Source organism: Dendrobates tinctorius, unplaced genomic scaffold (assembly GCF_039654945.1).
Source record: "Dendrobates tinctorius isolate UK_male_01 unplaced genomic scaffold, ASM3965494v1 ptg000120l, whole genome shotgun sequence".
Lineage (NCBI taxonomy): Eukaryota > Metazoa > Chordata > Amphibia > Anura > Dendrobatidae > Dendrobates > Dendrobates tinctorius.
The window spans coordinates 21,605,160-21,727,055 of NW_027361788.1; the positions used below are offsets into that span (position 1 = coordinate 21,605,160).

Below are 121,896 nucleotides of genomic sequence, written 5' to 3' on the forward strand. Positions count from 1 at the left end.
GTTGCTATTTTATACTTAAAGTTGCAAAACTCTATAATGTCTTCTTTAGAGGATACTGTGGAGTACAAGGCAAACTGCTAAAACCTGAAAGCCATATGCTAAAAACTCCTATAAACTGCCCACCATGGCTGATCTCTGGGACCATTGCTGCTCAGACAGCAACCAAGGCAGATAAGAGATGAGTCCAGGATCTCTTATCTGGTAATTAATGCATTTCCAGTATCTCAAGTCACAGCTCCAGATCTCCCCTGCTGAAGGAGAACATGCTGGGTACTTTGAAGTAGTTTCTAGACATTCTGAGTTCAAAGAAAATCCCCAGCTGGAGATAAAAAATCCCCTAGATCCTCATTACTTGCAACTATCTAACACTACTGCATAAATCTAAGAAAAAACTAATTACAGCAAAATTCGGCAAATCATGTCCATGCCGATGCCAGGTCTTCTTCATTAAAGGGCCTGTCACACTAAGCAATATCGCTAGCAATATCACTATAACATCACTGGTTTTTGTGACGTAGCAGCGATATTGCTAGCGATATCGCGATGTCTGATACTTACCTCCGACCGGCTCCCCCGCTGATTATTGCTGATCGTGCGAGAACGGCCTGGGCCGTGTCTCGTCGTCAGCTTCCTGGTGGGCTTCCTGTGGCGCCGACGAGCGACGGGAGGACGCGGGCGGGAGGACGTCAGGATCGCCTCGTCTGACAGGTAAGTAGCAACCCCCGTCCCCTGCGATGTAGCTGGTGAGATCTGCCTGTGTGGCAGCTCACTAGCGACCACTTAGCGATGCACCAGCGATCCTGACCGCGTCATATCGCTGGTCGGAATCGCTGGTGCATCGCTAAGGCCGGTTTCACATTCGCGCTTTTGAGCGCAGCGACGGCCGTGCGCAGGCAAAATGAGCACAACCAAAATGCAACAGGTTGCGTTTGGCGCTGCTCGGCGCACCGTCAAAAGGACGCATGCGCCGCCAAACGCAGACTGTGCGCAGACTGCGCACGGCCTGCGCCCTCTGTGATGAAGATAGGGGACGCACGACGCATGCAACGTCATGCGCCCGGAGGCGGAGATACCGGTGGAGGCGGGGCAGGGGGCGGGGCTTAGCGGCGGCCGTGCGCAGGCCGTCGCTGCGCTCAAAAGCGCGAATGTGAAACCGGCCTTAGTGTGACAGTACCTTAAGATAGGAGGGCATTAGTTAATGGAGCCCCAACGCTGCGTCTATAACAGGGCACCCACGTACTGATGTCCTATGTGTGGTACCCCCTATAGGTATACTGTATACCCCAAACTCCTGCTCCAAAGAATTGTTCACACGTCATGTAAAGGGGCCCAATATTTGCTAGAACAAAAACGTCAATGATCACTGCGTGCCCCTTTAGCTCCTATCAACCTCTCTGCTTTATTGGGCTCATTCAGACAAGCAGATTATATCCTTATGCACCAGAGACCGCATACGTACAGCACACAGACCGATGCAAGACAGTGGTGCCGTTCACATGAAGGTTTATACCCCAGATCGATGGTCTGCATTTAAATAAATAAATAAATAACAGCACACGCTACTGTGATCTTTTCTTTTCAGATCAGATTCACCCATTCAGCTCAATTGGTGCATGAAAAGAACAGATACCAAACGGCTACCATGTATATGCCTTCTGCTTTTTACGTTTACGTTGCAATTATTAACATACAAAATATTTGGCCTTTTATTATATTTTAAATTGATGATCTATAAAAATGTATGCCATATGGATGTAAAAACCAGAAGTATGGATGACATACTGATGACCGTTGTTGAAAAATCTACAATTTATTCGGACTCCCATGACAGCACCACGAGAGAGGGGATCCGCCCTTCAGGAACAGGAAACCTACAGATACAAAAGGGCGGCACCTCTCCCACGCATCAGTTGGTTTCCTGTTCCTGAGGGGACGGAATCATACAGAAGACTGGATCCCAGGCCGGCCGGCTGCTGCAGGTAGCGAGGGGGTCTCCTACCTCGGCCTTATGCGGAGCTCCTGGAGGACGCCACGGTGGCCCAGGATGGGTGGCACGGCGGTGGCGTGTGCAGCAGGGAGCGGGGTCCGGAGGGGGTTCGTCTCCATAGAAGAAGCCGCTGCCGGTATGTATGCCTCCTGGGGGCTCCCAGCTCCGGCGGCACGATCGCGGTGGTCAGGGGGGCTGGCGCGGCTGCAGGGTGCTGAGGCCGGGGAGTGCTGCATACTGGAGCGCCCAGGCTTCCTGCATGACTTCCGGTCACGTCGGAGTCGCAGTGACATCAGGGGGCGGAGCCTGGGGGCGCTTCCGGGTCGGCGGCGCCACTGCGCAGGCGCGAGGACCCAAGATGGTGGCGCCCATCGGAGAGACGCCGGTAAGCGCTGGTTCACCTGCCAGAAGTGGCGCCAGCTGGGGAGGGTGGCCCTATTAGGGGGGAGGGCGCAGCAGGAGGGAATCTGCTGTCCGGAGGAGGGGTATATAGGCAGGACCCTAGATGGGTGCCATGCCTTGGCCACATTATTGCGCACAGTAATGGAGAGCGATCAGGAGCAGCTGCGGCAGCAGCGGCAGCAGCAACGGTGGCAGCAGCGACAATCATCACTGCCGCCCCTGGATGACCTTCGGCAGGTCAAACAAAAGAAGAAAGAGTCCCGTGACAGTAAGGAGCGTGTGGGACGAAGTGACCAATCCAGTCATAAAGGCTCCTCTAGGCGGACAGGAGCATCGACTGAGAAAAATCCCCCTCATTCTCCGGTACTTAATTGTGGCACTGGTAAGTGATCTTCGTGAATGTTCACTCAGTGACGGGGCCTCCTTCTGTGTTTTATTCTAGGGGAAGAAAGCTACGAGTAAAACCAAACACAGGGAATGCGCACTATGTGCATGCCCGTTACCAGACTCATGCCCCAAAAGGTTGTGTCCCCCCCTGTATCCAGCAGACAGTGGCGGAGGAGTCGCCCGTGGTAGCTGCGAGTTTAAGGGACATAGTCAGGACAGAGATGAAGGAAACCCTAAAATCCCTGTCCCAACCAGAAAGCTTAAGGGGTGGGGACCCGGTGGAGTCCGATTCCTCGGCAGAATGGAGGAGAAGTAAGGGCTCCCATGTTTCATCTCCCTCGTCCTCCTCAGAAGAAGAGGACTCTGGTCGGTTTTGTCTGCCGCTTGACCGAGTAGACAAGCTAGTAAAAGCAGTCAGAGGGACAATGGAAGTGGAGGAGCCTAAAGGCTCCGTCTCACTAAGCAATCTCGGTAGCGAGATCGCTGCTGAGTCACAACTTTTGTGACATAACAGCGATCTCACCAGCGAGATCGCTATGTGTGACAGCGATCAGCGAGCGACCCCCCTGCCGGTATCGCTGATCGCTGCAAGAAATCTCTGGACATTTCTTTGGTCGCTGGTCTCCCGCTGGCCAGCACGCATCGCTGTGTGTGACAGGCGGGAGACCAGCGATCAGGTGTAAAAAATAATAAAAAAAATAAAAAATATAGTTATTCTCACCTTCCGACGTCGCGTTCAGCCATCCCGCCTCTCTCCACGCTTCGGTCCCAGTGATCCTTTGCACGAATGACCGCGAGACTTTGTTATCCCGCGAGACTGTGACATCTCGCGGTCATTCGTGCAAAGGATCACTGGGACCGGAGCGTGGAGAGAGGCGGGATGGCTGAACAGGACGACGGAAGGTGAGAATAACTATATTTTTAATTTTGATTCTATTTTTTACAGGATGGCCAGCGATGCCGGGCGCTCGGCATCGCTGTGCTGATCGCTGGTGAAGCTGTCTGTGTGACAGCTCACCAGCGATCACATAGCGATTTACCAGCGATCCTGACACCTTCATATCGGTGTCGGGATCGCTGGTAAGTCGCTTAGTGTGACGGGGCCTTTAGCCTCAGTTATCCATACAGGATGTCATGTTCGGGGGGCTGGAGCAGAGGAAGGGAAGAGTCTTCCCATTGAACGAAAAAATTCAGGATCTGATCTGCAGAGAGAGGAAAAAAACAGATAAAAGAGGGTCGCTACCACCAGCCCTCAAGCGTAGATACCCCTTCGATGATCTGACGGTGAACACGTGACAAGGCCCCCAAATTAGATGCGGCAATTGCAAAGGCGTCAAAAAGATCCTCACTACCCTTTGAGGACATGGGGTCCCTTAAAGATCCTTTAGATAGGAAGGCAGATACCTTCCTTAAAAGTACCTGGGAGATGGCAGCCGATTCCTTAAGACCAGCAGTAGCATCAACATGCACGGCCAGGTCCATGATGGTCTGGTTGGAACAGTTAGAGTCGCAGTTAAAACAGGGAACGTCTAGACAGACAATTCTTGGGGCCCTACCAATAATCCAGGAGGGCGCAGCCTTCCTAGCGGATGCCTCGGCTGATGCAGTAAGAATGGCCGCCAGGGCAGCAGGACTCTCTAATGCGGCTCGTAGAGCCCTGTGGTTAAAGTGCTGGCAGGGAGATATTCAATACAGAGCAAAACTCTGTACTATCCTGTGTGAGGGGGAATATTTGTTCGGAGCAGTCCTGGACGAACTGCTTGAGAAAGCCGGGGACGATAAGAAAAAATTCCCAAATCTTTGGTCCGCATCCTACCGTCGTCCATTTAATAGAAGGAGATTCGGTCAGGGGAGAAGGCATAATCCTTCACCTAATAGAGACCGTCCCAGATGGGAGGATAGAAGAAGAAGAGGTACGGGCTTCATGTTCAGGCGTTCGTCGAGAGAACGGAAGAGACCGAACCAATGACTAGCAATTCCTGTGGGGGATAGACTGTCATCCTTCCTCCCAGCATGGTTACAGATCACCAATAGTGACTGGGTGCGGAATGTAATATCCACTGGGCTCAGGTTGGAGTTCAGTCAGGTTCCACGGGATACCTTTAAACCAACCCCCTTAAGATTTTCACCCCTCGAACAAGCTGCTTTAGAAGCGGAGGTCTTGAGCCTGTGCATGAAAAACGTCCTGGTTGAGGTTCCGGAATCTGAGAGAGGTAGAGGTTTCTACTCTCCCTTATTCCTAATCCAGAAACTGGATAAAACATTTAGAACGATTATTAATTTACGTTTCCTTAATGAGTTTTTGGTTAATCGCACCTTTAAAATGGAATCCATCAATTCAACAATAAAAATGCTGTTTGAAGGGTGTTTTATGGCAGTCGTGGACTTGAAAGATGTGTACTATCATGTACCTATCCACGCAGATTTCTAGCAGTTCCTGAGAGTAGCGGTTTCAATAGACGGTATAGTCCGTCGTCATCAGTATAGAGCCCTTCCCTTTGGTCTCTCAGCAGCACCCCGGGTATTTACAAAGATAGTGGCCGAAGTTATGGCTCATTTACGGGAAGTTGATATCTTAATTGTCCCATACTTAGATGATTTTTTGATTGTGGGAAATTTGGCGGCCATTATCTATCCCAGATAGAGAAAGCTAAATCCAGATTAGAGAACTTCGGATGGATAATAAATTACGAGAAATCCCGATTTCCGCCCTTAAGGGTCCAGAAGTTTCTAGGCTTGCTGTTAAATTCAGAAACTCAGCAGTGTCTGTTACCATTAGATAAATTACAACAGATACAGCAGCAGGTTCTTCGGGCAATTGATAAACCCTCCATGACGCTCAGGCAGGCCATGTCTCTGTTAGGCTCTCTAACATCATGTATCCCAGCAGTCAAGTGGGCACAATTCCATACTAGGGCCCTTCAGAAAGACGTCCTAGTTAATAGCAGGGCCTTAGAGGGCTCCCTACAGGGTCAGGTATTACTAAGCCCCTCGACTCTTACATCTCTTAGGTGGTGGCTCGATGACGGAAACTTAGCTTCGGGGGTGCCCTGGGTGAAGCAGATAACCTGCATAATAACCACAGATGCTAGTCCTTTGGGTTGCGGGGCCCATATGGGGGACATAGTGGTACAGGGACATTGGGACTCCGATGCTGAGACCTCATCTAACCAGAGGGAGCTGTTGGCGATTGAGTTGGCAGTTAAAGAACTCATTATGTACCTACAGGGCCATCATGTGAGGATACTCTCCGGCAACCAGGTAGCAGTAGCCTATGTCAACCACCAAGGTGGAACTCGCTCCAACGCCCTGATGCGGATAACGGAACGTCTCCTTCAGATAGTCAAGAAAAAATTTCAATCTTTAACTGCGCTCCACATCAGAGGAAAAGACAACATGAAGGCAGACTTTCTAAGCCGCAGGGCCCTAAAGCAAGGAGAATGGGCTTTAAACACGGATATTTACAACCAGATTGTCCGCAAGTGGGGTCAGCCGGAAGTAGACCTCTTTGCTACCAGAGAAAACAGGAAAGAAAAATCGTTCTGCTCTCTGAATCCCAGGGAAAATCCTCCTGATAAGAGGGAACTTCTCTCTAGCATATGCCTTTCCGCCATTAAACCTCCTACCTCTGGTAGTAAGGAAGATCAGGGAAGATCGGGCAAGGGTCATATTAATTGCCCCCTTCTGGCCCAGGAGGACCTGGTTCGCATGATTAAGGACCATGTCTGTATGCGATCCCTGAGTACTGCCGAACCTTCCGGATCGCCTCTACCAGGGGCCAGTCAGCCACCCACAGGTAGCGGGACTCCATTTGACGGCATGGTGTTTGAGAGGACACTATTAACGGATAGAGGGTTCTCCAAAAATTTAATTGATACCCTCCTGAAAAGCAGAAAACAAACTACCACAAATATCTATGCTAGAACCTGGAGGCGATTCCTGTCCACCTTTCAGTTTGATGTCAGGGACGGAATTCCCACGAAACAAATTCTGGAATTCCTCCAGAGGGGTCTCGAATTGGGTCTCTCCACAAGTACATTAAAAGTACAGCTTTCAGCCTTAGGGGCCCTGTTTGCATGTGATATTGCCAATAACTATTGGGTAGCAAGGTTCATCAAAGCAGTGGCTAATTCGAGACCCATACACAAAGACAGATGTGTACCTTGGGACTTAAATTTAGTCCTTACAGCCATGACAGAAGGACCATTTGAACCTCTAGATTCGGCCTCATTAAAGGTCACTTAAGGTAGACTTTCTGGTAGCGTTAACATCCGCACGTAGAATGAGCGACATACAGGCACTTTCCAGATTGCCCCCTTATACAGAATTCTTACAGGATAGAGTAATCCTAAGGCCGGACCCGGCATAGCTTCCCAAAGTAGCATCACACTTTCACAGGACACAAGAGATAGTTCTGCCTTCTTTCCTCCCTAATCCGACCAATCCTAAGGAACAAAAACTTCAGGCATTAGGTGTTAAGAGATGCTTACTTAAATATTTATCAGCCACGGATCCTTGGAAGAAGGAGAATGCATTATTCCTATCCTTCCAAGGTCCCAGGAAAGGATGTAGAGTATCAAAACGCACGTTAGCAAAGTGGATTAGGGAGGCTCTCTCTCTTGCCTACACAGCAGGTGGAGGTCCGGCTCCACAGAATTTGAGGGCGCATTCCACGCGTGCCATGGCATCATCTTGGGCAGAGAGATCTGGAGTGTCAATTGACCAGATATGTAAGGCGGCCACCTGGTCATCTCCTTCCACCTTTTTTAACCACTATCGGTTAGACATGGGTGCCTCCTCAGATCTCACCTTTGGGCTAAGGGTGCTGCAGGCTGTAGTCCCTCCCTAAGTTAGTTTACATCTCTGTAATTCTCTCGTGGTGCTGCCATGGGAGTCCGAATAAAGTATTAAGTTACGTACCGGTAACGGTATTTTTCGGAAGCCCATGACAGCACCCTTAGTTCCCTCCCTTGTTCACATATAGGGGTGCACTCCTTTAGAAGATTGTTCACGAATTTACCTTATGTGGGAGATGGTCTAAAAATTTTTTGGTAAATAGGATAGATAGGTTTTATATATTATATGCCATGTACTAACCATGGTAGCCTCTCAAGCTCGATGCGTGGGAGAGGTGCCGCCCTTTTGTATCTGCAGGTTTCCTGTTCCTGAAGGGCGGATCCCCTCTCTCGTGGTGCTGTCATGGACTTCCGAAAAATACCGTTACCGGTACGTAACTTAATACTTTTGTCCCTAGTGTCCTTAGACAACTCTTTGGTCTTGGCCATGGTGGAGAAGTTGGATTGTTACTGAGTGTGTGGACAGGTGTCTTTTATACAGGTAATGACTTCAAACCGGTGTAATTAATACAGGTAATGCGTGCAGAGCAGGAGGGCTTCTTAAAGAAAAACTAACAAGTCTGTGAGAGCCAGAATTCTTGCTGGTTGGTAGGTGATCAAATACTTATTTCATTAAATAAAATGCAATTTCATTATTTAAAGAAAATTCAATGTGATTTTGTGTTTGTTTGTTTTTTAATTCTTAGATTCTGTCTCTCACAGTCGAAGTGTACCTACAATAAAAATTACAGACCTCTCCATTCTTTGAAGGTGGAAAAACTTGCAAAATCGGCAGTGTACAAAGTAGATATTTTCCCCACTGTATGTACAGTTGTGGCCAAAAGTATTGACACCCCTGCAATTCTGTCAGATAATACTCAGTTTCTTCCTGAAAATGATTGCAAACAGAAATTCTTTGGTATTATTATCTTCATTTAATTTGTCTTAAATGAAAAAAACACAAAAAGAATTGTCCTAAAGCAAAATTGGATATAATTCCCCACCAAACATAAAAAAGAGGGTGGACAAAAGTATTGGAACTGTTCGAAAAATCATGTGATGCTTCTCTAATTTGTGTAATTAACAGCACCTGTAACTTACCTGTGGCACCTAACAGGTGTTGGCAATAACTAAATCACACTTGCAGCCAGTTGACATGGATTAAAGCTGACTCAACCTCTGTCCTGTGTCCTTGTGTGTACCACATTGAGCATGGAGAAAAGAAAGAAGACCAAAGAACTGTCTGAGGACTTGAGAAACCAAATTGTGAGGAAGCATGAGCAATCTCAAGGCTACAAGTCCATCTCCAAAGACCTGAATATTCCTGTGTCTACCGTGCGCAGTGTCATCAAGAAGTTTAAAGCCCATGGCACTGTGGCTAACCTCCCTAGATGTGGACAGAAAAGAAAAATTGACAACAGATTTCAACGCAAGATTGTGCGGATGTTGGATAAAGAACCTCGACTAACATCCAAACAAGTTCAAGCTGCCCTGCAGTCCGAGGGTACAACAGTGTCAACCCGTACTATCCGTCGGCGTCTGAATGAAAAGGGACTGTATGGTAGGAGACCCAGGAAGACCCCACTTCTTACCCTGAGACATAAAAAAGCCAGGCTGGAGTTTGCCAAAACTTACCTGAAAAAGCCTAAAACATTTTGGAAGAATGTTCTCTGGTCAGATGAGACAAAAGTAGAGCTTTTTGGCCAAAGGCATCAACATAGAGTTTACAGGAGAAAAAAAGAGGCATTCAAAGAAAAGAACACGGTCCCTACAGTCAAACATGGAAGAGGTTCCCTGATGTTTTGGGGTTGCTTTGCTGCCTGGACTGCTTGACCGTGTGCATGGCATTATGAAGTCTGAAGACTACCAACAATTTTTTTTTTTTAATTCGTTTATTAAACCACAGGCAGTTTTACAACACACACATATAGTACAAGGTGTTAAGCTTGATACAAAACATACATATGTCCAGACAGCATGAAGACGCGTGGCAAAATATGTACATCAATTGTGTGTAAATAAAGCAAACATAATATCAATTGAATCGCAGTAGTGTTGTGTTATTGTACCAGTAATAAAACCTGCCTGGCTTCTAAACCCTACCTACATCTACCAAAACATAAACTATTCCGCAGCCTACTTCTATATAATGATCAGTTTATACCCATTCATCTCACGTGCGCTTGAATGGCCGATCTTAGTTGCAAATAACGGAAAAACTGGGATCTCGAAACATTGCGATTAACCTGTAATTGCTCAAAGGACACCAAAGTTCCAAGATCGTATAGATCACCTATTGTAGAGACACTATAATGAACCCAGAATTCGGCGGATGGATGTTCACATAGCACCGGGAGGTAGTCATTATTCCACAGGGGCATTTCAGCTATAATATCCCTAAATCTAACCACCCCCTTAATCTGTCTCCATATCAATCTTGCCAGACGAAGCAAAGGTAACAGTCCCGACACATTTATCTTCCTCATTTCTAAAAAACCCAGTGGGCAACTAGTCCCTGCAGCATGAAGAAGATGACTCTCAGAATTCGGGAGATGACCTCCAGGCATCCATGTGCTTATGGCCCTGACCTCTCCAGCTAGATAATATAAAAAGAAAATCGGGTAACGCTGCCCCTCCTCCCCTCTTGGGCCTTTGTAAAGTGGTTAATTTAAGTTTAGGCCTGGTTTTCCCCCAAATAAAGTATGTGATGTGGGAATTTAGATTAGCAAAAAAGGATTTGGGTACCACCACCGCACTATGTTGAAGAAAGTAACTGAGCTTGGGGAGTAATATCATCTTAATTAAATTAATACGTCCAGCTACAGACAGTGGAAGTTTACCCCAAATCGCGAATTTACCTTTGACCATCTCCAGCAATGGTTGTATATTGAGTTGTAAATCAAATTTACTGCCCTTAGAGATATGAACCCCCAAATATTTAAAACTAGTTACAATGGGTAGTAAGGAGAGAGTCTCAAGTCGTGGCATTGGAGCATGGGAAAGAGGCATCAAAGCAGATTTCTCCCAATTTATGTATAGGCCAGAGTATTTACTGAATTTATTTATGGTAGCAATCACTCTTGGTAGGGTCTCCTCTGCTTTGTCCATAAATACCACCATATCATCAGCATAGAGGCCTATGGTATCTGTCCGACCTGCTACTTCCACACCAGCAATGTCAGGGGAGGATCTTATACGAATTGCCAGTGCCTCAATAGCAAGAGCAAAAAGGGCCGGGGAAAGGGGACACCCCAGACGAGTTCCCCTATGCAGTGAAAATGATTCAGATATGGAATTATTTACTATGACCCGGGCCTTGGGCTTCATGTATAAAACACTGACCCATTTTTGGAATCTATCACCAAATCTGTATCTCTGCAAACATGCACGGAGAAAAGGCCATTCAAGCGAGTCAAAGGCCTTGGCCGCATCCAACGATGCCAATGCCCATTCATTATCCGGTAACAGAGAGCTATATTGGACCACTGACTGGACATGTCTGATATTTATGGAAGTGCTCTTACCTGGCATAAAACCTGTCTGATCAGGGTGTACAAGATCTAATATAACTGAATTTACTCTCTTGGCCAGAATTTTTGTAAAAATTTTATAATCTACATTTACTAGTGATATAGGCCTGTAAGATCCACAATCTAAAGGGTCCTTCCCCTCCTTCTTAAGAACTATAATATTGGCCTCATAAAAGGACTCCGGCATACATCCCCCCTCCCAAATCCTGCGAAACACAGTCAACAAAAGGGGCGCCAGTATATGCTGATATTTCCTACATAACTCCACAGGGAACCCATCCGGCCCAGGGGCCCTCCCGTAGGCCATGTCTTTTATGTCGTCCTCTACCTCCTCCAGAGTGAACTCAGCATCCATAAAGGCCTGTTGGGTAGGACTTAGTGCAGGAAACTCTATGTCTAGCAAATAATTTAAACACTCCAGTCCATCGACATCCGTCTTAGAATTATACAATGAACTATAATAATCAGAAAAGCATTTTAGTATCTCCTCAGTTGAGGAAACCATAGTACCACCCGAATCACGGACCTGTAGAATTGTATTAGTTATGTTATGCTGTTGTACTAAGTAGGCCAGAAACTTACTCGCCTGATTCCCCATTTCAAAATAAGAATGCCGGGCAAAAAATAATTTACGTTTCGTTTTGGTGTCAGTGTACTGAGCATATAACCTTTGAGCGGTCAGCCATTCTACCCTATTACTATTAGTTTGATCCGATATATAGGCTGCCTCTGAGTCCTTCAGACGCCTCTCCATCTCGCCATCCTCCTCCGATGTCACCCGTTTAATGTGAGAAATCGTGGAGGATAGACAACCCCGTAAATAGGCTTTAAGAGCATCCCAAAATATATTGATATTTCGGGGTTCGGGGTGGGACGAGACGAAGCAGCGTAACTGATCTATTGTTCTATCAGGGGGTGTTATCAACTTCAGCCAAAAAGGGTTCAGCCTCCATGCCATTCTATTAGTCGATGGCCCATATTTAAGTTAAAGGATAATTGGGCTATGATCCGAAATCCCCCTGCCTCCATGTTTAATATCATCCACCCACGCCGCCAGACTGCCAGACCCAAAAATGTTGTCTATGCGAGACAGAGAGCGTTTAGTGGAGGAGTGACAAGTATATTCCCTCGTCTCTGGATGGCGCACCCTCCATAGATCCAGCCACCCACTACCCGCTATGAATTGTGACAGTTGGGATGTGCCCAGGGGGGACTCCACCCTGTATTCCATCGCCCAATCTCAATCTATCAAGATGGCTATTCATGACCATATTAAAATCTCCCATACAGATGACATGTGCGTCCGGGTAATTTAAAGCAAAGCTCATTGCCTTCTGAATAATTGACATAGTGACCGGAGGGGGATTATAAATAGAAAGAATGACATATTTCTGAGAGTTAATCAGCGCACGCACGAACACAAATCGTCCCTCGGGGTCCTTCCGGACCTCCCACCGAACATCCTTATGAATTAATAGAGAAACTACCCTTGAGTAGCTAGTGTGAAAAGCATGTACAAACCATTGCACCCACGGTTTCTCTACCCACCGAACCGTATCTCTGATCAGGTGTGTCTCTACCAGAGCAACAATGTGAGGACGGTAGTGTCTAATTTGTGAGAACACCTTAATTTTCTTTCGAGGGGTTTTTATGCCTCTCACATTCCAGGTCATACAAATCAGCTCAGAACCCATTCCGGTCTGTCAAGATATGGTGCATAGTGGCGCCCAAACCAGGTGCAGAGAGTCCACATATATAACAGAATTTGGCGTCGGCTGCGGCCTCTATCTAAACAACTATAAGAATTAAAACTTTTGAAAAAGAAAAACAGGAACCTAGTAACATAGGCGTACAGTCTTACGCCCTCATCAAAAAATAAACAAGTGGATTCCATCACTGAGTACAGCGTCCGGTATAGCTGGTGGGAACTCGCCGGGAGAGCTCCAATTAGACCATTGATTGAAAGGATCTGAGGTAACAGCCGTCACATTAGGACTCCTTTGAAGGGGATCCCCCATGGGACCGCAGCCATTCAGTCGCCTCCGCCGGATCTGTAAAAAATACGGAGGAACCCTCATGGACAACTCTGAGCCGGGCCGGATATATCATCGAATATACAATGTTCCTGTCTCTGAGTCGCCTCTTGACCTCGAAGAACTGCGCCCGCTGTTTCTGCAGCTCCACGGAGAAATCCGGAAAGATGGAAACTACAGCATTGTTGAATTTAATAGGACTTTTCAGGTGTGCAAGACGCAAAGTGGTATCTCTGTCCTTGGAGCTGAGCAGGCATGCCAGGAATGGTCGAGGCGGGGCCCCCGGAGGCAGGGGTCTTGCAGGTACCCTGTGAGCTCTCTCAACGGTGAACATCGAGGAGAATTCGTCCCCCAGGGAGGTCTTAAGCCAATCCTCCAGAAACTGCTCAGGATGCTGACCTTCCGAGCGCTCAGGCAGTCCAACAATACGGATATTATTTTGGCGCATTGTTTTCTAGATCATCCGCCTTCTGCTTCCAAGCGTTTATGGAGCCCGCCACCTTCATTAATTTAGCCTCCATAGGTACAATGGTATCCTCCACCTTGGACACCCTCGTCTCCACCTCCGTAATGCGCCCCTTCATGGCCTGCAGATCCTGACGGAGTCTCCCCACCTCCGTATTAACATCCTCGATTTTCTCCGTCAGAGATGCCCTGGTCAATGAAATAGCCTGCATCAACCTCTCAGATGCTTGTTTAAGAGTCAATTCCTCCTGTTCCATCTCCTCCTCACACCCAGAAGGGCGATTTTTGCGCTGAACTTGAGAGGTTGTGCTCCTATTATGCCGCGCATTTTCAGGGGGGTCAGGTCTAGCGAACTCTTTCAATTTTTCCGCCGCTCCCGACCCTTTAAGTCGGCTCATGATTGTCTGGGGTGCGTTCTGATGAAGAAATTGAAGCGTGTGGTCCAGGTATTACCCACTACAGGTGGGGGTCACGGCGGGTCAGGCAATAGTTAATTATGAGGCTAGTTACAGAGAGATGCCTGCGTGATGACAAGGAGGGCAGCCAGGTAGAGTCAAGATCTTTATGGCCTGGGGAGGGAGGGGGGGGGGGTCCCGCAGAGGCAGCTGCAGTGGGGGGAGGGTGCACAGAGCCTCCCCTAATGATGGCGCCAGCCGGCACAGTGAACGGGTAGGTGGAGAGGGTTACCACGTGGGGCCCGTTTTTCCAGGGCACTCACCGCGCGCTCCCTCAATGTAACAGCCGGTTTTCTTCACTGCCCGGCGGCGGTGCAGCAACAGAGGTCGGCGCTGTAGCTCTCAGTAGCTGAGCTGCGCGCCCAAGATGGCCACCGCCTCGTGGGGGGAACCTGCCGCCCGCTCCTATCTCCCCGCCGCCCGCTCCCAGAAGCTGTCCTCCAACCTGCCACAGGGGGTCCTGGTGTCCAGGCAGCTACAAGTAAGTCGCCAGATGGGGTTCATGCACCAGGATTTATCAGGATGATGAGGAGCTCTCTTCATCAGTGTCCTCTCCCTTTCACGGCCTAGCCACGCCCCCCACTACCAACAAATTTTGCAGCATAATGTAGGGCCCAGTATGAGAAAGCTGGGTCTCCCTCAGAGGTCATGGGTCTTCCAGCAGGACAATGACACAAAACATACTTCAAAAAGCACTAGAAAATGGTTTGAGAGAAAGCACTGGAGACTTCTAAGGTGGCCAGCAATGAGTCCAGACCTGAATCCCATAGAACACCTGTGGAGAGATCTAAAAATGGCAGTTTGGAGAAGGCACCCTTCAAATATCAGGGACCTGGAGCAGTTTGCCAAAGATGAATGGTCTAAAATTCCAGCAGAGCATTGTAAGAAACTCATTGATGGTTACCGGAAGCGGTTGGTCGCAGTTATTTTGGCTAAACGTTGTGCAACCAAGTATTAGGCTGAGGGTGCCAATAGTTTTGACAGGCCCATTTTTGGAGTTTTGTGTGAAATGCTCAATGTTTTGCTTTTTGCTTCATTCTCTTTTGTGTTTTTTTCATTTAAGACAAATTAAATGAAGATAATAGTACCAAAGAATTTGTGTTTGCAATCATTTTCAGGAAGAAACTGAGTATTATCTGACAGAATTGCAAGGGTGTCAATACTTTTGGCCACAACTGTATATAGACATATGTGCCATAACAGAGCTTATGAACGTCGAAGATGGAGAGTCAAAAGCCCACCATACACCAAGTATGGCTGTCCACAGATAGATGGTTTGTTGTATGGAGCACCTCACACATTGCAAAACTTTTGCTCCTATAACCAGGTAAAAGGGGTTGTCCACGACTTAACACTTGATGACACTTGGCACCCCCTATCGATCAACTAAAATCTGCTCCAGCAATGTGTGAGGTGTTCCATACAACAAACCGTCTTTCAGTGGACAGCCATACTAAAGGGGGTTTTACACTAAGCGATATCGCTAGCAATATCGCTAAAACGTCACTGGTTTTGTGACGTTATAGCGATATTGCTAGCGATATCGCTATGTGTGATACTTACCAGCGACCAGCTCCCCCGCTGTCCATCGCTGATCGCGCGAGAATGTCCAGCTCCATTTCTCGTCGGGCGCTTCCTGCTGAGACGACGAGCGACGCTGGACGCGGGCGGGAGGACGTCTGGATCGCTGTGTGTGAAAGGTGAGCAGCGCTGCGTCGCTGCTGCATCGCTGTGAGATCTTTCTGTATGAAAGCTCACTAGCGATCATTTAGCGATGCACCAGCGATCCTGACCGGGTCATATCGCTGGTCGGATCGCTGGTGCATCGCTAAATGTAAAAGGGCCTTTAGTGTATGATGGGCTTTTGACCCTCAATCTTTGACATTCGTAAGCCCTGTTATGGCATATGGTTTCAGGACCTCAGCCTATCTTATTGAAGTGATGGTAACTTCTTGGAGGTCTGGCTGATATATCATTGTGCTGGGCTGTAATTCTGTGTTATCCTTCAGATAATCTCCTTGTCTCTGGCCGCCATTTGCTTGGCCAGTTTAACAAAACAGGCTTGTGATGGACCCTGCAGATCGTCTGTCGCTCTTATCAATGGGTGATGGATATGTAAGATATGTAACTGTCAGGTTTGTAAGCCACATCTGCTCAGGGTTCTCTGGCATTTGTTAGTTGGACACACACATGCCAGGCTGGAGATAAGGAGAATTGGGAACATCTGGAGGAGCCGCCTCACTAATAACATCCAGATCAGATCCTTCTGGAGGCCACAATCTGCAGCAGTCAGCAAAGGCAAGGTGTGAAAGCCATCACTTCCCCAAACCCATCTGCTGCCAAACTCTCACCCATGTGTATCCAAGGATCAAATGCAGCAAGTGTGACTTAATGAGCCAACTGGGCTAGTGTATGACATGAGAAGGTGATGGGTCTTGGATCTTCAGCCATACCTTCACTATGGACTGAGAACAGAGATCAAACATCAAGTGAACCTCCCATGGCCATCTATAAAATGTACAACCACACAGCCCAAACCTTCAGTGACACCATCACATGACTAGCTTACTTGCCTACTTTTTAAGAAGTTTATATCAGAAATTGTACATTTTATTGTAAGGAGTTTACCGGTTTCAGAAAAATCCTCTTCTCCGGTAGAAGTATTTTTTCTTTTTAATTGTCCTTTACTCACCCTCCCCAGGTACAATGCTGATTCTCCATCACTCCTCCCGTTGTCTTTTAGCATCTGCAGCACTGATGACACATAACTGAGCTCAGCGACTCTTCGTCATGACCTGCTGAGCTCATTGATTAGCTGCAGCGTTGTCAACTTGACATCAGCGCTGCAGACAGTGGACAATGGCAGAAAGTCAGTGCTAGACACTGGGAGGGTGAGTAAAGCACAGTTTGTTTGTTTGTTTTTTAAACAAACTACAGCAGGTAGACAGGTTTTGATTTTTAACATATGCTCCCCTTCTATTTGTGCAGAGCGTGCCCCCAATCCTTTTGAAGCATTGGAATCAAAAGTAGCTCCTATTATCACAACACTAACTAAGCCCACACCAGACCCTCTAAGCAACCCCCAATGGGATCTCTACAAAGAGAGAGACACTTTGCTGCCACACTACACTAATGCCCCTGTCACACACAGCAAGATCGCTAGCGAGATTGCTGCTGAGTCACAAGTTTTGTGACGCAACAGCGATCTCACCAGCGAGATCGCTGTGTGTGACACTTCTCAGCGACCAGCCCCCCTGCCGGGTATCGCTGATCGTCCTGGAATGGCCAGGACATTTTTTTGATCGCTGCGTGTGGCAGGCGGGAGACCAGCGATCAGCGAGCTGGCGCTGGTAACTAAGGTACACATCAGGTTTCTAAACAGCGCGCAGCGCTTAGAAACCCGATGTGTACCTTAGTTACCAGCGCGCTGGTGCAGGGAGCTGGTAACCAAGGTACACATCGGGTTTCTAAGTGCCGCGCGCCGCTTAGAAACCCGATGTGTACCTTGGTTACCAGCTCCCTGCACCTGCGCGCTGGTAACTAAGGTACACAGTGGGTAACTAAGAGACGTGCGTCGCTTGTTACCCGCGTGTCGCTGGTGCTGATCGTTGGTGAAGCTGCCTGTTTGGCAGCTCACCAGCGATCATGTAGCGACACACCAGCGATCCTGACAAGGTCATATCGTTGTCGGGATCGCTGGTGCGTCGCTATGTGTGACGGGGCCCTAATTATGGAACCCCCACATATGTGTAAATGTGTTTTCTGAATGGAGGTGGCTTTAAACCTGAGAATATTATTGTCTGTTACTCTCTTGAGCTAATAAGAGTCAACCCCAATTTTTGGGGTGACCCTTATGTGTCCCTTTATTAATGCACTATTAAAACATTGGTGTCTACCCATGGTACCAGGGCATGGGTTTGGCTGCTTTATCTACCATTCCATAGAGATTTCCATTGACAGAAAGACAGTGGATGGAGAGCTCTCTTTAGGGTATGTTCACATGGGGCGTATACAAATCTGGGTGGAAGAACCGCAGCGTACTACAATTGCAATATACACATAGTGTTCTCTATCCAATATACAACCTTGTCTGTGTGTGTGCCCCGACAAGTAACATTGGAGGAGCTAAGGAACCTGTATATATATTTAAATGTAATTGTGTGTGCTTCATGCTATGAAGAAGGACCATAAGTGATCCGAAACGCGTTGCATTTCTACACCAGTGTCGTATTCAATAAAACTCTCTCAATTTTAATGGATCGTGGGAGCTGGATGTTTTTTCAATTTTTCTATGGATCCGGCATGTCTGATTTCGGACTGCCATTTCTTTTTTTCTCAAAGAGATAAGCCACCACTAAAGACATAGAGACTCCTGTGTACGAGAGAGTCAGACGAATGTATGGGTAAGGGCTAAAAAGAACGACTCCAGACCATAGGATCTGTGTAATAATGGTAGAGTTATGTAATGTCTCCTCTGTATCTGCTCATTTTGACTGGTATTGGAGTGGTGAAAGGCTGAGAGCCTCATCATATTTCTTGATATTTGTCGCTTTGACATTTCTTGATAATTCACTTGTGGTCCAAATACAAGAAAGGTCATTGTTAGTCTTTGAAATTGGTGGCATTGTTTTCTCATCCATATAAATCCTTTACCAACCACATACCATAAAACGTGCATTTTTTGGTGGCATTAGTGCCAGCGTTTGGGTATGAGTAATTACTTGCATATATTGACCCTAGTTCTTGAAAATATGAACACACACAAAGTTACTGCCACCCCAAAAATTATTATTATATTTGTTTACCGTGGGGAAAATATGTATTTGATACTCTGACAATTTTGCAGTTTTCCCACCAACAAAGAATAGAGAGGTCTGTAATTTTTATAGTAGGTACACTTCACCTGTGAGAGACTGAATCTAAAAATAAAATCCAGAAAAACACATTGTGTGATTTTTACATAATTAATTTCCATTTTATTGCATGAAATAAGTATTTGATAACCGAACAACCAGCAAGAATTCTGGCTCTCACAGACCTGATAATTTTTCTTTAAGAAGCCTCCTACTCTGCACTCATTACCTGTACTAATGCCACCTGTATGAACTCCTTACCTGTATAAAAGACACCTGTCCACACACACAATCACACTCCAACCTCTCCACTATGGCTAAAGGCCATAGGCTAAAGGCGATTTTGTGACGCAACAGAGATTTCGCTACATGGGACACATAGCGGCGACCGCCCCCCCCCCGCTGGATATCGCTGATCGTGCTCAAATGTCCTGGGCCATTTCTTCAACCTCATTGGCGACGCAGGCTGAAATCGTTCAGAATAGCTGCTGTGTGACAACGCACCAGCGATCCTTACCAGGTTGTATCGTTGTCGGGATCGCTGGTGCGTCGCTATATGAAACGGGACCCTAAGACCAAAGTGCTGTCTAAGAACACCAGAGACAAAATTGTAGACCTGCACGAGAATGGGATGGGCTACAGGACAATAGGCAAGTTGCTTGGTGAGAAGGAAACAATTGTTGCCACAATTAATTGAAAATGGAAGAAACACAAGATGACTGTCAATCTTCCTCAGTCTGAGGCTCCACACAAGGTCTCGCCTCGTGGGGTAAGCATGATTATGAGAAAGGTCAGGAATCAGCCCAGAACTACACGGGAGGACTTGATCAATGACCTGAAGAGAGCTGGGACCACAGTCTCACACATTACCATTACTAACACACTACGTCATCATGGATTAAAATCCTACAGTACACGCAAGGTCCCTCTGCTCACGCCAGCACATGTTCAGGCCCATTTAACGTTTACCAATAACCATCTGAATAATCCAGAGGAGGCATGGGAGAAGGTCATGTGGTCAGATGAGACCAAAATAGAACTTTTTGGTATCAACTCTACTCACCGTGTTTGGAGGAAGAAGGATGAACACAACACCAAGAACACCATCCCAGACGTGAAGCATGGTGGGGGAAACATCATACTTTGGGGGTGCTTTTCTGTAAAGTGCACCGTATTGGAGGGAGGATGGATGGGGTCATCTGTTGCATGATTTTGACCAACAACCTTCTTCCATCAGTAAGAGCATTGAAGATGGGTCATGACTGGGTCTTCCAGGATGCCAATGACCTGAAACACACAGCCAGGGCAAATAAGGAGTGGCTCCGTAAGAAGAATTTCAAGGTCCTGGGGTAGCCTAGCCAGTCTCCAGACCTAAACCCAAAAGAAAATCTTTGGAGGGAGCTGAAATATCGCCAGCGACAGCCCCGAAACCTGAAAGATCTGGAGAAGATCTGTATGGAGGAGTGGGCCAAAATCCCTGCTGCAGTGTGTGCAAACTTGGTCAAATACTACAGGGAAGTCTGACCTTTGTAATTGCAAACAAAGTTTTGTATACAAATATTAACCCCTTAGTGACATGTGATGTTTATATCCGTCATAGGTCGCCTCCCCCTCTTTGGTGCAGGTTTCAGCGCTGAGCCAGCATCTTTTCTGGTACATGACAGCTGATCTGATCAGCTGTCATGTGCCCCAAATAGCCATGGGTGTAATCGTGATCCACTCGTGGCTGTTACCCAGTTAAATGCCACTGGGAATCTCTGACAACGGCATTTACCTTGTTTACCAGATGCGCATCTTAGCTCCTCCCATCGGCGCCCCCTCTCACATGATCGCGGGGCGCCGATGGGTTGACGGTTGTCATTGCAAAACTGCTACGAGCGCTGCCTGGTGATCAGTGCTCAAAGGCCTGCTATGTGTAACACACAAAATCAGATGATCGCAGCCTCTAGTCTCCCATGGAGACTATTACTAAACCGCTGCATGACCAGCTCTACCCTCGCCTACTGTATTCTCACCCATCCCTTGTAGATTGTGAGTCTTCGTGGGCAGGGTCCTCTCTCCTCCTGTACCAGTTATGACTTGTATTGTTTAACATTATTGTACTTGTTTTTATTATGTATACCCCTCCTTACATGTAAAGCGCCATGGAATAAATGGCGCTATAACAATAAATAATAATAATAATAAATAATATTGAATCAAGTAAAAAAAAAAAAAAAATTATACAAATATACTATTTCACCGCACTTAGAATTCTTTTCCAATTTTCCAGTACACGATATGGTAAAATAAATGGTTTTGTTCAAAAGTAAAACTTGAAGGGGAGCAAAAAACAAACGCAAAAATGGAAATACCCCTGGTCGTTAAGGGGTTATGTTCTGTTTTTTTCTATTGTATCAAATGCTTATTTCATGCAATAAAATGCAAGTTAATCATATAAAAATTATATTTTCTGGTTTTTATTTTTAGATGCTGTCTTTCACAGGTGAAGTGCACCTACGCTTAAAATTACAGACCTCTCCATTCTTTTTAGGTGGGAAAACGTGCAAAATCAACAATGTATCAAATACTTATTTTCCCCACTGTATATAGAACCAACATATTTCACATCTTCTTCTCTGGGGATCACAATATAAATTTTCTATCAGAACGTCTTTTTGAACCGTGGCTCTGCACATATCCGGGCTTGTGTGTATCCCAAATGCCATGTGAACAGACCTTCAGCTGTATGGAAAGGTCAACTGAGAATTTCCAGAATTGTAAGAAAATCTCAGTTTTCATTATAGCCAGCAAATCCAATGAGAATCTAAAACCCAATCATTACAGATTTCCCTATTTTTAGGTTCTACATATTGAATGTGAATCGTCATTATTCCAAGATGGCATGAATAAAGGGGGTTTTACACATAGCAATATCGCTAAAGCATCACCGATTTTGTGACGCAGCAGCGATATCGCTATGTGTGATACTTGCCTCCGACCGGCTCCCCTGCTGTCTGTCGCTGATCACGCAGCTCTATTTCTCGTCGGGCGCTTCCTGCTGGACTTCCTGCTGGCGCCGACGAGCGACGCGTGGACGCGGGCGGGAGGACGTCAGGATCGCCGCGTCTGACAGGTAAGAATCGTCCGCTAGATCGCTGCTGCATCGTTGTGAGATCTGCCTGTTTGGCAGCTCACTAGCGACCACTTAGCGATGCACCAGCGATCCTGACCGGGTCGTATCGTTGTCGGGATCGCTGGTGCATCGCTAAATGTAAAGGGGCCATAAGGGTCTGTTTCATCTCCAGTGATATCACAAGAGCAGGAAGCCCCCTCTGCCCCCTGCCAACTCATTAACTGATGCCAGACTTGTCCCTTCAATCATGCAAATCAGGACATGGGTTTGTTTGTCCAGCGGAGTCATTCCATTCTGCATTTCCATGGCTTTGGTTTGGTAATGTTGTATATTTCTGCTTGTTTTTGTTGGAGTTAACACTTCAAGAATAGAAATTGCATTAGCAAGGCTGGAAAATGACCGCCCATCATAATCTGCACTGTATGCACTCTCACATGGCTGTGCACAGAGGAAAGGGAGTCCAATAGTAATGAAATTAAATTACCCCCTCCATCTGGGACTGGTTGACACCTCTAATCCTTTTGAACTGGAGGCATTTGGTGCTTACACTTCATCCCTTTAATATAGCCTGTTGATAAGGCCTCCTATGTGATAGATATCGCTCTTGAGCATCACCTTTGTGAACAGGCCTGAATGGTTGCCATAGATTTCTGCAATCCTATTTTTTATAAGTTGCCCTATCATGACAGATCTCTAGTTGATGCAATAAGACATGTGAAAAGGGGTATACATAACAAAAACGAGTACAGTCATCTTAAACCATAGAAGTCCCCGACTGGTACAGAAGGAGAGAGGACCCTGCCCGTGAGGGCTCACAATCTACAAGGGATGGGTGAGGATACAGTAGGCGAGGGTAGAGCTGGTTGTGCAGCGGTATGGTGGAACGAGAGTTACTACAGGTTGTAGGCTTGTCGGAAGAGGTAGGTCTTCAGGTTCTTTTTGAAGGTTTCCATGGTAGGCGAGAATTTGATATGTTGTGGTAGAGAGTTCCAGAGTAGGGGGGATGCGTGGGAGAAATCTTGTATGCGATTATGGGAAGAGAAGTTAAGAGGGGAGTAGAGAAGGAGATCCTGTGAGGATTGGAGGTTGCGTGCAGGTAAGTACCGGGAGACGAGGTCACAGATGTATGGAGGACACAAGTTGTGGATGGCTTTGTATGCCATGGTTAGAGTTTTGAACTGGAGTCTCTGGGTAATGGGGAGCCAGTGCTTGGATTGACAGAGAGGAGAGGCCGGGGAATAGTGGGGGGACAGGTGGATTAGTCGGGCAGCGGCGTTTAGGATAGATTGGAGGGGTGCGATATTGTTAGACGGGAGGCCACAAAGCAGGAGGTTGCAGTAGTTGAAGCGGGAGATGAGGGCATGCACTAGTGTTTTTGCAGAATCTTGACAAAGGAATGTACAGATATGGGAAATATTTTTGAGCTGGAGGTGGCAGGAAGTGGCTTGGATATGTGGTTTGAAGGAGAGATCAGAGTCAAGGATTACTCCATGGCAGCGACCTGGCGGGGTCTGGGGAGAGTGAGAAGCCATTTATTTTAATGGATAGGCCTGTTCAGGGGGTTGAGTGAGATGGGAGAAAGATGATGAATTTTGTTTTGTCCATGTTAAGTTTTAGAAATCTAGCAAAGAAGAAAGATGAAATAGCCGACAGGCACTGTGGGATTCTGGTTAGTAAGGAGGTGATATTGGGTTCAGATAGGAAGATCTGTGTCATCAGCATAGAAATGACACTGAAAGCCGTGAGCTGTCCCAGGCCGAAGGTGTAGATGGAAGAGAGCAGGGGTCCCAGAACTGAACCTTGGGGGGACACCAATAGACGCTGAATGTCCGATCTGAACCCTCAGCCCCTCAAGTAAAGGAATGGTTCAAAAGACTAAGGTAACAGGTCCCGTAACGCCACTCTACTCCCTCTATGACGACCATTTACACTAGAATTATTACCTTTTTCTCCCAAAAATAGCCAGCAAAAGTTAAAAAAAAAATGGTTTATTTTAGGGGTGAGGCTCAACAGGGGGTGTGTTTTTAAAGTTAGATATAGAATCATTCATTGTTTACCGACCATTTACGCAATACAAGGGACATGTAGCGATATTCATTCCTATATTTTAAATTTCAGACCCAAGGACATTCATGGAACCTAATATAGCTTAACTATAATGGGGGTCATTTGGTTTCAATGAAGGTGTCCAGCATTTGGCAGCTATCCTAATGGAAACTAAACAGACCCTATTATAGATAAAGGGATACAGCTAATGGTTTTTACGCCCATCATGCAACAAATACAGTTTGCAGCAAAACTGATGGTGGTTCTGGTGCTATATTCCTGTAGAGATAGTGGTTCTGGTTGTGTATTCATGTATGGATGTAGGTTCTTTTGACGTATTCATAAAGTAATGATTGTTCTAGTGATATAATCATCACCAGAAACATCATCAGTACATGAATACAAAACCAAAATCATCATCAGTACATAAATAGAACACCAGAAACATCAATAGTACGTACATACAACTCCAGAACCATTATCAGTAATCAGTAAATAAATAGGTCACTAGAGCCATCAGTAGATAATTGCATCACCAGAACCACCAACAGTATATTAACCCCTTAACGACCACAGATACGCCTTTTAATGGCGGCAGTTCAGGATACTTAAACCACAGCGCCGTTAATTCATGGCGAGGAAAAAGTGTATAGCATCCCCCAGAGTCAGAATTTCTCCAGGGTTTTGGCTGCCGGGGGTAGCCGAGACCCCAGAGAACATGATTTGGGTAGGTTTTTACCAACCCCTGTGTTACCATCACCGTTATTAACGGTATAACGGCGACCGCAAAAACAACCCCTCCTGCTTCCCCCCCACGGGCGCCAGCGTCTTCTTCTGGGAAGAAAATGGCAGGCGCATGTGCAGTGCGCCTGCCGAGATTTGCCGGCTGATTTTTCCCATTGGTTCACTTTGGTCACTGTGATAGACCCTACACAGTGATCAGAATAAAAGAAAATAGTAAATCAAACCCCCCTTTATCACCCCCTTAGCTAGGGAAAAATAAAAATAAATGCACTTATTTCCATTTACTCATTAGGGTTAGAGTTGGAATAAAGTCAGTTAGGCTAAAGTTAGGGTTAGGGTTGGGGCTAAAGTTTGGGTTAATGGTTGGGGCTAGAGTTGGGATTACGCTTAGGGTTGGGATTAGGGTTAGGGTGTGTTGGGGTTAGGGTTGGAGTTATAAATGGGGGGTTTCCACTGTGTAAGCACATCAGGGGTTCTCTAAACACAACATGGTGTCTGACCTCAATTCCAGCCAATTCTGCGTTGAAAAGTCAAACGGTGCTCCTTCCCTTCTGAACTCCGCTGTGCGACCAAACAGTGGTTTACCCCCACATATGGGGAATCGGCGTACTCAGGACAAATTGCATAACAACTTTGGGGGGTCTAAATTCTCCTGTCACCCTCGGGAAAATAAAAATTTTGGGACGAAAATTCTTTTTTGTGGAAAAAATATGATTTTTTTTATTTTCACGACTCTACGTTATAAAATTCTGTGACGCACTTGGGGGTTCAAAGTGCTCACCACACATCTAGATAAGTTCCTTGGGGGTCTAGTTTCCAAAATGGGGTCACTTGTGGGGCAGTTTCTACTGTTTAGGCACATCAGGGGCTCTGTAAACGCAACATGACACCCGTAGACCATTCCATCAAAGTCGGCATTGCAAAACGTCACTACTTCCCTTCCGAGCCCCGACGCGTGCCCAAACAGTAGTTTTCTCCCACATATGGGGTACCAGCGTACTCAGGACAAATTGGACAACATCTTTTGGGGTCCAATTTCTCTTGCTACCTTTGTGAAAATAAAAAAATTGGGGGCTAAAAAATAATTTTTGTAAAAAAAAAGTTTTTTTATTTTCACGGCTCTGCGCTATAATCTTTAGTGAAACACTTGGGGGTTCAAAGTTCTCACAACACATCTAGATAAGTTCCTTGGGGGGGTCTAGTTTCCAAAATGGGGTCACTGGTGGGGGGTTTCTACTGTTTAGACACATCAGGGGCTCTGCAAATGCAACATGACGTCTGCAGACCATTCCATCATAGTCTTCATTCCCAAACGGCGCTCCTTCCCTTCCGAGCTCTGCCATGCACCCAAGCAGTGGTTCCACCCATATTTGGGGTAACAGCATACTCAGGACAAATTGGGCAATAACTTTTGGGGTCCAAATTCAACTGTTACGCTTGTGAAAATAAAAAATTGGGGACTAAAAAATCATTTATGCGAAAAAAAAATGATTTGTTATTTTCACTGCTCTGGGTTATAAACTGTAGCGAAACACTTGGGCGTTCAAAGTTCTCACAACACATCTAGTTAATTTCCTTGGGGGGTCTAGTATCCAAAATGGGGTCACTTGTGGGGGGGGTTTCCACTGTTTAGGCACATCAGGGGCTCTCCAAACGCGACATCGCGTCCGATCTCAATTCCAGCCAATTCTGCATTGAAAAAGTCAAACAGCGCTCCTTCCCTTCCGAGCTCTGCCGTGCGTCCAAACAGTGGTTTACCCCCACATATGGGTATTGGCATACACAGGACAGATTGCACAACAACTTTGGGGGTCTAATTTCTCCTGTTACTCTTGGGAAAATAAAAATTAGGCGGCGAAAAGATAATTTTTGTGGAAAAAATATGATTTTTTATTTTCACAGCTCTACGTTATAAACTTTTGTGAAGCACTTGAGGGTTCAAAGTGCTCACTACACATCTATATAAGATCCTTGGGGGGGGGTCTAGTTTTGAAAATGGGGTCACTTGTGGGGGTTTCCACTGTTTAGGCACATCAGGGGCTCTCCAAACGCGACATGGTGTCCAATCTCAATTCCAGCCAAGTCTGCATTGAAAAAGTCATCAGTGCTCCTACCCTTCCGAGCCTTGCCGTGCGCCAAAACAGTGATTTACCTCCATATATGAGGTATCAGCGTATTCAGGAGAAATTGCACAACAAATTTTTTGGTTCATTTTCTCTTTTTACACTTGTGAAAATAAAAAAATTGGTTCTGAAGTAAAATGTTTGTGAAAAAAGTTAAATGTTCATTTTTTCCTTCCACATTGCTTAATTTCCTGTGAAGCACATAAAGCATTAATAAACTTCCTGAATGTGAGTTTGAGCACCTTGACGGGTGCAGTTTTTAGAATGGTGTCATTTAGGTATTTTCTGTCATATAGACCCCTCAAAGTGACTTCAAAAGTGATGTGGTCCCTAAAAAAATGGTTTTGTAAATTTTGTTGTAAAAATGAGAAATCGCTGGTCAGCTTTTAACCCTTATAACTTCATAACAACAAAAAAAATTGTTTCCAAAATTGTGCTTACGTAAAGTAGGCATGTCGGAAATGTTATTTATTAAGTATTTTGTGTAACATATCTCTCTGATTTAAGGGCATAAAAATTAAAAGTTTGAAAATTGCAACATTTTCACCATATTTCTGTTTTCTTTTTTTATAAATAAACAAGTCATATCAAAGAAATTTTACCACTAACATGAAGTACAATATGTCACGAAAAAACATTCTCAGAATCAGAGGGATCCGTTAAAGCGTTCCAGAGTTATAACCTCATAAAGTGACAGTGGTCAGAATTGTAAAAATTGGCCTGGGCATTAAGTAGCAAATTGGCTCTGTCACTAAGGGGTTAATGTCACAAGAACCTCCATCAGTACATGAATGTATCACCAGAACCATAATCAGTACATGAATACATCACGAGAACCACATGCAGTAAATAAATACAACAGCAGTACCATCATCAGTACATGAATAAATCAGCAGAACCACCATCAGTACATGAATAAATCAGCAGAACCACTATAAGAACATGACTACATCACCAACCATAGTACGGCAATCCGGTGTAATGTTAAGTCAGGCGCATATACACTTGAACCTACAACTCTCAGTATGTTTTTAACAATGGTAAGGAGATGCTGGGAGTTGTTGTTATCAGCCATTATCAGACAGCAGACCATACAGGAATCACAGTACACAGTACGGAGGAGACGACGTAGTCATTATCAACAAGTAAACATTTACATCCCGGTAGGTAGTTTATAGCTGACATCTTCTCTGACTAATTTCTTTCTATTAATCTCCATCTTGTCTAGATGCCATAATAATAATAATAATTTTTATTTATATAGCGCCAACATATTCCGCAGCACTTTACAATTAAATGCCATGATGACTTTTCACTTCCACAGCTCGTCTCTTCAGACCTCACTCTTCTGCAGCACATCCTGACACAGTGCCCTGAAAAAGAGAAGTGCTATTAAAATGCCCTCTATATAAAAATATATGTCCATACTCTACCCTAAATAATCCTCGTATGGTATCTGACATCCACGCTGTCTGCCTTAATGAGCGACACCCACCACACTGTCTGCCCTTACGAGCTATAACCGCTACACTGTCTGCCCTTATTAACCACGGCCTACTCCATGGCTGTCCCCTCTCCACTGTTCTCTCTTACACCCCGCCAGGCTAACCACTCTCCATATTGTGCCCATATTTCACACTGCTCCCTCTCCATATCTTTCAGTGTCTTTGGTCTATGTTATCTTTTATGTAATTTAATAAACAAATTAACTAAAAAAGATGGCGACGTAGATGCGGCAGTATTATTAGTGCTGTATTATAGGACTGCTACAAAGTATATAAAGAGGCCTTGATCATTCAGAACACTTGAACTCCTGGTGACTATAGTGATTTTTTGTGGCATGTAATGTAGCCTCAATAAAATTTAGGGTAACGATTCATTTAAAACCCAATTTTGCGGTGTAAATTAGCATCATACTGATGAAATTAGCACGGATCCTCGAAATTGCATTAGCTCTGTGGGGGGTGTTAGCAACCAAACCTGCACAGCAAACTGAGCAAAGGGGCAAATTGTGTCACCTCCTACCCATTTGACACTTTTGCTGTCTGATACAAAACACATAACACATGGCGGGGGCTGCAGAGGAGGCACACTATATTTTAGCTACAGGTTCCTGGCTTCCATTTTGTCAGAGAAATTGGCCATTTGTTTAATGCTTGTACAAATGGGACAAATGTGTGATGAGCGAGAACCTGAGAAAGACACGGTGATGGCAACCAGTGTGGCAATGACGAGTGATAGAAAAGTAGAAGCCTTTCTAAGACGTGAGGCAGCTTTTGGCCTATGGCCATGTTTACGAAGCCATTGTATAGGCCTTGTCGCCTATAGCAACCAATCACAGGAAAGCTTTTATTTGTCCACAGCAGGTCAAGAAATGTAAGGTGAGCTATGATTGGTTGTTAGGAAAAAACAAGGCCAGATTTTCACTTAATTCGGAATGTCTACGGAAAACTACATTGTTTGGAGGAAAATCATGCTTCCTCCTCTCCCATTTGAAGTCAATGGGGTAAATCCAACTAAAAACGCATCCCAAGAACAAACAGCTATTATCATGGAAAAGCTGGTTCCCATTTATCAAATCATTCTGCCTATAGCAACCAATCACTATACAGATTTCATATTTTTGCAAGTTCAGGTCAGGAGACCGACGGCCAGTCCAAACACCCCTGTCAATACTCGGCCTGTGTTTCACAGAAGTCTGAATGAGGCCTTATGTCGGAGATACAAACTTAACTTTTTTTTCTCGACAGCTTGTATATCTAAAAAAACAAACAAAAATCACAGATACGGTAAATAATTCTGATTATAAGTGATCCGCGTCTGAAGATTAGAATTCTGATATAAAGACATCAGCTGCATTCACTGTAAAATGATCATTACAGTCAAAATAATCCATATAAGTTTCCTCAACTTCAAAAATAATCATAGATACCTTCATTTTTTTTAAGCATAAAGCAAAAAAGTGATCTATTGTCCTGGAATTTCAGGAAGGTTGGCAATCCTGCGTTAGCTGCCTAGTAGAAAAAATGCACATAGATAAGGCTTGCATAGGACGTCAGTCACACATGTAAGTGTGATGCAAAGTGCCTGGCTTGCAACCTATTAATGACGCCCATAGTATTATCAGGCGGGCTGCTCCAGCACTATAATATGCAACACACAGTGACAGACGCCCCAGTAGACCAAGCCAACAGAAAGAGGCCCGGCTGCATCCTGCAAAAAATGACATGATAAGTGCAAAAAATTAATGCATACAATGAGTACATTAAATGAGGTATTGGTTAATATTTTGGCCAAAATAGATAGAGCCTGCAAGCCAACGTCAAGGCTCCTCATAATATTGCAGGTCCCTAACACTAATGTCAAAACAGCTAACATAGAAAAAATTAAAAAAAAAAAAACTCATACCACAAGATATGGCCTTACCAAAACCCTGTCTGATGACAAATGCACATATAGCAGGATTCAGCGGGCCTCCACTTATAAAGGCAAGAGGCAGCTCAGGTGCAAACTACTGATAAAAACAACCACCCCACACCTAACAAACCATGGTGGGGTTGGCTGCCTAGTAGGAAAAATGCACATAGATAAGGCTTGCATAGGCCGGGCCTCATTCTGTTGGCTGGGTCTATTGGGGCGTCTGTCACTGTGTGTTGCATATTATAGTGCTGTAGCAGCCCGCCTGATAATACTATGGGCGTCATTAATAGGTTGCAAGCCAGGCACTTTGCATCACTCTTATATGTGTGACTGACGTCCTATACAAGCCTTATCTATGTGCATTTTTCCTACTAGGCAGCCAACCCCACCATGGTCTGGTAGGTGTGGGGTGGTTCTTCTTATCAGTAGTTTGCACCTGAACTGCCCCTTGCCTTTATTAGTGGGGGCCCGCTGCATCCTGCTATATGTGCATTTGTCATCAGACAGGGTTTTGGGAAGGCTATATCTTGTTGTGTGAGTTTTTTTTAATTTTTTCTATGTTAGCTGTTTCAATCCTGCGTTATGTTTATTTTACTATAGGAAAGGAACAGACCTTAGTGATATGGGGGGGGGGGTAATAATAAAAACAGGATAATGCTTAACTTTTATTGACTCTTGTCTCTTTGCACTTTCAACTTGGAAAAAAAGTTACAAACCCTTGGAGAAGACCAAGATCACTGATGGAATCTCAGTTAACTCGTTCAGCAGCCAGCATTACACAGTACAGCACAGAGGCTATAGAAGGCAAGCCGTGCACTATATATATATATAAACCAGATTGCAAAAATAACTTTAAGGCCGGGGTCACACTAACCGACGCAAAATACGGTCAGTATTTTACATGCGTAATACGGATGAATGGCCACTAAACAGTGCTCCGTATGTCATCCGTAATCAAGGTGTGGTCGCGAATTTTGCGCATGTAAGCATCCGTATGGCGAGATTTTCTCGCCGCCTTGCAAAATGGACATATAATGGAGCTTTTGACAGGGTTTCTAACAGAAACCAGAGAATAGATATAGACACATAGAATGCATATATATATGTGTGTGTGTGTATTCTATGTGTATATATCTATTCTTTCTTTCTTTATTAAACCTGTCAGTGTGATTTTACTGTATCGTGCACTGAATTGCCGGCTTTGCTAAAAGACACCGGGTGCGTATTTCTCACAGGTCACATGTGTGCTCCGTGTGTAATCCGTATTTTTTGCGCACCCATAGACTTGCATTGGCGTATTACGGGCGTAGTACGCTGACAATCGCAGCATGCTGCGAGTGGCACGGAGCGTAGAATGCGGATGAGAAATATACGCCTGGTGCGAGGGACCCCATAGAGAATCATTGGTCCGTGTGTAACGCGGGCTTTTAGCGCCTCTCACTCGGCCGTATTCCTCGCCAGTGTGACCTCGGCCTTAGCCTAAAATACATTCGTGGCCTCACGCAATACACTTGTATTGAGCACGCTGGAAGTGGTCTAGTCTGATTCTGGCTGGGAGTTTGCATATCGAATACTCCCGGACATGTGATTGCTGTTTCCATCGCTGATACTGGAGAATCCACAAAGCGCGCAGTCACAAGTCTGCGGTCACATAGAATAAATGCAGACTTGTTGTTTTAGACCAGACAACCCCTTTAGGTAAAAAAAAAAAAAAAAAAAAAAAAAAAAATGTCTCCAAGATTGGACAACCCCTTTAGGTAATGGTTGTATCTGAAAATACATATTCAAAATAATCAGATTTTGCATCTTCTGTCTTGCCGTCTATATCCGTCTCCTTAGCGTGAGATATATTGGATTATTTGGCCAGATTGAGGACCTTCTGACATTGATACAGTCAGTTTAACCCATACAAGTAATGTGTACACTCTTTGCACTGTGAGCTCTGCAAGCAATACCACTAATTAGCACTAAGTTAATTGCATTGATCTGGTAACTTCAGGGTTTGTTGGAATCAGCATTGGCTCACAATAGTCCATTACTGGTCAAACATCCTTTCCAATTTTCAGCAACAATTGCAATGATTTCTTTATGACCTTCTCCCACCACACCTGCCCCTGTATCATTGTCTTATACCACAAAGCACTGACAGGTACCTACAGTACGAATCATCAGACAGGAAATGATGCTCAATTCATTAACATACATTGCAGGCCAATGCCATTGTATAGGACAATTCAAGAGAACCTGCAATATTTTTTATTTGGCGTAAATGCCTCCGTTCTCCTGAGTCTGACGACATTTTTCTTTTGACCCTGTGCCTCTCCGTTCCTGAGATATTGCCATTTATTTATACTTTATGAAAATCTAGCTGTGTTATTCAAGTGGGCGTGATCTTCATCTCTTCTTTGTGGGCGTGTTCTTACAGGCCTTGCCCCTTTGACTAACAAGCCTAGGTTTAAACCCAGGAAAGAGAGGGCCATATCTCAGGAATGGAGAGGTGCAGGAACAAAAGAAAAACAGCGCCTGATTCAGGAGGACAGCGGCATTTACATTAGCACCAAAAATTGCTTATTTATGGAAAGAGACAGGTCCTCTTTAATGTATTTTGCTTAGAATATGTAGAAATATTCATCTCAAAATTTTACGTCATTATGTTAACCTAAGTATATCAAAGCCTCAGCGCTAATGGCGAACTAAATCTATATACGAGGGGCGATCCAAAAGTAATGATAATCAATAATAAACACAATGAATATAGTCAAAAAAAATTTTTATTTTTCTACATAATCTCCTAACAAGTCTATACATCTAGTCCATCTCTTTTCTAAACTTAGAATTCCCTTAGAAAAAAATTCTTGCTCTTGACCCTCAAAAAACTCCCCAACAGCGGTTATCACGTCGCTATTGTCGTCAAATTTCTTGCCCCAGAGGTGTTCCTTGAGCTGAGGAAAGAGAGAGAAGTCACTGGGGGCTAGATCTGGCGAATAGGGGGCTGTTCCACCAGTTCAAAGCCCGCTTCTTGAATGGTAGCCATGGCAACTGCAGCGTTGTGAGCCGTTGCGTTATCTTGGTGAAACAGCACTCCAGCCCGCAGTTTGCCGCGCCTTTTCTCCTTGATAGCCTCCCGCAATCTTCTTATTTGTTCTGCGTAGTAGGAGCCCGTAATAGTGGCTCCCTTCTCCAAATAGTCAACCATAATAATTCCTTCAGCGTCCCAAAAAACGGACGCCATAACCTTCCCTGCTGAGCTTGACACTTTGAATTTCTTCGGCATCGGTTCGTCAGCTCGTTTCCATGTCATCGATTGTTTAGTTTCGGGATCAAAGTGGTGGATCCAGGTCTCATCCATGGTCAAAAACGTGACAAAAAATTCTCCTTGTCTGCTTGGAACTTTTTGAGATTTGCTATTGAAATGTCAACTCGTTTCTTCTTTTGCTCGTCGGTTAACATTTTTGGCACCCAACGCGCGGAGACCTTTCTCATATGCAATTCTTTTGCAAGGATTCTTTGAATACTGCCATATGAGATCCCTGTGACCTCAGCTACATGCCTGATAGTCACTCTTCGATCTGCCAACACAACTTCAACTTTTTCACGTTTTCTTCATTGAGGGACGTGGATGGGCGTCCTTCGCGATGTTCATCTTCCGTCGATGTTCTTCCCAGCTTAAATTCCTTGGCCCAGCGAGCAACTGTGGGATATGGAGGAGAAGAGTCCCCCAATGTCGCTGTGTATGTCTTTGGTAGACATTTTTTTTCTAGCAGAGGTATTTGATGACAGCTCTGAGCTGGTTTTTTTCCATTTTGATGTTCACGCCTTAGCAGTTCATATTCAAATGAATGTAGCTCCCGGGAATCGTGGCCTATTTACGTGATTTTTTTTTCCTGGACTAGAGGGTACCTAAGAGAGAAGAAAACATTTTATTTTAATTTCTGTGTGCAATAGAAATAACCGATTATCATTACTTTTGGATCGCCCCTCGTATATAAAACTCAAAATATGTAGTAGCCCGCTCCATACAAATCCACAGTTCTCGCCCGATTTGGGTGAAATTTGGCACGCCCCTTCTCCACCCACAGAAGTAGAGTACTGCGCACGTTACATCTCACTAGCGTCCCCTCGTCATGAGATTGGGACCCCCGAAGTTAGGCCCTTTACATATAATGGGGAAATGTGAAATCTGTAGTAGCCCGCTCTATACAAAGCCACAGTTCTCGTCCGATTTGGTTGGAAATTGGCAAGCCCCCTCTCCACCCACAGGAGCAGAATACTGCGCACGTTACATCTCACTAGCATCCCCCCCCGTCATGAGATTGGGGCCCCTGAAGTTAGGTCCTATGCATATAATGGAGAAATAGCAAAGAATAATGAGAAGCCAACACTCAGAAAGAACACATAAAAAATTGTATTTTATTAATTTACATCATAAAATGACACAGATTAACATGAAAAGGGGGGATGTCAAGGCATACAAAATAGCAACAATAGGCCATACGTGCTGTCAACAAGATTCAGGATTTCTGAGGTAAAAAGAGTAAAGGGAATCCCTACCGATCATGTATCAGATAGCCCAGAAAAGTCTCATTATTGTATAACAATGTAAATTATTATAAATTATAAATTATTAGTCATATAACCATCATAAAAAACTAGTGACACATGATGGAAACTGTCACATATATAATCACAAATCCCCGCAGTAAGCCTGGCAGTCATCTAGAAGCTATAGAAATGTAAGGAGCGCCAGTGCACATTGCCAACTCTATGGACCAACCAGGCTCACTGCAGGTAAGTGGATAGGGAACCAAAACATAACATGCGTAAGAAAAAGACAGCATTACCTGAATGGAGACAGACACGCAGGCCAGACCCCGACGCGCGTTTCGGAGCAAGGCAGCTCCTTCCTCAGGGGGCGTGGCTAAAGCGCAACTGTGTAGAATTTATATAGCGCTAGCCAGATGATTATTCGTCGCGTCAACTGTCCGTCATGTACAGGGCAGCACCTCCCCAGAAAAACCGGAAACACGCGGGCCCCACGTGATCCGGCGCATCTGAGGGAGGGAGCAGTCACTGGGCCGACTGGACAGTGCGCAAGGCGCATGACAGGAAGAACACTATCCACCATCTTGGAGGGGGCAATTAAACAACACAGATAAAAATATATATAGAGAGAGACAGAGTAGAATCAAAGAGATCCAGACGAACAACAGATATATATCGTAAAGAAACCGCCACTAATACGCTTCTCCATGCCTCTTCTTGCCATCCACATCATCTTATTAGGTCAATTCCTGTGGGTCAGTTCCTACGTCTACGTCGAATCTGTTCATCCGACGTTGACTTTCATATAAGAACCAAGGAACTACGGGCACGGTTTTTGTCACGTGGCTACAGCAAGCGCTGTGTCAAAAGAGCTTATCAACGTGCCAAACATGTAGCTCGGAATGAGCTCCTCTACAGGGATTCTACTTTGAATAGATCAAAAATGGATAACACAGTGAGGTTTATCACTTCATTTCATCCTTCCCATGAGATGATGCGTAGGGTGATGATGAAGGCATGGCCTATTCTTAAGGTTGATCCTATTCTTAGTAAACTTCTCCCGGACCAGCCTTCCATTACGTTTAGGCGAGCCAGTAATCTGCGTGATAGGTTGGTATCTAGTCACTATGTGAGTCGTCTAATACGTACTTTTTTGGATAATTTTGTGCCTAGACATGGATGTTCTCCGTGCGGTAAATGCGTGGCCTGTTCTAACATCGAACGTTGTACCTCCTTTACTAACTATGATGGTACAAAGTCTTTTGAAATCAGACATTGGATATCCTGTACCACCCGTTATGTAATTTACCATGCGACGTGTCCTTGTGGTTTAATCTACGTGGGCATGACCACGAGACAGTTGAAAGTGCGTGTGAGGGAACACGTCTTGGGAATACAGGCCACAATAACCTGCACAGATGATTCCCTTCTTAAAACGTTGCCTAGACACTTCAAAGAGTCTCATCAGTGCGACAGTACGTTACTTAGGATTCGTGGCATTGATGCTCTTAAGATAAATATAAGAGGTGGTAGACTCTCTGGCCGCCTGGCTCAATTGGAGACCAGGTGGATTTGGATACTTGGTACTATACACCCAGATGGTCTGAATGAGAATATATCGTATGCCCCATTTCTGTAGTCCTTGTTCGCTGGACATTGGCATCAATTTTGCATTATATTTTAATGTTAATTTTTATTGGTTTTAATTCTATTCTCTGTTTCAGTTATTTTGCATGACCTATGTATCGTTATGGAGCATGCCAGTGACACTTTCTCAATCAAGTCTCCAGCCCTATCCATGTTTATATGAAGACATCAGAAGTGTTTTCTTCTCTCTATATATTGTTTGAAATGAAGTGTTTTATTTTACACACCTTTGTATATACTATACATTGATTGTTCTATGGTTATTCAATCTGTATCTGTTCAATCCTGCTGAGAAAACGCTAGTTGCTTTATATTGTGATGTTCTATATGGGTACATATCCATTGCACCTTATATGTTTAAATACACATGATATTCTATTTTCATGGCTTCCATTATTGATACCGATTGATATGTCTGTTGTATATTGGTGCAATTGCTTAATTGTAAATGCCCCGATACTAATATTAATATACTTATTTCTTCCTTATAATGTTTATTTGGTGTTTTGTTTATTCATTATGATCGCTCTGTATTGTTTTGGATATGGGGCGTTGTTGATTCTATTCCGTTTTTTCTATATATACATTCTTATCTGTGTTGTATAATTGCCCTTTTCAAAATGGTGGATAGTGCTCTTCCTGTTGTTCGTCTGGAGTGTCTCTTTGATTCTACTCTGTCTCTCTCTCTATATATATTTTTATCTGTGTTGTTTAATTGCCCCCTCCAAGATGGTGGATAGTGTTCTTCCTGTCATGCGCCTTGCGCACTGTCCAGTCGGCCCAGTGACTGCTCCCTCCCTCAGATGCGCCGGATCACCTGGGGCCCGCGTGTTTCCGGTTTTTCTGGGGAGGTGCTGCCCTGTACATGACGGACAGTTGACGCGACGAATAATCATCTGGCTAGCGCTATATAAATTCTACACAGTTGCGCTTTAGCCACGCCCCCTGAGGAAGGAGCTACCTTGCTCCGAAACGCGCGTCGGGGTCTGGCCTGCGTGTCTGTCTCCATTCAGGTAATGCTGTCTTTTTCTTACGCATGTTATGTTTTAGTTCCCTATCCACTTACCTGCAGTGAGCCTGGTTGGTCCATAGAGTTGGCAATGTGCACTGGCGCTCCTTACATTTCTATAGCTTCTAGATGACTGCCAGGCTTACTGCGGGGATTTGTGATTATATATGTGACAGTTTCCATCATGTGTCACTAGTTTTTTATGATGGTTATATGACTAATAATTTATAATTTATAATAATTTACATTGTTATACAATAATGAGACTTTTCTGGGCTATCTGATACATGATCGGTAGGGATTCCCTTTACTCTTTTTACCTCAGAAATCCTGAATCTTGTTGACAGCACGTATGGCCTATTGTTGCTATTTTGTATGCCTTGACATCCCCCCTTTTCATGTTAATCTGTGTCATTTTATGATGTAAATTAATAAAATACTATTTTTTATGGGTTCTTTCTGACTGTTAGCTTCTCGTTATTCTTTGCTGTTGGTCTTCATTTATAACAGTTGCCCTTTGTAGTCCTGCATATATATGTGCCCTAGAGGGATAATCTTACCATGTACTTTGTTTAGTCTTGGTCATATATATATATTATGCATATCACAATCTTACTATATAATGGAGAAATGTGAAGGTGAAAGTAAAAGTGCTGGGGAGAAAACATCAGTTGTGACTGACAGGGATGAATTATAGTGACAGTGCCAAAGAATCGCTGCTAAAGGGACCGCACCACCACACACAACACACAAATATTTCACAAACACCATACAAACATCACACAGACAGCACACATACACCAACCCACAAGCACAACACCACACACAAATACCAGACGACTCTAGACACACACAACACAAACACCACCCCACAAATACCACATGCACACCACACACACAGTGTCAGACTGGGGTGCCAAGGGCCCACCAATAACTTGGACTTTGGGGGCCCACTGTTCACCAGCATACAAATATTACACTACCCTCAATCACAAATATACCTATATCTCTACAGAAATAATAAACTGGGTAGTTTGATTAATGTAAGATGATATGCTGCTTTTTTCTGTAGAGTGAGTCAAGTGAATTATGCCAAGTACTGCCCATACAATGGGGTTGGGGGACCAGATCTGCACAGGGGCCCACCGGGGGATTCCCGTTTCCCTATGGACCAGTCCGATCCTGCACACACGCACACACACACGCACGGACCACACACGCATGCAAACACACTCAGATGGATGCACCCTATGCACATGGATGAACATTACAGAGCAGCAATATTGGTCAGGCAAAAAATGCCTCATAGTAAGATTGTCATTATTGTTTACTATACAGGGAGCTTTCATCACTGAAGCTGCTGAAATAAAGTGAAAGCTGAGCTCTGATTGGTTGCTATGGGCAACTAGACAAGTCTGCCTGTGAGGCGGTTTTCATTACTGAGAGGTGAGCTCCTTCATGTCATAGTAATACTGTGTGAGGGCTGCTCTGTATTTACTATTCATCCTATTACATCTATTATCAGTCAGGTGAATACTAAAGGGTCAAACATCAAGATTTATAACTAAAGTTCAAAGACTGAACATGATGACTGCTTCACTAATGACCCCAATATTACTTCTGGGCCTCTACTTAACGCTATGCCTTGGTGAGACATTCCATTTTTACACTTATGAAGAAGCTCCAGGAACGGTTATTGGTGTTCTACAACATCATCCCATATTCAACTCCACTGGAGGTCATGCCACTAATTTCCGTCTCATGAAGCAACTTAACAGCTCCTTTATCCATGTCCGCGAGAGCGATGGACAGCTAAGTATCCAAGAAAGAATAGACCGGGAGCAGATCTGCAGAAGGTCCCCAAATTGTGTTCTTACTCTGGACCTCTAAGGACTGTTTTTTTAATGCCGCCCAACAAAATAACCATCTATTGGGCAAATTAATTTTTGATAAAAAAAATAGTTCAAAAAATAGTTGTAATAGTTTATGCTACATAATATGTATTGAATATGTAAAATCGATAAAAATGTTGAAATTAAAGAAAAAAAAAAGTTGTTGTTCACATCAATGTTACGACAAATTAGTAAAATGCCAAAATAATAAAAATTTAAAGTGGCAAAAATTTTTTACTGTAGCACTCTGAAAATGTCAATTTCAGGGTAACAATGAAAATTTTACTTAAGATACCATAACCAACAATTAAACATATTTTCTGCGAAGCCGCGGGTATTCTACTAGTACATTATATTTTACGAACATTTTTCACTGCCATCCAAAATGTAATTTAAAGGGTACCAGACAGCTCATTCATGCTGCCCGATCCATTGGCAGCATATATCAGACACTGGAGGTATTATTTCAGCCAGTTATGTTTGACTCACACACAGCAGCTTTGCAGATAAAAGCTAAGGATGCCCAAGCTGCAAGGGTGACTGGTTGGAAAGGACGATCCCCGATGGCTTTTCCCCATCTGCTGCTAGTCTCTCATAGGAAGAGACCTGTCACGCAAGGGAAGCAGTCTCAGGGACCCGCCTTTTTGACTGTTCTCCCAAGCGACTCGGTGCTCGTTGGCTTTTACAGTATGTTTTTCTCTGAACGCCGCAGTGTTTCATATTCCACTCATATGGCTGAAATTGTGCAGCCAGTGTTGTGTGATACATCATGCTGCCCATTGATCGGACAGCATGTATCAGCAGCCAAGTTCCCTTTAAGAAAATGTATTTTTGGTACAATATATACAGTGTTGGCAACATATAGGAACATCTACTCAGCTAATATTTCCATGTTCACTTTAGAGGGTTAAAGAATTCTTTGAAATTTATGTAGAGTAAAAATATTACTACTCTCCCATCCGAATAAGCAAACGGAAATTCAATAGTTTATTAAAGGGGGCGTCCACTTTAAATAATCCCTATTTGTTAGAGAAATCCCTGATAATAAACTTATTACAGATTTTCCCCCCTGCTAGGATCCCCAGTGATCAGCTGTAATCTGTGGGGGAGCTTGGCAGTAATTATTCAATTGTACTACAGTGCCACCGCAGGTGAAAAGAAGTAATACACAGATGAAATCCATAGACATCAGAACGAGGGATAATAATAATAATTATTATTATTATGCATTTATATAGGGCCATTTATTCCATGGCGCTTTACATGTGAAAAGGGGAAATATAGACAAGTATAATAAACATGTGTAAGACAAGGGACACACAAGTACATAAGGAGAGGGGACCCTGCCCGCGAGGGCTCACAGTCTACAGGGAAGGGTGAGAATAATAATAATAATAATGTTATTTCTATAGCGCTGACATATTCCGCAGCACTTTACATTTCAGAGGGGATTTGTACAGACAATAGACATTACAGCATAACAATAATCACATAGATTATAACAGATACCAAGAGGAATGAGGGCCCTGCTCGCAAGCTTACAGTCTATGAGATATTATTTATAGTTTCTCTTTATTCTGCCTAATAGATGAGTGTCTCAAATGGGGTACCCCCACCGTCTATTAACTAAGTATTCCTTAAACGGGTAATTGAAAAGAGTTTAATATTCATTTAAGACCTAAAACGAAATGGTCTGACTTTCCAATTCCTCTTAAGGAGAAAAAAACCATGATGTAAAAATTCTGATCAATTTTAATTTAGTTAGTCTGCATTTCCTTATTAAAATTACATTTTTTAAATTTGCAGTTTTTATTTTTATCACAAGACATTGAACGGGACCCATCACATTACTGGTAACATTTCCTTTTGAAAACAACTAATTTGGTCTAATCAACTCTTTCTTTTCTCTAATTTGGAGTTAATTGGGTTTCCTGTGTAAAAGTTTGCTGTGTGTATTTGACTTACACCCTACAGTCTACAGTATATTAGCTGGACCCCAGCTGAGACCACAGCTAATGGCATCTTCATTTGTCCACGTCAATGACCATTTGTCTTGGAGACACATAGATTGGTGAATGCGGATTGAGATGTGAGACAAATTTGCATAGTCCTCCTGAGCTCCTAATTGAAGAGGTAGGAGGATCAGATTTGCAGTTACTCTGATTCCTCCTTAGAAGAAGTCCTCACAACTGACTTAGCTTTTTGGATGCTGCACTTTTCTTCTGCAGGGCAAACATCAAGATTTATAACTAAAGTTCAAAGACTGAACATGATGACTGCTTCACTAATGACCCCAGTATTACTTCTGGGCCTCTACTTAACGCTATGCCTTGGTGAGACATTCCATTTTTACACTTATGAAGAAGAAGCTCCAGGAACGGTTATTGGTGTTCTACAACATCATCCCATATTCAACTCCACTGGAGGTCATGCCACTAATTTCCGTCTCATGAAGCAACTTAACAGCTCCTTTATCCATGTCCGCGAGAGCGATGGACGGCTAAGTATCCAAGAAAGAATAGACCGGGAGCAGATCTGCAGAAGGTCCCCAAATTGTGTTCTTACTCTGGACCTCTTAAGTTTTTCAAAAGAGGCATACAAGCTGATTACGGTGAAAGTAGAGGTGAGAGACATTAATGATAATACCCCCCATTTTCCCAGTCCTGAAATGCATGTGGATGTTTCAGAAGCAGCACCAGTGGGTACCAGGATCCCACTGCAGATGGCGTTGGATGAAGACATAGGTCTAAATTCTATTCAGGACTACCTAATCTCTGGTAACAGCCACTTTGGCCTCGATGTACAGATCAGAGCAGATGGCCTTAAATATGCAGACTTAATTCTGATGAAGGAACTTGATAGAGAAAGGAAATCTTTATACAGGCTGGAGCTGGAGGCTAGTGATGGAGGAAGCCCTTCACTTTCTGGCAGTACAACTGTGATTGTCCTTGTCTTGGACTTCAATGACAACAGTCCAACCTTCCTGGAGACCTCGGTGAATGTAGTCTTGCTGGAGAATGCTCCTGTAGGTCAACTTATAGCCGATTTAATTGCTATTGACCCAGACGAAGGAGCCAATGGCGAGATCATGTATGGCTTCACTGCACAAGTGTCTCAAGAGGTACGTGAACTCTTTAAAATTGATCCAACATCAGGTAGTGTAATTTTAAAGGGTGAAGTTGACTTTGAAACTAAGCATTTCTATGAATTTGATGTCCAGGCCCAGGACTTTGGACCTATCCCATTAACAGCATTTTGTAAAGTTACTGTGAACATTATAGACGTCAATGATAATGCTCCAGCTATTATCTTCACTCCCTTGACTTTCTTCAGCCATGGTGTGGCTTATGTCACTGAGGCAGCTGCTAAAGAGAGTTTTATTGCATTGATCAGCACCTCAGACAGAGATTCGGGACTGAATGGCAAAGTCCACATAACCCTTTACGGACAAGATCACTTTAAGCTGCAGCAAGCCAAGGAGGACAGCTTCATGATAGTTACCACCTCACTTCTAGACCGGGAGACTATAGCTGAATACAACCTCACACTGGTGCTTGAAGATATGGGCGTCCCTTCTTTGAAGACGATCAAAAAGTATACCATCAGGTTGACCGATGAGAATGACAATCCTCCTTCCTTCACTAAACCAATGTATGAAGTGTCCATTTCAGAAAATAATGCCCCAGGAGCTTATATCACCACAGTGTTGGCCAAAGACCTTGATATTGGCCACAATGGCAAAGTATCTTACAGACTGGTGGATACAAAGATAATGGGACAGTCCTTGTCTACTTTTGTGGTCATTGACGTTGACTCAGGGGTAGTACGGGCTGTACGGTCATTAGACTATGAGAAACTTAAGGAACTCAACTTTGCTATTGAGGCCCATGACCATGGCATTCCCAAGCATTCGACGCACAGTCAAATGAAGATTAAGATAATTGATCAAAACGATAACCATCCGATGATAACCTTCCCTCTACTGGACCATGGAGCAGCGGAGATCCTACTGCCGGTCAAAGCGCCTCAAAATTACTTAATATTTCAGATGAAAGCCACTGATGCAGATGATGGGGTGAACTCTCAATTATCCTACACTTTACAGCAAGATAAACATAAGCTATTTACCATGAATAGACACACTGGGGAGGTCTACCTACATAGACAAATCAACCCACTACAGGATAAGGGCCTGAGCGTAGTGGTGGCTGTATTTGACAATGGTAGACCATCCTTGTCCTCCAATGCAACCATTAGATTCACTCTCACCGATGCATCTCCATCAAACATGGACATAGTCATTATGGAGCCATCTATGGAGGAACAGAATCAACTAGACCTGTCCATAATCTTTATTGCAGTGTTATCGGGAGGTTGCACTTTACTCCTGGTTGCAATTTTGTTCGTAGCCTGTTCCTGCAAACGAAGATCTGATCGGTCTAAGCAAAGATCCGAAGGGGGTGCTGTAGAGACCAAAGAACAACTACTCACCACCACTACCCAGGCTAAAGAATGTGCTTCATCTTCTCCTGACTCCTGCCACCTGTCTGTCAGTACAGAGACTGAGAATCTCAGTGTGTCCTCCACCCAAGAGCAATGTGGAGAACTCCACTCCGCTTCAACCGTGAGTAATATTTTATCTTGTTTCCTATTGCAGTCACATAGTAGATGGTCTCCTAACAAATGTGCTTTTTCATACTTTTTACCATTGGGACACTTTCTTTAAAAAGGTTGTCCAGGCTTCGGGCTCAAGTCTGCAGTCACTCAGTGACTGCAGATTAGTGAATCCACATAGTGGGCACAGTACACACTGTCAGGATTTTCCTGTGCTTGCGCTTGGAGCGAGCCATCATGTACGCAATTTGCATGCTTCAGGCACATTCTGACTAGTCGTGTCCAGTATTGCTTAATTCCCTTGTATTGAGCGAGGACACACACGTCTAGTCGGCATGTGAGCCCCATGTATGCATATTTGTGGTTATGCACCTGCTCTCGGCGTTGGCACCGGAGAATCCTGACTGGCAAATTTAGAAGTCTGCAGTTACATAGAGACTTGAACCCCAAGCCTGTAAAAAAGGTTCCTATTTTGTTTGTCTACAGCTGCTATGCAGAAATATGTGACTCCATGTTAACATGTAAAACAATACAAACAATCCCTAAACTAGTCTCATCTTGCAGTCATACCATCTTACGTTTGCCGCTACTTTATGCTAACAAACATTCAAAAGGTTACTGTAGGATCAGACTACACAGATAATTTTGTAGTCTGTTGCCATGGTGATGCAGATTCTACTTTGGAATTGTAGATAGAACGATAGATTTCTAAGCAAAATCCTATTTTAAAACATTTTCACTTTTGGTGTTTGGGGCCAATTTGAAAAAATTTCAGGGTGTTTTTAGTTTTTAAAATAATCTAGGGGGCGCCGTCACACTATAAAGGTAGTTTATATTCGTACTTTAATATTTGATTTATTTTACAGAGTTCAGTTTCGGCTCCATCGTGCACATCTGATTGGCAACAGGACAGATTGTCAGAGGGTGCGAGGTAGTACCAGGTTTTTTTTTTCCCCTATTGTACCTCTTACTGTATGTATTCCTTGGAGATATACGTGCATCTGTTCCAGGATTTCTGCAGCGAGTATGTATCAAGGTACATACATATATGGGTATGTTCACACAGTGCTTTTTTTGCAGCATTTATTTTTTCTCGCATGATAAACAGGACAGACAGGAAAAACACTCCATACATTGTGTGATGTGTTTTTCTTGTTCAAAAAAACGCAAGAAAAAAATGCACCGTGTGAATGAGGTTTTCAAAATCCCATTTATTTAGCTAAAACAGTCAAACGCTGCATTTTTCTGGAAGAAGAAAAAAGTGTGTGTGAACAAGCCCTATGTCGGCATATTCTCATGCACGCACCTCGTACAGTTTGTGCATATGGTCACTGGAGAACTTAATAAACTCTTTCTAAAACCTTCTAATATGTGGCAAAAAGCTCAGCTCACCAGCTGTCATCATGATTTTGTAGGAACTCACAGCCAGACTCCGGAAAGAAAGGCGACAATGACTTCAATGACAGCTCCTCTGACACCAGCGGGGAAGGTGTTAGGAAGGGAAGTGGACTGCCCACCCTGGAACTAAATGGTAGGACATCAGGATTTTTTCACCTGTCACCCTCTTTTAATGGATAGCAATATATTTATTACATACTCTAAACGGCTTTTATAAGAGATGTTTAGAAACCGTTATATTATTTCCATATTGTATATGTTGCTAGAAACAGCGCCTCCTATGCCCGCAGGCATTGTCTGGTATTGCCGCTCAGCCTTATTCACTTTTATGGGGCCCAGATACAGTATTAGATATAACCCCTGGCTACTATGCAGTATCAGACACCATCTGTGGACAAAAGTGGTACAGTTTATGAAAAAAAAATAAAAATCATTCACCATTAACAAAAATATAATCCATAGAATGTGAACATGGCTACATGATGATCAATGGTGTTAATTGAAACTGATGGTATTGTTGGCCTCTAGCTCCTGTCAAATTGAGGTAATTGGGGTACACTTATTTGGGACTCCCCTCTATTTACCAGAACAGAAGAGTATTGGCAAGCATAGATGAATGTGGGACTTTTTCTGGAGGACTAAAATCAATGGGGGCTCTTGAACTTTTATAGGGCTAATAGAGTGTTGGGTGCATTAGTCATAGGCTTCGCCTTAGGCTGGTTTTACAAGTCCTGATATTTCTGGTAGCGGAAAAAACGGTACCGGAGATATCAGTGTCCGTGTGTGTACTACGTGCGGCACACATGTGGCAACCGTGTGCCGCATCAGGACCACACGGACGGCCGCCGGGAAGAAGCACTACTGTAAGCCTCTGTCCCCCCCGTTGGCTGGTGCTGATGCCGGCTGTCATCCATTCTTCCCTGCTCTGCCGCGATCAGTGCGAGCAAAGGAGAATGAATGAATGAAAAACTGACCTGCTGTGACCTCAGGACTGTGGGAGAATGCAAGTGATGAGGTCACTGTGTCAGAGCTTGAATTGCTGTGACCTCAGGTTCCTCGGCAAATGCAAGTGATGAGGTCATGGCAGTTCAAATTCTGACACAGTGACCCCCCATCAATTGCATTCTGCAGGTCAGTTTTTAATTCATTTATTCTCCTCTGCTTGCCGGCAGAGCAGGGGAAAATGGATGACAGCCGCGTTCAGCACCTGTCGCCGGGGAACAGCGGCTTACAGTAGCGCTACTTCCCCGGCGGCCGTCCGTGTACATGGAGGACGTGTGCACTGTTCTCCGTGTGCGGCACGTTTTGCGGCCCATGTGTCCGGGTGAAAACGGACGTGTCTGCGTGTTTTGCACATGGATACACGGTCTGTGAAAACACGCTGACATGTGCACAGACCCATTCATTTGAATGAGTCTACGTGTGTCAATGTCTCCGGTACGTGAGAAAACTGTCACCACACATACCGGAGACATTGACATGTGAAACCGGCCATATTGACAGTGTCGCTGCCAGAGGACTTGCAAAATAAAAGGGATTGACCACAGGAAACCTACTTTATCAAAATAGTTTCTTTTTCAGTCTGTCCAAACAATTTTTACCATTACAAATACTAAATAAAAAAAAAATATATATATTTTTTATTTTCCAGGGTCTCTGTGTACTGAAAAGTCAATGGAAAGCAACGGCGCTGAAAGTAAAATCATTCACTGCAGCAACAGATCTCTATTCAACGGGCACTATACAATTCAATATCAGAAGGAGTACGACATGTCTTACACCATGGCAGCCCCTTACTACAGCACCTATAATCCACGAGTCTACCACGGGCAGCCCCACCATTACAACATAAAGGACTCCGATTACCACGTCCACCACCAAGCACTGCCCAGAGAGTACGAGCAAGATTTGATGTACAGAAGTGCAACTTTATCACCACCCAAACTTTCCAGGGGGCAGAGAGAACCAATTTACAATCCTGAAATTTTAGCACAGACTTATTCTGGCAAAGTTGCCACGGCCTTCTAACCATAGCGGTGAGCAGCTGTGACGCCAATGCTAAAGGTAGTGAGTCACTAAAAGCATCAACTCTGATCACTCATCTGCAAACTTAAAGGGGCACTCTAGGAAAAAGGGATGCTGCGTTTTCTCCAGAGTGACCCTTGACATAGGAATACCCTAACTGTAATTTATAAATTGTGATGAGTGTGAGTCATATTTTTTAGTATATATGGTACATGTTTTCTTCTAAGTTTTTCTTTTGTCGCCATAATGTAAATAGGACTTTGCCCTTGTATATTAAGTTTTCAATAAATATTTATTTACATGCACAATTGTACACTTCTCTGTGACTAAAGGGGCAAAATAGAGTGTTCACCCTAAAAGTCCTATATTTGTCCTTTTATATGAAATCGGAAAAGACGTTTTCCATTGACACATTATCATCCATCCACATATTTTTTCTGGAATACTACCGTGATGATTTTAATACTGAAAATAGTGCTACATCTGTATAGGCTCTAGTATTTCGATAAAAATGATACCTCTTTTGTAGGAATCGGATGTGCCAATGTGGAGATATCAAGCTTTGAAGTCATATGCAAATTAGCCTGGAAGTGCTTTGGGGGAGTGTCAATGGGCTCTTGAGTGCTCTTCCAGGCTAATTTGCTTGTGGCTTCAAAGTTTGATATCTCCACATTGGCACATCCGATTCCTACAGAAGAGGTATGGTTTTTATTATTATTCAGGGACTTATACATATATACCACTAGCTTCAGCAATAAAATTATCCCTTTAAGCAATTATGCCTCTGTTTTCAGGATAACTGTGTTACAACCAGTATGACCACCATTACAATATTGCTTAAATTTGTTTCCAAATACAGATAAAGAGTAAAAAATACATATAAGTAGTCAGTGAAAAAAAATAACAAAAAAAATCTACAGGAAACTACCATGTAAGATTGGTAGGTCAAATCTCTCTCAATTAAGGCTAGGTTCACATTGCATTAGGGCATCCGTTTAACGGATCCATTAAACGGATGCGCTAACGCTGATGTCATTTTTGACATCTTTAGTGACCTAGCGCTAACGGTATGCGTTAATGCATGGTAGCGCTAATGTACCATGCGCTACCTTGCGTTAGCCCATACAGTTCTACGCACAGCGAACGGGTCCTTTCGCTGTGCGCTACTGCCAACGCACCCAAAAACGCTACATGCAGCGTTCGAGGGTGCGTCCTGAATTAACGCATATTTGCTAACGCATGCCGATTTTGGCATGCGTTAGGATGCGCTACTACATTCATTGCGGGCAATGGTGGCGTTAACGGATCTGTTACATAGCGCTAGTGCCGCTATGTAACGGATCCGTCAGCGTATTGCCCCCTAACGCAATGTGAACCCAGCCTAGCCCAGGATGCTTCAAAGATTTAAAAAAAAAAAACAACAAAAAACCCAAAACACTACTAGTCTTGCACCACTCCCCTATTTCTGCTTATGCATCTTCAATTGGGATTATGGGGTACATTTCATGTGACGGCTGAAACCTTGACATTGTGTACACGCTGGAAGAAACACTGATTGGCTGCAGTGGTCACAGAATGCCCCCCTTCCGCCCTAAATCACTTTTTTTTTTTTTTTTTAAGCACCCAAGTCTCATTTAAAAACCTTTAAAACTCCCATACACATTAGATGAAAGTCAGACCACTGCAGGTTTATCTCCCCTTATATGATTGGGTCCGGGCCAGGCCTGCCAGAAAATGTCAACTGCCAGAATTATCTGGCAGTTGAAAAATTTTAATTTCAGTTAAAATTTAAATATGAAACTTTACTTTCAAGGAAGACGAGCCGCTGTCTGAGAGATCTGGCAGCAACTATCTCCCCTCTGCCTGTTAAAAACACATGGACACTCATCTAAGATGAGCATTCATGTGCATGGGGCCACTTTCAGGAGACCGGTCACTGTGGCACTCGGAGAACGCACTTATACGACATCTCATAATTGACTAGGATGAAGCCGCAAATGGAGACATTATACGCGTTTTTTGCTGCTCAAGCGGTACATGAACCCCAAAAATTGGGCGGTGTCACTTTGGGTGGTGCAGCCTTACTGGCCTGTGTGAATACATCCTTAAAAAAAAAAAAATCAAATGTGAAGAGGTTGATGTCCTCCACGCTTAATGCAAAAATCTCCCGAAAATTAATTTGGAAAGAAAACTTTGTGAATTCTATAAATGTTACTAATCATACAATCTATCCCCAAGGAGTTGCCACTTAAGCAGTTGTATAACGGGAATCAGACAGCTGCTCCCCTCCCTCCATAGTCAGTACACTCATGTTATTGATATGCATACAGACTGTAACTTATATTCATGGACTCATCCGGTAAGAAATTGAAAATTCCTATAACGTAGAATTGGGGTCTCCCGGGTGTGGGCATCCCTTAATAATGTAGTCGGCGCAGGTGTAACCCATTTTCAGTTCCTTACCTGCTATTTGCAGGGAGCCACAGTCTTATTGCGGATGTCTGGGGTATTGGTTGGTCAGGGGAGCAATCAGCACTTATCTATGTGAAATAAACGACTACTGGCTGCTGGACGGAGCAGGGGGACCTGGTGATGGCGTCAGGAGACACTCTAAGTCACCTGGATTTTCCGCTGGGTGCAAACATGGACCCTCACTACACCACTCTCTAAAGGAAATAGGTGGAGTCCAAATAATACAAACCCCGCCCCCCAAAAAATTAAAGACACATTAATGAATCACAAACAGATCAAAACAGCGATAGGAAAGGCAAAAGTGAAAGGAGGTAAACTCTTAAAGGGAAGGTGTCATCAGAAAATGACCATGTTTTTTGAGTTACATTTGTTTTTCAAAAAATGTTGGCAATGTTTCCCATAATACAGTCTTTAATAAAAATGAGAAATTTTTTTTATTTTCACACCAGCCGCTTTTTTATATTTTAAAGACTCATTCCCTTTCGTTTCAGCAAATGCACATGTACATTAGCGGCAATGAACAGACCTGACCCTATCTTTTGTATTGAAGCATCTAATGAGCATGTGCAAAGGTCACTGTGATGGGAGGGGGAAGCGGGGTCAGATATGATTGGTGGAACTTGGGTAATTCTGCCTCTGAAAAGGAGCCTGCTGTAAACTATGTGAAAGGACAGGAAGTAGGACCCTAAAATAGCCCTAGTGGCCAGTGTGATAATTACAAGACTACTAATTTTATATTTTTGTTAATAAAGATAACGACATGAAAAAAGCCAATTTCGGTAGACATACTCCCTTAAAACTATGTTCACAGCAGACAGATGTGGAGGATTTTCCATCTGGATTTTCAGATAGGATAAACTGCAGCACACTTACAGTAACAGCAAAGTGAATGAGATTTTACCGCACCTAATCTACACTCTTCAGAAAAATCCACAGTAGAAATTGACCTGAGGGGTGAGATTTTTAGAGCCGCAGCTTATATTAAAGCAGGGGTCTCAAACTCGGCAGAGTAAATGGGCCGCACATTAAAAAAAAAAAATTGAGTTGGGGGGCCGCATTCCTTTCAAACTCCGCTCCGTACACCTCGTACCCATGCGGCTTCGCTCCGCACACCTCATACCCACGCGGCTCCGCTCCGCACACCTCGTACCCACGCGGCTCCGCTCCGCACACCTCGTACCCACGCGGCTCCGCTCCGCACACCTCGTACCAACGCGGCTCCGCTCCGCACACCTCGTACCCACGCGGCTCCGCTCCGCACACCTCGTACCCACGCGGCTCCGCTCCGTACACCTCGTACCCACGCGGCTCCGCTCTGTACAGACATGGCTCTGCTCCTTACACCTCGTTCACATGCGGCTCCACTCCGTACACCTTGTGCACAGAAGGCTCCGCTCCGTACACCTCGTACACATGCAGCCCTGCTCCGTATACCTCGTACACATGCGGCTCCACTTCGTACGCCTTGTGCAGATGGCTCCACTCTGTACACCTCGTACCCACGCGGCTTCGCTCCGCACACCTCGTGCCCACGCGGCTCCGCACACCTCGTACCCACGCGGCTCCGCTCCGTACATCTCGTACCCACGCGGCTCCGCTCCATACACCTCGTACCCACGCGGCTCCGCTCCGTACACCTCGTACCCACGCGGCTCCACTCTGTACAGACATGGCTCTGCTCCTTACACCTCGTTCACATGCGGCTCCACTCCGTACACCTTGTGCACAGACGGCTCCGCTCCGTACACCTCGTACACATGCAGCTCTGCTCCGTATACCTCGTACACATGCGGCTCCACTTCGTACGCCTTGTGCAGACGGCTCCGCTCTGTACACCTCGTTCACACGCGGCTCCGCTCTGTACACCTCGTACACATGCGGCTCCACTCCGTACACCTTGTGCACAGACGGCTCCGCTCCGTACACCTCGTACACATGCAGCTCTGCTCCGTATACCTCGTACACATGCGGCTCCACTTCGTACGCCTTGTGCAGACTGCTCCGCTCCGTACACCTCGTACACACACGGCTCCGCTCTGTACAGACATGGCTCTGCTCCTTACACCTCGTACCCACGCGGCTCCACTCCGTACACCTTGTGCACAGACGGCTCCGCTCCGTACACCTCGTACACATGCAGCTCTGCTCCGTATACCTCGTACACATGCGGCTCCACTTCGTACGCCTTGTGCAGACGGCTCCGCTCCGTACACCTCGTACACACGCGGCTCCGCTCTGTACACCTCGTACACATGCGGCTCCACTCCGTACACCTTGTGCACAGACGGCTCCGCTACATCCACCTTGTAAACCCCTCTTGATCCCACACATAAGCTTACCTTCATCCAGCACCATGACAACCAGCACAGACAGCAGAGTCCTGCACACACTGAAGCCCCTGATCATGTGACCCCTGACTCCTCCCCTCCTGTGACCTCATCCCAGGTCCTGTGCACACAAGCAGTGTAAGAAAAAAGACCATGCATACATGTACCGTAGGATCACCACACAAAGTACAAATGTATTTAGAAAAATATATTTTATTATTTACAAAAAACAAAAAAAAACAATTTAAAACCATTTAAAAAAAACGTAAATGGGGACTGGCATGGTCACCGAGAAAATTTCATAGAAGATGGTCAATATTATATAACCACTGGCTGCAAATATTTTATTATTGCACTAGAAAAAAAGTCATCATATAGTCAAGCTGCTTCCATAACCCAGTAAGCACAGATAAAGCGAAAAGCTAATCAGTGACGGGCAAATAGATTACTTAAACCACCCATGATTTCCTGTTTATATCTCAAGTTCAAATGTCCTAAACAGATATACGCTATAATCACAAAAACATAATTATGATATATATATATATATATATATATATATATATATATAAATGAGCAAGAGATAAGTAGTTTGAGCCCCCCAATAGACTCCCACTAGAGGCTCAGACCCAAATGTCCTGAATTAAAGGAGATCCTGATGATAAAGAACTAGTGGCTCAAATGCAGGTAAATAACTAATACATCACCGCGGACCAGTCAGTCAAAAGAAAAAGTCACAGTCGCCCCATCATCTGGGATATATTCATGCAGCCAAAGTGGTATATGGAGACCCACGCGTTCCGACACCTAGAGTGTCTTTCTCAAGGTGGATGTATCTGGTTCTATTGTAAACAGCTATTTAAGCCCAAATAATTACCATTAGGTCTTTGCCAGCTGGTGTCCTGCGGCGTAAAGGTGATAGGAGACATAGCGGTGGCGCATGGTAGCTCACCCGGAAATGCACACTGCTCAGGGTCAAACACCAAATGCACCTGCGCGCCCAAAGTAAACAATGAATGGCAGTGATGTATGGCGCGTCACCCGGAAGTGCCCGCTGCCCAGACTCACATGTATCGCGGCACCAGATGTGTCACAGTTGCGCATGGCAACTCACCCCGAAATGTTCCTTACTCGAGGTCGAGTAGCAAGTGCGATTGCGCGCCCAAGATGAACACAGAATATATAGCGCGTCACCCGAGAACTGCGCTTGCGCACAACAAAGTTACGATAGAATGAAATACCAAAAGGTATCTATTGAACCAGAATTATGTTCTTGATGCGCTTGCGTGTCTTAGATGAGGCGCATAAATAGAAAACATACGCAGGCGCAATGGCTAGTTATTTAAAAGGGTCACACAAATCACATATAGAAAGGCACGCATGCGCAGTTACGTGTCAAAAGGGCAGAGAGTTGATATCACACAGGAATCCCACCCACTAAAACACTGCACAAAGAGCATTCATTCTGAGTAAGCCAAACTACCCATATACTGTATTTAAGTAGGGTATATAAATCATAACACAGCATTGAAGAACCATAATGTAGGTCGTGCACATGCAGGGCTGGTCCGCATGTGCATAACAGCAAAGGGACATTTGCAGAGAGTGGAAAATACCACAAACTGGTATGTTAGAGAATAGACATCATAGGTTTAAAGGATGTTAATCCATGGTTTACAAGGACCACCATAAACAAGAACTTCACATATAGTGATGATGTGTTAATACAAATATACATACATTTATAAGGAGAGTCATGAACCCACATACAGTTAGGTCCATATATATTTGGACAGAGACAACATTTTTCTAATTTTGATTCTAGACATTACCACAATGAATTTTAAACAAAACAATTCAGATGCAGTTGAAGTTCAGACTTTCAGCTTTCATTTGAGGGTATCCACAATAAAATTGGATGAAGGGTTTAGGAGTTTCAGCTCCTTAACATGTGCCACCCTGTTTTTAAAGGGACCTAAAGTAATTGGACAGACTAAATAATTGTAAATAAAATGTTCATTTCTACATTAGTACTTGGTTGAAAACCCTGTTGGCAATGACTGCCTGAAGTCTTGAACTCATGGACATCACCAGACGCTGTGTTTCCTCCTTTTTGATGCTCTGCCAGGCCTTCACTGCGGTGGTTTTCAGTTGCTACTTGTTTGTGGGCCTTTCTGTCTGAAGTTTAGTGTTTAACAAGTGAAATGCATGCTCAATTAGGTTGAGATCAGGTGACTGACTTGGCCGTTCAAGAATATTCCACTTCTTTGCTTTAATAAACTCCTGGGTTGCTTTGGCTTTATGTTTTGGGTCATTGTCCATCTGTAGTATGAAACGACGACCAATCAGTTTGGCTGCATTTGGCTGGATCTGAGCACACAGTATGGCTCTGAATACCTCAGAATTCATTCGGCTGCTTCTGTCCTGTGTCACATCATCAATAAACACTAGTGACCCAGTGCCACTGGCAGCTGTTATGAATGAGTCACCGGAGGAGAAAAAAACAAAAATACAAGCTAAGTCCAGAAAACCGGAGAGGTTGGTAGCTAGCGGATTGCAGACCCCTGATCCTATTCACAACAACTAACAGTAGCCGTGGAGTGGTCCTACAGTGGTCCTAGACACCTCGTCACAGCCGGAGAACTAAATAAGCCCAAAGAAAGAAAGGGGAAATCTAAACTGCCCCAGAGCAGACCCCAAAGCAATAGATATCCCCCAACATGTATTGATGGTGAAAACAGATGAAAACACAAACATAGACAGAAAGACAGGCAGAGCAAACGATGGGGCCCAACTAACTAGATAGGAAAGGACAGAAAAGATGCTGGCTGCAATCCGCAAAAACCCTACCAAAAATGTCCCAACACGTCTGATAGGAAAAACGGCCCTGAAGTCACTAGACTTCAAAATCCCTATATCAGCACTCCGATATATTCTGAAGACAGAGCAAAAGAAAATCAACTGATCAGGGACAAAAATGGAAACTCAGCAAAGCCCCAGCCGGGGCTGGCTGAACACAAAACCAAGCAAATCAGACAAAATCTCATGGAACAATAACAGAGCAAAAACATAGCTTTAGAAGACAGGAACTGAACTGGAGGCCAGAGCTCAGAGCAGAGAAATCACCAGCAACCCTACAGGGCATCGGCTGCCTTATATCCACTCAGAGATTCCGGATGTCTAATCGCAATCCACCTGTTCAGGTGACAGGTTTCTCCCATCCAAATCAGTTTCACCACCTCCTTTCACCAGCAGAGGGAGTTCATCAGACATCAAAGGTGAACGAGAAAATGAGCTCATAACAGGCAGCCATGCATGCCCAAGCCATCACACTGCCTCCGCCGTGTTTTACAGATGTGGTATGCTTTGGATCTTGAGCTGTACCACGCCTTCGCCATTCTTTTCTCTTTCCATCATTCTGGTAGAGGTTGATCTTGGTTTCATCTGTCCAAAGAATGTTCTTCCAGAACTGTGCTGGCTTTTTTAGATGTTTTTTAGCAATGTCCAGTCTAGCCTTTTTATTCTTGATGCTTATGAGTGGTTTGCACCGTGCAGTGACCCCTCTGTATTTACTTTCATGCAGTCTTCTCTTTATGGTATATTTGGATATTGATACGCCTACCTCCTGGAGAGTGTTGTTCACTTGGTTGGCTGTTGTGAAGGGGTTTCTCTTCACCATGGAGACTATTCTGCGATCATCCACCACTGTTGTCTTCTGTGGGAGCCCAGGTCTTTTTGCATTGATGAGTTCACCAGTGCTTGCTTTCTTTCTCAGGATGTACCAAACTGTAGATTTTGCCACTCCTAATGTTGTAGCAATTTCTCGGATGGGTTTTTTTCTGTTTTTGCAGCTTATGGATGGCTTGTTTCACCCACATGGAGAGCGCCTTTGACCGCATGTTTCCTTCACAGCAAAACCTTCCAAATGCAAGCACCACACCTCAAATCAACTCCAGGCCTTTTATCTGCTTAATTGAGTGACATAACGAGGGGATTGCCCACACCTGTCCATGAAATAGCCTTGGAGTCAATAGTCCAATTACTTTTGGTCCCTTTAAAAACAGGGTGGCACATGTTAAGGAGCTGAAACTCCTAAACCCTTCATCCAATTTTAATGTGGATACCCTCAAATGAAAGCTGAAAGTCTGAACTTCAACTGCATCTGAATTGTTTTGTTTAAAATTCATTGTGGTAATGTCCAGAACCAAAATTAGAAACATGTTGTCTCTGTCCAAATATATATGGACCTAACTGTATAAGATCTGACCAAATATGTTGATAAAGATACAGATAGATTTGTAAGGAAAACACTTGTTACACATGCATAGGGGTACACTAATTTGTAATTTGGGTAACATCACATATATACTAATGGATGGCCCCAGAGAAGTTTTTATATAGATACAAATGTGCAGGTTAACCCGTATAGGTTAAATCTTATCCATATAAACTAATGCATAAAGAAGAGAGTCTCTATTAGCAGCATGGCTATACGACTTCAAACCTATCAAGTATGAACCTAAATATTAACAAGATGGCCCTATAGTTTCAAACCGGAGCCCAAACAAATAATGCTGGAAAAAATTGATGAAAAATACCACATATCGAGAGGTCAACCTAACAGGATTAATCCTGTAAGATGCAGTCTTTGTTTGGACTAACATATTTTTAAAGCTGAACAGTCTCGAAAATATTTTATACAAGGATGTTCATCCACAAACAAAGCGAGTCCATCCACGAGATGTTCGGACAGAGCGTGTAAATACAAGCAATTTTTCAATTTACTGCTCATTAAAATGTTCAGCCGTTCTCGAGATATTAACATTTTTATTTGGTTTACTGCTTGTTGCCTTGGAGACTGACCACTGCTGATAGACGGTAGAATATGTCCAGTGTTTACAAGCTCTTTTCTACTGAGCTTGTACGCACTGTTTTGATCTGCCCAGCATCGCTGGAGCGCGTTACCACCTCCTAATCCCGGCCAGCTTCAGCACAGTGACTACAAGCTAGAGAGCAGCAGTGGTCGGTCTCCCAGGCAATGAGCTGTAACCAAAAGAAAATGTTAATATCTCAAGAACGGCTGAAAATTTTAATAAACAGTAAATTGAAAAAATGCTCGCTTTGGCAATGTCCATCTATGAAGATGGGAATAACACTTTAGGCTGTCAGGGCATGCTGGTACTTGTACACTAGTTGCATTATAGGGTAAAAACAAGTAAAAACTCTGACAAATCTCTTTCTAAAAAATCATTTTATTTGCAAAACAGTCTGCATAAAAAGAACAATAAATATCATTATAACTATGTACAGGCTTTGCATAAGTTAGAAACAAACAAAAGCGATATAACGCTCTCTGGAGACAGACACACAGAGCGCGGTGATGAAGACTGTCCCCTAGGGTACCACCACCAAACATAACGGTCACACCCCTCACAGGCACCGCCTGGCGATACAATATGGCCACCATGTAACAGAGCACACGATGCCTTGTATTCATGGTTCTTTTCTCTGTAACACCAGGGCCAGTCCAGTAAGAAGCTCATAAAGCGCATACATATTGTATATTGAGGGACACAAAGGAGAATGGTGCATGTGTATTATGGCCCATGGCAAACAATCAGAAATCCCATCGTTTGCTATAAGCAATACCTCTTCCCTGCCATATAATTATAATATACATCCACACAGTGTATTACTTATTAATTCCTTATTATACAGTGGAAGGGAATAAGGCCAGGGCGGCATACTGCCCCCCCTCATAAGACATAGGTGGACCCCCGACAAACCACAGGAAGAACCAGAAAAAAGGCACTTGTACAGCTCCACTGAGGTAGGCAGTGCACTGCATGGCTGGTGATGGAGGAAAGGATTCTCGATAGCGCCAATTGATACGGTGGAACACGTCATTTCACCTGTATTATGGAAAGAAAGTGCTAAAAAGGTCAAATGTCATTTGTTCTGAAGAGTTTGCGGGTGCCGTTCAATGACACGAGAGTTCCCGAATCGCACGTCTTCTCATCAGATGGCAAAGTCCTAATAGGAGACCACCAGGTTTGTTCCCATAAGTCATTACTATGGGATGTGAGAAAAAGTCATGGGACCCCCAAATCTATTATAGATCTGTCACTTTGTTCTCCACCAAAGCAGAGATCTGTTGTAAGCGATACGCCAGCTGCATCTTCTGTCCGCTGGGATCTTCCTCCAGGGCCTGGCTTATCTGTTGTAAAAGAAAAAAAGAAAAAAGGTTAGCGGGAGTGATAAATTTCCTCCGTTAAAAGACAGAAAAGAAGCTACAAAGTCTCTGTCAGACCATCACAGTGAGCTCACTGATGGCATCTCTGTTAACTCATTCTGCAGCCACCAATTGCCAGTGCAACACCGAGGCTATAGAAGCGAAAAACAGTGCAAGATTTTAATGGAAAAGTGATTTTTAGCTGAAAAATACCCGCATTAAAGAAAGAAAAAAAAAACATCTTGGCCCCCTAAAGGTGAGAAACCGCTTTAAACCCAAGTAGACGGGTCAGCAGAACAGACATGTAATCGTCACACAGCGATAAGACACTGCCAGATGCAACTACTGACACTTATCTCTGGACGCGTTATTTTCCTAATCTGTTTCTTGTGACGGTGAAAGATCCACTCACCGGATCATAGTACTTATTTATGTAGTTGTACAGCTCCTGCAGCGCCACCATGGAGTTCAGGTCATCCGCGTGAATCTGAATGGAAGCACAAAGGACAGGTGTTATACATATATACATTATACGGCCCGGATTCTGACAGCTGCAGAGAAGACTTAAATGGGCAGATCTAGATCCTCGGGTCGACGCAGACCACCAAAACTCACTCACCCCTGACAGCTCTGTGAGAGAGGAGTTCATCTCCTGGTAACTAGCCGGGGTAGTATCTGCGATGTCAGCGTAGTACCTGTATAAGAAAGAATATAGAAAAATCATCTGTTGTAGGTCTAACAGGGGCAGGATACATTCATAGCTCGTCCGACTGACCACTATCCCCCCTCACATTCATCCAACATGTATTCGGTATAAAAATAAGCGGCTGCCAGGCACCTCAAGCGCAATCTTATCTAGAAGGATCAGGCATGTTCAAATTCAACATGTCCAATCTTTTATTGCCTAATAGTCCAATGTACTACAGTTCACAGTGAATTTCCCTCCCTTAAATTATGAAGGGTGCTGTAAGAAAGGTCTCTATATATGGGTCTGTTCCCCCCACCACTGAGACCCTGTGAATTCAGGTAAAGAGAGTGACAAAGGGGCACCAGACCACCCCCCTAGTCTTCTACAATGGGTGGGGGTGTACTTACTTCTCCACCAGCTGCTTGTATCGTGGGATTTCACGAGCGTACAGTAATTTATTAACGGGTGAGTCCTATAATGAAACAAGGACATACTCAATCCAGGCACAAAACACATATATAACATAATGAAATACAGATAACATATATATACCATCAGTGAGACTATGAATTCTTTAGTGTACGAGCAGTGAAACTATTGATTCTTTATATATATATATATATATATATATATATATATATATATATATATATAAAAATCACACACACTCTATATACTCACTCTGCCCACTTTGTGCTCGGAGATGGTACACGAGTCGATGAAGGTCTGAGCAATGACTGAAAGAATGGAATCCACATTCTCCGACACCTCGATATCGAAGACCATCTGAGGGTTCTTCAGGATGAGCACCCAGAACCTCTGCATCAGGCTGCGGCCAAGCAGAGATACAGATGAGCCTTGTTGTGATTTTTATGACATTTTATAAATGGATCCCCCCAATAATAACACATTGCAATAAATCTGTATATACTGTGCTCCCCCTGGTGGCGGCAGTGTGCTATTGAAGCCCAACTGCAGCAGGAGCTGGGGAATTGGAGCACAGTTTATCACATGTTCAGCAAATAAAGCTTTTTGTGCAATAATGAAAAGTTATACAATTTTCCAATATACTTTCTGCATCAATCTGTCACGGTTTTTCAAGATCTCTGCTTGCTGTCATTCACGAAGAATGTTCTCCAGTTACTTTCTAGGGGATAAAAATTATGTCCTGGTCCTGTGACACAACAAAGGTGTGCACTGAATGATCGCAAACGGGCATCTTAAAAGCCAGGAAAAAATAATATTGATGTCCTGTCCTTAGTTTAGGAAATTAATATTAAATTGGGAGGGAGGGGACTGGCTGGCTGCAGCTTACACCTAAGGCTGAGTGCAGACGTACTTTTTGGACTTCCGCGCAGAATGGAAGAAATCCGCAGGTTAAATAACCTGCATTTTTCCTGCGGATTTCTTCCATTTTTCATGCGGTTTTTGTGCGGTTTTCCATCGCGGTTTTCCCTCTGCGGATTTGGTGACAGGGGAGATAGAAAACCGCACAAAAGAAGTAACATGCTGCGGATTTTGTACCGCGGAAAAATCCGCAGCGTCTGCACAGCGTTTTTTTTTTTATATTGATTTAAAGGCTACTGTACATCACAATGCAGAAATGCAACGTTTCTGTGCAGTAAAATCCGCTGCGGAACCGCTGCAAATCTGCACCGTGTGCACACAGCCTAACAGTTTTTTTCACCTTCAGCTGAAGTACGGAAAAACGCGCGTCAGGGTGTGAGGTGGAGGCTGATGTGGTGACACGCTGCACTTCTATTATTTGCTGGTATGTCTAACTCCATGAATGGTGTATAGATGTCCACTGTTGGGACTTGTTCTAAATAATCTATACATGAGCATTACATTGCACAAATCCTGTGGGTGTATATATATCTGTATGTACATTTCTATATTCTGGTAGTCCTCTGTCATCTAGTGGCTACCTTTTGTCCTTTCTTCTGATTCTATTGTGTCCCTCTTCAGCCTCCTCCCTATTTTTTATTGCTGTCTTATTTTAACAAATCTTATTATGTTACTTGTATCTTCTAATAAAATATGTAGCACTTGTATATATTTGTTTGATATTTTGTCTAAATACTTTTATGAATTTATTTTTGGACCTAAGACAGCAACAATAACATAGGGTCATCCTCTACGTTCAGAGGAAAGAAGGTTCAATCAAACATGGACGGCAATTCTTTACTGTATGAGCAGTGAGACTATGGATTCTTTTCTGTATGAGTGAGACTATGGATTCTTTACAGTACTAGCAGTGAAACTATGGATTCTTTACTGTACAAGCAGTGACAGTATGGAATCTTTACTGTACAAGCAGTGAGACTGGATTCTTTACTGTACAAGCAGTGAGACTATAGATAATATACTGTACGAGGAGTGAGACTATAGATTATATACTGTACGAACAGTGAGACTATAGATTATATACTGTTGGATTGAGACTAGATTCTTTACAGTACGAGCAATGAGACTATGGATTCTCTAATGCACGAACAGTGAGGCTATGGATTCTTTACTATGCGACTGTAAGAATCCGGATTATTTACTGTACGCAGTGAGACTATGATTTCTTACTGGAGAAGCAGTGAGACCATGGATTCTTTAAAGTAAGAGCAGTAAGGATATGAAAAATATGCCACATGATCATGGTTGATTCACTAAACAAGTACAGGAGGGCCTGACTGCCTTTCTTGACATATACAACATTACAGGTTATGGGACGATAATCCAGAGAACTAGTCTGAGTGCCTTGTGCGGAATCAGGAATGAATTTTTCCCCTAATATGGAGATATTAGTGTCAGCCTAATAGGCTTTTTGCATTCCTCTGGACCAGCATGTCAGATTATAGGTCACACTCGATGGACTTGGGATTCTGACCTACACCCACCTGTGAGTCTTCCAGATGTGGACCGTTTCCTTATCTGCGATTCCATGTTTCTCAGCCATTTCATCCAGGAAATCAAAGTAGTATTTAATGGCAATGGGGACAGGTCTGTTCACTCCCAACATGGCCTGGAAAGTGTCATCCACAAACTTCTGCAGCGTGCCCTGTGAGGGGTAGGGATGGGTGAGCCTAGGCCGGCCCTGACCATGACCCTCCATATCTGCGGGTGACCCTCCTCACCTTCATATACAGCAGGCGCGTCAGGTAGATCTCGGGGATGGCTTTGGCGCGCTCTCTCTCTCGCAGGCTGCTGCGGCGCTGCTTACACACCTCAGGTTCCTCCACAGACTTCACCAGGTGCCATATTCTGATGCCGCCATCGTCGCCATCCTCTAGCATTGGGGTCTCTGATAGAAGTGAGATACGTAATGGGTGGCGAACATGGCGCTGGGCATATATGACAATTCTGACCAAAGTACTCACTCTCTCCACCCAAGTAGTAGTTGCTCGGCGTCTCACACTGGTCATTATGTAGCCGGGGGATTAGAGTCACGGTTGCGGCATCCGGGACCTGTTACAAGAAATGAATGGTAAAACCCATCCTGAAATCTGGGGGTCCCACAAAAACCACACTAGACCCCTTACCTTATAATGGTTCAACGTGTTCAGCCTCTTCCAAAGACCCTGCGCTAATGACGTCAAGTCCTCATCCGAGAGAGTCAAATGGCCCGCCTGACCAGAGCGCCACTCTGTGGAGACATCAGATATTACACATCCAGTCTGCGTACTCATTGCAGGGTCCCTCCAACATTACACAACAGGACATTCATATGATTAAAGAGGCCCCACACAAGACTGTTGGTTTCAGAGGGACCTGTCGATCTTGTGTAGGTGTCTTTTTTTGCCCCCCACTACAACAGGTAAATAAAAAAAATCAGACATGTTAAATTTGAACATGCCACATCCTATGTACTCACGAGAGATAAGTCAACCAAAAATGGCTTATTCCTGTCTCAATATTTTGAAAATATGCACGCTCAGCCAATCTGAGTGTGCATGTATAGGAAGGGGGTGCTATTAGGTATAGTGTATGGAGAAACAATCCAGCAGCTTTTAAAAGGTTTATCAGCCTCTTTAAACCCTCAGCAATCAACTTTAATCTGGAAGCAAGAACACCATTTTCCTGTAGCACCTCCAGAGGCCAAATGAAGTATTACACAGTTTCCATTATTATCAATAGGCTGCCCATGTAAAATCCATCATCCACCCGGGTCCTCCAGACTGACAGATGCTCTATATGCTAGCTAGTAGAGGAGGGTCCTGAACAAAGGCCCCTTCTATAAACCAATAATTACCTATTAGAGTATTTAAAGAGGAGTTTCCCAAGCCAAAAAGTCAGTCTAGAGTTTTCAGCAGGCTCCTTATCATCAGAGGCAGTATTACAAAATGCTGAAAACAAGATTCTACCCAGCTGGTAACACAAAATCCACCAATTACAATGGGTGATGTAACAGCTAACCCGTTTCTCCTCCTTTCAAAATGACTTGCAAACGCGCATTATATGCTTCAGTACAAAAGATACGATCAGAGTCTGATCATTGTGGCTAATGTACATGTGTTGTTTCCTGAAGCAATGATTAGAGCCTAAAAAAGCCCCAGTGGTCGTTGTGAAAATATATAATACAGGGTATAATTGTAGATATACCAGTTTAGGTCTTACCCAGGTCAAGCGTATGGACAGGAGGTCGCTGGGAGAATGGCGTTCCTTTGTAAATATGGCTCAAGATCTTCCTTTTAACCTGTGTGATGGTGTCGGTGTCCAGCACTTTGACAGGAACCTGCTGTACCTCTGCCCCATTCTTCACTATGACGGTTAGTGTCATCGGCCGGTACTCTATGTCCTCCCTCAAGAGCCGCCCGTCATTCAGAGTGCGCTTAGCTTTACCCGTCACCGCGTCCACGGGGCCCTTATCCACCTGATACATGATAGCGCGATACAACTTGTACAAAGGCTCTGCTGCCGCCTCCTGCGCAGAGAGGAAAGGAAGACACTGAACAGGTGGGGTTCCCCATAACGAGATATTACACCTGCCCCTCTGTGATCGGCCATTTTTAGAACCCCGTTATCATTGCTCCCTCCAGAACACGCATCCCTGAGGCATTCTAAAAGATAACACACATATGAGAGGTGGCAAAACTGTCTTAAAGGGGTTCAACAACCTTTTTTTCTCCATTTTGCCGAAATTTGCACTTTATTCCTAAGGGGGGGCCTGTCGTACACTTGCGGTCCTCAGCTCCTCTTCTCCCTCCTTGATTGACAGTGGCTCTGCTGCATTACGCCACCAATGGAGAAGAGAAGAGCTGAGGACTGAAGCGTTGGATGATGATGATGATGGAAAAAAAGGTATTCCCAACTTAGATTAGGACGATGTGAAGAAAGAACATGCCAAGGTCTCTGCATCGCTACGGAAAGTCACATTACTCACCCGAAGGAAGGAGTGCAGGCAGATGGACATCCAGTTGGTCAGCAGTTTCTCCACTATGGTCTCTGTCCTGATAACAGAGAGAAGGGGTTTAGGACACCATGGTTTGGGGCCTACCAGTAATAACTATGCTCTGCACAGTTCAGCATGTACCTGCGGAGCAGAAGTTTGGGATTCTTGGCCACACACTGGTCTATCAGGTTACACAGAAGGGTCTTCATCACATCCGTCAGATACTCCAGTTTACCGTGCAGAGCCACCGTGAGCAGGGAGGCGGCGTGACAGCGGTCTCGCTGCGAGAGCGTCACTTGGGCATCCAGTGTCTCAATCAGCTGGGACACGAGATGTAACATGAGGTTGAGGTCTCATTTTATATTCCCAAGATGTCAACTTTTGTCTTAAAAACCTTAAAGGGGCTTCTCGTACCTTGGTAAGGAAAAGCTTATTGTTGAGCAGGTTGGACAGCTGGGTAAGGCCTTGCTCCACTGTGGCTCGCCTGCTCTCTGGGACGTCCAAGTGCTTCCGGAGGGGCGAGACGGTGTCCCCGGGGAAGAATATCTTTTCTGTGTATGTTGTATAGTCGAGAAAGGGAATGCCCGAGCCTTCAATGTCGCTAGTAAGATCCATCATTTCGGTCATTAGATCTGAAAGAGGAAAAAATGTGAACACTTACGAGCATGATCTGCTTAACAGAGTGTGCACGTGTCCAGTAGGAAAAGAGGTGTAACGGCGACCAGCTGTGCATGGTCTGCTCTACGCTAATCTGGAAAAGAGACATAAGGACAATACCAGTAAACTCCTTTCTGCACTGGTCTCCCACACTAGTCTCCAGGTTCTCCAGTTGTACGAGGACCTTCTCATAATCCCTCTTTGCCTTCTTACTCTGTCTCCTGTAACAAATGCATATGAGTTACATATCCCCAGGGCAAATCTCGCCTCTGGTGTGCCAACAGTCACCGGGATGGCAGCTTTTGCCACAATTTATGAGGAATAGTGATATTTATGATCATACCGGTACATGAAGATGATGATTAGCACAATGGGGATGAGCAGAGCAACTCCGACACCTATGCCAATCTTTGCTTCTTTAGGGAAACTAGACTGCCCCTCCTCGTCATATTTCACTTGGCCGAGGTTAAACTGGAGATTTCCCATGTGCACCTTAGTTCAATAATCATAATTAAAAAAAAAGTATGAGGTTGTTGTTGGCTGTGTTACATACAGTTAGGTCCATATATATTTGGACAGAGACAACATTTTTCTAATTTTGGTTCTAGACATTACCACAATGAATTTTAAACAAAACAATTCAGATGCAGTTGAAGTTCAGACTTTCAGCTTTCATTTGAGGGTATCCACATTAAAATTGGATGAAGGGTTTAGGAGTTTCAGCTCCTTAACATGTGCCACCATGCTTTTAAAGGGACCAAAAGTAATTGGACAATTGACTCCAAAGCTATTTCATGGACAGGTGTGGACAATCCCTTGGTCATTCTCAATTAAGCAGATAAAAGGCCTGGAGTTGATTTGAGTTGTGGTGCTTGCATTTGGAAGGTTTTGCTGTGAAGGAAACATGCGGTCAAAGGAGCTCTCCATGCAGGTGAAACAAGACATCCTTAAGCTGCAAAAACAGAAAAAACCCATCCGAGAAATTGCTACAACATTAGGAGTGGCAAAATCTACAGTTTGGTACATCCTGAGAAAGAAAGAAAGCACTGGTGAACTCATCAATGCAAAAAGACCTGGGCGCCCACGGAAGACAGCAGTGGTGAATGTGACACCCCAGAGTCCGGTTGTCACAGTGACATTGCCTCCCTCTATGAGGTGAAGTCATGCTTGGAGGCAGAAAGGGGACCCCCATGCCAGGTAACATAGATTAAATCACAATACCTGCTGCAGGTCAGAAAAGGGAGCTGCCTTATAAATTCTGGCCAGCAGAGGGGTTGGTGAGTCAGGTAGAAGTGAGCTGAGGGAGCTGTCATGGAAACGAGAGCAGCTGTGAGGAAAATGACAAGGCAGTTAAAAACGTGAGGTAAAAAGATCTTTCTGGAAGATCCAGTCAGTTGAGGACAGGGAGCTGATCTGTAAGGAGCTGGTGAGGGGCAGCTGATCTGTGAGGAGGAAAAGGATACGAGCAGAGACAGAGAGGCTCTGGGGAAGCTACAAAATGCATATAGTAGCCCCCAGAGCTAAGCGCTATTGGCGAGAAAGGGACGCCAGAGTCCTTGGTGGTCAGGAGCTGTATGTCCTGACCGCTGAATCTGAAAGTACAGGGGATTGTAAATTCCTGTGCAACATTGAGCACCTGACGGCACGGCAGCAGATAAGGAGCCCGGGGCTGACGGTGAAAAGGACGGTACCCGTGGAATAGGCTCATGCTGACAGCCGTACAGATTAGTGAAATCATCACGCAATTGAGGGTCTCAGCTTAGTTATAAATAGCAGAGACCCACACACAAAGCGCAGAAGGAAGGTCCTAAATCCCCACCTGGCAAGGTGGATCCCCTAAATGCCTCCAGGTGAGCCGGACTCAAGCCATCACCTGTATGTGGTACTCCGGATTGCAACCAATTGCCAGTAAAAGGTAAAGAAACTGCACCTCTCTGTGTCCTCCTCTCATTTCTCTGCACCCCAACGTTCACAGCCATTTTGACTATTAATCTAACATCTTTGCCCTGGGACTATTGCTCTACATGTGGAGAGCTATTTTCACCTCAGCTGCGCCACATCAACAGTCTCAGGGGAACAACACCGCAGCGCTGGTCACCTCTGACCAGAATACCACAGGTGGCGTCACGTATTTAACCATCTATAAACTTTATCTTCATTTTTACCATATCACCAACAACTTTTCCCCTTCCCCTTTCATCATTTTTTATTTAATGGACGCCCCAGGGCCAAGGACCGGGTCGCCGCCGCCGTGACACCGTCCCCCCATTGAAGTCGACGGGCCTGGTACCGAGTACCCCACGGTCCTGCACAGTGTGCTCGTGCCCTCACGCCTCCGCGCGCGCGCCCCAGGTGCTCCATTGACGATCGCAGAATAGTCTCCATGGTGAAGAGAAACCCCTTCACAACTGCCAACCAAGAGAACAACACTCTCCAGGAGGTAGGCGTATCAATATCCAAATCTACCATAAAGAGAAGACTGCATGAAAGTAAATACAGAGGGTTCACTGCACGGTGCAAGCCACTCATAAGCATCAAGAATCAAATGGCTAGACTGGACTTTGCTAAAAAAACATCTAAAAAAGCCAGCACAGTTCTGGAAGAACATTCTTTGGACAGATGAAACCAAGATCAACCTCTACCAGAATGATGGAAAGAGAAAAGTATGGCGAAGGCGTGCTACAGCTCATGATCCAAAGCATACCACATCATCTGTAAAACACGGTGGAGGCAGTGTGATGGCTTGGGCATGCATGGCTGCCAGTGGCACTGGGTCACTAGTGTGTATTGATGCTGTGACACAGGACAGAAGCAGCCGAATGAATTCTGAGGTATTCAGAGCCATACTGTGTGCTCAGATCCAGCCAAATGCAGCCAAACTGATTGGTCGTCGTTTCATACTACAGATGGACAATGACCCAAAACATAAAGCCAAAGCAACCCAGGAGTTTATTAAAGCAAAGAAGTGGAATATTCTTGAATGGCCAAGTCAGTCACCTGATCTAAACCTAATTGAGCATGCATTTCACTTGTTAAAGACTAAACTTCAGACAGAAAGGCCCACAAACAAGCAGCAACTGAAAACCACCGCAGTGAAGGCCTGGCAGAGCATCAAAAAGGAGGAAACACAGCGTCTGGTGATGTCCATGAGTTCAAGAATTCAGGCAGTCATTGCCAACAAAGGGTTTTCAACCAAGTACTAGAAATGAACATTTTATTTACAATTATTTAATCTGTCCAATTACTTTTGGTCCCTTTAAAAACAGGGTGGCACATGTTAAGGAGCTGAAACTCCTAAACCCTTCATCCAATTTTAATGTGGATACCCTCAAATGAAAGCTGAAAGTCTGAACTTCAACTGCATCTGAATTGTTTTGTTTAAAATTCATTGTGGTAATGTCTAGAACCAAAATTAGAAAAATGTTGTCTCTGTCCAAATATATATGGACCTAACTGTATACACAGGAGAGGAGGCAAAAATTCAAGAATACTAACCACAAACTCCGGCAAAGAAGAAGTGGAGTCGAGCGGCGTTGGAGCAGTAAGAGGAGGCTCACAGTACAAGTGGTTGTGAGTGAGAGTCTTCACGGTACAAATACCATTTCCAATCATTGCCCGAACTTCTTGTTTGCTGATGCCTGAATCTAGGCCCTCACCCTGCAAAACAACAGAATACAGCAACCTAATAGATATATGCAACACTTTAAATTTATCCTCAGGCTGCACTTTACATTCTGCGTGTTAAGATTACAGCTTATGGGAGAGCTACACGAGGCAGGGGACACCGGCAGAAAGCCGCCCGAGGTTAGGGACACCGGCAGACAGCTGCCCGAGGCAGGGGACACTGGCAGAAAGTCCACCTGGGACTACTGAGAGAGCCGCCCCACCTCCCGAGGCCAGCGACTTTGGCAGAGAGCCAGCCTCACTCCTCATTCTCAACACCCGCCCTCCCACACCGCGACAGAGCCCCCTCCGAGGCCGGAGACGTCGCGACAGAGCCCCCTCCGAGGCCGGAGACGTCACGACAGAGCCCCCTCAGAGGCTGGAGACGCCGCGACAGAGCCCCCTCAGAGGCTGGAGACGCCGCGACAGAGCCCCCTCAGAGGCTGGAGACGCCGCGACAGAGCCCCCTCAGAGGCCGGAGACGCCGCAAATGCTCCCGAGAGCTATCAGCTGACTACTTTGTATTCGTACCTCTATATCCAGCACGTTCCCGGGTTTCAGGCTATATGGTTTGCCGGGGTTGTCACGGTTCAGAGGCTTCAGGACCGGGTTCTTCTGGTAGGTGAAGTTCTTTCCGAGGCTGCTGTATGGAAACCTGACATTGTCTAGTATAAATAATATATCCACAAGGATGGAGTTGTCGGGGACAGACGGTGAGGTGCACTCCATGAATGTGGAGTTTTGGAGACACGGTTCACTAATCTGATAATGGAATGTGAAAAAGCAAAACCATGATTACAAATAAAAACAAAACAGTGCTGAAAGACCACAAAGTACTACAAGAAAAAGGAGAAGGATGATTGGGAACGGCCTCACCTCATGGACAGGACCAAGAGTAAATTCTCTCTTTCGCCTCCTCCTTCTCCTGCTCTCTCCCGGCTGAGGCTCCTCCACTGGCGACCTCACCAAAGCGCACATAAGTGGCGCCTGCACAACATCCAGGTTTACACCTGTCACCATAACTGTCCGTCCTCCTCTGTGGAAGAAGCAATGGGACATCCATGAGATGAAGCCTCACACGTTCTGATGCCGCTCACTTCCACGTCTGGCACTGAGGAGGTCTTGAGGACAGATAGCCAGAGCACAAGCCGGCCATGCACATGTCCTGGGAGACCCCTGACAATGGGTCAGCAACAGCCACAATCCTTTAAAGGGAATTATTGATGACCTATCCTAAGTATTGGGGTGTGATCAGCCAGACCTCCAATTCTACAATCATTTCATTGTTCATCCAAGCACAGCAACATCCATACAAGTCTGGCTGCACTTGGTACTGCAGTGTAAGTTGCCTGTAAGCCCTCAAAAGTATTCGGACGATCGTCGTTTCCTCTTGGCTATTACTAATAGTCATGTGTATTTGCAATAGGGAGAGGGGAATTGGTCGCTGTCAGACACCTCTGCTGATGGCTTATCTTTCCTGAGAACAAGTGATTGGGCATGTTAAAATTCAACATGCCTTATGCATCTATTTCTCAACATCATCCGTCTGGGGGGACACTCAGAAGGTAACCCATGCTGAAATCTGAGGGCTTGGCCAACTATGCTCTTACGTATATGGACACCTTTAGGGCTTAGCTGCAAAAAGCACAAGGCTCCCCCCATCACCCCAAGAACGGCCAATTGGGATTTCCAAAGGGCTACTGAATATCGATAGCCTATCTAAAGGATAGACCAGAAATATAAAATCCCTTTAAAAGAGACATAAGGAATTGCTGACCTATCTGCAGGATCAATCGCAGACGGGTGGGGATCCAACAGCCGGCACCCCCACCGATCAGATGAGTTTTGCTATCGGATGTAAACGCTTTTGCATAGAAGGTGCTCTGCAGTAGCTCACAATGGCCGCTGCACTTTGATCGGAGCTGCGCTCATCAGCTCCTTTCTAAGTGTTTGCATCCAGCTACAGATAATAAACAGCGCTGAGTGTCAGGGGGCGCTGGGTGTTAGACCTCCAATGATCTGCCATTGATGAACAGATAGGTCAATAGACCTGTATACTTGGACATCCCCTTTAACTAAAGCCCAGATATGTAATTTTCATTCCTACCCATAGAAGGCGCTGGAAGGATAAGCAGAAGAAATGGTCGGGTTTTCTGTGTATTCGTACAAGGGGTCCTTCAGATGTCTTCCTGTTTTTCCATAAAAAACCTGCACCGGCATCTCCTGCTGCACAGAACTGGGGCTTGTCACACAATATAACTGGTCTTCTAATAAATCCCCAAACCTGAAAAAGACAAAAAACAACAATCTGTATTTTGAGCACAGACAGAGTAAAATAATAACATAAAATAATAATAACACTAACACTTCACAAGGCAAATCCCCGACAGTCACCGCTATCTGGTCACCAGTCAGTAGCTTGGAGCCGATAATGGTGATGATTGTCCCACCAGCCATTGGACCCCTTACTGGATCCAGCGTCTGAAGAATGGGGTCCTGAATTGTTAGAAAGAAAATAAATTATTAACCTGAAGCCCCGGCAGCGGTTCCTAGAATTATATTAAATGAGGACAGTCATTTTAGAGCCTTAAATCATAAAATTCTGACTGCCTGTCGCCACCACTAGGGGGAGCTCAATGCATAGGGGCTGATAAAAATACTATACAGAGATTAAAGCTCCCCCATACAAATTAGATAGAAAGTTGGCTGAACCTGCAGAGATTGAGGGGATTGCCACACAGTCTAATGAGTATTGGAGTCTCCTGATTCTCCCCTGACTGATGATGTTGGGGGGAAGAGAAGGATCAGACATGCTAGACTTCAGTGTCCGATCCTTTTGATCTTCCCAGACATAAATCACCACCAGAGGGGTCGGCATAGAAGACACAACAACGCTCGGTCGTGGGGACCTTTCCTTTGAATGTTGGGAGACATAACTGTGCATATGGGGGGCTTCATCTGGTTGTAAAAGCCACTTACCTGATAAGAGAAAAGCTCACTGGAAATTCCAGGATCCCGACCATTTACTGAAACTTCCACAGTGCCAGACGCCTCCTCTGGACTCGCGGACAGGGTGCAGACAATCCTATAGGTAAGTAATCCGCTCTAATTAGCGTCATGATTTGTAGAGCCCCCCCCCCGTACACCATAAATCTGGCCCGACTCTCCCGTATACAGGAGAGCTCGCTCTGTATATAAAGAGCCGCTGCCAGAAATCTGTCGGCAGATTATCGCTGGGAGAACAAAAAGGATAGCCGGATCTTTATCTCCCCATGACCATCATCTGTATGGGGAGAGTCGGGGGGCGCTCCCATTAGACTTTTAGACGAATCTGCTGATATCGGCACATTTGGCCGATATTGGGTATGGGCGGGGGCTTATATTTTCATGGGGGTCCGACTGCTGGGACACCAACCAAATCCTGCGTTACCGCAGCCAAACAAATAGGACTAGGAGGACTCAAGAATTTGCCATGGGTCTGATGGAAGCAGCTGAATGTTTCCATAAGTGTTATAGACTTGGACCAGAGCAGCAAAACGTACGCTAGACCACCGCTCCATGTAAATTCCTCCTAGCCTCTGTTTTGTGGCGGTTTAGCACTCAAAACCATAAAGATCTTGCATTTATCACCTAGAGATCACTTAATTTTTATGCATTTTTTTACCATACGGTTTTTAGGCCTTGATAGATAGATATATATATATATATATATATACACAGTGCCTACAAGTAGTATTCAACCCCCTGCAGATTTAGCAGGTTTACACATTCGGAATTAACTTGGAATTAACTTGGTATTGTGACATTTGGACTGTAGATCAGCCTGGAAGTGTGAAATGCACTGCAGCATGTTATTTCTTTGTTTAATTTTTTTTTAAATTGTGAAAAGTTTATTCAGAGGGTCATTTATTATTCAACCCCTCAAACCTCCAGAATTCTGTTTGGTTCCCCTAAAGTATTAAGAAGTATTTCAGGCACAAAGAACAATGAGCTTCACATGTTTGGATTAATTATCTCTTTTTCCAGCCTTTTCTGACTATTTAAGACCCTCCCCAAACTTGTGAACAGCACTCATACATGGTCAACATGGGAAAGACAAAGGAGCATTCCAAGGCCATCAGAGACAAGATCGTGGAGGGTCACAAGGCTGGCAAGGGGTACAAAACCCTTTCCAAGGAGTTGGGCCCACTGTTGGGAGCATCATCCGGAAGTGGAAGGCTTATGGAACTACTGTTAGCCTTCCACGGCCTGGACAGCCTTTGAAAGTTTCCTCCCGTGCCGAGGCCAGGCTTGTCCGAAGAGTCAAGGCTAACCCAAGGACAACAAGGAAGGAGCTCCGGGAAGATCTCATGGCAGTGGGGACATTGGTTTCAGTCAATACCATAAGTAACGTACTCCACCGCAATGGTCTCCGTTCCAGACGAGCCAGTAAGGTACCTTTAGTTTCAAAGCGTCATGTCAAGGCTCGTCTACAGTTTGCTCATGATCACTTGGAGGACTCTGAGACAGACTGGTTCAAGGTTCTCTGGTCTGATGAGACCAAGATCGAGATCTTTGGTGCCAACCACACACATGACGTTTGGAGACTGGATGGCACTGCATACGACCCCAAGAATACCATCCCTACAGTCAAGCATGGTGGTGGCAGCATCATGCTGTGGGGCTGTTTCTCAGCCAAGGGGCCTGGCCATCTGGTCCGCATCCATGGGAAGATGGATAGCACGGCCTACCTGTAGATTTTGGCCAAGTACCTCCGCTCCTCCATCAAGGATCTTAAGATGGGTCGTCATTTCATCTTCCAACAAGACAACGACCCAAAGCACACAGCCAACAAAACCAAGGCCTGGTTCAAGAGGCAAAAAATCAAGGTGTTGGAGTGGCCTAGTCAGTCTCCTGACCTTAACCCAATTGAAAACTTGTGGAAGGAGCTCAAGATTAAAGTCCACATGAGACACCCAAAGAACCTAGATAACTTGGAGAAGATCTGCATGGAGGAGTGGGCCAAGATAACTCCAGAGACCTGTGCCGGCCTGATCAGGTCTTATAAAAGACGATTATTAGCTGTAATTACAAACAAGGGTTATTCCACAAAATATTACACCTAGGGGTTGAATAATAATTGACCCACACTTTTATGTTTAAAATTTATTAAAATTTAACTGAGCAACATAACTTTTTGGTTTGTAAGATTTATGCATCTGTTAATAAATCCTGCTCTTGTGTGAAGTTTGAAGGCTCTAACTTATTTGCATCTTATCAAACCTGCTAAATCTGCAGGGGGTTGAATACTACTTGTAGGCACTGTATATTTAATGTACCGTTTATAATATCACATATATATATATATATATATATATATATATTTTATGTACTTATTTATTTTTTTTTTTTACAACAGTGCAGGCTTGTTTTTCATTAGCCAGATTTTACTTTTGGCAATTTTGCTAAGATTTTTTGTACGATAGTGCTGCAGTGGAGTACAAAACTTGCAATAAAAACATCAAACATCGTGCGCCATTAGATGAATTTGGAGCAAAATCCGCCAGTACAAAAAGAAAGAGGAAAAAGAAAAAAAGGATCCTGCAGTGCACAAACCTATTACTGTAGTACTACTACCCACCACCAGGGGGTGGTAAATAACAGGCACCGCAACAATCAAACTGTGACCAATTAGAAGCAAGAAGGGTTCGAGCCGCTAATAAACACGTCTATTTCAGGAAGCCATCGTGGACGGCAGCCGCTACTGGAACTTTTATAAGAGGCCGGACACTAAAATTAAATGTCCCAGTAAGCAAAGGCTTAGAAGTACAGAAGTGGTGAAATGGGGGTGAATCAGTGGCGGTGTTTGAGGAAATGACTGCGAAAATACAGACATGGCGCTTGGTGTGGCTATCTACTAACCTGTTGGATACGACGTACAGTTCTGGCAGGAGGGAGCACGGCTGGTCGCATACAGTCACTGACACTTCTTCGGCTTTCTGGCCCATGTTTGCTCCATCAATGGTAATGGTCGTGCCTCCTTCCAAGATACCAGTCACAGGGGAAAACTAAAAAGTAAAAAATAATTAAAAAAAAAAAATTATATACCATATATACTGTATATCCGTATTACTAAATCGAGTTACAATCAAAACTATCCACCTGGCTATAAATTATGTTTGCAGCAGGTTATAACAGCCAGAGGTGAATAATTCTGAGACTGCAGTAGTCGGTAAAATTATTTTTGTAGTAAATTTGGAGAAAACAAGTTAGATTTGTTGTGTTGAGCGATTTACATGGTTCTCTTACCATCAGTATATTGATCACTGTGATGGCTGTTGTAACCGAAGTATGGGGCCGTATTGTACTGCACCCCCCACCCACATAGAATTCACGGCTTATGAAGCGGTAAGGCTGTGTGTGGCCCCTGTATACATACCGAGTGGATGAGCGGTGTGGGACAGACATGGACAGTGCTGTGGCCGCATTGATCCTTGTGCACACACAAAGCCTTGGTTTCCTCTCCGCACCATAGGCACTGGTACTCCGGGGGTAAGGCCTGGCAACGGCTGCAGTCCGACTGCCCCACAGAGCAGTTATACAAAGTCACTGGGGGGATGAAAAGATTAAGATGAAAACATTTGGGGAAGAGAGTGAAAAAAATGGAGTAAAATAATGAAATAATGACTCATGTAATTTCAATTAAGAGGGGTTTTAGGGTTTCAGAAAATACCTGGCATAGCTTGCTATAAAAAGGAAAAAAAAGCGCCTTCCTCATTCTCACCCGGTCCAGATCTGGTTTTTCACCACTGTTGTCTGCAGCACTGACATCACGTCAACAGCACTGCAGCCAATCACCGAAATCGAGGACTCTGCCAAAGCTGCTCAGGGAAACTGAGCTCTCTGATTGGACTCCCAATGTGGAGTTAAGATCTGGAAGATCCCCTTAAAGCTGTGAGCCAGCTATGTATGTATGCTTAGTTGGGCTGAGTGTGCATATTTTTTTTAATTGGGGAGTATGCAGCTACCAGATCCCTCGACGGTGACTTATCTGGTTAGAGAACTAAGGATCGGGCATGTTGACATCAATATGCCTGACCACCCCCCTTAAGCAATAGATCAAATGAACGTCCGACAGTCGGGTGGTCCTAACAACATTGGTGGGTCCGGATAACCTTAGCTTAATGTGAATGGTTGTCCACTACTTAGATAGCGGAAGCCTATATGTATGCTAGGTCCACAATATCAGATCGGTGGGGGTCCAACACACAAGACCCCTCCATATACTGTTACGACCCTCATTGCACACTGCAACTCTGCTCCTACTGAAGTGAGCTGCAGTACTCAACAACAGCCACAACATGCTGAGTGGCGTTCTGCTGCTCCCGTTCTGTACACCGCCAGAGCTGAGAACAACAGATCGGTGGGGATGGCGGGTGTCTTGGACCACCAACCTTTAAGGCTGACGAGCTGATACAGTCTGGATATGTGATACAATGCACGGCACAGTCTTATATGGATCTCACACAGTCATGAATTCCCACCTCTGTCACACAGTCAGTAAATATACCGTTACCGTGTAGCAATAAATACCTGTAATGTCTCCCTCATTATCCACGCGGTACACGTCCCCTTTCTTCACATACACAGGGACCTGATGCTCCATCGCTTGTAGGGGGTACTCGTACTATCAGAGAGAAGAAGCCGCCTGGTATTAATCATTACATCGGCTACGTGGCGGCATGGTCACATATTAATAGGGATCATCGATATTTTACTATACAAGTTTATACATGCAAACTGTCCCTGAAAGAGTTAAATAAACTTTTTGTCCATTTTGAGCAACTACATCGAGACCTTCATGAAATTGCCAGAGCAGTAAAAGCCCCGCATTGGAGGACCCGAGAGGACTACGCATTACATAGACAACCCATTGTTTCTAATCAGAATTGTGTAATACTTTATTTTTCCTGTGGGGGCACTGCAGGGAAACTAAACACTTGCTGTGATTATGAGAAAAAAAAGCAGACAACCCATTTTAAAAAGGAGACAACCTAAGGCTATGTACCCACGTATGCGTTTTTGCCGCGATTTTTTCCGGAGCATCCCCAGTCTCATAGAATATAGTTAGAAATGCGGATTTTTCCGCAAAATTAATGAGCATGCTGTGTTTTTTTACCGCGATGCGTTTTTTTTGCGGAAAAAAACGCATCAATATGCACAAAAAGTGCGGAATTCATTCAAATGAATGGGATGCTTCTTGTAAGCGTTTAAGCGTTTTTGATGGTAAAAACGCTTCTAAAACGCGAAACAAAAATGCTTACGTGTGCACACACCCTAAGGGTCCCGTTACACATAGCAACGCTCCAGAGATCCAGACGATACGACCTGGTAAGGATCGCTGGTGCGTCGCTAGTAAGCTGTCAAACAGGCAGATCTCTTCAACGCCGCAGCAACGATCCAGCGATCCGTATAACGACCTCAGCGGTCGTTGGGCCCTTGTCACACAGCAGCTATGCTGACAACTCAGACCTCGATAGGCATTCTTCAACGAGGTCGCTCGTCGTTGTTATGGCGTCAAACACAGCGATGCATGTTGGCCAGCGGGACACCAACGATCAAAAAATGGCCTAGGACATTTGAGCACGATCAGCGACATCATAGCGGGGGGGGGGGGGGGGGGGGCGGTCGCCGCTATGTGTCACATGTAGCGAGATCGCTGGCGAGGTCGTTGTTGCGTCACAAAACCTGTGACGTTTCAGCGATCTTGCTATGCGTGAAGTACTTAAGTCTGCTGCAGTCAGTCTGGCGTACCTTATGGGATTCACAATGGACCTTATACAGATCCTTTTCCGCAGTCATCTTGCTGATCTGCGCTCTCAGGGTGATGGGCGCTCCTTCCACCTCTATTACGCAGTTGAATTCTAGAGCTTCGCCCTGAAAAAAATAAAAACAAAAGATTGCACATTATTCCGCTGCCAAAAATGGTATTTAAAGGTTGGTCCGGGACTAGAAAAAGGGTCTGCTTTTTTTTTTTTCTATTACAGCTCAACCCCATTCGCCTCCCAGATAACCCCCGGGAGGAGACAAGCAATACAATGCAGGATTTATTTTTTTTTTTTAAAGTATAATTTACAGAATCTATATTAAAAATATATATTAAAAATTTTTTTTGAATAATCCACCTTTTCCCAGCAAAAAAAAATAAAATAACGATAAACACATTTGGTATTACCGAGTTTGTAAAAAAAAAAAAAAGTCAGGCCCGTCAAAATATAAAAGGATATAAACCGTATAATAAAAATCGAACATGCCAGAATTGCATTTTTTTGTTGATCGCTGAAATTTGTCCACAATAAGCGATCAGTACGTCTCATGTACACCAAAGTGGTATCAATAAAAACGTGAGCGCGACAGAAAAATAAAATGAAAGGACTCAAAGCAAATGATTTATTTATTTAAAATAAACTATTGATTTATGCTTTCTGTCCACTAGGAGGCGACACTATGCTTAATCTGAAAAAGATTTGGCTCTGGCTCCTCCTCCACAGTATACACCCCTGGGCGGCATCCGCCTTACCTCAGTTTTTGTACCCAAGCAGTAGGAGGAGATAACAAATCCAACATAACCAAGCCTATAAACAAAGGCTACTATGTACAGCTCAAGGAACAATATGAGTACCCAACATAATAACAGCCCGCAAGGGCAACAGGGTGGGAGCTGTGTCCCCCAATTAGAGGCTAAGAGAAAGATTTTACGGTGAGTACACAAAAATCTCCTTTACTCTGTCGCCTCATTGGGGGACACAAGACCTTGGGACGTCCCAAAGCAGTCCCTGGGTGGGAAGCAATGGACGAATATTGTGCTGACAGGTCCCTAGACTTGGGACACTGCCGCCTGCAGTACCAAGGTCTTGTGTCCCCCAATGAGGCGACAGAGTAATAAACTATTGATTTTTTAACCATTAAAATATATAAAAGTACAGGTATCGCTGTAATCGTATGGACCTGAAGAATTATGTTTTGCCAAAAACAATGGATAAATTCAATTTTTCCCTCCTTTTTCCAATGCAGTATATGGTAAAATAAATGGTGTCATTCAAAATTACAACTCATCCTAAAAAAATAAAATAAATAAATAAATAAATAAAAAAGTCCTCATACAGCTATGATAATGAAAAAAAAAGTTATCGTTCTGGGGGGGGGGTGCACAAACCTAGAAAATTTCTCAATCAGGAAAGGGTTAAGAGGCGTCTCTAAGTGACGAAACACAAACTGATTCCTATTTGAGAATCTGCCGGGGACGGTTATACTACATCACTTAATGAAGGCTGATCTGCAGTACCCGACACGGCCTTAGGACAGGAGAAGCACTGTTGAATGTACCAGTGAAAGTGTTGATGTGAATCTGCCCAATATCTGTTATTACAAAACACACATTTCATAGTATCGGCAAAACTCACATTGAGGAGTTGAAGATTGTATCCGATCAGATCGAGTTCTCCGTCCATGCCGACGTGAATCAAGTGAGAGCCTTCAACTTTCTCCACCCGAGGGCAAGATCCCGGACCCCACAACTCCCTCTGTTCATCCTGCAAGAACAGTAAATACCTTATTGCATGGCCAAATCCCATCAACATGGCACAGGGACCCAAAACCATGGAAGATTCTCTCCCCAACATTACGGTTGGTGACGTGGCACCATGCCCCATGGTCACTATGGACCCACGAGTAACTATGATTCTTACGTTCTGGCTGTATATGATAATCCCCTCGTGGCTGCACTGTGGAGTGTGAGAGCAAAGGTGGTCCGACAGACACCAGTAACACCTCCAGGGGCTGCTCACACACGCGCTGCACCTGTAAAGACAAACCCTGCCATCATCATCAGTGGGGTACAGACAAGTATAACGCCCCCTGTCCTGACAAAATATTGCCTAAAATTGGGCCGACGTTGTTCTATCACAAAGAGGTGGGCTTCCAACTCTCAGGAAGTCATCTGTTCTCATTATTATTATTTTAATAGTTAAATGTCACCGTCCGTGATCGACAGCATCTAAATAGTTAATAGCAGCAATCGGAGCTAGCTCCAGTCACTGCTGTTATGGGCAGATGACGGCTGTATAACACAGTACTTATGTAGTGTGTGAGTGAAGGGGTTAACGATTCCTGTGCCCATAAATAATTCAGGGTTCACTTAATTACCAACCACAGCCTGGGCTAACTCACGGATTAGTCACTGCCAGGTCCATAACAGCCGCACAGTCATAGAAGACAAAGTCGGTCACGGTGACGGTGACTTCATGGAAGACCAGCGCCAAACGTACAGTCACGTGATCTGGAAGAAAAAATATAGATATATATTGGCTTATAGTGATTTATCATTACGCCACATATATACATGTATACGGTATAGGTGTGCAATATATGTCGCCGGTTGTATCGTGTAATATCCAGCAGGGGGAGTAAGCGTGACCAGGGAGGTCGGAAGCAAGGAGAAATCTCAAAGCCAACCTCACTGTTACGAGGATAAAGGGGAAATAAACTTATAAAAAGAAAATCTTTTTCTCCTCCGACATTATCTGTTGGGGAATAGTCAGGGGGCCACCCATACACAACAGACTGACGACTGATTGGGACAATATTTTTTCTAATTTAGTCTAATGGGCATGGGGTCCTTAAAGCAAAAAGACACATACATCCACTATCAGGATGACTAAAATGTACAAAATGTAGGAATTTAACCCCAAAAATTTGTATATTTTTTATGAGCTTTTCATTATTTTATACCCAAACCTCATATAGAAAAAAAAAGTAGTTGTGGGATCGCTGAGAATTCGTCAGTTCCAACAACAGGGAGGTAACTGTCCCTTGTATAAATAGCACAGTACTGAGCATGTGCGACCACGAAGCCGTGGTCGCACATGCTCAGTACTACTCAAAACACAGAAGGAATATAGGACCCCTGTTCTCTTGATTGTGAAAGATTGAAGCAGTCGGACCACATCGTATATCATGGATATACGATGTATGTTCTTTATTAGAAAGACCCTTTCATTTTTTTTTTTTTTTTTTAGAAGAAATATTAACTCTCCTAATTCTGAACAGAGATTTAACATCGGCATGGAAAAAAAGGAAACTACTCGGTGCACACGAGAGACACACTTGGACAATTAGAAGGAGCAGGCTTCATATGACAGGCACAAGGTTTCTGAGAAGAAAGCCTGACCTCTGACCAGCACATGGCCAGGCCCTGTACACACTGGCTTCTTGTGAACCATAAACCTCCAATCTCTGCAATCTCAGGAACTTTACCAATGCTGTTAACAACCCTGATTATTATTGCCAGAGACAAAACAACCAGCACCATCGATACCTGCAGCGAACGTCTGCAAGACATTAGATGCAAGGAGACGACTGTAAAAAAAAAAAACTTATGGGGGTGCAGCCTAGTAATTGCTGCACTTGAGGGTCTTAATGGGGTCATCTACTATAGAAAAGTTCTGGATCCTCATCTCATTGTCAGGTTATAAAGAGCATCTCGCAGTCTGGAGGATCAGTACATTTAACAGACCCGAGTATTGAATTCAATTGGCTTTTGCATTATTTCACCTGCGGAGGTGCTGCAGGGAAACTGCCAGGTTGTCCCACACATTACAGCTGATCCCTTGGTGTTCCAGCAGAAAGAAGGACTTGTCCGACGTGAAGAACCCTTTTACGTTGTCAAAGGCTCACCTTTGCCGGGTTGATTTGAGGGCAGTAGTCCTGGTGGCGGAGAGGTGCACCTGACCTTGTTCCCATAGACATGGGCAGGACTGGACCAATCATTGAACAGACAATTCCAAGCGTCTTGTTCTGCACCCGATGGAAAGTTCAGCACAGTCATGGAGACCTGAAGAGAAGCGAGAAATACAAGTAGGATTCATCTGCCGAACCAGCTCAAGCCTTTCTTTTCATTTATGATTTTTTTTTGGAATACCACCAAGTTTCTAGTGCATTATGGGAGATAATTGTGACACATACAAGGTTAAAGGGGTGATCTCACAAACAAGCACAGGAGAGACAATAAGTGTGGACCCCCATACACGTCAGACAATCATTGGCCGACCCTGCTGATATTCAGCCTACAGTCTAAGATATATGGAGGCTTCCTGACTCTCCCCCAATAGATGATGTCTGGGGGCATGTCTGAATTCAGACTGACGATCCTTTAGTTGTCTAAGAGTTAAACTGCTGAGGGCTCGGCTCCTGTGTATGAGGGGAGTCAGGAGAGGGAGCCTTATGTATGGGGGTCACTTAGGGTCCTATTTCTGGCACCCGCCAATCACGAGAATGGGTGTCCTATGGGACACTGGTTCTGGTAATGCACCTCTCTATACATTCTCTATGGGGGCAGCAGTGAGCACATTCCTGACAAATGGTGAATACAGCAGTGGTAACACATGTACACTATTGCACCATTCACATGGGGACACGGACCCCCATTCTCCCAGCAATCCTACATTTATTGCCTATCCTGTAGAAAACCATAAGCCCCTTGGTAGTCGGTAAGATAACCGCAGGCAAATTCCAAGATGGGACGAGCAGAACTTTGATTTTTTACTTTGGGTGTGAATAGAGAAGAAAACGACACGCACATGCAGTACACGATTTACAACATTGCTCAGTGGATTAAGTAGCCTCTGGGCTGTAATCTACAGTATTGGGACTTGAGCCTCTTACTGCTCGCACCTCGGTCTGCTCGAGTCTGCTCTGGTTGGCCGGATACAGATCCTGGATGGACACGCACTGAGTGTGATCGTCGAAGCTCCATAGCCAGCGGTTGGCCTCACTGCTGGCTGCACATTGCAGCTTCTCTGTGCACCTACAAGGAGGAGGACCAAATACGGAGATGATTAGGAGAAAGGCGAGGAGAAGACGTGGAATTTAGGATGCCCATACCCCTCGTATTACTAGGCTTAGAAACTTTCTATATGAGCGAGATCCAGGATTGAATTTTAACCCAGGGTATTTTAACAATTTAGAATATTCTTCAGTTTCTGTTACAGGAAGTCGCTGGTTTCCCACGTCTGACACTATCAGACCGAGTACTGACAAAGATGTCTGTTCGGCCAAGGGTCTCCTGACCTGAACCCAATAGCTTCATACTCATGTATGACATTGCTAAATTCTGGTGAGGAGACCCACAGACGGTCTGGACATTGCTGGTTGTACTCGGACCGTGAATGTCAAAGGTCTGAAATTGGCCTTGACTCATGCAAAGTTACTTTCTTGGTCAGCAATTCATAAATCCTTTAATAAAATTCTTAATAAAGTAGAGAACTCCTCATTTTATGTGTTTCCAAATGCAGTTCCAAAGTAACATCAGTAAAGATGTCAAGCGGGAGTCACACATAGCAATCTCGCTAGCGAGATCGCTGCCGAGTCACAACTTTTGTGACACAACAGCGATCTCACCAGCGAGATCGCTGTGTGTGACAGCGATCAGCGACCGGCCCCCTGCCGGTATCGCTGATCGCTGCAAGAAACCTCTGGACATTTTTTTCGTCGCTAATCTCCCGCTGGCCAGCACGCATCGCTGCGTGTGACAGGTGGGAGACCAGCGATCAGCTGTAAAATAATAAAAAAAAATAAAAAATATTGTTTTTCTCACCTTTCGACGTCCCGCGCAGCCATCCTGCCTCTCTCCACGCTCCCGGTCCCAGTGATCCTTTGCATGAATGACCGCGAGACGTCGCGCTGCCGTGAGACCGTGACATTCTCGCGGTCATTCTCGCAAAGGATTACTGGGACCGGAGCGTGGAGAGAGGCAGGATGGCTGCGCGGGACGTCGGAAGGTGAGAATAACAATATTTTTTATTTTAATTCTATTTTTTTACAGGGATGGCATCAGCACTAACGAGCACAGCGATGCCGGGCGCTCGGTATCGCTGTGCTAATCGCTGGTGAAGCTGTCTGTTTGATCACATAGCGATCACATAGTGACTTATCAGCGATCCTGACACGTTGATATCGTTGTCGGGATCGCTGGTAAGTCGCTATGTATGACTCCAGCTTCAGGCTCAGACTGGCCCAATGGGGAGGCTGAGAAACCCCAGGTAGGCCCCTAAACTAACAAGTCTGTGACATGCTTAGCAGGTGCTACTATGAACTCCCAGTATAACGCTCTCCGATGCAAAATACTGACGAATACTGAACGTGTACCATACTGCTCTTCCGATGCAAGAAACATCAAAGCGCACACAATGCTGGTGCGAGCTGTCAATCAATCAGGAGCGCCGCCACCGCCAGGTAGCTGGGGAACTGTGTGCTCTTGAATCAAGACTGAATACCCCCTTTAAGTGGTACCCCATCTATGTGCTATGTTAGATCTGTCAGCATGAAACAAAATTTTACATAAAAAAAATAAAGATAATACACAACAGTCCTCGCTCAGCAGCCAGTTGTGCATTATATGGGCGGACATACAGAGAACATACGGTGGTCCAAGCCTCCCTGGCGATATCAGCTGATCCCCCTCTACTAAGACCCAATAAGTGCTCTATTTAAATGCAGAAAATTGATGTTTATATTCCCGTCAATGGACCGTACAAATGTGAATGTCACCTGGCAGCCCGTCATCTGCCACTACTCCGTAATTACTCCATTAATTATTTACCTCCCCTCCAGGACACACCAGCCGCAGAAGGGGTCCCCCGCTCCGAGACAAGAGTCACACGAAGCAAAGCTTGAACATTCGGCAACTGGAAGCCTGGTGACCTGGAAAGTAAAGGAGACGAGGTTCAGGGGGCAGGAAAGACGCAGTAAAGATTGCCCCCCTATAAGGGGAGCGATACAATGGGACTGGTCATCAGACAGGCGGACAGTGACTGGCACCAAGCGAGAAAGAATAAACACAATCTAAACTAGAATATAATGTCTTCATGTACTCGGTGCAATCTTTTTCCCTCTGTTATCACCAATTTCAGATCGGGGAGACTGACAAAAAATCCCTGATCTCACGATCACCACTTTATCTCACCCACCTTCAGTACCGAGAACCTTTAGGAACATGTTTCATAAGTGAATAAATGGTAAAGAGGTTTAGAAAATCCATAGTCACAGGGGCGTCTTATTAGGAGTCCTCAACTCTGGTCCAGTAGAAATTGGAGTAACTGCAACAAGCAATTCTCGCTCTGGAGGACCCGACCTGTCCTGGGTTACTCAAACATTCTACTGATGTGAATGGGGATGGTGTAATACTAAGTTTCCCCAGTGGTGGAGCTGCAGGGAAACTCAACACTTACTGATAGGTACACACAAGCTGATCACGGAGAAGTCAACAAGGGGAGAAGCTTGGGGCCTCTTCTAACACACAGGGATGGTCCAAAGCAGAGAAGCCCTTTATAGGTGTTGTCTGGTTTACAGAGAGGCACTGTGCGATGTCAGCATTTACCAGCCACAAACAAAGGGAACCTGAAACAGCAGCTGTTGTAACCAGGGCTGCTGTAACCTGGGCTGCTATAACCTGTTTAAATTTGCATGTGTGAACCTGTAATCAAATATTCAACATCCTTTTCTGTCTAGGAAACGCTGAGGGGCGGCAAACTTCATCATTAATTATGGAGAAGTGAGACGCCCGGGCCCAGGAGCCATGTGTGTGTAATGCGTTATTAGGTGTTCAATAGAAGAGACAGAGTAAGAAACACCCCCAGACCTCATCCTATAGACACAGATGTAGCAGAGGCAGTTTTGTCATCGGGCAGAACACATTTTTTCTTTCTTACTTCCAGTGAACCTGAAATCAGGCAGCCACCGGGTGATTATTAGGAAGATCTGGGCACTGCTCGGCCTACCGTTTTGGAGAAGGGACTTGGGACTTCTCCCGAACAGCCATAACAAAGAGTCCTTGGGGTTTAAGGCACTGTAAGGGTTAACCCTAAATCTGGCCACGCACATTAGATGGCGTTGGTCCGCCTGACCGTTATCCCTCTGGACTCCCCCACACAAAAGACCGAACGTTCCTGGGCCCCCCCAGAAAGCCACTGACACAACCATCTAACAGTGGCTGAAAAAATGTCAGGAAGACTCAAATGGTCGGCCAAAATTGGCGGATTTGGCCAACTTCTATCTAATGTGTATGGGGGGCCTTAACATCACTGGCAGTTTAAGGCAATTAAAAAAAATTGTATGACAGCTTCCCTGACACTACCTTCCATGGTTTGGTATATTGAAGAGGTCAAAATGAAAATCCTTGGTAGTCTAGGGAAATAAACGCTTTCATGCAACGATCCCTGGTGGTTTAGGGAAGTAAACACTTTAATGTAAGGATCCCTGGAGGTTTAGGGAAGTAAGCGCTTTCATGCAAAGGTAACTGGTGGTCTAGGGAAGCAAATGATTTAATGTAAGGATCCCTGGTGGTCTAAGGAAGTAAGCACTTTAGTGTAAGGATCCCTGGTGGTCCAGGGAAGTACGTGCTTTAATGTAAGGATCACTGGTTGTCTAGGGAAGTACGTGCTTTAATGTAAGGATCACTGGTGGTCTAAGGAATTAAACACTTTAGTGTAAGGATCCCTGGTGGTACAGGGAAGTACGTGCTTTAATGTAAGGATCACTGGTTGTCTAGGGAAGTAATCACTTTAATGTAAGGATCCCTGGTGGTCTAGAAAAGTAAGTGATTTAATGTAAGGATCCCTGGTGGTCTAGGGAAGTAAGCGCTTTCTTGAAAAGATCCCTGGTGGTTTAGTGAAGTAAATACTTTAATGTAAGGATCCCTGTTGGTCTAGAAAAATAAGCGCTTTAATGTAAGGAACACTGGTGGTCTAAGGAAGTAAACACTTTAATGTAAGGATCCCTGGTGGTCCAGGGAAGTACGTGCTTTAATGTAAGGATCACTGGTTGTCTAGGGAAGTACGTGCTTTAATGTAAGGATCACTGGTGGTCTAAGGAATTAAACACTTTAGTGTAAGGATCCCTGGTGGTACAGGGAAGTACGTGCTTTAATGTAAGGATCACTGGTTGTCTAGGGAAGTAATCACTTTAATGTAAGGATCCCTGGTGGTCTAGAAAAGTAAGTGATTTAATGTAAGGATCCCTGGTGGTCTAGGGAAGTAAGCGCTTTCTTGAAAAGATCCCTGGTGGTTTAGTGAAGTAAATACTTTAATGTAAGGATCCCTGTTGGTCTAGAAAAATAAGCGCTTTAATGTAAGGAACACTGGTGGTCTAAGGAAGTAAACACTTTAATGTAAGGATCCCTGGTGGTCCAGGGAAGTAAGCGCTTTAATGTAACGATCACTGGTTGTCTAGGGAAATAAGTGCTTTAATGTAAGGATCCCTGGTGGTCTAGGCAAGTAAATACTTTAATGCAAGAATCCCTGGTGGTCAAGGGAAGTAAGCGCTTTCATATAAAGATCCCTGGTGGTCTAGGGAAGTAAATGCTTTAATGCAGGGTTCCCCAACTCCAGTCCTCAAGGCATACCAACAGATCATGTTTTCAGGATTTCCTTTGTATTGTACAGGTGATGCAATTATTACCTGAGCAATACTAAGGAAATCCTGATCTGTTGGTGGGTCTTGAGGACTGGAGTTGGGGACCCCTGCATTAATGTAAGAATCCCTGGTGGTCTAGAAAAGTAAGCTCTTTAATGTAAGGATCCCTGGTGGTCTAGGGAAGTAAGCGCTTTCTTGCAAAGATCCCTGGTAGTTTAGTGAAGTAAATACTTTAATGTAAGGATCCCTGTTGGTCTAGAAAAGTAAGCGCTTTAATGTAAGGATCACTGGTGGTCTAGAAAAGTAAGCGCTTTAATGTAAGGATCACTGGTGGTCTAGAAAAGTAAGCGCTTTAATGTAAGGATCACTGGTGGTCTAGAAAAGTAAGCGCTTTAATGTAAGGATCACTGGTGGTCTAGAAAAGTAAGCGCTTTAATGTAAGGATCCCTGTTGGTCTAGAAAAGTAAGCGCTTTAATGTAAGGATCACTGGTGGTCTAGGGAAGTAAGTGCTTTAATGTAAGGATCACTGGTTGTCTAGAAAAGTAAGCGCTTTAATGTAAGGATCACTGGTGGTCTAGAAAAGTAAGCGCTTTAATGTAAGGATCCCTGTTGGTCTAGAAAAGTAAGCGCTTTAATGTAAAGATCACTGGTGGTCTAGGGAAGTAAGTGCTTTAATGTAAGGGTAGTGAAGCACCCTGACACAAAGCACCCCTACCAATTAGCTGAAGCTGGGAGATTTCAGCTCTGAAGCTACAGAATAGTGAATGCAGCACTGGACTACAATATAAGCTGTGATTCAGGATCAGCACTAGTGTATACACCTAATTGTATGCCAGCATGTCATGTAATGCCGCCTCCCCCCGATGCTGTCATTAGGACCCCGGTCAGCTGCTCGGTATAAGAATTCAAGGACGAATTGTGAACAACAGAAAGTGTTCCTGGTGGAAAGAAGGAGCAGGAACACGATGTGACCAGCACAATGCAGCTTTATCACTGGAAACTGTATCATCGTATCAGGAACATTGCCAGCGTAACAAAAAACAAGAGATCATTAAAGGGGTTGTCCACTTTATAAAACTAGAGTACCGCTGCTGCAATCTAACGCTGATAGATCCGAGCAGTGCAAAGCAGTTGGACCCCACAGATCGCGTTGTCACTGGTTAACCCCTTTAAATGAAAATGACAACTTACAGTCCTACAGACACATATGGATGAGGAGACCCCCGGCCAGTCCAGGCAAGGTGCAAAAAAACAAAACCACTAGAAATTAAACAAAAATAAAATGGAAATGCAATCATGAATCGGGCCCTTCGTACGAAAAAGGGGAATTACGAAAATCAAACTGGAAAAACGACAACTCCATATGAGGAAGGAGGCTCAGGGTTACCTGAGGCGTGGGCGACTTATGTTCTGTAGAGGAGCAACTAAGGGGGTGGGAATCGGAAGATCGTTTGGGGTCAAGTGCAATTCTAGTGCCAAATTTATGGGGGGATATTTTACTGATGTGGTCTGTGGTCATAAAAAATCAGCTGAGAAAAACCAGAGTACCAAACTCTCCATCAGGCCATCTAGCGAGCTCACTGATGGATACTCAGTAAACTCGTTCTGCAGTCAGTAATAGACATGGCAACGCAGAAGGCAAAAAGGTGCAACATTTTTAATGAAACCCAATAGGAAGAGTGATTTGTTTTTCGCCCCAAATACAACCAGCATTTCAGCCTGACACATTGCCACATGTTACATATCTGGGGCCTTTTAGGAAATATTTTGAGATTTTACAAACCCCTTTAAGACTGGACAAGCCACCAGGCCCAAAGAGCCGCCTGCAGATCCTCTAACCCTCCTCAGTCATTCATGTGCCAAATCATGCAGATAAAACTTTGCAAAACCCTGACTAATGACAAGTCCAGGAAACAGCAGACATGGCAGTGCCCGGGCCCAATTCTGCTGAAGGGGGGGGAGGTAGTTTTCTTTTTTTTTTAATTAAAGTTTAACTATTGTGTAACAAAATCTTCTGCTACTTTGTAACGTTATTATTCAATATAGAGGTGGAAAACCAGTCTGGACCCAAATCACACAGCTGAGGGGTTTGTTATAATGTAGCCATGCACATGCAACAGCTGGACAGTTAAAGGGAACTTGTTACCTTTTAACACTAATTTATACTGTTTGTTTTGTTTCCTAAACATATATTTGTATGATCAGTAACTGGATTTTATCCCTTCATGCAATCTATGCAAATTATTTACTAGTAGTCATGGAGGCGGAGCCTCTTACATGAGTAGTCATGAAGCACATGGGACAGATGCTTGAGCTAGAGCATCCCGTGTTGATGGACGTCAAGCAATCCACAGTGGACGTATATATGGCATGGGCTCTATGACTATTCATGCATCCTGTGTTATCTATTGTATGTAGAGGTGTTATCAGTCATTGTACAGGAGGAGGAGGTGAGCTGTGACATCACATATTGTGAATGGTGGATCCTGACTTACTGTATATAGAGGTGTTATCAGTCATTGTACAGGAGGAGGAGGTGAGCTGGAACATCTCCTATTGTGAATGGTGGATCCTGTGTAATCTACTGTATATAAAGGTTGTCAGTCACTGTACAGGAGGCAGAGGAGGTGAGCTGTGACATCAGCTATTGTCAGTGGTGGATCCTGAGTTATCTACTGTATATAGAGGTTATCAGTCACTGTATAGGAGGAGGAGGTGTGTTGTGATATCTCCTATTGTGAATGGTGGATCCTGTGTTATCTACTGTACATAAAGGTGGTATCAGTCATTATACAGGAGAAGGAAGTGAGGTGTGGCATCACATTGTCAATGGTAGATCCCATGTTATGTTATCTACTGTATTCAGAGGTGTTATCAGTCATTGTACTGAAGGGGGGTGAGGTGAGCTGTGATATCTCCTATTGTGAATGGTGGATCCTGTTATCTACTGTATATAGAGGTGTTATCAGTCATTGTACAGGAGGCAGAGGAGGTGAGCTGTGACATCACCTACTGTCAGTGGTGGGTCCTGTGTTATCTACTGTATATAGAGGTGTGATCAGTCATTGTACAGGAGGAGGAGGAGGTGAACTCCAACATTAAATATTGTGAATGGTGGATTCTGAGTTTACTACTGTATTTAAAGGCGTCATCAGTCATTGTAATTCTGTCTATGATAATGAAACTGATGCCATTTTTTGTATATTTCTAGATATATTTGATTTAAACAATAGTTCCATTTTCTGATTACACATTTTTGTTATAGCTTAGTTTACGATTTAGCCACATGCATGGGGGAAAACTACAAAGTGTCCCCTCGGAACATGTCCTTTGTCACCCCGTGCATCCAGAAACCCCAACAGACTGCGCTTTCGGTTTACGTTGGGGAAATAATCAGCTCCAGTAATTTGTTGGGCTCTTTTGATGGCCTAGGCTAGGTTGCCAAGTCATCGTCATCCATTTTCTATATTGTTGGACTTCCCCATTGTTTACATTCTGCCGCAGGTGATCAAGCAGACATCAAATACATCAGGGTGGATCTTGCTTACCATTGACTCAGTCATAACATACAGGAGCCTCCCCGAGGTGTCCAAAACTAGGTCAGGGCTTACAGGAGATCCCGGTGCCACTACTAAGGAGCTGTAGACTTGTCCAGCACCAGAAGAAACAAAGACCTAAAAGAGAGAAAAAAAAGATAAAACTATTCCAAAATGAACATAGGTCGCTGGAGACAATCTCTAGGACAATTACAACACAAAGATTCCTCCTCATCCTTGAATCCTTCATGGATAATGTTCCTCGCTTTGACTAAGAACCAGTTATCACCTTATGTATAGATCCTCCAGCATCTCCTAGAAAGACAACCTTGCGAGAGTCCTCCACTAACGCAGCTACAGCAGTGAGACTGGAGTCATTAGTGATCAGAGGTGAAGCTATGACCGAGACTCTGCTGGCAATTGGGCTGGGTGTGTGATCGCCTCCACATGGAAAGTTCTGTGGGGACTCCTGGAAATAAACAATAAATGGTTATTGAAGGTCCAAGCTTGAAGCCAATATTGGTCAAAGCAGGAGGCTTGAAAATGCTTTCTATTTTTATGGACCTTGGTTCCTTGACAAGAAATAAGTCAATAAGTTTGGTTATTCTCAAGATGGTACAGAACCACTTCCTAACCTTACAAGAGGTGCATTTCGGAGATGACCTATTGCAGACGTTAAGCAGGACTATACATTTGGGCACATACCTTAGGGAGTGCTGCACACTTAGAGTTCACTCCATATTCAATCCCGGCCTCTTCTTGTCCACTTTCCCCCCTGCCGGACTCCGTATAACATAAGACTCTTGCTTTCTCGATCCGTTCTTCAATGTCTTTCATCATAAAGGAACATAGAGCTGTCCGGCTACTGGGAAATGGGATGGGACCTTGGCTGGCCGAAAAGACCACAAACAGCTCTCTGTTTTTGGTCTCCAGATGGGCCGCTTGCGCCAAGTTGTAGCCATCGCATACAAGAGGAACTTCCACATAGGAGTAGAGGTGAATGTCCTTACTGCAGACGCTGCCGAGATATGTTTTGTACTCCATTTGCGATTTCGATCCACGCCGGTAAAACAAGAAGTAAACATGGCCTTCATCGGAGAAAGTTCCTACAAACGTGTTATTGTAATCCGAAAAGTCGCCCACCACAAGTTTACCCAAACCTTCATTGGAGAACACTGATGACTTCTCCAGTTGCCGTATAGTAATGGGTGGGATTCCACTCGAGAGTCTAGCAGTCAAGCCCCGTCCTACAAAAAGGTAATCACCTTGTGGTGTCCTCTCGACTATCCCTACGGTGGTGACTTTGGGATCGTTGGCTGCCACAAATTGGTTGTCACCAGGGTCCTCTGTGCGGTAAATTATGTTAGAAATATTAGCCAAGTCTCTTTTCTCGCAAATTCCCTGAAAAACATGTCCACAGGTCAGTAATTCTCCACCGTGAGTGTTGACGGTCAAGAGCTTGTTGGAGTTCTGGGTCTTAGTAGCCTGCTGGCAATCTTTTAGGTCTTTGAAAGGAAGGCACTCAGGACTGTCCAACACGGGACCAGTCGAATCCTCCGACATAAGCTGAAGGTTGGGCGACAGCTGGAAGATCCAGTTGACAGCCCCAATGTAGATGAAGCCAGAGCTGGGGTCATAAGCCATATGGTTGAATGTGACATTTGGACGGAGAAAGTTGGGAAAAGAGGAAACAGACAAAGAAAGGCCAAGAAAGACAAGCAGGGACTGGGCCAGATCCAACATAACGATCACCTGCAGAAGAGGAAAATATTAATATTACTGGAATGATTTGCTCATAGCAAAAATCCACTCATGGAAGCAGAAGGGATGGGACATCAGCAAAAATAAAATGTGACACTGTGCCAAACCTTCCTGGCACAAACATTCATGACTTCTGAGAACGGATAATGAATTTACCGCAAAAACATGTACCGTAAGAATATTTCAATTGTAGGAAGTTCTAGAAGAAAGCCAACAATAACTCCAACATTTTGCGTAGAAGTAATGCCTCAAATACGGTTTGCCGAACCTGCCGATTTCAGTGGGAGGTGTTGGGCTACCTTCTGAGAACGGAGGAGCTCCAATATCTCTCCTGCCATCATTATACCCAGTCTTATAAGTCATTGGCTGGATGTGCCTTCCCATTAAACAAACATGCACCCAAGTGTTTGTGCATTGCCTTGTACGTGTGCGGTCCTAGCCCACAATGGACTGTAACTGGCTAGCAAAAGGACTATATAATAGTCAAGGCCGACATTACCGACATGCACGCACCATGGGACTCCATGTAGAAGATGAGGGTCCAATGCCTTAACTTGAACCCGAAAGACACAAAAATGTGTGGCTGTCTGGAATATGGACAGGAGCACAGAACTGCATACGGAGCACAGAGACTGATCTTTTAGTGCGAATTCGGCCTCAAAAAGGGTTACCCACTACTCAGAGAACCCTTTCACAATTGCTCTATTCCCCCTTATACTCCCCTCCAGAGCGGCCGCTGTTCTAGCAATGACGCCGCTGATCCGGCAATGACGCTGCTGGCTCTCCCAGGGCTCGCGTGACAATGCTATGTAATGTGAGCCCTGCAGCCAATCAGCACCCGCTTCACTCTCATTTCCTTCCGATATAACCAGGGAAGTAGCAACACTCACTTCTTCCTGGCTGTTATTTTATAAGGGGGAATATAGCAGTGGAGAAAAGGTTGTCCAACCTTTTAAAAGGTTATTCTCATTTTCACAGATAAATATTGTCGGATAACGCTTATAAATATAACCACTTTTGCAATTTACTATTGATTAAAATTTGCAGTCGTTTTTGAGATATAAACACTTTTCTTTTGTTCACAGCAGGTTGCCTAGGAGGACGACCACCGCTGCTATCTAGCTTGTAAGCATGGCACTGAGGCTGGCTGGGGTTAGAAGGTAATCTCGTTAAGTGTGAAATGTAGCGGCGACCGGACCCCCTGCTAGCTATCGCTGATCGAGCTAGAATGAGCAGGTCCATTTTTCCATCGTTGGCGTCCCGCTGGCCAGCACTCATCGCTGTGTTTGAAGCTTAAAAACGACGAGCGACGTCGTTAGCGACGCAGAGCTCAGCGATACAGGTCTGAATCGGTTACAATTAAGTTGTGTGAAAGGTACTCAACGACCAACGAGGTCATTATGCAGATCGCTGATCTGTCTTGCGTCGTTGATGAGATTGGACTGCTTGAAAGCTATCTAGCGATCATGTAACGACGCACCAGCGATCTTTGCCAGGTCGGATCGTTATCGTTGGTGCGTCGCTATGTGTGAAGGGGCCTTTAGAGCAAGCTCCAGCGATCCTGGCCAGCCTCAAAGCAGTGCTTACAAGATCAACAGGAAAGAGTTTGTAAACATTGCGTGTGTGCACGTATGTCTATATGTACTGGATATACACATACATACTGTGGTGCAGTGACCACTGTGACAGCTAGGGGGCGCTGTGTGGGCGTCTCAGGACATGCACACAGGCATGTCCATTATTGTAATGGAGAAAGGATGAACGGCAGGATGGTAAATGACCGATATGTATCACAAGGTGGGTGGCCTTGTAATGGAAGCTGGAACCGGTATTAATCAGCAGATATTCTGCTGAGGGTTTGATACTCTGTATTAGGGAAAGCTTCCAGGTGGCTTGGTGAGATGGGTGGGACCAGTCACCTACAAACCCACCCAGGGGTGTGTGTCTGAACGCCCATATTAAAACCTGTATACGTGTGTGTATGGCTGGGTGGTGTGCTGCCTCCCTGAAGAGCACATGCTGAGGCCGCGGACCTGGTGAGGCCTGTGTATATTGGCCTGTATGTGTTGGACAGTCTCCAGGAGGGAACGGACGGTCTGAATGAGAAGCAACTAAGAGCTAACCCCGGACAGGGGGAAATAACTGGGAGGCTATAGAGCCTGTTTGCCGGACAAAGCACAGCATGTGGTGTGACCACAGAGCTAAGAGAGCGGAGCTCTATTATGAACATTCGTTTGGTCTGGTGTAAGACTGTTACCATTTCTTCATGCTTCTATAGTTTATGTCATGTAACAATAAAACGTATGGACTGGCTATGTTGAGAAACCCCTTGCCGGACCCTGTTAATCTGCTGCCAAGTGTCTCCCAACACGAACAATAGGCGCTACCTTACAATACATTCACGCCGGTATATATATACACACATACATAAATATATATGTGTGTGTATGCGTGTGTGTGTGTGTGTGTGTGTGTGTGTATAATGAAGGTGGAACTTTCCATAGACTTAGGTGACAAACTGTGGTTAATTTCAAAACCCACATGGCATGGCAACGTTTCGGCTCACACTGAGCCTTTCTCTAGAGGGCTTGAGAACGGCTCAGTGTGATCCGAAACGCTGCCACGACATGTGGGTTTTGAAATTAACCACATTTTTCATCTAAGGGTCCCGTTACACTAAGCGATGTACCAGCGATCCCGACAACGATACGACCTGGTAAGGATCACTGGTACGTCGCTACATGGTCGCTAGTGAGCTATGAAACAGGCAGATCTATTCAACGACGCAGCAACGATACGGCGATCCGTATCGACCTTGTCACACAGCAGCTATGCTGACAACTCACATCTGCGTCCCCGAGTTCTGCATCGCCAACAAGGTCGCTCGTCGGCGTCAAACACAGCGATGCGTGCTGGCCAGCGGGACGCCAACGATCAAAAAATGGCCTAGGACATTCGAGCACGATCAGCGATATCCGGTCGCCGCTATGTGTCACACGTAGCGAGATCGCTGGCGATGTCACTGTTGCGTCACAAAACCTGTGACGTTTCAGCGATCTCGCTATGTGAGATGGGGCCTTAAGACTATGGAGCGCTGCCTTCATTTTCTGGGTTGGGGCAAGTATTGGATGCTTTGCTGAAGTGGCTTGTGCACCCACTTATTGGGATCGTGCTGTTCCATTTTTTATAATATATATATATATATATATATATATATATATATATATATATATATATAGCACTTAGAAATTTCCTTATTTTTTAAAGAAAAGCACAGTTTTTTCCAATGAAGCTTACATTAAATGATTCAGAAATACACTCTATACATCGTTAATGTGGTAAATGACTATTCTAGCTGCAAACATCTGGCTTGTAATGCAATATCTTCATAGGTGTATAGAGGCCCATTTCCAACAACCATCACTCCAGTGTTCTTATGGTACTTTGTGTTTGCTGTGTAAGAAGGCTAATGGATGGTTAGAATACCCTTGAAAACCCTTGTGCAAGTATGTTAGCACAGCTGAAAACAATTTGGCTGATTAGAGAAGCTACAAACTTTTGAGCTAGTTGAGAATCTGGAGCATTACATTTGTTGGTTCGATTAAACTCTCAAAATGGCCATAAAAAACGAACTTTCATGTGAAACTCGACAGTCTATTCTTGTTCTTAGAAATGAAGGCTATTCCATGTGGGAAATTGTCAAGAAACTGAAGATTTCCTACAACAGTGTGTACTACTCCCCTCAAAGGAGAGCACAAACAGGCTGTAACCAGAGTAGAAAGAGAAGTGGGAGGCCCCGCTGCCTAACTGAGCAACAAGACAAGTACATTTTAGTCTGCAGTTTGAGAAATCGACGCCTCACAGGTCCTCAACTGGCAGCTTCATTAACTAGTACACGCAAAACGCCAGTGTCAACATCTACAGTGAAGAGGCGACTCTGGGATGCTGGCCTTCAGGGCAGAGTGGCAAAGAAAGAGCCATATCTGAGACTGGCTAATAAAAGGAAAAGATTAATATGGGCAAAAGAACACAGACATTGGACAGAGGAAGACTGGAAAAAAGTATTATAGACAGACGAATCCAAGTTTGAGGTGTTTTGCTCACACAGAAGAACATTTGTGAGACGCAGAACAACTGAAAAGATGCTGGAAGAGTGCCTGACGCCATCTGTCAAGCATGGTGGAGGTAATGTGATGGTCTGGGGTTGCTTTGGTGCTGGTAAATTTGTTCAAGGTAAAAGGGATTTTGAATAAGGAAGGCTATCACTCCATTTTGCGACGCCATACCCTGTGGACAGCGCTTGATTGGAGCCAATTTCATCCTACAACAGGACAATGTCCCAAAGCAGACCTCCAAATTATGCAAGAACTATTTAGGGAAGAAGCAGGAAGCTGGTATTCTATCTGTAATGGAGTGGCCAGCGCAGTCACCAGATCTCAACCCCATTGAGCTGTTGTGGGAGCAGGTTGACTGTATGGTACGTAAAAAGTGCCCATCAAGCCAAACCAACTTGTGGGGGGGGCTTCTGGAAGTATGGGGTGAAATTTCTCCAGATTACCACAGCAAATTAACTGCTAGAATGCCAAAGGTCTGCAATGCTGGAATTGCTGCAAAGGGAGCATTCTTTAATGAAAGCAAAGTTTGAAGGAGAAAATTTTGTATTTCAAATAAAAATCTTTTTTTTGGAACCTTGTCAATGTCTGGACTAGATTTTATATTCATTTGGCAACTCATTTGATTAATAAAAGAAGGAGTTTTCATGGAAAACACAAAATTGTCTGGGTTACGCCAAACTTTTGAACGGTAGTGTATATATACAGCTCTGGCAAAAATTAAGAGACCACCACATCAAAACCCTGTCATGGCCAGCCCAATCTCCAGACCTGAACCCCATTGAAAACCTGTGGAATGTAATGAAGAGGATGATTGATATTCCCAAGCGATCAAACAAGGAAGAACTGCTTACATTTTTGTGCCAGAAGCCGTGTGAAAGACTGGTGGAAAGCATGCCAAGACACATGAAAGCGGTTTTTAAAAATCATGGTTATTCCACAAAACATTGATTTCTGAACTCTTCCTGAGTTAAAACGTTAGGATTGCTGTTTCTAAAAGATTATGAACTTGTTTTCTTTGCATTATTTGAGGTCTGAAAGCACTGGTTTTTTTTTATTCTGACCATTTCTCATTTTCTGAAAATACAAAATTTATTGCTTGGAAATTCGGATACATGTTGTCAGGAGTTTGTAGACTAAAAGAACAATTTACATTTTACTCAAAAATATACCTCTAAAGAGAAAAATCAGACAAACTGAACAATTGGAAGTGGTCTCTTAATTTTTGCCAGAGCTGTATATTAAACAAAAATTTAAAAAGTTACTATCTCAAGAGTGTCTAAAAACTTTAACAAGCAGTAAATTGCAAAATCTCTTGTCTTTACAAGCCCTAGCCCATAAAGATGGGAAAGCCCTGTGAAGGCTTGTGGCCTTACTTCAATAAAGAACTTAACCTTAGATACCACATACAAATCATCTCATCTAATCCGAGTCAGCGTTGATGCAAACCATGATGGGGGAAGTTAATCTTTCTGCTTAATCCAGAAGTTTTATAGGTCAGAAAATCACACAAGGACCGAAACGCGTGGAGTCATTCATACATCAGTATGTATCAGTATGTATCGAGGGCGGCATACGGGTTGGATTCCACATGGAATCACTGGATGGCTCCAAGGTGAGCTCTGCACAGCTCCCTATATTTCAGCTTCCTTCCTGGACCCCTATGAGGGGTAGATAGGGGTTAACCACAGTCATGAGTGCAGAGAGACTGAATATTACAGGGTAACAGAATAAGCGCATGTTATGTGAAATTTAATAACTGTTTAGTTTTGCATCCAGGTGCATGACGGCAAAACAATCGCTGGGTACAGACTGTACAGGCACAGACTGGCCCATTCGCTGATCCCTTCTGCAGATGAATGTCCTCTAGGCGATAACCCCAAGGGTCTCATCTATGGGATCTAGAGGTGCGGAGTTGAAGGGTCATCTATGTCCTAAGCTAAACAGGTCACATCTTAAGCAAGACTAACTGGGAAAAAGTTTATAAAACTTCAGGCACTTCTGCCAAAGGTACTGTAAGTATATCTGCTCTGATCACTCTGCTGTGATCAGGATCAGACTGCAGCAACAGTTAAATTAAAGGGGTACTAACAAAATTAAAATAGACATTACTATTAGGAAATGACCCTCCTGCTACGGAAAGCCCTGCCCACTCAGACAGCGCTAGCCTAAATGTAGAGAAATCAGACCCCAGTTTTTGGGAACGTTTCAGAAGTCTACAGAAAGTTCTGCAGACTGTCAAATTAAATTGTATTTCCCGTTCATGACACGTTAAAAGAAATTGTCCACCTTTGAAAGCTTTAATTTTATTTAAATGCACGTTAGAGGAGCTAAAAATAATTTTTCAAAAAAATGGTTACCATAGTCTCTATGATGCACTGTCTATTGCTGGCTGCAGTATGAGTTAACTGAGGATCCGTCAGTGAACCTGCTGTGACGGTATGATGGGGAGTTTCTAACTTATCTTTCTTTTACTCAGTTGGTTTACACCAAAGCTAAACATGCAGTCATTGCTGGTGGGATGTATTATGCCAATATTTATGATATAAAAAAATGGGATAAAAAGGTGGATTAACTCCGCGCTGCTTGAAAGATAGAAGTCCAAATGGATAATCAGATGAAAAAGTGGCTTTATTCAACGCGTTTCAGAGTACTATGACTCCATCAGGAAACGATAAAAAAAAAAACATTTGGACTTCTACTGTATCTCTCAAGCAGCGCGGAGCTAATCCACCTTTTTATGCCATTTTTTTTACTCTGGCTGGTCACGAGGAGACCGGTGGATCTGCAGCAGCTAATATTTCTATGAGCCTGTGTTTGGGCTCAGATAAGACCCTACTGCGCTTTTACTTTCCTTCCAGCTTTTATTGAATATTATGATATAAATAACACTGCAGTCCTGGAGTGGTCCGTTAAATTTCTATGGTAACCATGTCTCCGTTATACCCGTTCATAGAAAAGCTGGGAGATTACCAATATTGCTTCTCATCAAGTGTTCCCAGGACCCTCAAGAAAGAAAAAGGGGGCCGGCTTATGGCCTTACAGCCATAGACCCCAATGTACGGGTCCGTTTACATCACGTTGGGGCCACACGTTTGTTACTTCATCAGGGCTTTTGTCTGAACTACCAGAAAAATGGGATTGCGATGTTCCCCCTGAAGGAGCGATTCACTAGAATGAAGCAAACTCGGCCTCCTTTATGGTGGCGAGGGTCTTTTTTAGGCCGTCTACCATGTTTCTTATGTCGGCCTAAAAAAGAAAAAAAAAGGGACACTGCCGGAACGGGGTCCAAAATAACTCCGTCTGCCTCGTTGAATTCCAACTGTATCCCATTTTTGGGGGGCTCCTTCGGAATGAAGGCACAAACATGTGGCCAAAACACAATATGAACCCGGCTTAAAACTTGACGTCACAGAAACAATATTGTTTATTCAGATGCTGAGGCTAAATTGTGATTTTTGATGTCCCTGTGATGGCTACAGGTGTAACATGGAAAATAAGTGTGTTGTCTGTAAAAGCCTCAAAAACTGTGACAGGACTGGATTTTTTGACATTTTATGTTCCCAAATAACAACGTGATAAACAAACTGAATAGAAAGGCTTTGTGGCCTAGTTAGCGCCGTAAACAGGGTTTGTCACCCATAGCAACCAATCACAGTGCAGCTTTCATTTCTTAAGTGGCTGTGGAAAAATGAAAGCTGCACTGTGATAGGACAGATTCAGTATTAATCAGTTTTGAGAGACCGGCCCCTGTGTTTTTGCCCCATTTTTCCTAAACGTTGGCGTTCTTACCCTGCATGGGAATTCTTGTGAGAACCGCGGCTCTTAGTGCTTTCTTGTGTGGAAAATCCCAGCACAACCAGCAGCACGAGTCAAGTGCAAACCTGTCCTTTATTTATACAAGTGGCGAACTAAGGACGTCTATAGAGGTGTACAGTAAAAACAAGCTGTTCCCGCTCCCTTCTCATACCTTTTTAGATCAACATTCAGGCACAGATTGTATCAGTGACTATTAGGAAATGTAATTAAGTCAGTCAAGAAATTTTTATATATTCATGGACAATCCCTTTAAGTAAACATTATGCCTGATAGAATTGTACTGATCAAACGGGTAAAAAAAATATAAAAATTGTGATGGCAATATTAATACCAAAGCCATAATGATGGCAGGATAATGGTGGTATTTAGGGTACCAAATATACTAGTAGGGAAAAAAATAAAAAAATTGATGGTGTCAGATTCTATAGTGAATTTATAGGACCGCTCATCATATGGGTAGGATATTGTTTGGTTGATGCCCACCCTATAAATATCTATGGAGACTGGCACCCCTTTATTTCTGATGTTCTTGTGCACGGGCTGTAATAATATATATAATACATTATTGGAGATGATCCCATAAAATGCTACCCCATATGCACAAATAGTGAACGGGGCAGGTACTTACATTAATATTGGCGGAGCCCCTCCACTTCTACACACAGCCCATATTGACATCACAGAAACAATAGGCAGATGTGTGTATGTGGGGACCAGGGGACACCCTGAGGAGGAGGGGGTCTGCCCATGAAGAAAGTGCAGCAAGCGGTATTATTGGCTGTCTGCAGCCTCATACCCCTCCTCCCTCACTGACAGCATCTGCCACATGGGGAAAACTGGTGACATCCCGTGTACGAGCAGTAACTCCTTCTATACCAAGACAGGCTTCAGATCAGCCCTCTGTTACAGGAAAAGGGACAAGTGGACTAATAAGGAGGAGTGCTGGGGGCCATGTTGCAGCTTCGGGGAAAAAAGCAAAAGCAATTTTCATGAGAATGATTAATTATTCCCATTGACAAGACAGCACATTAAAAAAAAGGACCCTCTGTCCTGTGGACGCTGTGACCACTCCTCGCCTCCAGGGACAGGCTGTGACAGAAGTGTGCGTGACATCATCCCCCAGACCACAGTCAGGGAGGCAGCCCACCATCTTCAATTAAAGAACCTTTTAAAGCCCCCCCAGGCCACCTGATCGGTGCTTAGGAGGTCTCCACTATATTTTGGCACCTGACCAATTTAGATAGTAATTTCCACCACAAGCCAACCCCGGGGGTATGAAATGCTTGATCCACTTCTAAACTGCAGGACAAATAAATGGGGGGGGTGTAAAGTCACTGCGGTATTACAGAGCAGCCACCTTCATATTGCAAAATCCCCCCTTATTGTAAAGTAAAGTAATGTACGCTGAAAGTAGTAAAGCACAAAATACTGAAGACAAAAAAAAAGTCTGTGCATGAGATTTCTGAAAATTAACATAGAAAAAGCATATAAAAAAAAAAAAAAAAAAAAAAAAAAAAAAAAAATCGCAGCAAAAACTCCTAGTATGTACTTAGCCTTACTGTACCTAAAGAACAGTCTCTGGGTGCCCAGCCCTTGTAGAAAGAGGGATGAGTATCAGTACAGAAAAATTCTAAACAACTCAAAAAAATCCATTTGTTTAAAATATTATCACTTACTGCGGGTGGACTAATTCGATAAGATATAATTAATAATAAACTATTTTCGAAGGCCACCGTGCTCTGTCCAGTCCATCCACTACAACCCAATGTCTCGAAGCTCAAAACGTTTCTGGATCAATCACATTTGAATCCATTCAACATCAAGTTCACCTATAAGCAGAGATGGAAAGCTTGACTTTGACGTTCCACTATCAGGGCTGTCCCGGTTGGATAATTCCTCAGGATGAGAAAGGTCTGCTCATCTGAGGAGAGATTTGAAATACAAGCTAAGGATCTGAAATTAAGATATCACGAGAGAGGGTAAAGTGTACCAAGAAAGGATACAGTAGACTGAAGACAAATCTGCACAATAACTTGTCAGCATTTACGGTACTTTGAAATCAACAATTGTGATAAAAAATAAAAAATAAGCTTTATTTCCAAGTGGCACACGTGTAAGACACTTAGGGGGGTACGCGTGCTGGAGTGCACATGCTCCGCCCCACTCGGCATCATTGGCGCTGGGAACTGTGATTAGCGCTAATGGGATTAAAACCTGCAATAAGGGGTTGGAAGCACTGGACTTCCCAATAATAGATCAATGCACTTAAACATTGCGAAAGGCACATTTGGGGCTTTCCTAGGGTGGTCCCTGTTATTGACATTTACATCTGTTCTTACTATGGGTATGAATTTTGATTCTAGACCTAAGTCATAATATATTACCTGCACTGAGCACTTGTCTTTTTAGAATAGCTACACTAATTTGTCTGCATCAGTTGGTATGGCCCACCTTATTGTGCTGCATTTCCTCTATTGTCTATGTCAGTTGGTATGGCCCGCTTTATTGTACTGCCTTTCCGCTATTGTTTGTGTTAGTTGGTACGGCCCGCCTTATTGCACTGCCTTTTCTCTATTGTCTGTGTCAGTTGGTATGGCCCACCTCATTGTACTGCCTTTCCTCTATTGTCTGTGTCAGTTGGTATGGTCCACCTTATTGCACTGCCTTTCCTCTATTGTCTATGTCCTTTGGTATGGTCCACCTTATTGCACTGCTTTTCCTCTATTGTCTATGTCAGTTGGTATGGCCTGCCTTATTGTACTGCCTTTCCTCTATTGTCTGTGTCAGTTGGTATGGCCCGCCTTATTGTACTGCCTTTCCTCTATTGTCTGTGTCAGTTGGTATGGCCCGCCTTATTGTACTGCCTTTCCTCTATTGTCTGTGTCAGTTGGTATGGCCCGCCTTATTGTACTGCCTTTCCTCTATTGTCTGTGTCAGTTGGTATGGCCCGCCTTATTGTACTGCCTTTCCTCTATTGTCTGTGTCAGTTGGTATGGTCCACCGGCCCTGATCTCAGGATCGCTCAGGATGATCGTGTCACACTTGTTATTTAGGCTATTGATCTAGTATAGTCGCCATCCTGTCCATTGCTAGAAATCTGTACTAGAAAGCCATTGAGCCTGTACATTAGGGACCGCTGCTACTAATCTAGGACTGGGTTCTGGCAATGTAACAAGATGGCGACCATTTCATTGTACTGCTGTGATTACTTCTCTGTATGAAATGAATAGGCTTTGCTAATTAAAAAGTATTTAGGAATTTTTTCAGAATGACATTTTTTTTCTAGTTCTGGAAACCCCTTTAAAATTTGAATTTCCAAAATTAAAAGGTCATTAGCTAGCAGAATTCACATCCCCATTTACTATCCATCACTGACTTCACTGCTAGTTTTAACCACGAGTCGGAGAGATGGGTCAGATAATGGGAGACCAGACTGACAGCCATAATACGCTTTGAACCCACTTGTATGCCAAGATGCCCTGATTCAGTAAAGAGGGGGTGACACACAAGGGATAGGCCACATGTATGGGGAACGGGGGCCCGGCGTGGATTTGTTGTGACGTAGGGGACCCCATATTATGTAGAAGCCGCCCTGTTTTGCATTATGCACGGGCACCAGTGATTGATGGGCAGGGGAGGCGAGGGCCCGTCTTTCCCACACAGAAGCCGTTTTCAGGCCTGGCAGAGACACTGACCTCCCCCACCCACCCTCATGCCTTGGAGCTTGATGCCAGTACAAGCTCTGAAAGACCCTCTTTGTCCAGGGGGCTCTGATAAGGTCTCTGTGGAACTAAAAGGATTTCTCTGCAAACCATGAAAATAATTGGGACATGGGAATAATGACTGCCCTCTACAAAGTGACAGCGTTCCCCGACAGGCAGCGGATATAGCGGACGGGCAAGAGAAAACCAGAATGATGTGTAGAGGTTAATGGTTATTCCACTTCTCTCATCTTACAGGGGCGTCCTCACCTCCTGGTCCTATAGTATATCGCTACTATAATCGATGAGGTCAGACTCCTGCCACCAACTCCTCGCCGTCACCCATGAGGCGTCATAACACTGGGACGGAGCAGAAGTTGCCCACTATTAGGAACAATTTTTTTTGTTATGTAAATACATGTATTTTTAAATAAAAATAATTTTTGTGTTTGAACTTCATTAAAAATTTTGGACCGTTTGCCTTCTTTAGCATGCGTGTGGTGCTGGCTGCAGAATGAGTTAACTGAGAATCCGTCAGCGAGCTCATTCAGACTGAATGATAGGAGAGTTTATCTATGTTTTCTGCGCTCCTCTCAGCTGATTTATGACCACTGATCACATTAAGGTTGAATGTGTATGGAAACAAAAAGATTGGAAAAGCAAACCGGGAAACATTTGTAAAAGAAACCTAATTGGAATTTTTTTTTAAAAACCTAAATTATATAAATTGTAGTAAATAAAACATAATTGTCTCTAAAGTTTGACAGCCCCTTTAAAAGGGTTATTCCCATCATTAAAAGTTTTCATCTGTCCAAAGTTGGGGGTCCCACAAACCCTCCGAAAATGGAGCTCTGAAATGCAATCTAAATAGAGAGATGGCTGAGCACGCGCTCATTTGCTCGTCTATGGGACTGCCGGGGACACAGACAAGTACTCTCTCCAACAGTCCCAAAGACAATAAGCAAGAGTCTGTTTCTGTTTTTTCTTAAGAAATAGCGCCACTTATGTTTATAGGTTATGTTAAGTATTGCAGCTCAGCCCTAGCTACTGGAGCAGCAATACCAGACATAGCCTATATACAAAAGTGGCGCTATTTCTGTGTTGAATAAAAAAATCTGACTCTTTTCTGATCCTGGATAAGACCCTTTCCATCTCATGCAACATGTAGCCCCCTTTACCATCCATCTGAACACAAGTCGCTCAGATTTAACCTCTCGGGGTCACCGCACTCAGGAAGGCCTCAATCAACAGGATTTTGCAGTGGCCCCAGGGAGGACATCTTCTTGTCTGAGCTACTGTTTTGTCTTTTACCTGTGGCAGACATGAGAGGGGGAGGAAGGTAGGGCGGCTCTGGGGATTCCTGACACTCCAGAGCACAGGAGGAATCTGTCTGGTTGGGGCGGGGGTCCCATCTGCATGGAATGATTGTGTAAAGCAAACAGTCCCATTAGAGATAGGGATTTGTGGGCTAATCCTTGTAATCGCCAGCTCAAAGCCCAGCCAAGGATAAACCGGCTCTCCCATTGCTGGGCCTGAGAAACCTATATGTGTATAGCACCGTCATATAGTGCCCTTGAAAATAAAGGATTGGCCATGTTTTCCGTCACACATGTCAGACACATTTCCACTGAAATCAACATGTGCAACATATGTCCGCAGTATAATAGATTTATACTGAGAGCAGTGCAAAGTTTGGAGACGTCAGAGGCGCATAAAATATATATTACAGTGTGGATATATAAATATATATATTCTATACATGATCACAGTATAATATATGTATATTGAGTGAAGTGCAAAGTTTGGAGACATCGGAGGTGCAGAATATAAATATACAGCTCTTGCAAAAATTAAGAGACCACTGCACAGTTGTATAAAAATCAGCTTCTCTACATGTCTGACAGCCATTCCATTCCAGTGTCAGTTGAATTCCAACCAGAGTGCACCTCATTCTATTTAATGTGCTTCTGATTAGGTGATCACCTGAACCAAATCTTATTTAACGGAGGAAAGGATAAAAAACCCTGCTGTGGTGTTCACAATCCTCTTGCAATAGGACAAGCTGGATGGCAAAACACGTGCTAGTAATATCCCAAAAGTAGTAGGAATGAAAAAATAACTTTTAACCATGCCAAAGGAGTTGAAAAGAAAAGTCTTGAGTGAGGAAAAGAAGGGTTCAATTCTGGCTTTACTATCAGAGGGATACAGTGAGCATAATGTTGCCTCCATCCTTAAAATTTCTAAGACTGCAGTCCATTACAACAAGTTCAAGCAGCAGACATTGGGGACAACAAAGCTACAGACCGGCAGAGGGCGAAAACGACTCTCCACTGACCGGGATGACCGTCATCTTTTTCGAATGTCACTCAGCAACTGCAGGATGACATCAAGTGACCTACAAAAAAAATGGCAAATGGCAGCTGGGATGAAGTGCATGGCAAGAACAATTTGTAACAGGCTCCTAGAGGCAGGGATCAAGTCAAGTAAAGCTAGAAAAAAGTCTTTCATCAAAGAGAAGCAAAGGAGAGCCAGGCTGAAGTTTGCCAAAGACCATAAGGATTGGACCATAGAGGACTGGAGTAAGTTATTCTTCTGTGATGGGTCTAATTTTCAGCTTTGCCCAACACCTGGTCGTCTAATGTTTAGACGGAGACCTGGAGAGGTGTACAAGCCACAGTGTCTTGCACCCACTGTGAAATTTGGTGGAAGATCAATGATGATCCGGGGGTGCTTCAGCAAGGCTGGAATTGGGCAGGTTAATCTTTGCGAAGGACGTATGAATCAAGCCGCATACAAGGTTATCCTGGAGAAACAATTGATTCCTTCTGCTCAGGCAATGTTCCCCAACTCTGAGGAATGGTTTTTCCAGCAGGACAATGCGCCATGCCACACAACTAGGTCAATCAATGTGTGAATGAAGGACCACCACATCAAATCCCTGTCATGGGCAGCCTAATCCTCCTGACCTGAACCCCATTGAAAACCTCTGGAATGTAATCAAGAGGAAGATGGATAGTCACAAGCCATCAAACAAAGAACTGCTTACATTTGTGTACCAGGAGTGGAATAAGGTCACCCAAAAGCAGTGTGAAAGACTGGTGGAAAGCATGCCAAGACACATGAAAGCTGTGGTTAGAAATCATGGTTATTCCACAAAATACTGATTTCTGAACTCTTCCTGAGTTAAAACATTAGTATTGTTGTTTCTAAATGATTATGAACTTGTTTTCTTTGCATTATTTGAGGTCTGCAAGCACTGCATTTTTTGTTCTTTTGACCATTTCTTATTTTCTGAAAATAAATACAAAATTTAGTGCTTGGAAATTCGAAGACATGTTGTCAGTAGTTTATAGAATAAAAGAGCAATTTACATTTTACACAAAAATATACCTATAAAGAGAAATATCAAACTGAAAATTTTGCAGTGGTCTCTTGGCACCTAGTCTGGGCCAAGCTTTGCACTTGGCCCAGACTAGGTGCCATCGCTCCAGGCCGCGCACACTGAGCCCGTCTATCACATCACAATGCAAATTCATGAGCCATCAATGCAAATCAAAGCCCAGGAAGTGACTGAATCCGATACAGAGACACCATGAGTATTCAGGTCATGCACTTATGTCCCCTCGCAGTCGCTGTTGGGGGGATGGGAGATTTATCCGTGTACTAGCTATCTAGGCATGGACACAGAGAAAAAATGACCATTATTAAAATATGATATGGAAAATATATGAAAAGAAATAAGAATCCCATAAGGCGCGGCCATTATTATTTTCACTTAAAGGAGTTGTGTACTCCACTTATTTATTCCCCTGTTGCCTTTAAATAAATTAAAGTACAGTAAACACTTGTGCTGGCGACGTGTTATAGGACAGTCAGGGCATCTCTGAGGTAAAGTCTATAGTGCAGACATATTGAGCCATGACAACTGCTCTAGGTGTGTCTTGGCCATAGGATCCAATCAGATTACATCTCTCATTTTCAAGTAAAGCTCAGTGGGGTTAGAAGCTGGAATCTGATTGGTTGCTACGGCCTGCACTGGAGAAAAAAAAACAAAAAACAAAAGCAGATGACAAGACCTCAAAAAAAAAAAAAATCTTCAGGCCAAGATGGAAAAGTTTTGTTGTGTAAGAGATGAGAAAAGTAAAATGTTAATGTTACTATTTATTCAGAAACAAATGTAAATCTCCTCTGAACTGGAAAAGCCGCTCAGCAAATGAAACCCCTTCAGTTTCCAGGCCACCTGCCTACAACAACCCATTCCATTTCCAGGCCACCCATCTATGGCTGAGTGCAGACGGACTTTTTTGCCCTGCGGATTTTTCCGCGCAGAATTGAAGAAATCGGCAGGTCAAAAGACCTGCATTTTTCCTGCGGATTTCTTCCTGTTTTCTTGCAGTTTTTGTGCGGTTTTCCCCTGCGGATTTTCCCCTGTGGATTTGGAGAATGAAGCAGGTGGAAAACCGCACAAAAGAAGTGACATGCTGCATATTGTGAACCACAAGAACCGCGCGGAAAAATCCGCAGCGTCTGCACAGCGTTTTTTTTTTCTATTGATTAACATGCTACTGTACATCACAATGCGGATATGCAGCGTTTCTGCGCGGTAAAATCCGCTGCGGATCCACTGGATATCTGCATCGTCTGCACATGGCCTATGACATTCCCTCCCATTTGCAGGTCACCCGCCTATGACATTCCCTCCCATTTGCAGGTCACCCGCCTATGACATTCCCTCCCATTTGCAGGTCACCCGCCTATGACATTCCCTCCCATTTGCAGGTCACCCGCCTATGACATTCCCTCCCATTTGCAGGTCACCCGCCTATGACATTCCCTCCCATTTGCAGGTCACCCGCCTATGACATTCCCTCCCATTTGCAGGTCACCCGCCTATGACATTCCCTCCCATTTGCAGGTCACCCGCCTATGACATTCCCTCCCATTTGCAGGTCACCCGCCTATGACATTCCCTCCCATTTGCAGGTCACCCGCCTATGACATTCCCTCCCATTTGCAGGTCACCCGCCTATGACATTCCCTCCCATTTGCAGGTCACCCGCCTATGACATTCCCTCCCATTTGCAGGTCACCCGCCTATGACATTCCCTCCCATTTGCAGGTCACCCGCCTATGACATTCCCTCCCATTTGCAGGTCACCCGCCTATGACATTCCCTCCCATTTGCAGGTCACCCGCCTATGACATTCCCTCCCATTTGCAGGTCACCCGCCTATGACATTCCCTCCCATTTGCAGGTCACCCGCCTATGACATTCCCTCCCATTTGCAGGTCACCCGCCTATGACATTCCCTTCCATTTGCAGGTCACCCGCCTATGACATTCCCTTCCATTTGCAGGTCACCCGCCTATGACATTCCCTTCCATTTGCAGGTCACCCGCCTATGACATTCCCTTCCATTTGCAGGTCACCCGCCTATGACATTCCCTTCCATTTGCAGGTCACCCGCCTATGACATTCCCTTCCATTTGCAGGTCACCCGCCTATGGCATTCCCTTCCATTTGCAGGTCACCCGCCTATGGCATTCCCTTCCATTTGCAGGTCACCCGCCTATGGCATTCCCTTCCATTTGCAGGTCACCCGCCTATGGCATTCCCTTCCATTTGCAGGTCACCCGCCTATGGCATTCCCTTCCATTTGCAGGTCACCCGCCTATGGCATTCCCTTCCATTTGCAGGTCACCCGCCTATGGCATTCCCTTCCATTTGCAGGTCACCCGCCTATGGCATTCCCTTCCATTTGCAGGTCACCCGCCTATGGCATTCCCTTCCATTTGCAGGTCACCCGCCTATGGCATTCCCTTCCATTTGCAGGTCACCCGCCTATGGCATTCCCTTCCATTTGCAGGTCACCCGCCTATGGCATTCCCTTCCATTTGCAGGTCACCCGCCTATGGCATTCCCTTCCATTTGCAGGTCACCCGCCTATGGCATTCCCTTCCATTTGCAGGTCACCCGCCTATGGCATTCCCTTCCATTTGCAGGTCACCCGCCTATGGCATTCCCTTCCATTTGCAGGTCACCCGCCTATGGCATTCCCTTCCATTTGCAGGTCACCCGCCTATGGCATTCCCTTCCATTTGCAGGTCACCCGCCTATGGCATTCCCTTCCATTTGCAGGTCACCCGCCTATGGCATTCCCTTCCATTTGCAGGTCACCCGCCTATGGCATTCCCTTCCATTTGCAGGTCACCCGCCTATGGCATTCCCTTCCATTTGCAGGTCACCCGCCTATGGCATTCCCTTCCATTTGCAGGTCACCCGCCTATGGCATTCCCTTCCATTTGCAGGTCACCCGCCTATGGCATTCCCTTCCATTTGCAGGTCACCCGCCTATGGCATTCCCTTCCATTTGCAGGTCACCCGCCTATGGCATTCCCTTCCATTTGCAGGTCACCCGCCTATGGCATTCCCTTCCATTTGCAGGTCACCCGCCTATGGCATTCCCTTCCATTTGCAGGTCACCCGCCTATGGCATTCCCTTCCATTTGCAGGTCACCCGCCTATGGCATTCCCTTCCATTTGCAGGTCACCCGCCTATGGCATTCCCTTCCATTTGCAGGTCACCCGCCTATGGCATTCCCTTCCATTTGCAGGTCACCCGCCTATGGCATTCCCTTCCATTTGCAGGTCACCCGCCTATGGCATTCCCTTCCATTTGCAGGTCACCCGCCTATGGCATTCCCTTCCATTTGCAGGTCACCCGCCTATGGCATTCCCTTCCATTTGCAGGTGACCCGCCTATGGCATTCCCTTCCATTTGCAGGTGACCCGCCTATGGCATTCCCTTCCATTTGCAGGTCACCCGCCTATGGCATTCCCTTCCATTTGCAGGTCACCCGCCTATGGCATTCCCTTCCATTTGCAGGTCACCCGCCTATGGCATTCCCTTCCATTTGCAGGTCACCCGCCTATGGCATTCCCTTCCATTTGCAGGTCACCCGCCTATGGCATTCCCTTCCATTTGCAGGTCACCCGCCTATGGCATTCCCTTCCATTTGCAGGTCACCCGCCTATGGCATTCCCTTCCATTTGCATGTCACCCGCCTATGGCATTCCCTTCCATTTGCAGGTCACCCGCCTATGGCATTCCCTTCCATTTGCAGGTCACCCGCCTATGGCATTCCCTTCCATTTGCAGGTCACCCGCCTATGGCATTCCCTTCCATTTGCAGGTCACCCGCCTATGGCATTCCCTTCCATTTGCAGGTCACCCGCCTATGGCATTCCCTTCCATTTGCAGGTCACCCGCCTATGGCATTCCCTTCCATTTGCAGGTCACCCGCCTATGGCATTCCCTTCCATTTGCAGGTCACCCGCCTATGGCATTCCCTTCCATTTGCAGGTCACCCGCCTATGGCATTCCCTTCCATTTGCAGGTCACCCGCCTATGACATTCCCTTCCATTTGCAGGTCACCCGCCTATGACATTCCCTTCCATTTGCAGGTCACCCGCCTATGACATTCCCTTCCATTTGCAGGTCACCCGCCTATGACATTCCCTTCCATTTGCAGGTCACCCGCCTATGACATTCCCTTCCATTTGCAGGTCACCCGCCTATGACATTCCCTTCCATTTGCAGGTCACCCGCCTATGACATTCCCTTCCATTTGCAGGTCACCCGCCTATGACATTCCCTTCCATTTGCAGGTCACCCGCCTATGACATTCCCTTCCATTTGCAGGTCACCCGCCTATGACATTCCCTTCCATTTGCAGGTCACCCGCCTATGACATTCCCTTCCATTTGCAGGTCACCCGCCTATGACATTCCCTTCCATTTGCAGGTCACCCGCCTATGACATTCCCTTCCATTTGCAGGTCACCCGCCTATGACATTCCCTTCCATTTGCAGGTCACCCGCCTATGACATTCCCTTCCATTTGCAGGTCACCCGCCTATGACATTCCCTTCCATTTGCAGGTCACCCGCCTATGGCATTCCCTTCCATTTGCAGGTCACCCGCCTATGACATTCCCTTCCATTTCCAGGTCACCCGCCTATGGCATTCCCTTCCATTTGCAGGTCACCCGCCTATGGCATTCCCTTCCATTTGCAGGTCACCCGCCTATGGCATTCCCTTCCATTTGCAGGTCACCCGCCTATGACATTCCCTTCCATTTCCAGGTCACCCGCCTATGACATTCCCTTCCATTTCCAGGTCACCCGCCTATGACATTCCCTTCCATTTCCAGGTCACCCGCCTATGACATTCCCTTCCATTTCCAGGTCACCCGCCTATGACATTCCCTTCCATTTGCAGGTCACCCGCCTATGGCATTCCCTTCCATTTGCAGGTCACCCGCCTATGACATTCCCTTCCATTTCCAGGCCACCCACCTACAACAACCCCTACATATTCCAGGCCACCCGACTATAACGACCACTTCAAATTCCAGGACCTATAACAACCCCTTCAATTTCTAGGCCACCTGCCTATGCGATCCCATCACTTTCCAGGCCCTTTGACAACCCCTACAATTTCCAGGCCACCCGCCTATAACGAACCCTAAGGGCACAGTAACGCCAAGGTGAACATCACATTTAGAAATGTAGCATCTACGAGACTCATAATTATATTAATGTAGGAGCTGTAATCTCCGACCTGCGGCTCTAAAGCAGATCCGAAACTACAACTCCCAACGTGCAGTTAAATAGAATTTAAAGGATTAAAAATGGCCGTCCAATTTCCTCTCATGGGGAGCATATCTCTCGCAGGTACAAAAGGATCAGACATATTGAAATTGATCTGCCTGGTCTCTCTCTCCCTTGGAAGGTCTCTATACAAAGCAATTGGTAAAAGGAATTATATGCCATTAAGGACCCATGACAACCCTTATGGGCAAAGAAGTATATATATTAAATATATTTTAGCGTAGAGCTGTGATCTCCAGTTCATTGTGTAACTACAAGTCTCAGAATGCCGTGGCAGTCTGACTTCTGGGCGTTGTAAGTTAACAAAAAGTCACAAGTTAAAGACCATAAAATATAATAGGAGTCGTTAAGACAGGCGACAATAGAGCGGCCATCCGCTGTTGTTTGCTTCCCATTTATTCCCTGGTGACGACAGACTGGGAGAAGTGGAGTTATACTGGAGGAAACCACAGGAGAGTCAGGTGTATGCGCTCTCGAAAGAGGTGAGCAGCCATGTTACCAGACAGACACGTTCTGCAGGTGTGGGGGAGGGGAAACAGAGCAATCAACTCCACGGAGGACCACAAAGTGCAGGGATGGTCTCGTAATCATCCCTGAATCGTATGATCGCCGGGACTCACCGCCTCACTCAGCTGAGAACAGTTGATGTATGGCTTGAAGGGTCCCGGTGCCCCTCCAAACAACCTATGTCATAGAAGTAAAGTCATTGTTAATCATTCCAACCCTTAAGATTTTTAGGAACAGATGACTAAACATCAGTTGACTCAGTGGGAAGGTGTGTGATGGTACCTTGCACTGTGCATGGCTGACTGTGACATCAGTCAGGTATTGTATAAGGATGGCCATAAATATTAGCTGGCCGATGGCTGAGTGCCCATTCATTCAAAAGCTATTCCTTCTGACATTCCCATCCACATGCACGCTCATCTCGGGTGAGCGTGCATGTGTTCTGTATGGGAAAAGGGGAGTAAGTCGCTGTCAGACAGTTGTAATGGCAGCTAAAAAAAATTGGCAAGAACGGGATACTGTTTTTTGGTGAAGAAACCCAGCTGGTGTATGGAGAATTACTTAAAGGGGTTTTCCAATTTCAGGAAAAAAACCCTATCCTGTGACTGTATAACCCCGCTTCACTCACCCTCCCTGGGTCCAGCGCAGAGTCTCAGACGCTGCCTATTGTCTGCAGCGCTGAGGTCACGTTTACCACGCTACATCCAATGACTGAGTGCAGCGGCTCTGCACGAGATAACGGTATGTGCCACTAAGCTCACTGATTGGCTGCAGCGCTGTCGATGTGACATTGCTAACAGACATTGGAAACTCAGCAATGGACCCAGGTAGGGCGAGTAAAGTGCTAAAAAAAAGTGCCAGATAAGTGTCAAAGTCATCTCATCAAGACAACCAGTACTCTTATCTACTGGTAAACCTGCAAAGACCAGCTGGTGATGGCAGCCTGGGATGAGAGCGCTCACTTACTGCTGGAGAAGAGCTAATTAGCATACTTCTTTCCCATAGGGCATTGCACATTATGAAATCCAGCAATCTAAATCCAGCCTGTTGATCCCATCTTAGTGACTGTATACACAAATTGCTCAATTTTCCAGAAACAGCGCCACCATTGGTAGATGGTGACATCTGGTACTCCAGGTCAGCCCCATTCAAGTCAATGGACTGAAAATAAAACTATATGAGAAGTAATGATGCTTTCAAGGACATCAGGCACTTATATTGTGTTGAAATGGTTTCTACATGACAGACGCCGGCCCCTGTGCTAGACAACACATGGTGGCTGCATGCTGCGTACGAACACGACAATACACATTTCCTTCCCTTTAAGACATGGTTCAGACCAAGGAACTACTATAAAGGATCTGAGACTCAGGAATCGCTCTTTGATCCCTGCAGTTTATTGTCTGACTATTTCAATCCCAGATGAAGACATAACATGTTTTGCAATTACATTCATCAACTAAATGCAATCTATTGTTCACTGTTATCAGCCAGTTCACAATAGAGAAAAGAACCCTATAGAGATTAGATGAAAGTCAGCCATGTCTACTGAGGTCATCATGACATACATCATTTCACATGTATGGGAGCCCCCCGACATATGATGTTGGGGGGCAGAGAAGGATCAGGAGGTCCATATTTCAACGCCAGATCTGCTTCTGAAAAGACATGAACGCTCATCCGAGCTGAGCACTCGTGTATGGGGGAGTCGGGAGAGATACCTGATGGCCAAACAGCTATTTCAGAACAATCTTTCACCACTCTACCTGTGCAGGTGTCACTTTACACTGTAGGTTTCGCATTCTAGTAATGAACCAAGGAGCTCAGGATGAACATCGCTCCAATGTCCTGGCCGCATAAGTCTGGAGCGGACAAAAAAAAAAGAAGTTAAATTATATCAATAATCAACATGGGATCAAGGGGTTCATTAGAACAGCTCTGGGGACAAGTCCCCAAAACACAAGGTACAAACTGAGCAGCCAAATTATAGGAAGTGGTTTATAGGCTATAAGTCCGGCAATGAGCAGATAATGGCAGGGATTTGAGAAGACAAAGTGAGACATACTGTATATATGACGTATATAGTCGCCCCGATGGCTGTGGGATTTGCTGCTTCTTATTTGCATGGACATAAAAGGCTTTCATATGGTCGCCATCAATTCTGCTCTGACAGGTCTCATCTTCACAGGGAACAACAATGAGCAGGTGGCAGCGTCCACCATTACAGTGAATAGTCTGCATTTATGACAAATGGAGGTGAATAGAGCCGATTATCTACCAGGACAGCGATCGGCCCGGAGGAGTAACATCCACCGTGTATGAGCTATTTCCCCAGGACAACCACCATCTTCTCCAATGCCACCAACCTGCACATACAGCTAGTAATGGACGTGTAGGAGAGAAGCAGCTGGGAAACATCTGTGACTCCTTATCTACAAAGGATTAAGTTAAAATCCGAGTTACAGAGATTACTACAGGGAAGATGATGCACATTTTTGAGCGATATGTCTTGTCCATGGTTAATCTCCTTAAATTATGAGCAGTATATCTCCAGAGTACCCGTAAAACTACAAGATACCTTGGTGGCTTCCACTGGGCCCCTGCTTCTCGGCGAACCCCACAGGGCCACATCTCAGGGGAAGTCACAGGGACCTTCTTTACCGGTCTACTCATCCTCTTGTCGGGGACATTTTGGGAAAGTAGACCTGTGTGGTAAAACAATCCACCCCTCCATTCAGTCCTCTGTCAGTTGTTAAGAGGTTACTGTGGGGCTGAGGCCTATTAATTATTTCCTTAGGACATAAGCATCACCAAGGCGTCTGGCAGCCATCAATCCCTCAATAAACCCACATGCCCGGCCCATCTAAATGGGAATGTTTATGGAACATCTGTAGAATAATTGCTGTGGACCACTCCTGATACAAAAGGGGCTCAAGCACCTTCCCTCCATATTTTCTTCCCCCTCCCTGGGAACGTTTTTTCTGTAACACTCAGGTTATAAGATGGTCGCCCCCCTGCTTCAGCTCTGCGGCTCCAATACCTTCCTCCTCCTTTGTTCTGTTGATAAGTAACTTTATGATGTGGCCTGTGATCCTGTGCAGTTGGGTAAACAGCAGGGAGCGAGTGTCAGACATTGCCCTGGGTGGGTGGGGTGGAGGACAAAAATGAGAGCAGACACTGAACAAGAAGGGGCGACTGTGACATTCATCTTTAAGAGATTGTCATCATTTCTACTTATAAGAGCATCCGCAGCACAAATAGGAGGCCGACACTCCGACTGTCAGCTGTGGATGTGCCGCAGATGCGTTAGTATGATGGACACGGGATAAGCGTCACTCTTCAGGGGAGCGGACATCCAACCAGTCTATATCATATTTGCCCACTATGGCCAACATTCTTTCGATGAGCAGCGTTTGGATGGACCTCGATCTTCACTCTTCCCCGATGTCTCAGTTCCTGTTGTGAGTCTTGTCCATTTTCTTGTGTCTTGAGAGTAGATGGGATGAAACGGAGCAGGAAAAGAAGCACAGGGGGTCCGGATAGATGTCCACGTTTCTATCAGCGCCATGGCAGGAACCAGAACGGTATATCCTGTATCTGTATCCTGCCTGTTTGTACAGACCGCAGCAAGCCACATCCTGGAGAACAACTACAAATCCCAGCATGAGGAGAAGTGACTGGAAGAAGACTGTGACTTACTTCTCAGCAAAAATGGTTCCATCGACTAACGCTTAGCACTGAACACACCTGACCTAGGCCAATGGGCGCAATATGATGGGATCACGTACTCCATGCTGGGCAGCTACTATGTGATTTAAGTCCTTAGTGCGAGAAGCCCCATACAGATGTTAGTTGTCGTCACAGGCTGAAATAATATCTTCCAAGTGTCCTGGATTTAGGAGATTCGGGAGTCAAAATGGACCCCAATGCGAAGAGAAAAATCCTACGCTAGTCCCGAGAAAAGCGAATGGGACCAACCAGGACCGCACTTAACATTTTGCTCATCTTATTGGGCAACGTCAACAGGCAAATACGTTATCACTGGTCATTACGTGCCCATAAGGAGCTAATTCTTGTCTGACAGCTATGCCTTCCAACTACATGCATGCTCAGTTTGGCTGAGCGTGCATATGTTCTCAAGGAGGAGAGGAAAGTTGTATTTAACTTATATGGGGGCCTTAAGCTCTGAGTAGTGGGTTTATTAAAGAGGCAGCAACAGTTTCTTAGGAAAGCCGCAAATAATTTGTAATTTTTTAAAAATTTTGCTGCAGAGGTTGATGGGTGAAAAAGCGATCAATTGTGACAGAATTGTGGGTCATCAACAATAACTTGTCCGGCACAATCTCTATTACTGATCGGTGGGGGTCTGGCTGCTAGGACGGACACAACGGGAATTTTTGTTATCCCTAAGAAGGCACCTAGTGGGTATGGTCGACTGCCGCTCCATTCATTCTCTATGAGGCCGAGCACAACGCTCAGCAGCCCCCAGTGAATGAATGGAGCAGCGATTGAACAGGTGCATTGTGTTCTCGGCTTTGCTAAATACCCAACTTGCTATTGGTCCTGCCCTGAGATGGCTATTTCTATTGGCTGCTCGGCAGCGAACAGAACATGTGTGTCCACCAGCATTCAGTTCATTAACTGGACGTGCACATTGCTATACACTATGACCACCAGGTGGCGCCATACTATGTAAGTAACTGTCATCACTAGAGTGGTTGCCCCATTCACATTTCTGCGCCAGTCAGTGCGTGATACCGCCTGGTTGTCGCAATAATGTGCAGCTACAGAGGTGCCTCCCTCCGAATAAAAAAAACACACACTAAAAAGTCAACAAGCGACATTTGTTTTCTTTAAAAGGGGTTTCCCAACCTCTTAAAAAAAATAAATTGTAATTTATTTCACCTTTAATCCACAACCCTGATTACACTGATCACAGTAGCACAACCGGTCATCAATGAAGCAAAAGACTGGATCCGAGTGAAAATAAAAAATCTGAATTGGAGAACCCCTTTAACAAACAGCAATAAAAGGGTTTTTTTTCCCATTTCAATGTAGCAGTGATTATTGCTACAAATCCGTTGTAAAATTGGCATGTTGCCCTTGCAGATCCATGGTGGATTTACCATCGTGTGTGGACGGCCCCCTATATATATAACTGCAGTCCACCCGGTAGGAGGGGCACATCTAGTACAGACATGGGGGACCCCTTTATCACCTCCATATGTCCCACCATTATAAACAGCGATTCATCCATTCATAGTGATTGATTGGCGGTGGAAGTTATCGGTATAGGCAGATGGGAACCCACGGATGGGGGGACATAACCAGATCCCTACAATGATCCCATTGTCACTGCATAATGAATGATTATCAAAAATTAAAGGGCCAGTACAGGTGAAGGGGGCATCCAATACTGATAGGCAGACATGTAGCCAGCACATTGGGGAGTGCCTCGCCACCTGTATACAGAGGCCAGAGGAAGTGAGTGCAGAGAGGGCTGTGGGTGCAGCACCTGGGGTCAGGAGGTGATGCAGAGAGTAAAGGGCTCTCTCCTTACCTGCTCCCGGGGTCCCCCTGCACATTCAGCAGCTTCCACCCGAGAACTCCTCTGAAACAAGTTCCCTACAAGTCTGCCAGAGACAACAGGCAGCAGCTCAGCAGGATCAAGTCCTCCCACCAAAACCAAGACACATTGCCTTGCTCCAGGATCTGTCTGCTGAGCGCCCTCTGCTGGCGGCAGTGAGCAGTAACACCTGAGGCTCATAGGAGGGCTGCGCCGAAACATTGTGCATGTACCTGGGTCCCTATTATTCTCAGAGCCCACAGCGTCGATCTTCCCTGTAGGCTCCGTTCACACTTTCGCACCGTTTATAGGAAATCATGTGCAAAGTGGATCCAATGCATTACTGATGGTGGCGGAAGCTGAGGGACCCCGCTGATTATTATGGGGTCCGTCTAGGCTCCGTTTTGAGTCTGTTTTTAGAATGGAAGAAAAATAGCATCAAAGCCAAACTTTTTTTTTCTGTTCTAATAACTGACAAATAACAGCCCCCATAACAATCAGTGGGGGTCCCGCTCCTTCCAGTCTATCGCTTGTGCGTCAGATCTGTTGCATTCATGATTTCTGTTCATATTTCTTGTAAACGGAACAAATGGAAAGTGCAAAAGGTTCACATAGCCTTAATGCAGTCCGTTCAATGCATAGCGTCATCTGCGCTAGCAGTGACGGACCCCTGACGCTGCAACCCGCGTCCGAGGGTCCGTCACAGAATGACGGCACATCACTAACGCATGCCGATTATGGCATGTGTTAGCGATGCGCTCCTAATGGGGGTGAATGGCAGCGTTCACAGATTGCGCTACATCGTGTTATGCCGCGGTGTAACGCATTCCGTTAAACGGACTGTATTAACACAGTGTGACCTAAGAGGCAACAGAGGCTTCTGGCAGATGCTTATCATAGGGTCATAACTGGGAGAGCTGGGGGCCCACAGCCCGCTATAAAATGGAGCTCCACGCTCATCACAGGCCAGTCCCCATGCTGTGCCACCCACTCTGACACCCATCTTCCAACTCTGCTGCCAGAGGGGTTGGCACAGCAGGTGGACTAGCTGGTGAGGAGTGGGTTTAAGGGGGAGGTCATAGCAGGCAGAACTGCAGGTGGGCACATTGGGGATGAGTGGGTGTAATGGGGAAGTCAGAGTGGCCAGCGCTCCAGGTAGGCACATTGGGGATGAGTGGGTGTAATGGGGAGGGCAGAGTGGACGGCACTGCAGGTGGGCACATTGGGGATGAGTGGGGGTATTGGGGAGGTCAGAGCTGACTGCAGTGCAGGTGGGTACATTGGGGAGGAGTGGGGGTAATGGGGAGGTCAGAGCTGACAGCACTGCAGGTGGGCACATTGGGGATGAGTGGGGATAATGGGGAGATGAGAGCGGACAGCACTGCAGGTGGTCACATTGGAGATGAGTGGGGGTAATGGGGAGGTCAGAGCGGACAGCAGTACAGGTGGGTACATTGGGGAGGAGTGGGGGTAATGGGGAGGTCAGAGCTGACAGCACTGCAGGTGGGCACATTGGGGATGAGTGGGGGTAATGGGAAGGTCAGAGCGGACAGCACTACCAGTGGGCACATTGAGGATGAGTGAGGGTAATGGGGAAGTCAGAGTGGCCGGCGCTGCAGGTAGGCACATTGGGGATGAGTGGGGGTAATGGGGAAGTCAGAGTGGCCGGCGCTGCAGGTAGGCACATTGGGGATGAGTGGGGGTAATGGGGAGGGCAGAGCGGACAGCAGTGCAAGTGGGCACATTGGGGATGAGTGAGGGTAATGGGGAGGCCAGAGTGAATAGCATTGCAGGTGGGCACATTGGGAATGAGTGGGGGTAATGGGGAGGTCAGAGCGGACAGCAGTGCACGTGGTCACATTGGGGATGAGTGGGGGTAATGGGGAGGCCAGAGTGAATAGCACTGCAGGTGGGCACATTGGGGATGAGTGGGGGTAATGGGGAGGTCAGAGCGGACAGCACTACCAGTGGGCACATTGAGGATGAGTGAGGGTAATGGGGAAGTCAGAGTGGCCGGTGCTGCAGGTAGGCACATTGGGGATGAGTGGGGATAATCGGGAGGTCAGAGCGGGCAGAATAGCAATAGGACACATTGGGGATGACTGGGGATAATCGGGAGGTCAGAGCGGGCAGAACAGCAATAGGACACATTGGGGATGAGTGGGGGGTAATGGGGAGGTCACAGCGGACAGCGCCGCAGGTGGGCACATTGGGAATGAGTGGGGGTAATGGGGAGGTCAGAGCAGACAGCAGTGCAGTTGGACACATTGGGGATGAGTGGGGGGTAATGGGGAGGTCAGAGCAGTCGGCGCTGCAGGTGGGCACATTGGGAATGACTGGGGTTAATGAGGACAGAGCGGACAGCAGTGCAGGTGGGCACATTGGGCATAAGTGGGGATAATGGGGAGGTAAGAGCGGACAGCACTGCAGGTGGGCACATTGGGGATGAGTGGGGGTAATGGGAAGGTCAGAGTGGACAGCACTGCAGGTGGGCACATTGGGGATGTGTTTCGACTTTTATGTGGCGAGGTTGGTGTATGTGTGGTCAAATGTGTGTTGAGGGTGGTATGTGTGTTGAAGCATGTGGTAGTGTGTGGCGCTTTTTGTGTGTGTGCTCATATCCCCGTGTGTGGTGAGTATCCCATGTCAGGGCCCCACCTTAGCAACTGTACGGTATATACTCTTTGGCGCCATCGCTCTCATTCTTTCAGTCCCCCTTGTTCACATCTGGCAGCTGTCAATTTGCCTCCAACACTTTTCCTTTCACTTTTTCCCCATTATGTACATAGGGGCAAAATTGTTTGGTGAACTGGAATGCGCGGGGTTAAA

At 44.9% G+C, this 121,896-nt stretch overlaps 2 protein-coding genes across 3 annotated transcripts; one reads left to right on the forward strand and one right to left on the reverse strand.

Moving 5' to 3' along the window:
* Positions 1–36,282: 36,282 nt before the first annotated feature.
* On the forward strand, positions 36,283–47,525 carry LOC141046801 (protocadherin-8-like). Its single transcript, XM_073541425.1, has 4 exons — positions 36,283–36,412; positions 41,714–44,109; positions 44,966–45,023; positions 47,149–47,525. Exons 1-4 carry the CDS (start codon positions 36,283–36,285, stop codon positions 47,523–47,525), a joined length of 2,961 nt encoding a protein of 986 aa, XP_073397526.1.
* Positions 47,526–57,557: 10,032 nt separating this feature from the next.
* PLXNB3 (plexin B3) lies at positions 57,558–119,297 on the reverse strand. 2 transcript variants are annotated; one of them, XM_073590894.1, is made up of 36 exons: positions 119,062–119,184; positions 115,268–115,363; positions 91,634–92,680; positions 91,218–91,397; positions 90,941–91,066; positions 84,582–84,682; positions 82,655–82,787; positions 81,659–81,815; positions 80,153–80,261; positions 79,672–79,783; positions 79,387–79,515; positions 77,738–77,860; positions 76,517–76,610; positions 75,363–75,532; positions 74,846–74,991; positions 71,924–72,029; positions 71,310–71,440; positions 71,052–71,228; positions 69,821–69,980; positions 69,476–69,706; positions 68,777–68,938; positions 65,625–65,773; positions 65,402–65,502; positions 65,039–65,256; positions 64,766–64,944; positions 64,616–64,682; positions 63,850–64,156; positions 62,775–62,878; positions 62,613–62,700; positions 62,370–62,536; positions 62,133–62,293; positions 59,923–60,070; positions 59,649–59,713; positions 59,173–59,248; positions 58,966–59,040; positions 57,558–58,538 (listed from the first exon to the last, which is right to left on the reverse strand). In XM_073590894.1, the coding sequence occupies exons 2-36, from the start codon at positions 115,301–115,303 to the stop codon at positions 58,434–58,436; spliced, it is 5,640 nt and encodes a 1,879-aa protein (XP_073446995.1). In that variant the 5' UTR covers positions 115,304–115,363; positions 119,062–119,184; the 3' UTR covers positions 57,558–58,433. The 2 variants fall into 2 exon arrangements, with proteins under 2 accessions (XP_073446995.1, XP_073446994.1); XM_073590893.1 differs by lacking the exon at positions 115,268–115,363 and having other exon boundaries at positions 119,062–119,297.
* Positions 119,298–121,896: the final 2,599 nt, after the last annotated feature.

Excerpts from the sequence above, each read along its gene's own strand:
- LOC141046801 (XM_073541425.1), top strand. The coding sequence starts at position 36,283 with ATGACCACGAGACAGTTGAAAGTGCGTGTGAGGGAACACGTCTTGGGA. Across the intron at positions 44,110-44,965 it reads AACTCCACTCCGCTTCAACC|AGTTCAGTTTCGGCTCCATC; the intron begins GTGAGTAATATT and ends TTTATTTTACAG. Across the intron at positions 45,024-47,148 it reads ACAGGACAGATTGTCAGAGG|GGTCTCTGTGTACTGAAAAG; the intron begins GTGCGAGGTAGT and ends TTTATTTTCCAG.
- PLXNB3 (XM_073590893.1), bottom strand. The coding sequence starts at position 119,289 with ATGTTTCGGCGCAGCCCTCCTATGAGCCTCAGGTGTTACTGCTCACTG. Across the intron at positions 79,516-79,671 it reads TTATCATATACAGCCAGAAC|GATGAACAGAGGGAGTTGTG; the intron begins GTAAGAATCATA and ends CTGTTCTTGCAG. Across the intron at positions 62,701-62,774 it reads ACACGTTGAACCATTATAAG|GTCCCGGATGCCGCAACCGT; the intron begins GTAAGGGGTCTA and ends TTCTTGTAACAG.